This window comes from Triturus cristatus, chromosome 4_2, assembly GCF_964204655.1.
Source record: "Triturus cristatus chromosome 4_2, aTriCri1.1, whole genome shotgun sequence".
NCBI lineage: Eukaryota > Metazoa > Chordata > Amphibia > Caudata > Salamandridae > Triturus > Triturus cristatus.
In genome coordinates, this window is record NC_140586.1 from 261,054,197 (window position 1) to 261,198,375 (window position 144,179).

The following is a 144,179-nucleotide window of genomic DNA, read 5'->3' on the forward strand; positions in this document are numbered from 1 at the left end:
AAGTGTCTAAATACAGTATTAGCATCAGCAGAGGATTGCGGTCGCGTGAGTTATAGTTGCCTGCACTAACTATAACGGGGGAATTTCAATGGTTTTTTATCAGTAAAATGTCCACTAACTATAACTTGTGTGAAACCTATGGTTTTTTCAGTGAATATATATATATATAGTCGCCAGTAGGTAGTTATAGTTAGGACCAAGTTTCCATAGGAAGAGCATTTTTTGTTTTGCTTATAACTTTAGCGTCGTTTGATGAATCTTCATGAAATTTTCCAAATTAATTATTTGTTCATATCAGCTCCTATGTGGGAAGTTTGGGGGTGATTCGTTAAGGGGGGGGCAAGGAAAAAGGGGGGTCCCAAAACGTGCTTTCTCCATGTTAATTTCCACAGGAAACTCTAGACAAGGCTGCAGGTCGAACGGGTGAACGGAATTACCCCAAATTTGGCAGGGAGAAGGGTCTTGGTCTAGAAAGCACGCTTTTGTTTATTTGGTGTAAATCCGTTCAGTACTTTTTGAGAAATATCGAAATTTACAGATATCAATATTTGGGATCTGATTGGCTGAGGCGTTACGAGCACGAGCTTGCTGCTTATTGCTTGGGAGCGCTGTGAGCGGTTGCAACTAGGAAGTGTTGGCCGCCATTTTGTGATTCCGTCAAAGCGAGTAAGGGGGAAAAAGGGCAAAAAGAGTAGGAAAGAGGACGGTAGGACGGTAGGAGCACTGTAACCTTTGTGGGGGTGTTTAGGGTGTGCTATAGAGGGGGTGCAAAGCGAACTACTCATAGCTACCGGTCTGAAAGTGATGGGTACGGAAATTAAGTGAGGTATTGCGTAGAGTCTGATGCTGCTAAGGTGAGCTGGTGCGGGAGTCGGGGATGAAAGCGTGAGTCTAAACTGTGTGACTTATGGTGTGAAGTCATGTGCCGTGGCCGCTGTGCCACACCTGTCTAAGTAGTGTCAGTAATATTTTATACGTAGTAGGAGGAAGTTTTGTTTGGAACACGGTAATTTGTATATGGTGCTTAGGTGGTGTTATACAGGGAGTGCAAAGGTAAATCAATACTGTATTTGTAAAGTGCAAACTACACAGAAAACGATAATTGATTGGAAGATAAGAAGCATTGGGTACTAAAAGCTAGGGTGTATATTAGTTGCGTGAAAAAGCATGTTTGTCATTGGTTAATAAAGAGCAGTCTTAACGTGGAGTACATTCGATAGAAGTAAAAAATGTCACGTTTAAAAAATTCATGAACTTTTAACCTGCAGGTGTCGTAGAATGTTCCAGAAAGTGTGGTGATAAAATAGGTTGAACTTCTGACCGGTATGTGGCGTGGAATATTAAGTAGCTTTTCAGATGGAAAATGAAAAAAAAACCAATGGAGATACATTTTGGAATGTCGATGAAGGAATGAAGTATTCTGATTTGTTCTTTAAATGTATTTATATGTGTAGCGACAGAGAAATTGTGCCATTACTGGTTCCGTTCTTGATGAAAGCGGTGCATTACATGTACTATGTGACAAAGAAAGAATTGCTTGCGTGTGTGACATTTGAAATCTGCATACCAACTACAAAAGTAAGGTAGACATGAACAAGGTGTGTTATGTGTTCTGTAGTAGTGATTAAGTATTTGAGGTGATATTTTTTTATTTCAAAATAATATCCTGTTAGTAAAGTGTGGTTTTTCATATTGGTTATAAAATATGCATAAAGTTTGACCTGTTGTTATATAAGTACTTTATATATGTTTAGGAATTTTTCACAAAGAAGAAATGTAGTTTGTCATCTTTAAAGGACTGTATGGTTTTTAAAATGAGGTACAGCGTTAATTTGGGTTTGTTAATGTATTCAGGCGAGATAAACAAAATGTCCCACGTTGCAAATTATACTTTTTGTGGAAGTAGTGGGGAAGGGGGTGGGGTAGGAGATGTATGTATTATTAAGTTAAAAGCAATAAAACCAAAGCCAGAAATGTTATGTGGACAGGTTGTGGTCTCATTTTTGACAGTGAGAGGTAGATTTGAGTATAAGTCTAGGTAGGTCGTTGTACTGTGAGGCCGTCTAAAGCGGTGATAATGGGCTTGATAATATGCCCTTGTCAATTCCCATAGCCAGCCAGGTTGTGGTGTGAAGCTGGGCTTCTATGGGAATTCACAAGCACATATTATCATGCTCATTTTCACCACTTTAAGGGCAGTTTTCTGCTGCTAAAGCGGCGATAATTTCAACGTGGTTCTTGATAATATGCCCCTAAGTGAGCCAGGCAAAGCGTGTGTTTTTGTAGCTCTACAACAACACCCTGTAAAAGGTGAGAGCAGGGTTGTGTTGGAGTTGCGTGTGGTCATCTCCAAAGGCGCAACCAGAGCAAAATTTTGGGGGAGGCTAGTTCTTTCAGCAATAGGCAGAGTGGGGATGTACGGGCTCTAAAAAGGGGTGGAAAAAAACAGAGCTTCATTTACAAGCAAATGGTCTTTTGAAGACCTATGAAGTACTTGGGTGTGGCTCTGTGTGTGCTATTCGGAAGCTGTCTCAGGGAGTCCGGGGCAATGGGCATTGTGCGCCTGGTGGTCTCTCTGCTAATCCCGCCACGATGATGTTGCTCCTACGCTGCAAAAAGAGAAGGGAAATCATGAGAGAAAATGGCTCTCTTTAAAGGATTTCTTTTCTCCTACAACGCGACTCACCTGGCATGATGTCTCCACTTTTTAGTAGTGTGCAATGTGCATGGTCTCACTACAGTCCAATAAAAAAAAAAACAACAGACTACCTTTGCGAGGCCCGAAAATAGAGCCCCATAGAGATCCATTTGAGGCCCCCAAAAATAAACTGCCAGTGCTCAGACTTCCTCCCCTCCAATTAAAGCTTTGGGTGCAGTGTTATGTTTGCGAAGTTGTAGATAAAATTATTAGGCTGATAATGGTAATTTTTCTGTGTGCCGTTTGGTTGGTAATATCATCCCCAAGTATATAGATTATAATTTAAAAAAATATTATCTATAAAGTTGTCTGCGGTGGGTTGCAGAGGGAGTGTGTGGGGTGGTGAAAAGTACGAGGTAGTGTAGTTACATGTAAATTGTAAAGGTGTATGTAAATAATTAAATAAATACTTGCTGTATGTTCTATGGCACTGCCCGTCATCCTACTGCTCCCCTGCCGTGCTCCAGCATGTTGCAGCACTGCCTCTGGAAGCCGTCAGTAGAATTTATGTAATTGTATGTTATTATTGTAATATATTGAACTGATGTGAAAAATAATTTAATCTATTTTTTACGTTTTTTCAGAAAATTATTTTGTATGGATAAACATTTGAAAATGCCTAGAAGAACTGAGAAAAAAAGACAAGAAAAGAAGCATTTATATTTGCAGAAAAGAAAAGATTTTGAATTACAAAAAAATTAGAGCACTACACAAACAGTTTCTTCTGGTAAAAACACTAGACAATTTCTGAAGAAAATATTATGAACATTTAATGAAAATAACATCGCACAAAGAAAAAAGAAGAATTTCTTAAGTAAGGAGAAGGAGACTTCAATTTCAACTACAAGGAAAAGAAAACATGATAAAGAAACAGTATCTGTTACGCGGAGACAAAAACAATTTCAAGAAATTCATCAGAGACTTTTTCGAACTAGAGTGATTCAGAATTTTATGAGAACCTGCTGCAAAATCTAAAAAGAAAGTGCTGCAATTCAAACAGAAGCAGTGTATTGAAAGTATAGTGGATACGGCTTTTACTTTAAAACAGAAGTTATTAATTGTGATTTTGAAGAGGATCAAAGTATTAGATAGAGTAATCAAAGTGTTGAAAGAGAAAAGTAGAAGAAAAAGACTTGTGAACAGAACCAACTTTTGCAAAATCTTTAGTGGACATTGGAAACATACTTCTAGTAGTGAGCCTTTTTTTAATGAGGAAAGTTACTTCCAGGAAAATAATTTACCATTTGCAGTTGACACTGGAGGTCATTGCTACAAAGTTCGGGATGGTTGTCTCCTTCCAAAAGAGGAATTGGTTGGTAAAAGTGCAGAAGATTTAATAGTTGAAGAAGTGCAAGGGAATTGTACACAAGCTCCTGTGTATAAGTGGGGCTGTAGCAGTATTTGTAGTATTCAACAGGAATCTATTGATATAATGCGAAATTTGCTACGAGAATATACACAGAAAAGTATTAAACAGAAGATTAAGTTGTTGCAAGGACTAGATCCATGTAATGTAAGAAAATATACTGAGAAACATGGGCATTCTCTGGCTTGTCTTTCAAGAAAAGTGTGTAAAAGTGTTTTTCATCACTTGAGGATGTTAGCAGTACACCATTCAGAAATGCAGACGTTTGTAAGGAAACTGTACTATGTAAAAAATCCTGCATTATGTTTAAGTGAACTGAATACAGCTCTTTTATATGGTTCTTTATCAGATGTTCAAAAAAAGTGTGATGATATTGAAATGCGATATTTTGGTTCAGAAGAGCAGTCAATAGAAAGTGAAAGTTTGACAATTACAGATGTTGAAGGAGATGGGAAAGTGATTAGCACTGATCAGTTTGAAGAAGTAATTGGAAGGTTTAATGTAGTGTGCTCTGAAATACCAAACTATGTTTGTGTTTGTTGTCGACGTACTCATTATAAAAGTCAAACTAGGAATGTTGATTTGTATTTGAAAAGTGAAAAGGATAACAATAGTAAGTGGGAAGAATTTGCAACTTACTTGTTGGTGGAAGGTCGATTTGAGTTAGGTAGTGATCAACGTATATGTAAATATTGTTACAACAAATTAGAAGAGAACAAAATGCCTGCTAGAGCAGTACATAATAACTTAGAATTAGTAGCTATTCCGGAGGAACTGGCAGAATTGAATACATATGAGTCGTTTTTAATTCAATCTGTTCATCCTTTTCAACCTATAATTCGGATGGAGCCTAAAACAGGTAAACTGCCACCCACAGACTGGCAAAGAGGGCTGAAAGGAAGAGTGGTGTACCTACCTTTGCCTTTTAAGAAAAATATTGAAACTATTGCTGAAGAGAAAGAGGAAAACGAGGCAGTAGTCATTCTAGTAAATGGTGTACCAACAAAGAGTCGGAAAATATGGCAAGAATTTGTGGATGTTAATAAAGTTGAAAAGGCTACCTTATAGCTGATAGAGAACAATATTTATTACAAAACTGTAAATGTGGATGAACAGGTAATACGTTTAGAAGATGAATGTGAAATTTCAAGTGTTCAAATAGAGAAAGTGTACAAGTCAAGGACGGAAGAGATTTATGAACATTACCCAATGTGTCCTCTGTTTTCAAAAGAAGTAATAGGAAGCAGCATTGAGTTATTTCAAATGAAAAAAGCACAGGGAACTCCAATGAGTATATGGGAGAAGAGCTTGGAAGCTCGTTGTTTTCCACAGCTGTTTCCTACTGGAGAAGGTGGACGATATGATGACCAACCAGTATGTATTCCAACAAGATTATATTCTGAAGATCCTAGATTTCGACAGTGCATTCCATACATATTTCACCTTTTGTTTGAAAGTGATTTATCTTCTCTGTCGTATTTAGTGAACCACATACTTAAAACTGGAGTTCATCAATCACTTCTTTCTGCGAAAGAATTTGTGGAGAAAGTTGAAAAAACTGATGAAAATTTAGAAGCACAGTTAATCAATTTGATGGCATGTCAAGGTGGAACAAATGAGTATTGGTATCGTCGTCATGGAGAACTCAAGTGTATGTTACGGAACTTAGGTACACCAACATGGTTTGTCACACTTAGCTGTACAGAGTATGCATGGGAAGATTTGCTTGAGTTTCTAAGAGAAGTGAATTCCAATATTAAAAATGTTGAAATAAAGACTCCTGGTGAACTGTGTTCATTGGATCCTGTAAATGTGTGCAGATATTTTAATCATAGGTTTCCAGCTATGATGTCTTTTATCCGCAATAAAAAGAATCCACCTCTTGGAGAAGTTACCGATTTCTTTTGGAGAAAGGAGTACCAAGCAAGGATGCACCTAAATTTGGAACTGATTCTGATGAAACAGTATTGTCTTTGATTGAACAGTATGTGACATGTGAGATTCCGAGAGAAGAAGGAGGTAGAAGCTTGAGACAGCAAGTTTTACGTTTCCAAAGTACCGCAGAAGAAAATACAAGTCTAAAGGAAAATTTTACACCAAATGTCGGTTTGGTTTTCCACGTCCAGTCATTTGTGAAGGAGGAGTAAATTCTTTTGTTTCTTCTGTAAGGCACACAATAACTCGGAAATCTCCAAAGAATACCTACAACTTAAAAAGAACAGAAGTGTCAAAGTATATCAATGACTACAATCCAGTCATTTTAAAAATGTGGAATGCAAACATGGACATCCAGTGTGTTGCAGATAACTCAATTGCTGTTGCCCGTTATGTTACATCATACATAACAAAATAAGAAAAAACAGAGATGCAACAAATGTGGGAAGAAATTGCCCAAGAGAAAAGCGTTAGCAAAAAATTGTACAGCTTTACTTTGAAAATGCTTTCCCATCGAGAAATTGGATCCTATGAATGTTCAGACCGCTTGTGCTCTTCAAGTTTATATTCAAAGTCTCGAGGAATCATTTGGGTAAGTTTAGGTCTTGCCTGCTCACGGAATAGAGTGTTGAAATCATTAGAAGAAATTGAATACTTAGCAGCAAATTAACCAGACAGTACAGACATTCTTAAAACTAATATGTTGGACACATACTATCCGAAAAGGAGTCGACATCTGGAACAGCTATGTCTGTATGAAGTACTTCAACATTACAGCTTCAAAAGAAATGTTAAACAGAATTTAAAAGAAGGAAAGTATGCAGTAGTTGGATGTCATGGTTGTTTAGTAAAACATGCAAAGGGTAATCTTATAAACCACAAGAAACTCAGTTGTGAAACTCCAGATAACCGAGAATTTTACTATTTAGCACTTCTCCAACTCTTTAAACCATGGCGTAGCGAAAGTGAATTACTTGGAGACTTTGACTGCTACAAAGATTTTTTTAATGCATGTAAAGATAGCATTGCATGTACAATTTTCCCTACATATTTAAAAATGTTGAATGATGAAGTTGAACAGGAAAAGACTATTACAGCTGAAATAGCTAATGAAAGTTCTCAGGATAGTCAAAGTAGTGGTCAATGTAGTCAAGATCCTCTTGGACAACCAATACTGGAAAATAAAGCAGTGATTGCTATGCATGAAGTCGAAATTGCAACGCAACAAGAACATAAGGAGAATATTACATTGGAAAAGTTAGAAGAACAACTAAATGTTGAACAGAAATAAATATATGTACAAGTGAGAGAATAAATGGTTTGTTGCATAAAAAAAGAATGTGTGTGTTCATCTTGTAAACCTCTTCTGATGTACATCAGTGGTCGAGCTGGGACAGGTAAAAGTTTTTTAATTAAAGTTTTGACCAGTTATCTTAAAAAAACTACTGGTTCACATTTATGTTCTGTGGTAACAGCTCCAACTGGATTAACTGCACACAATGTTAAAGGAGTTACTGAAGTTAGATGTTACCAGTTGAGCATGATAGTAAATTACAATATCAGAAGTTGTCTGGAGAAGCTTCTCATGAAGTGTCAAGAGTGCTGAAGAAAATGAAACTATTCCTTTTTGATGAGGTGAGCATGGCCTCAAACTTAATGCTTGCTTTTGTACACTTAATATTGCAGCAGGTATTAAAAACAGATTATGACGTTCTCTTTGGAGGAAAACATTTAATTGTATATGGAGATCTGCCACAACTAACAACTGTAAAAGGAGAACCAGTGTTTAAAACTCTTCTACATGAAGACACAAAGAAATCTCTGGGAAGTATTGGAAATGTGAATCTGTGGTTACATTATTGAATATAAAGAACTCACTCAGAATATGCGACAAGCAAGAGATGAAGATTATGGAAATATTCTAAAAGGTGTAAGAATTGGTGTTCTGAGCAAAAATGGAAAAGAAGCATTTAAAAGTCGTCTACTAAAGAACTTGTTTACAAATGAAAACACACCAGCAGTAGTAATGTACAAGAAAATGAAAGAAAAAAAGTCTATAGTTTGCTTAATGCCTACAGTGGAAGAGTGTTATACATTTAATAGAAAGCTTATGAAATTGGAAAATGAAGAAATTGAAGCTATTGATAAAATCGGGCATCAAGGAATAACAATTCTTCTTTCAGAAAAACTACAGAATAAATTGGATTCTTTGGAAAAGTCTGTTTCAAAAACTGCTGGCTTAGAAAATAATGTAGATGTATGTTTAAACTGTCAGGTAATTTTGAGGTGTAATCTGAATGTAGAAGAAGGTTTAGTGAATGGAGCAATGGGGAAAGTTGTTTATTTTGTGAAATATCAAAATAGAAATGGAATTGAATTCTTGAAAGTTAAATTTGATCAGATTACAGAGGTAAAACAGATCGCGCGTTATGCTGTATGGTTTTTGCTTGTAAAAGACTTGTATGTTCGTAGAAAACAGTTTCCCTTCTGTTTAGCATATGCAATAACTATTCATAAATCTCAAGGTTTAAGTGTAGATAATGCTTTGATAAATGTAGGAAGAACTGTGTTTAAAGAGGGAATGGTATATGTTGCATTATCTCGAATTAGAACGTTGTCTGGTTTGTATTTAATTGAATTTGATGAGAACAAGGTTAGTGCTGATGTTAATTGTGTAAGAGAATATAATCGTTTGAGAAGGATTTATGCTCCAAGTTTAGGTGAATATCCTATTTATGAGAAACGTGTTGTGTGTTCAAAATGCAAACATGGTGAAGAATCAACTATGGTTGGAAAGCAGAAACAAAATCAAATGAAAAGATGTAAAGAAGCAGAAAATACAAACAAGTGATGATGTTGTCGGATTCCAATTAGAAAATGCTTCTGGTGTCAACTGCTATGGTAATGTTATTCTAAACGTTATATTTTTTCTTGAAGATGTTTATGGTGAAATTATGGCAAGTCAGGAAAAAAGATTATGTTCGGCACTTTATACTTTATTTCAAGAATTGAGAACTGATAGAAGTAAGATCCATTCTGCTTCTGGTATTCGCCAACTGTTGGATACATGTACTGGATCTTTAACGTTCAGTGCTAATATACAACAAGATGCACAAGAATTTCTGATGGTTATGCTTTGAGTACTAGAAGATGAAGGAATTCAGATTGAGAGTTTATTTGGACTCAGTTACAAATGGGAACATAAATGTGAACAGTGTTCGTTAACTTCAAGCACTATAGTTGACAGAGAACGATTTCTATATTTGACCTGACTGCAAATCTGTACCATTTTCCAAATTACTAAATGAAGCAGATCACGAGATGATCTGTTCTCGTTGTAAATCAACAATGCTATCTACATTATGCCTACAAAGATATGAAAAATATTTGATTATAATGCTACAACGCTGTAGACCAAATGGAAGAAAAGTGGAAACCAAAATTAAAAATGTTGTTGCTAGTCAAGTATCTATTTCTGGAAGAACTTTTGCAACAGTTGCTATTGTTTTCCATGCTGGAAGTACCACCGCAAGTTGACATTATACAGTTTATTTAAAGTGTAATAATGGTTGGAGTCACTGCAACGATACACACTTGGAAATGAAACCGAGATTGCCTTATGAATTACCCAACTCTTACTTGATATTTCTGAAACAAAGATTTTAGATACACCATTCAGCTTTGTGGGAAGGTGTAAAGATACTTTAAGGAATTCATACTGGATGCTTTCAATGCGAAATGTTTGATACATTATGTGGTGTATTGGGAAAATGTTCACAGAAACTATGAAGTAAAGGTAAAGTTTGAAGATTGGAAATGGTATTGGATGTGTTATTTGTGTTGATTTTGTTTTATATTTGTGAGAATTAGGGATTTGGGTTAACAATCTAGTTGATTGGGTTTTTTTCCCTGCTGTTTATGATGAAACTACTCTGACATCACTGTGAATAGTGAGGTTAAGTAGTAGCTGATGACAGCAAAAAAAGAGAGAAAAATTGTTTTCTGAATGTTAAATTATTTTGTATTATTTAAAAACTCACTGTAATTTGTGAAATATATTACATTACATAGTAGTTTTGCAGTTTATTTTATGTAGGTGAAAAGTTAGAAAAAACAGTAGTAATGACAAATAGCACAATAGTAGTTCGATAGTTAAAAAACCTTTGAAATTCACTGAAATAACCATAGGTTTTACAGACGTTATAGTTAGAAATTTGCATTTAAAAAACCTTAGAAATTCACTGAAAAAACCATAGGTTTCAGGGACGTTATAGTTAGAAATTAGCATTTAAAAAACCTTAGAAATTCACAGAAAAAAAACATAGGTTTCAGAGACATTATAGTTAGTTGGACATTTGACTCATATAAAACCAGGGAAATTCACCTGTTATAGTTAGTTGAGCTAACTATAACTCGCGCGCTCGCAATGCACTGCTGATGACGTCACATATTACATCACTCATGACATGGTCAGTGACATCACTCATGACATCACTGATGACATCTCAAATGACATCACTGATGACATCACTGATTACATCATCCACATGATAGTCTGACACACCTCTTCACGCTCTAATATAACCTTTAATACACCCACTCTAAAATACAGACTATCATTTTCGAAACCATAGGCACACCAATACCAGATACTAGATACCCATCCACTGATTCCTATCTATATATTGTGAGCCGGATATACACTGATACAGTCACTCACACATGCTGTCACTCATCATTACATCAGTATAATATCCACTCATACGCCTATACATACATTCACACAGTGCTACTGATCATAGAGTTACTCACACATCTACTCAGTCATGCCAAAAATCAATCACACACCCATATACTCACCTATGCAGATATATACACACCACCCAACTTATTTATACACACACTACTTCCCTTATTTATCACATACTTACTCTCTTATACAATCACTAATACAAGTACACATTTGTGTATGTAGACACTCTTGCAATCACTCTCTCTAACATATAGGCAATTATACACCCCAACACTCACATATACTGTCTAAAAACATATATAGTTACTCACATGTATACAACTGAGACATCAATTCACTAATCAACACACCTGTACACACAGTTAGCTACCCATACAGCCCTTCCGAGATGCAGTTTTGAATGTATAGAACCAGTGAAAGAGCTATTCAGACATGTATGCACAGAGTCAGACACCCCCCACCCACCCAGATAGACACTCAGATACCCATACAGATACTCATACAATCAATAACCTATAGACGCTGATGTAGCTACTCACCAACCCATGCACCTGCTTACACACCAACTGAGAGACTAATAGACATTCACACAGTTTAGACACTAATCCATGCATTCAGTAACATATATTCAATCAGTGACTTATAGAGTCAGTCATGCATTTACTAAATAATCCATTCAGGCACTTATACATTGGCTCATTCTTCAATAGACCTTGGCATAGATATATAAGAAAAATATTTACAGTTTACAGAAAAGCACATTCACTGGATGATGTCATCAATGATGTCATTTGAGATGTCATGAGTGATGTCATGAGTGATGTCACTGACCATGTCATGAGTGATGTAATATGTGAAGTCATCAGCAGTGTACTGCGAGCGCGCGAGTTATAGTTAGCTCAACTAACTATAACAGGCGAATTTCTCTGGTTTTATATATGTCAAATGTCCAACTAACTATAACGTCTCTGAAACCTATGTTTTTTTCAGTGAATTTCTAAGGTTTTTAAATGCTAATTTCTAACTATAACGTCCCTGAAACCTATGTTTTTTTCGGTGAATATATGTGTATATATATATATATATATATATTCAATGAAAAAACCATAGGTTTCACACATGTTATAGTTAGCTGGAAATTTTACTGATAAAAACCAATGAAATTCCCCCGTTATAGTTACTGTAGGCAACTATAACTCACGCGACCGTAATCCTCTGCTGATGCTAATACTGTATTTAGACACTTATTTGCCCATGTCTTCTTCCATTAAATTCTAGCTATACATATTTTACAAATTTTTTTTTTCATAAAGACACATATGTCATCAGCAGAGGATTACGGTCGCGTGAGTTATAGTTGCCTACAGTAACTATAACGGGGGAATTTCATTGGTTTTTTATCAGTAAAATTTCCAGCTAACTATAACATGTGTGAAACCTATGGTTTTTTCATTGAATTAGCAAGGTTTTTTAAATGCTAATTCCTAACTATAACGTGTGTGAAACCTATGGTTTTTTCAGTGAATTTGTACGGTTTTTTAAATGCTAAGTTACTTTACGCCATTCGTGGCGTGCATGCCCACTTAACGCAGTTCGTTCCGTGCGCGCACGGTGCGCTTTGCGCACCGCGCGCCCACTTTACGCAGTTAGTGCCATACACGCAAGGTGGGCACGCAGTGCGCTACGCGCACCGCGTGCCCACGTTACGCACAGTGCGCACATGGAGGACATATTATGCGCTTCCTTGTGATAGGTAATCTGTTAAATTTAATTTGTAAGTGATGACAATAATATGCCATGCAGAGAGAGTGTTTTTTTTTTTTATTAAAATTTTTAGCGTAAGCGCACCGTACGCGTACGGTACGCGTAATCGGCGAAATTTTCAAAAAATAAAAATTTACCGTTTTTGGCCTTGGGGGATCTTTGAGGACTCAACTAACATGGCTATGTGCATGGGCGCTGTCTAAACAGCCCCTTTATATGTTTTTTGCCTTTGTTTACAGCCCCCACCTCAGAGTGCGAGAGAGAAAATGGCGGCCGCCGCTTCCTGGTTTCGACCGATTCGAATGTTTACTTAGATGTAACACCCAATCAGAATCGCGCTCGCGCACGCCACCGTACGCGTACGGTAAGCGTACCGTAAGCGCACCGTAAGCTGGCTCAGATATATATATTGATTTAAAGGCTATTTTCTCAGAATCTACTGAACAGATTTACACCAAACCTACAAAAGGCACTTCCTTGACCTGAGGACTACCTCTCTGTCAAATTTCTAGTAATTCTGTTCAGCCGTTCGGGCTGTAGCCCTGTCTAAAGGTCCTATGGAGAAATGCATGGGAAAAACGCGTTTTGGGACCCCCCTTTTATCTCAGCCCCCGCTTGACGAATCACCCCGAGACTTTCAGGGTAGGAGCGGAGCGTAGCGCCCCACCTATTTTGAAAAATTCGCGAGGATTCGTCGACCGGCGCCAAAGTTATTCAAAATAGAATGTTGCGGATTTCCTATGGAAACGTAGTCCTAACTATAACTACCTACTGGCGACCGCCAGTAGGTAATATATATATATATATATATATATATATATTATATATTATCTACTGGCGGTCGCCAGTAGATAGTTATAGTTAGGACCGAGTTCCCATAGGAAATCTGAAAAATCTATTTTGAATAACTTTGGCGCCGGTTGACTTATCTTCGTGAAATTTTAAAAACGAATGGGGCGCTCCGCTCAGCTCCTACCCTGAAAGTCTCGGGGTGATTCGTCAAGCGGGGGCTGAGAAAAAAGGGGGGTCCCAAAACGCGTTTTCCCCATGCATTTTCCCATAGGACCTTTAGTCGAAGGTACTGCCCGAACGGCTGAACAGAATTACTTGAAATTTGGCAAAGAGGTAGTCCTCAGGTCAGGCATGTGCCTTTTGCCTATATGGTGTAAATCCGTTCAGTAGTTCCTGAGAAAATCAAAAGTAAAATCACATATATATCTGGGCGGAGCCTAACCACACATCTCATTGTGAGATCTGATTGGCTGTCAGCACTTCATCCAAGAAGTGTTGGCAGCCATCTTGGGACCAATATACATGATAGCACCTCATTAAAAAGCATTGCAGTTAATAGAAGGTTTTAAGACTTTAGTTACATTATAAATCATTTGTTGATGGTACCATGAGAGGGTTCATTTTGCCATAGAATGTATGATTAGTGCTGCAGAAAGAAAAATTAGGGCACATTTTGAGTGACTTCTCAAATCCTCTTCTATTTCATTAAAGAATTCTGACATGCAGACTGAAACATGCACTTTCAATACCAGCAGCAGACTTCCCTGGTGAGCAGTAGCTTTACTACAGTGATCTAATGAGCAACTAGAGTGCTAACATTCTGAATTTATGGCAAATGTGTGACACATCTGAATGCCTTCTTCATTGAATCAAAGTAAAAAACTGACAGTATGCCTACTGAGGAGACTGCAGTAAATGATGAAATTAGGAAACTTCATAACAAGTCTCCCAAGATGACCACCAGAGACAAAAGAGCCCAAATGTAGCACAAATATCACCGAGATGTAGCCCTAGTATAGCCCAATGACAGAAATCCCAGAGTGTTTTAAAGAACAAATAGAGCGCTAACAGTCTTACTTATGACAAAGGTATGGCACACCTGAAGCCATCTTGATTGGAATAAAGTGGTAACATTTAAAACATTTAATTTGCAAAGGAACAAAATGAGGGGGTTCATTTTCCCATAGAAATTATAATTAATGCTGCAGAAAGAAAACTTAGTGCACATTTTGACTTCTCAAATCCTCTTCTATTTCATTAAAAAGTTCTGACATGCAGACTGAAACATGCACTTTGAATACCAGCAGCAGACTTCCCTGGTGAGCAGTAGCTTTACTACAGTGATCTAATGAGGAACTAGAGTGCTACCATTCAGAATTTATGGCAAATGTGTCACATCTGAATGCCTTCTTGATGGAACCAAAGTAAACAAGCATTGAAAATGCAATAGGTCTCGCCCTCGTTTAAGTTAAAGCAATTCTGTTTGTAAGTAGGTGGCTTTTTAGCTTTGCTTGTATTAGAGTTTTTCAAACTTTCATGTACATACCATGCATATGTATGCATATATGTATATGTATATGTTTGCATGAATTTATATTTATATAGATATGCAGATTATATTTATATGTTTATATATGTATATATATATATATACACATACATATTACCTACTGGCGGTCGCCAGTAGGTAGTTATAGTTAGGACCACGTTTCCATAGGAAATCCGCAACATTCTATTTTGAATAACTTTGGCGCCGGTCGACGAATCCTCGCGAATTTTTCAAAATAGGTGGGGCGCTACGCTCCGCTCCTACCCTGAAAATCTCGGGGGGATTCGTCAAGCGGGGGCTGAGATAAAAGGGGGGTCCCAAAATGCATTTTTCCCATGCATTTTTCCATAGGACCTTTAGACAGGGCTACAGCCCGAACGGCTGAACAGAATTACTAGAAATTTGGCAGAGAGGTAGTCCTCAGGTCAAGGAAGTGCCTTTTGTAGGTTTGGTGTAAATCTGTTCAGTAGATTCTGAGAAAATAGCCTTTAAATCAATATATATATCTGAGCCAGCTTACGGTGTGCTTACGGTACGCTTACCGTACGCCTACGGTGGCGTGCGCGAGCGCGATTCTGATTGGCTCTTAGATCTTAGTAAACATTCGAATCGGCCGAAACCAGGAAGCGGCGGCCGCCATTTTCTCTCTCGCACCGAGAGTTAGGTTTTAAAATAAAGCCAAAAAACATGTAAAGGGGCTGTTTAGACAGCTCCCACACACATAGCCATGTTGAGGGAGTCCCCAAAGATCCCCCAAGGCCAAAAATGTAATTTTTATTTTTTCGCTAATTTTGCGGATTACGCTTACCGTACGCGTACGGTAAAAAAGTATAAAAAAAAAAAAAACTATCCACACTCTCCCCACCCCGTGTGCAATTGGTGGCCGAAGGCCACCAATTGTGCATGGCTAATTAGCGTTGTGATAAACTCTAATATTTTAAAAAAAAATAATAAAAGAACAAATTATCCACACTCTCTCCACCCCGTGTGCAAATGGTGCCCGAAGGGCACCATTTGTGCATGGCTTATAAAAATTACGAAAAATTAAAATATTACCTTTCAAAATGAAGTGCATCATATGTCCTCCATGTGCGCACGGTGCGCGAAGCGCATCGTGCGTACATGGCCCACCGTGCGTGCACGGCACTAACTGCGTAAAGTGGGCGCGCACGCCACAAATGGCGTAAAGTAACTTAGCATTTAAAAAACCGTACAAATTCACTGAAAAAACCATAGGTTTCACACACGTTATAGTTAGGAATTAGCATTTAAAAAACCTTGCAAATTCACTGAAAAAACCATAGGTTTCACACATGTTATAGTTAGCTGGACATTTTACTGATAAAAAACCAATGAAATTCCCCCGTTATAGTTACTGTAGGCAACTATAACTCACGCGACCGTAATCCTCTGCTGATGACATATGTGTCTTTATGAAAAAAAAATATTTGTAATATATGTATAGCTAAAATTTAATGGAAGAATACATGGGCAAATAAGTGTCTAAATACAGTATTAGCATCAGCAGAGGATTGCGGTCGCGTGAGTTATAGTTGCCTACAGTAACTATAACGGGGGAATTTCATTGGTTTTTTATCAGTAAAATGTCCAGCTAACTATAACATGTGTGAAACCTATGGTTTTTTCAGTGAATTATATATATATATATATATGTATATGTATATATCTCACACCACAATGAAATTCAGCTACTGCCCAAGCCTCTTCCAAGGCGGGCAACAGGGAAGGTAGCCAACCCTCAAATTATCCACAAAGTGAAATACTCCATTTGAATAAGAAAAAACACCAGTGCCGTGGCATCTATACAAAAACGTGTTTATTTGCAACACAAAGTACCGACGCGTTTCGGAGTTGCGTTACTCCTTTCTCACGGGCAAGGCTTAGTGCTTCCTTTCTTTGTTTTAAAGAAACAAGTGTTTATTAATGTGCATTATAATAAAAATAAAAGACATACTTCAACTGATCATCATAAGTGGTACCATTAAAGTTTTTCGTTATTCAACAATGTGGTAAATGCATCTTCTTCACAATATGAGCCTTTCCAAATTAACGAAAGTGTGCAAAATAAATTATAAAGCAGCAAAATTAAAACCTGAAATAATCTTGCTCAAGTGAGCTAATATAATCGCATGAGGGGCATCAATGGATTGTGATGTTAGCCATTGACTCCACCGTTTTTTACAACTTATGGTTGATCATGTAAATAACTATAACAAAATAAATGCTTTAGTCCATGTGACAATCGTTCAAGATGTAAAACAATATTCTAGATGTATTCATGCTCAGGTGTCTATTCACCATCACTTCAATGCAATTCAGCCACAGTGGGCAAATTATAAAATCATGTGTTCAACATGCACCAATGAAACAACCTGGTTGTAATGAGTCATTAACATGAGGGGGGCAGTCCTGCTCCAGTGAGCAAAGATTGTCCAGCACTGCTTAAAGAAATTCATGTTCATCAGTAAATGTGTTGGTAGATATTAAAGCTCATCTGCATCCCACATTGGTATCTGTAACAGAACAGTCAAAACAATTATATTAAAATCATTCGTCAAAGTGCACAAAATCACCAAATAAAATAAAAGATCAAAAACCTTTAAAACATCTAGATCTATTACGAGTTACAGCTGTAATCATGGTTATTATTCTAAGTGAACGGACATTTCTTCATCCAGATTCAAGGTGTTATATTTGATAATCATTTTAGACTCCAGTTTTCTTAATTCTAAAGTCCTGTTGCCTCCTCTTTCTCTTATCGGTATGCATTCAAGGACAGAGAATTTGAGTAGATTCGCATTCTGGTTGTGACATGTGCTGAAATGACGAGCAACAGGATATTGCTTGTCATTTCCTTTAATATCACGAAGATGTTCCAATACCCTCTTCTTAGCCTTGTGGATCGTGCTCCCTATGTAACATCTATCACAGGGACATTTCAATGCATAAACAACTAACGGTGTTGCAGGTCAGATGTTTAATGATTTTGTGTGGTGGTTTTTCAGTACAGATTTTAATCGATTTACAGCTATTGCTAAATTTGCAGGCTTTACATTGATTACAGGTGAAGAAACACTGGACGTCAGTGTGTTTTTTACCTGATTAACCAGACTCCAACTTAAAGAATCAAGTAATGATTTGGCTTTTCTGAATGTCAGGGAAGGATATTCTCCTATATGTTCCCTTAAATCATCATCTGTGTTTAATACTTCCCAAAACATTTTAAGACCTCTCCTTACCTCCCAAGCTTGGCTTTGGTAGTTGTTGTTGAATCTAATGGGTTATTTTTCGTTTCCCTTTTTGGTTTTGGGAATAAGCAGATCATTGCGTTTAAGTTTCTCCACTTTGGAAATGGCCTGATTAATAATGGCGTGGCTGTACCCTTGTACTAAGAATCTCTAAGTCATAGTGTTTTTTTCTTTAATGTAGCTTTCTTCTGTGCTGCAATTTCTTTTGGCCCTTAATAACTCACCAAAAGGGATACTATGGATAAGGTTTTTAGGATGACAGCTGTTTGCGTGTAACAGGCTGTTGCCTGCCGTTGTTTTCCTGAACAGTTTGCTTGGTTTTTTATTTTCATTGATCTCAAGTTTGAGATCAAGGAATTCAATGGTGTTAGTGCTTGTTTCACTGGTAAGCTGCAAATTCAGAGAGTTACCATTCGGAAAGATCACAAACTCCTGCGCCTGGACCTCAGTTCCTCGCCAGATGCAGAAGATGTCATCAATGTACCTGACCCAGAGGACGACATGGTCATTGAACTGTCTGATGTTATTGCCAACGTGCTCCTCCCACCAGCCGAGGTAAAGTCCTGCAAAACTGGGGGCGACAGAGGTTGTTTTTGAGACAGATATGGATCATCTTCAAGAGCATTTCAGTATGTAGGAGAAAGGATAGTGATCCCCCCTCAAAAAGTGTCTGCAAGCATCAATGCCCTGAGGGCAGAAAGGAGTGACGCAACTCCAAAACGCATCGGTACTTTGTGTTGCAAATAAACACGTTTTTGTATAGAGGCCACAGCACCGGTGTTTTTTCTTATTTGAACTGAGTATTTCACTGGACATTTGTGGATTATTTGAGAATTGGTTACCCTGCCGTGTTGCCCGCCGTGGAAGAGGCTTCGGCGGTAGCTGAATTTCATTATGGTTTGATATATATATATATACATATATTCACTGAAAAAAACATAGGTTTCAGGGGCGTTATAGTTAGCTGGACTTTTCACTCGTACAAAACCATTGAAATTCCCCCGTTATAGTTAGTTCAGCTAACTATAACTCGCGCGCCCGCAATGCACTGCTGATGACGTCACATATTACATCACTCATGACATTGTCAGTGACATCACTCATGACATCACTGATGACATTTCAAATGACATCACTGATGACATCATCCAGTGAATGTGTAAATTTCAGTGATGTCATTTGAGATGTCATCAGTGATGTCATGAGTGATGTCACTGACCATGTCATGAGTGATGTAATATGTGACGTCATCAGCAGTGCATTGCGGGCGCGCGAGTTATAGTTGGCTGAACTAACTATAACGGGGGAATTTCAATGGTTTTGTACGAGTGAAAAGTCCAGCTAACTATAACGCCCCTGAAACCTATGGTTTTTTCAGTGAATTTCTAAGGTTTTTTAAATGCTAATTCCTAACTATAACGTGCCTGAAACCTATGGTTTTTTCAGTGAATTTCAAAGGGTTATTTAATGCTAATTTCTAACTGAGAGCAGAAAGAAGCCTTGTTGCAAAATCATCCTGTACCCTAAACTTTTTCAGATGGATACTGGTGGTAACTGAGTCAGACTAACCAGTCCTAGAGCCAGTGCTATGTTAAAAGACACTCAGAATACAGTGAAAACACCTACATACACTAGGGAACACTATGCGTTGGGGTCCCCCTGTGATTAGCAAGACCTACTCTGTAAGCCCCTAGTTTATAATAGGACAGAGGATTAAAACTACCTCTTAAAACGTGCCACAGGGCGTGTTTGCACATGTCACCTCAGGCCCGTCCCCTCCCTTCCCCACTGTGTAAACACGCCCTGTGGCCGTTTTAAGTTGGGAGATTAAGTCCCCTTGAATCCTGAGGGTTCCTAGGGTCCAACTAGACCACTAGGTACCTCCAGTAAGCGCCACGGAGCTGCGTTGCAGAGAGATGTAAAAAGGGGCACGGCCTATACCACCTCTCTGCAACGCAGCGCAGTGGCGCTTACTGGAAGCACCTGGTGGGCTAGTTGGCCCCCAGGGTCCCTCAGGATTGAAGGGGAATTATTTCCCCAACTTAAAACACGCCACAGGGCGTGTTTGCACACGTTAACTCAGGCCCCGTCCCCTCCCTTCACCACTGTGTAAACACGCCCTGTGGCCATTTTTAGTTGGGAGATTAAGTTCATTTGAATCCTGAGGGTCCCTAGGGTCCAACTAGCCCACTAGGTACCTCCAGCAAGCGCCACAGAGCTGCGTTGCAGAGAGGTGTAAAAAGTGGCATGGCCTGGACTACCTCTCTGCAACGCAGCTCAGTGGGGCTTACTTGAAGCACCTGGTGGGCTAGTTAGCCCCCTGGGGACCTCAGGATTGAAGGAGAATTATTTCCCCAACTTAAAACGCGCCATAGGGCATGTTTGCACACGTCACCTCAGGCCCCGTCCCCTCCCTTCCCCATTGTGTAAACACGCCCTGTGGCCATTTTAAGTTGGGAGATTAAGTCCCCTTGAATCCTGAGGGTCCCTAGGGGCAGAATAGCCCACTAGGTACGTCCAGTAAGCGCCATTGCAGAGAGGTGTAAAAAGGGGCACGGCCTGCACCACCTCTCTGCAACGCAGAGCAGTGGCACTTACTGGAAGCACCTGGTGGGCTAGTTGGCCCCCAGGGTCCCTCAGGATTGAAAGGGAATTATTTCCCCGACTTAAGACGCACCACAGGGTGTGTTTGCACACGTCACCTTAGGCCCCGTCCCCTCCCTTCACCACTGTGTAAACGCGCCCTGTGGCCGTTCTAAGTTGAGAGATTAAGTCCCCTTGAATCCTAAGGGTCCCTATGGTCAAACTAGCCCACTAGGTGCCTCCAGTAAGCGCCACAGAGCTGCGTTGCAGAGAGGTGTATAAAGGGGCGAGGCCTCAGAACACCTGTCTGCAACGCAGCTCCCTGGTGCATACTGGAGATACCTGTTGGCCCTCAGGGACCCTCAGTATGGAAGGGTAATTAATTCCCCAACTTACAACTGGCCAGGGGGAGCATTTACAGAGTACTGCAAGGAGGGGGCGTGGCCTCCGGCGCAATGCCGGTCTTTTCGTTATTTTATCTTTTTAAGAAGGAGGGCTGTGTGGCCCCCCTTCTTTTTCTAATTTATTGGCCCTGGGGACTCCATACCCCAGGGCTTGCACCCTAATTTTGTTTGTTATAAATAAAATAAGCTTGGAAGGGGGCCGCGTGGCCCCCCTACCAAGGCCTTATTCGGCCTCGGGGACCCCAACCCCCGAGTCATGGCCTTATTTTTATTTTTTTAAATTCTTTAGGAGGGGGGCTGCGTTGCCCCCCTCCTCAGGCCACTTATTGCCCCGGGGACATTAAAAGGCGACTAAGCATACAATGAATCCATGTGGAATGTATTTACACCGCTAGTGAAGCTCTGACGTGTCTGACGCCCCACCGTGCCTAATCCCGGCGCCCCCGCCGGCGGGTACTCTCCAAGTAGACACCCTTGTCGTTTATTTATACAAACATGGGTAGCTATTGACGGACACATTTAATACACACGCACACCAAGCCATTCAAAGGGGATTCGACAAAAATTAGACCAAACTATGCAAGAAACCCCCCTCACGGTTAATAAAACACACATCCACCGCCGGATGTGTAATACTTTTTATTTTACTCTCTGGAAAGGAGACTAACCTCACTTGAGAGTCACAGCGTGCTCCTGGCTGAGCCCAATGCTGTGTTACACCCACCAGTGCCCGCCGAGTGCCACACACCTCTGTGTTGTATTCCACCAGCTAGTGCGTATGCTATGACACTCTCTAGCCCATGTGCAATGTAACACCACCCCGGGTTTTATTGCCCCATCTAACGTGCCTTCCTCGATGCCTATGTTATAACGCACAGCGCTATGCCATACATATTACAATCTGGGATCCATATCTTTGTCACAGTCCTTATGCAACGTTACACACCCCAGCACATATTTTATATTACAACTTTAGAGACTAGTTAGGTTACACAACACTGCCCTGTGCATATTACACTCCAAGGCGCATATCGCATAGCACGCGCTAGTGCCTGTGCTATCTCGCGCTCTCCAATGAATCTGTCATCGCGCACAATGTATTGCATATTATATTTCACGCCCTGGTTCATCTTATATCACACTTTTTGGTGCAAAGTTTATACCATATACTATATCTAGTTTTCATTTTCAATCGTGCTCTCAGGACTATGTTCTATATAACACTGCGTCCCACCTACCCTTTTTACGGGCATTACATTTTGCGATGGGGGGTGGAGGGTCAGGGGGTGTTTCTGCCAAGTGAGCCCGGAGTCACAAACGTCCTCTTCTTCCTGAATAAAAGTGAGATTATGCTGCATACTTGTTCATATTTTAAGTAGTTCACACAGACACATATTTTTAAAACAATAAAGTTCCTAATACCCACCTTCTCTGAACAGTTAGCTTGCTGCCCCATCCACCTCCTCCCTATCCTCTGTTGTCTGAATCCATGGACTAGCCTCCTCCCTCCTGCCATGCATGGTCTGATGTGCTGCCACTGCCCTCCATTTAGCATGATGTACCAGTCCACTCCTCCTGCCCTCCATTGCCCAATTCTATGGCCCATCATTGACCTCCTGCTTAGCCTCTGTGCTTAGCTTGCTGCCCCTATTCTCCTTCCCCCTACCCTCCGATGTCTTTGTGCATGCCCCTGCTCCATCCTTTTTGCCCACCATGTTCCATGGACCTGCCATTCCTATCTACTCTGAGTGTTCTGTTGAGCTGCCACTCCCCTCCCACCTGCCTAGCATTGTCAGATGACTGTAACCTGTCCCTGCCACCTCCACCCTGCTTGTCCACATGCCATGCCCCTATCCCCTTGCTCCTGTCCTCCATGGTCCATTTTACTGCCACACCCTTCTGCCCTCCCTGGTCTGTTGTGCTGCAACTGCTCCTCCTGCCTGCCCCACGTGGTCTGTTGTGAGGCCCCTTCCCCTGAACTCTCCTGTCTGTGCCCAGGCCCTGACCCTCCCTTCTATCCCTTCTATCCTCCATGGTCCTTTGTGCATGCCCCTGCACCCTCCTTCTTGCCCATCATAGCCATTGTGCTGCCACTAACCCTCCCGCTTGCCATGCATGGTCTTCTGTGCTGCCATGGCCCCTCCCACCTTCCCTGTGTGGTCAGCTAGCTGCCCCTGACCCCCTCCCACATTCCCTCCATGGTCTGTGTGTATGCCATCATAGTCTCACTGTTGCTCTCCATGGTGTGTCTTGTTTCTAGTGCCCATCCTGCCTGACCTCCATGGTCATCTTGCTGCTCCTGCCCTGCCCTATTGCCCCAGCCCTCTGTTTCCATGTGCAGACCCCTATTCTGGTCAAATCACTTAATCTCACCATGTCTACAACCAAAATGAATTTGATCTTGTGTGATGTAACCAATGCTCATGTAAAGCACTCCAATACCTGACAAGTCTGCACTATATAAAACTGCAAATACACAAAAAATAAGTGTTTTGCACACTTCTGTCATTGGGCTACATGTGGGCTACATCAGGGTGATATTTGTGCTGCATTTGGGCTCTTTTGTCTCTGGTGGCCATTTTAGGAGATTTATTTGTTATGAAGTTTCCTAATTTCCTCATTTACTGCAGTCTCCTCAGTAGGAAATACTTTCAGTTTTTTACTTTGGTTGCATCAAGAAGGCATTCAGATGTGTCACACATTTGCCATAAATTCTGAATGTTAGCACTTTAGTTGCTGATTAGATCACTGTAGTAAAGCTACTGCTCACCAGGGAAGTCTGCTGCTGGTATTCAAAGTGCATGTTTCAGTCTGCATGTCAGAATTTTTTTATGAAATAGAAGAGGATTTGAGAAGTCAAAATGTGCCCTAATTTTTCTTTCTGCAGCACTAATCATAATTTCTACGGCAAAATGAACCCCCTCATTTTGTTCCTTTGTAAATTAAATGTTTTAAGTGTTACCACTTTATTCCAATCAAGATGGCTTCAGGTATGCCATACTTTTGTCATAAGTTAGACTGTTAGCACTCTAGTTGTTTGTTAGAACACTCTGGGACATTCTGTCATTGGGATATACTTGCGCTACATCTGGGTGATAATTGGGCTACATTTGGGCTCTTTTGTCTCTGGTAGCCATTTCGGGAGACTTATTTGTTATGAAGTTTCCTAATTTCCTCATTTACTACAGTCTCCTCAGTAGGAAATACTTTCAGTTTTTTACTTTGATTCCATCAAGAAGGCATTCAGATGTGTCACACATTTGCCATAAATTCAGAATGTTAGCACTCTAGTTGCTTATTAGATCACTGTAGTAAAGCTACTGCTCACCAGGGAAGTCTGCTGCTGGTATTGAAATGCATGTTTCAGTCTGCATGTCAGAATTATTTTATGAAATAGAAGAGGATTTGAGAAGTCACTCAAAATGTGCCCTAATTTTTCTTTCTGCAGCACTAATCATACTTTCTACGGCAAAATGAACCCCCTCATTGTGTTCCTTTTTAAATTAAATGTTTTAAGAGTTACCACTTTATTCCAATCAAGATGGCTTCAGGTGTGCAAAACGTTTGTCATAAGTAGGACTGTTAGCGCTCTAGTTGTTCTTCAGAACACTCTGGGAAGCTGCAGTAGAACACAAAGGAATCAACTGACAGTCTCTGCCCTTGTTGGATGTACATGTTTTACTGAGAATGTTAGACTTCATTCTCACATGACTGAGAAAGATAATGTGAATTTACAGAAAATATGCTCTCAGTTTAGCTTATAGATCACCTTCCAAACCTCTGTGGGAAAAGCATCAGAAAATAGTTTTCTCTCAAGCATGATTCATGATATCCCAGCAGAAGGCTTATTCACATGGTAAAATCACCTTAGAACACACCACAATTCCTAAAATGAGTATGATTTATAATGTAACTAAAGTCTTTAAACCTTCTATGAACTTCAATGCTTTTTAATGAGGTGCTATCATGTATATTGGTCCCAAGATGGCTGCCAACACTTCTTGGATGAACTACTGACAGCCAATCAGATCTCACAATGAGATGTCTGGTTAGGCTCCGCCCAGATATAGCTATCTTTTTAACTCTAATTTTCTCAGGAACTACTCAACGGATTTACACCATTTCAGCAAAAGGCACGAGTCTGAACTGAGGACTACCTCTTTGCCAAATTTGGTGTAAATCCGTTCAGCAGTTCGGGCTGTAGCTGCGTCAACAGGTCCTATGGGAAAATGCATGGGGAAAATGCGTTTTGGGACCCCCCTTTTTTCTCGACCCCCGCTTGACGAATCACCGTGAAAGTTTTAGGATAGGAGCGGACCGGAGCTGGCCAAAAGTTTGGAAAACTTCATGAAGATTCGTCAATCGGCGCCAACGTTATTCCAAATAGAATGTTGCGGATTTCCTATGGAAAATTGGTCCTAACTATAACTACCTACTGGCGACTGCCAGTAGGTAATATATATATATATATTCACTGAAAAAACCATAGGTTTCACACAAGTTATAGTTAGCTGTACATTTCACTCGTAAAAAACCAATGAAATTCCACGTTATAGTTAGTGCAGGCAACTATAACTCACGCGACCGCAATCCTCTGCTGATGCTAATACTGTATTTAGACACTTATTTGCCCATGTCTTCTTCCATTAAATTTTAGCTATACATATATTACAAATATTTTTTTTTCATAAAGACACATATGTCATTAGCAGAGGATTGCGGTCGCGTGAGTTATAGTTGCCTGCAATAACTATAACGTGGAATTTAATTGGTTTTTTACGAGTGAAATGTACAGCTAACTATAACTTGTGTGAAACCTATGGTTTTTTCAGTGAATTTGCAAGGTTTTTTAAATGCTAATTCCTAACTATAACGTGTGTGAAACCTATGGTTTTTTCAGTGAATATATAAATGCATATGCATATATATGCATATATATATGTGCATATGTGTGCATGTACAGAGAGGTAGAGAGGTAGAGGTGTATAGGAAGAGGTGTAGAGGTAGAGAGGTAGAGGTAGAGAGGTAGAGAGTAGTAGAGAGAGAGGTAGAGAGTAGAGAGCGAGTAATAGAGAGTAGATAGTGAGTAGTAGAGAGTAGTAGAGAGTAGTAGAGAAAGTATCAGAGAGTGATTAGTAGAGAGTAGTAGAGTGAGTAGTAGAGAGTGAGTAGTATAGAGTGAGAATTAGAGAGTGAGTAGTAGAGAGTAGTAGAGAGTGAGTAGTAGAGTGAGTAGTAGAAAGTAGTAGAGAGTAGTAGAGAGTGAGCAGTAGAGAGTAGTAGAGAGTGAGTAGTAGAGAGTGAGTAGTAGAGAGTAGTAGAGAGTGAGTAGCAGAGTGAGTAGTAGAGAGTAGTAGAGAGAGAGTAGTAGAGAGTGAGTAGTAGAGAGTAGTAGAGAGTGAGTAGTAGAGAGTGGTAGAGAGAGTAGTAGAGAGTGAGTAGTAGAGAGTAGTAGAGAGTGAGTAGTAGAGAGTGAGTAGTAGAGAGTAGTAGAGAGTGAGTAGTAGAGAGTGAGTAGTAGAGAGAGAGTAGTAGAGAGTAGTAGAGTAGTAGAGTAGTAGAGCGTGAGTAGTAGAGAGTGAGTAGTAGAGAGTAGTGGAGTAGTAGAGAGTGAGCAGTAGAGAGTAGTAGAGAGTGAGTATTTGAGTGAGTACTAGAGAGTAGTAGAGAGCGAGTAGCAGAGAGCAAGTAGTAGAGAGTGTGTAGTAGAGAGAGAGTAGTAGAGAGTGAGAAGTGGAGAGAGTAGTAGAGTAGTAGAGAGTGAGTAGTAGAGTGAGTAGTAGAGAGTAGTTGAGAGCGAGTAGTAGAGAATCAGTAGTGGAGAGTGAGCAGTAGAGAGTAGTAGAGAGTGAGTAGTAGAGAGTGAGTAGTACAGAGTGAGTAGTAGAGAGTAATACAGAGTGAGTAGTAGAGAGTAGTAGAGTGAGTAGTAGAGAGTGAGTAGTAGAGAGAGAGTAGTAGAGAGTGAGTAGTAGAGTAGTAGAGAGTGAGTGGTAGAGAGTAGTAGAGAGTAGTAGAGTGAGTAGTAGAGAATAGTAGAGAGTGAGTAGTAGAGCGAGTAGTAGAGAGTAGTAGAGTAGTAGAGAGTGAGTAGTAGAGAGTGAGCAGCAGAGAGAGTAGTAGAGAGTAAGTAGTAGAGAGTGAGTAGTAGAGAGTGAGTAGTAGAGAGTAGTAGAGAACGAGTAGTAGAGAGTGAGTAGTGGAGAGTGTGTAGTAGAGAGCGAGTAGTAGAGAGTGAGTAGTAGAGAGTGAGTAGTAGAGAGTGAGTAGTAGAGAGAGAGTAGAGAGAGAGTAATAGAGAGTGAGTAGTAGAGAGAGAGTAGTAGAGTAGTAGAGAGTGAGTGCTAGAGAGCAGCAGAGAGTAGTAGAGTGAGCAGTAGAGAGTAGTAGAGAGTGAGAAGTAGAGAGTGAATAGTAGAGAGTAGTAGTAGAGAGTAGTAGAGAGAGAGTAGTAGTAGAGAGTGAATAGTAGAGAGTAGTAGTAGAGAGTAGTAGAGAGAGAGAGTAGTAGAGAGTGTAGTAGACAGTGAGTAGTAGAGAGTAGTAGCGAGTGAGTAGTAGAGAGTAGTAGAGAGTGAGTAGTAGAGTAGTAGAGAGTGAGTGGTAGAGAGTAGTAGAAAGTAGTAGAGTGAGTAGTAGAGAGTGAGTAGTAGAGAGTGAATAGCAGAGAGTAGTAGAGAGTGAGTAGTAGAGAGTAGTAGAGCGTGAGTAGTAGAGAGTGAGTAGTAGAGAGTGAATAGCAGAGAGTAGTAGAGAGTGAGTAGTAGAGAGTAGTAGAGCGTGAGTAGTAGAGAGTGAGTAGTAGAGAGTAGTAGCGAGTGAGTAGTAGAGAGTGAGTAGTAGAGTAGTAGAGAGTGAGTAGTTGAGAGTGAGTAGTAGAGAGTGAGTAGTAGAGAGTAGTAGAGTAGTAGAGAGTGAGTAGTAGAGAGTAGTAGAGAGTGAGTAGTAGAGAGTGAGTAGTAGAGAGTGAGTAGTAGAGAAAGAGTAGTAGAGAGTAGTAGAGAGTCAGTAGTAGAGTAGTAGAGAGTAGTCAGTCAGTGTCAGTCAGTGTCTGTCAATGTCAGTCAGTCAGTGTCAGTCAGTCTGTCAGTGTCAGTCAATCAGTGTCAGTCAGTGTCAGTCAATCAGTGTCAGTCAGTCAGTGTCAGTCAATCAGTGTCAGTCAGTCAGTGTCAGTCAATCAGTGTCAGTCAGTGTCAATCAGTGTCAGTCAGTGTCAGTCAGTCAGTGTCAGTCAGTCAGTCAGTGTCAGCTAGAGCAGCTCTGCTGACCTGGTTCTCTGGCTCTAAAGCAGCTCTGCTGACCTGGTTCTCTCTCTCTAAAGCAGCTCTGCTGACCTGGTTTCTCTGGCTCTACAGCAGGTCTGCTGACCTGGTTCTCTGGCTCTAGAGCAGCTCTGCTGACCAAGTTCTTATGCTACAGAGCAGCTCTGCTGATCTAGTTCTCTGGCTCTACAACAGCTGTGCAGACCTGGTTCTCTGGCTCTAAAGCAGCCCCGTTGACCCAGTTCTATGGCTCTGAAGCAGTTCTGCTGACATGGTTCTCTGGCTCTATAGAAGCTCTGCTGACCTGGTTCTCTTCCTCTAAAGCAGCTCTACTGACCTGGTTTCTCTGGCTCTGCAGCAGCTCTGCTGACCTGGTTCTCTGGCTCTAGAGCAGCTCTGTTGACCTGGTTCTTAGGCTCTAGAGCAGCTCTACTGACCTGGTTCTCTGGCTCTAAAGCAGCTCTGCTGACCTGGTTCTATGGCTCTAAAGCAGCTCTGCTGACTTGGTTCTCTGGCTCTAGAGTAGCTCTGCTGACCTGGTTCTCTGGCTCTATACAGCTCTGCTAACCTGGTTCTCTGGCTCTAAAGCAGCTCTGCTGGCCTGGTTCTCTGGCTCTAAAGCAGCTCTGCTGACCTGGTTCTCTCCCTCTAAAGCAGCTCTGCTGACCTGGTTTCTCTGGCTCTACAGCAGCTCTGCTGACCTGGTTCTCTGACTCTAGAGCAGCTCTGCTGACCTAGTTCTTAGGCTCTAGAGCAGCTCTGCTGACCTGGTTCTCTGGCTCTACAGCAGCTCTGCTGACCTGGTTTTCTGCACTCACGACGCACGCACCCGACTTCGCGAAAATATATTTAAAAATAATATAAGTTTCTTATAAGTACAAATATATTATTTTGATTAACCCTGGGCGGGACACTACGCTTCGCCCACGTAGTGTACGTAACGCTGACTGCTTCGCAGTTTTCGAAGTAGGCGAAGCAGGCTAGCGCTACGCACACGCCAGGGCGAAGCGTAGCTGCCTGCCGCCGCCACCCGCCTCCCGCCCGCCCTCCTTTTAAATCAAACCCCGCATGTAAAATAAATAAAAAGTAAAGAAACTTACCTGAAGCGCGGCGTCTCCGGGGCTCCCTCTTCCTCATTTCCAACTTCTTCTGAAAAATGCGCATGTGCGGACACCCGCGCATGCGCATTGCTTGCGAGATATGGGCATGCGCGGGCGTCCGCGCATGCGCATTTGTCAGAAGAAGTTGGAAATGGAAGAGGGAGTCCTGGAGACGCCGCGCTTCAGGTAAGTTTCTTTACTTCTTATTTATTTTACATGCGGGGTTTGATTTAAAAGGAGGGCGGGTGGGAGGTGGGTGGCGCGTAGTGGGGCTACACGTAGCACGCGAGTGTGCGTAGATTTGGGCACACTACGCCCACTACGCCCACCCTTAATTTTGAGGAATATCTTACATAATCTCTTGCCTTAATATGTATATTAAAGACACATACATATCATTTTGGAACATAATTTTTTTTTGCGGGAGTCGCTCACCCAGCGCGCCCCAGCACGTATATGATGTCACACGGGACCCGCAAGCGCGCAAACATCTCGTACCGTAATGCGCATGTGTCGCGAATGCGCGGGAGCAGGAGTCGCAAACTGGTCGCATACCAATCGCGCATATCACGTGATATTAAATGTATATGATGTAACTGAAAAACACGCAGCCGTCGCACACCATACGCGGATCCTTCATGACTTTTCTAAAATGGCGGCTAGAATGCGCGCACCCGCCGTGATGTGTACACTTTGAGTGCGCGACTGCGAAAAAAATTGGATTTTTTTTTTTAAAGAAAATGATATAAATATATTCAAATAAAAAATGAAAACAAGAAAATTAACCAATATTTCAGTTTTAATTAAAAAGTGGTTTTTTTGCAATTTTCAGAAAAATATATAATGTTATTTAATGAATAAAATATTTATAAATAAACAGTTAAAAAACTATAGAAAATCAATACAAAAAAATAGATATAACTACTAACACACTTAAAAGTTAGCATTTAAAAAACCTTTGAAATTCACTGAAAAAACCATAGGTTTCAGGGGTGTTATAGTTAGCTGCCCATTTCACTCGTACAAAACCATAGAAATTCATCCGTTATAGTTAGTTCTGCTAACTATAACTCACGCGCCCGCAATGCACTGCTGATGATGTCACATATTGCATCATTCATGACATGGTCAGTGACATCACTGATGACATCACTGATGACATCTCAAATGACAATTCCCAAGATATAATGTGACCAATTAATTAATCCACAGTTTTGAGAAAACCATTCTGGTTTACACATCTTATTTAAGCGATTCATCCCAAATGTACAGCTAGTCCGTCATCATGATTGAGACCTGCGGTATTTAATGTGTTGTATCTAATGATAATTTTGGATTGCAAACATCTAAGTTCCTGTACTCTATCTCCACCCCTTTCTCTGATGGAGATCCTGTCCAGCACACAAAAGAATAGGAATTCTGATCGTGTTGGAATCCAAAGTGTCTTGTAATTGGGTACTGCTTATCATCATTTTTATTTGCCCGCAGATGCTCTAGGGCACGCTTTCTTGCTTTGTGAATGGTACTCCCAATGTATTGTTTGTTACATGGACATGTTAGTGCATACACAACATGATCGGACTTGCATGTTAAATGTTGTACTATCTTGAAAGGGGGTTTGTCATTAGATAGCTTGATCATCTTACAGTTGTGGCTGTATTTACAAGCTTTATACATTCCACATGTATAGGTCGAGGAGTCATTGTTGGGTTTATTTGGAAAATTTATGGGATGGACTAGGTGTTCTGACAGGTTATGCCCTCTGTGATAGGAGAATAGAGGGGGATCCTGGAATGTTTTGAGGGTCCTTAGGATGTGCCAATGTTTTCTGATAATTATGCAGACGTTGTACTCGATGGGAAAAAGGTGGAGACAAAAGGTGTACGAGTATTACTGCATTTTTCCCTTGGTGTGAATAGGGTTTCCCTATGGTTATACCAGGCCGTGTGCGTGCTCTGGTAACCAGTTCCTTTGGGTAGCCACGTTGGATGAGTTTACCCGTGAGAATGGCAGCCTCCCAGTAGTAATCCTTTCTCCATTTGCAGTTACGGCAGATCCGAAGAAATTGCCCGAAAGGCAAGCCATCCCGTAGGCCTTGTGAATGGAAACTCTTGTAGAGTAGGAGAGTGTTGCGTTCCGTAGGTTTCCTGTAGAGAGTGGTTCCTATTTTCTCATCTTCGACCTGAAGAGTAAGGTCCAGGAAGGGGAGGTTATTTTCTTTAGGATATGCCGTAAATTTAAGATGTGGTTGGCATGAGTGGAGCCAGTCAATGAAATGTTGGAGTGTTTCTTTGTTGCCTTTCCAAATAAGCAAGATATTGTTGTTATAGTGAAGCCAAAATGTAATGTGTTCCTGAAAAGGGTTGTATGGTGTGAGAATCTTGGTGTGAACATATAAGATTGCAAAATTTGGAGCGAAGCATGCACCTATGGAGACTCCCTTAATTTGAAGTCTTCAAGTCTTCACAGAGTAATTCATGGTGCCTTCTCTGTGATTGCCCAGGAGATGTACATAATTGTTTTAATTGTACAGGCATCACAGATAACTCCATTGTATATATAATCCTGTTTGCGCCTCCTTTTTATCGCTGCATATATTCCTTCACGTGTCACTATCGCCGTTCACCTTTCATGAGAACTTGTACTCAGTATCACAGGTTACATGACATTTAATGTAACACAGTGCATTATGATTATGGGTTCATTTATTTTTGTGTTGACCATATAATTTGATTACATATAAGTGGAAAGCATTTGAAAACATTTAAAAAATCATTTCACTCCACGTTCTTTTGTTTCCCTATGCCCTTCCACAGCAATGTATTGCGCTCTTTAACTACCCCCCCACCAAATTATACCCCTCGAGACATAGCCTGCATATCTCAGTCATATGTGTATCTGTAGAGAACAGTGTGCCAATCTCATTGTAGTAAAACCTTTCCAGCTCCAGTTGGCCTCACTGCATGGATACATTGTCATCATGAATGTGGCCAGCAGGACAAACAAAGTAAAATTCCCAAGGATTGGCATGTCAATGCGAGCCTCATGGCCAGTATATCCCATTTGTGGAATTTCTGTCATTCATACAGTGCGCGGTGGCAAGCCAACATGCTACAATGTGAAAAAGTGAAAATGCAAAAATTCACAGTGATACCATGATACAGCACATAACTGGTTTCCTACTGGTGGGATACTTTTGCCTGCCAAGCACCAATTCATGTGTCAATAGAGGTTAAGAAAGATTAAGGGGTATATTCTCAAGAGCGTGCGATAATCATCACCAAAATAGGTTAACGCAATTTCACATATTGCCGTCTATCGCAGGAAAATAACTCTGTGTCAACGTCACATTCTCAACACGGCGATAACATGCGATAGTTTCCCCATAACGTGACAAATGTCCACAATAACATTACCGGGACGGCGATCCAAATACAAATCCGAACGCGAAAAAAAGTTGCATTGGGCCCACCTCCGATAAAAAAGTCAGCGATAAGCAGCACCAGGCCTGCAAGTCCCACAAGTCAGGCTGCAAAAATCAGTATATAAGCGGCAACAAAAAACACAAACAGAACACAAACAACTGCGAAGCACCATGGAGGTAGCCAGAGCAAGTACAGAGGACAACCAGAATCCCACAGGCCCCACAGAGGACCCGACACATGTGAGACCTCTCTGGGGCAGTGTAACATACTTCAGCTATTTTGGCCCGTTTTGCCTTACTCAACACTTAGTATACACAGGGCAGTCTTGGTTACTGTTATTTATGTTATTGGCTTGCCTTTGTGCATCCTTGTGTGGCACAAGTACAGTGCTAATACATGAGGACTTGGGGATGGGTATCTGGCTAGTATTGTTACAACCATCCAGAGGCATGCATCGTTAATTTTCTTTTGTGTGAGCAGCGATGTTTTCACATTTGGGAATGATGTTGTTATCCAGGGGTGGCTGGTGACATTTGATTTGAAAGTGGTGAGGCGCAAAATGATTGGTATACTGCACCGTTGCGAGCGAGCATAGCGAGCCCGAACCACCATAAGGGGCGGTTCGTTGTGATTCTCTTCCCGTGAAAATTTTGAAAAAAGAGAAGAAAAATTGTGCATTTTCAAGCAAATTTAATAAAGCAATTGTGAAAGTGCCTCTGTGAACTGTCACTTTTCTCTTTACCTATCTCTCTCCCAGAATTCACCACCTTCACCTGTAAGTGGCTGCAAGCTGCTCTATGGGCGTCACTCTCTTCCAGTGACGCTCTCACTTTCCCATCATCTAAGTATCCCTTCCTACCTTATCTCTTTCGCTATCTCAGCATCTCCCCTCCTCTGTCACTTGCTGGGTGCTGCTGACACTGCCCGGTGACTGTCTCTTGCTGCCCCTTCCATTGTCTCGCAACCCCCATGCTCTCCTCTCTCCCTATCTTGCTTCCTCTTTCGATCTTGCTATCTCTTCCTATCTTGTTGCTGTCACATTCATCCTGCTTGCTATCCCTCCCTACATCTCCGTATCCCTTCCTCCCTCATCTCGTTCGCTGTCTCCACACCTCCATTCCCCCGTCATAGCAAATGACAAGTAGTTACGACAGAGCACATCTCACACAAGAATCGGATGAACTATCTCTAGACTCTACTATAGCGCCTAATATGTTCCGGTGATTGCAGGTGGTGGGCACTTAGCGCTGCCACTCTTTTAAGGTCCGGCGTCCGGTCCGGGCGTATTTCTCATCATCGGCCTTCAACCCCCGAGCAAGAGAGAAAAGCCAGTTAACCGGGGAATAAAAAGAGAAGGAAACAGTGACATAAGGGAACGAGGGTGCAGAAAGGAACGTGTGAGAGTAACGGAGCTGACTTAATGCCCATTGCTTTTATCATTACAAAACAAAAGCAGAATGGTTTAAAAAGACCACGTTTGTGAATACAGAGCCGCAGTATGCATTTTGTTTTCCAATGCATGCACCCAACAAGCAGGTATTTCAGTACCTCCAGGAATAGTGTGCTTTCCCACCCAGGGAAAACATGGTTGTTCAAAGAGCTAGGAGGCAACAAAAGTAGGGCTTCACTGGCAAACACTGTAAAGTGGCGCTAATGTGTTTAGGTGTGAATAAATCAATATGGCCACCTTGCTTTAGTTAGTTAGTTATTTTATATATTTTGAATGTTTTATTTCTCTCTACCCTGAGGCTGCACTTAGAAATTGAAAACTGTCAGCAAAAGACTACGTTTCCAGCAAGTGTTTTCTTTTTTGGATCCATTTCACAAGGAAGCAAATAAACGAAAGGAGGAAAGAGAAGGTAAGATCTGTTTCTTGAAGTCTCCGACCGGTTTTTACCACATGAGAGGGAGCGAGACAGAGAGGGAAGAGGGGGAACAAAGGAGGGGGGAGGCAGCTGCCAGCAGAGGGAGAACTGGACTCAAGCAGTGACTTACGACAGAGCCCATCTCACAATCGGTTGAACATCATGAACTATCTATCTATAGCGCCCAGTGAGACCTAATGCCCATTGCTTATATCATTAAAAAACGAAAGCAGGATGTTTGAAAAAGACCACATTTGTGAATACAGAGCCCCACGCACAATATGCATTTTATATTCCAATGCACGCAAAAACATTCTTCAAAGAGTGAGGAGGGGGGGTGGGCGAGGGGGGGGGTCACGCGGAGGGTCGCATGGGAGAATACAATTAAAATTAAGACAAAAACTTACCTGACCGCCTCTGCTCCTGGTCCGCGTTGGCGCCTCTGCCCTCTTCAAACAGGACCAGCTTACTGTTCGCCCGCCGCCTGCCCATGAGGAGACCGAGGGGCTCCTAATGGGCATGCGCATGACTGGGCACGGGCTAAAAATTAGCTCACCTTGCCCACTCATGCGCACTTGTGCTGCAGTGCTGCCTGTACCTGGCTGGTCTGACAATGCATGTCAGTCAACATGACGCCAGACCGCCCACGGTCCGACTTCATGCTGACATGCATTGTCAGCTCTCTATCGGCGTCTTTGAATTTAAGTAAACTAAGTTCAGAGATGCCGAGGGAGCTGCGGGCGGGGTTGGGGGGGCAACGCCCCAATGCCACCAATGGACGCACCGCCACTGTGGTTATCTTTACATTGCGACTTTTATGTTGATACTGGTTACTGTGTTTTGTCCTCACATGCCTCACACATCCCATTTACAGATAGTAAGTTTATGTGTACTTTGCAAGAACCTCGTCACTGTGTGTCTTTCAAGAAAATGCATCTTGTTGATACTCTGAAATAACATCCATAAGATACACATTGCTCATCATGACATTGCAATAGATGTAATTGGTGTAGGTGCGCATACAAAGACAGCATGTTCAATTAAGCTAATCTCACTCAACTTCAGCTTAAAAAAAGTGACGTTGGGTGTTAAAGTTACATTATGTTTGTAGATTTTTGAGGAACAACCATACAAATCTCCTGGGGACATATCTACAACGCGGCGATAGAAAATTAGCGCCGCTTTTGCGGCCGTTTTCGGACGAAAAGCGGCGATAATTTTATTGCCTAATTAGCAAGCTCACGCAAACGCGTGAAACCTTGCGTTAGCGCAGGAATTGCTAATGCCCAGCTTTGCATCTCAAATGAGATGCAAAGTGGGCGTTCCTGACCTGACATGACAGGAGAAATGTCGCTAAGCAACATTTCTCCTATCATCAAGCCCCACACCATGAAGCATAGCGGCAAGAAAAGTAGCGATAACCCCAGTTATCGCTACTTTCCTTACGCCTGCTTCAGGACTGACTTAGCCATGATATCCTATGGAAGGTGGATATCATGGCTAAGTTTGTGCGGCCCTATCAACAAGCTAACGCCACATTTCGTGAGATTATCGCTGGGTTTCCAGTGATAATCTCACGTTAGGCAGTTAGCGCCAGGATTTTTATCGCTTTTGAGATAAGCGTTGCTAATAGCACGCTATCTCAGCGATAAAAATCCACGCTAGCCGGCGATAATTATCCTAGCGCTAAGTGCGCTTAGCGATAATTATCGCCGGTTGTTGCTGATATGCCTCCTGATGCTTTCTGAAATCATATATATTTTCTTCCAGAGGTTACTATTCTCACTTCACAACATGTGAGTAGGTTTATCCTTAGAAAGATTTTCTAGCACATATGTCAAATCATATAGGTATTGTGTGTAAAAATACATTAGTTTACAAATGTTAGAGTACATTTACAAGTGGGTAGTGGGAACAATGAGGAGGAAAGTATTGCCATTATCGAGTGTTGCATAGTATTTAGAGGCACAAGTGGACAAAATACAGTACTGAAAAAACAAGAGTACAGTCCTGGGTTACAAATCGGTTGGCATGATGCCCTACACAGGACAGTTGGGAAAACTGGCTAGGGGGGATTCACAAATATTTATTGGGACATTCTTCAGCAGAAACTGAGGAACTCTACATCTTCCTCCTCTGATGCATGTACTGCCTCCCATGAAAATTGTAGTGCCTGGATGAGAGGCAGCTGAGAGATGTTACTAGCTTCAGGCAAACACATCAGAGGCAGAAAATGGTAACTTCCATGCCCCCAACAGAATTTATGAGTGCCAATAAGGCAGCATGGTACTTCCAGGCAAGGGTTTGCCTGTTAGCCAACAAACCAACAACATTGCTATTGTGGCCACTCATTCATGCTATGAAGGAGTCAAACTTGGCCTACAGTGACTGGATGGATGCATTAGTGGTTCCCAGCTGCCTAGCAACTTCTCTGCTGTCAGATGTAGAAGGCTGGTTTTGTTGTTCCTTTAGCATCATGAAAACAGTGATGTTAGCTAGGGACTCATCAATCCCATGGAGCCAAGAATAGGTGTCTGTGATAGCCTTTGCCAATCCCTTATTAGGGCCAATACACCTATGGACTCCTTCAAGAGTGCCCTCTATGGTCTCCATCCCCAACTTGACCTCTTCAGCCATTCGCTGCTGTACTCCTATCACTTGCTATTGAAAAGCAACTTGGGGGTCCTCAGAGTCCTCAGCTGTGATGTCAAAGATTGATGGTCGGTGTCCAGTGTGGGCTGGTTCGTCTGGAGACCCAACAACGTGTTCAGGAGCTTTTGGAAGGTGTCTTCATCTATCTATCCTCAACAGCTTGGCCATCATGGACAAGATGATCTCCAGAAGGTGTGGCTTATACCTCTGGAAAGAAACAGATATAACTTACGAAGGTTCCATAATTGAATATGACATAAGTGATTTTTGTGACATTTGGAAAGTATTTTTCTTCACTTTCAAGTGCACAGGGATATGTGGAACGTGTGTTTCTACAGGTGATTATGGCCATGTTGTACTATTGTTGCTTTTCACATGGCAATGCATGTACTTTGTTCATACAACCGCATTATTCACTAGGGGGGTCTATCTGTGTAAATGTCACACAATGCAACCCAGCTAGGCATCTTGCTTCCCTGCCTGAAAGTGTGAGTGTATGAATGGGGTATATTGTACCTGTTACAGTACATTTCTTCTATCTGTCTGCACCGATGCAAATTTTGCTTCTTAGCACCACTGCAGAGACCATTGCATCATGTAGCAAGGGTGTCTCCCTTTGCTCTAGACATTGGTTTTCACCGCACACCAAGCTGCCTTGCTGTACTGTTTGGCATGCACTTTGTGCATTATTGGGCCCTAGGGTTCATATGTAAATGTAAATGTAAATGTGCAGGAATTTATATAGCGCAAATCACCAAGCGGTCTCTAAGCGCTTGCTTAGGGAACCCGTCCTGGTATTCCCCTGTGAGATAACCCAGCAGGGCATCCGCAAGGTGAAAGCCAGGCATCCCGCCGCGAGGGGCCCATGTGGAGATTAAGCAAGCTATTGCCCAGAGTTGCAGAGTGTGAACCCATGAGTCGAGTATGCACTGGAGCGAGAATTATCGAGTCCATGGACATTTATGGACTCAAGACCCAGCCAAGCCGGGAATTGAACCCTGGTCCCGGGCTGACCTCTGCTTCCAGGTCTGCCTCCTCTAACCAGTGAGCCACACTTCTCCATCTAACAAACATCCACACAACACTACATGGCAAGCAATCTTGCTGCACTGTGTGTAAGGGGAAGGGCCTGCACATGCCATAGTCTCAATTTGTTGGGAGAATTCTATGGTTTTTGTGCACATACACACAGTCAACTCCAGACTCCACAATACTAAAAACTAAAGATCATCTCTGCAGTGGATAGCCTCCTTCATAGTTGGTAGCATGTAACAGCTCATACTCATTTCATTCCCTCTGAACCAAAGAAGCTCATCTTCAGAGTCCGGCAAAATCTCTTACCTCTGCCACACTCTCTTGAACATGTTGTTATGCTATGTTATAGAAAACCTGTAGAGCGCACATTAACCATAAGGTCTCTTAGCGCTAAGGTAGCAAAAGAACAGCGACTAGCATACGGATTAGACACAAGAGACATGTTTTTTAAAGTTTTGTAAAACTCACATAGTTGGATGATGATCTAATGTCAGGAGGAAGAGTGCTTCGATGTAGAGAGCCAATATGGAGAATATAACCCTTCCTAGACTTTTTCTTTTATTTCTTGAGACATTGTGGTGGGCAAATCTAAGATGGTGATTGGCGGTGCAGCGTTGAATTCTGGAGGGCACAATAGCTGGACTTTTACTATGGAGAGCTTTAAAAATAATGTGGGCTGTTTTGGAAATGGTCCTCTGAGCTACAGGGAGCCAGTGAAGCTTTTTAATCAATGGCTTAATGTGACAGTGTAGTGGCTGACAAAACACCAGCTGGGCTGCCTGATTTTAAACTAGTTTCAGTCTGTTGTTTAGAGCAGTAGGGAGTCCCAAATAGAGCGCATTGGCATAATCAATCTGAGTTATCAGTAGGGCAATGAGAATTTGGATGACAGCATCCATCGTGAAGTATCTCCTAATTTTCCTTATTCTCCAAAGTTGGAGGAAGCATGAGGAAGACACAGCTCCCATCTGATGATTCAGGGATAGATCCTCATCAATGAGAACCTCACGGCTTTTAACAGCTTTCTTGAGCGTGGTAGGAGAACCCAAATCTGGGGGGGCCAGAAAGAGGGATTCAATTGAGACAGTTTGTTCTTAGTGACCACAACTTTGGTTTTGTAGGAGTTTAACTTCAACTAGTGATTATGCATCCAGTCCTAAATTTAGAGCATGGTATTTTGGAAAAATGTCTTGGATTCCATTGTATTGTCAATGGTGAAAATCAACTGAATGTCCTCAGCATAGTTGTATATTTCACCCTTTGCTCCTGAAGGGAATGTATTAGCGGATGGATATAAAGATTAAACAGATGGGGCGATAAGGAGGATTATGTACATGACTCCTCTGGAAATCATCATTCAGACCCAGGGACTGAACATCATCTCTTACACTGATGACACCCAGATCATACAATAACTCTCAGGAGACACCATCAACAGTAGTTACATTATGCCATTGACCAACATGGCTATCTATATGTGAGATAAGTTGCTCATACTCAACCTGACAAGAAAGAAATGATGACATTCTGCAACATGCACTCACCCTGGTTGCCCACCTGACTAGGCCCGAAACTGTCATCCTCCAACCACCACAGACACCTGCCCATCATCCTGGACACTTACCTCACCATAAGACTTCAAAATGCCGCAATCACCTCCACCTGCTTTCACTTTATGTGCATGGTCAAACATTTCTTCATATGGCTGCCTCCTGACACCTGCACGGCCATGACCCAGGCCATTATTACATGTTGACTATAGTGCACCAATGACCTCTACTGCAGCATCTGTGCACACCTGATAAACAAGAGGCAAACTATCCAACACATCACTGCCAGACAATCACTCAGCTTACCTTGCGGCATTCACATCACACATCACCTCGGAAAATTACATTGACACATTATTCAGACTCACTGGCAGTTCCAGATGCTCAGCCACACCTACAAGGCACTAAAATACCAGGGACCCATCTAGCTCACGCACCATCTACGCTTCCATTAATCAACCATGAACCTCCGCTCTGCATCACTTGCACTCACCCGCTACCCCAATATCCATATGAGCTGCTCCAACCCAAGTTGTATTCTGTAACTTGTAGTCCTGTTTTGTGAAGGAATAAATAAGACTACAAGTCCCAGTATTGAGAGGTAATACATTGACTCGGGCAGCACATCACACATGGGTCTGGAAAACTTGGCAGGGCTGGACTGGGCTGGTAAAATTGGTACTGCCCAAGGAAAGGACAGTTATGTGAAGAATGAGTTGAGATGTGGGGCATTCCTGCCCTTTCCCTTTCACGCAGCACAGTAAAGTGTTTTGCTGCATTGCCCTGCATGACAGTAGGCTAATATAGGATCCCTTGTTTTAACTTGCCTTGTAGTTCTTGCTGGTCCTCTACTTAAGCACTGTCCTGACCTTCCACTCCAGCTACCAACTCTATTGGAGTGAGGGATGGCACCTGCTCTTCCAATGGAGCAGAGGAGGACATCAGGTCCTCCTCCGCTCCTCATAGATGCTTTAATGTTCCTGGAGAGTTTTTCTTTGTTCCTAAAGAGTTATTCTTTGGTCATGAACTTGTTGTCGTACCACCTCTTCTTGCACTCCATGATATTTTTGTGTTTGTGCTGCACAATTAATTGTATCCACTATGGATTGGCACATGGCATCCTTCCTCCCTATTGGCAATTTTGAAGTGACAAATAACCAATTTCTTTTAATTAGCAGCACTCTGAAGATTATTGGCAGGGCCGTTTTCTCTCACATTAAACTTTCATCTAAACAAAATAAAATCTTAATCCCAGTCAAAACGGTTTGGGGTCAGGGCTGAGCACAGTGGAGCAGTGTTTGAACCTGCATCTCATCCTAGGCAAGTACAATATCGTCAGGCGCTGCCCACTGTACCTAGCCTTTGAGGACTTGCCCACAGCTTTTTGTTGTGTTAACCGTACCTACCTGTGGTTGCTTTTATTGGATCTGGGGGTAGAGGTATAGTTGCCAATTTTCTCCATACCCTTTATGTTAATTTAGCTGCCAGTCTCTGCAATGGTCCTTCGTAGGGGAACTGACTGAATCTTTTGACCTCTTCCGTACAGTCCTCCAAGGGTGCATCCTTGCCCCATTATTATTCATTCTCTATATTAACAATCTTATCCCCTGTTTTACCAATGCCCCTAATGATAATCCGGTGGTGGAGATGAAGCTTGTCCCAGATTCGTTATATGCGGAAGACGCAGTACTCATGGCCTGTACACCTAACACTCTCTGCAAGCTAGTTGGTTCCTTCATATCTTTTAACGCGGAATTGGACTTATTAACCAATGTTAGCAGTTAGCATATCCTTTGTCCTGTGGCCCAGGTAAACCCATCTCAAATTTATCCTTGGGCATTACCATCTTGACCAGGGTTAACCGCTTTAATTAGAAGTTTTTTGACTCCTCGTGTGCTTGGCACTTCCAGATTAAAAACGCTTGCCATAAATTGGCCAATTCTCCAAGAGCCATATTTAATCTACAACAGCCTCAAGGCCACACAACAGTGCTTCCATTACTTACAGTCTCCAAAGCCCAGTGCGGTCCGGCTGCTTTTAAGGGGCGGGTGTCTGAACTTATTCTATCTCATCACTGCTCCAGTCCGAGGAAAACTACTCATGTCGACGACCTCTTTCAGTTCCACTATCCAGTTCATATTATGCTATGTACACAAAGTTGTTACTGAAGAATTGATCAGCTCTAGTACACCTGGCCCCTTTGACACTCTGAGCATCACTATGGAATTCTCAGGAAGCCAGCCTGTGTAGGGAGATTATTAAGGATTGCTTATCCTGTGAGTATGGGCTGAGAATGTCTTGGCTTGCTTACCTGAAGTACTCATGTAATATGATTAGCTTCCTTTAATTTTTTGACACGCTTGAGTCCCTATCCAAGGATGATAAATGAGTGGTGAAGCTTCTTTTTTTGGAGCTCAATAAGTTGGATAGGCTCAGTGGGAAAGCGCTTAAGAGCTCTGTTAAGGACTGCATTCACTTCAGGGGAATGAGAGATGGACATATTTTGATCTCTCTTTCACACAATGTGTCAAATTACTTTCAAATTTCACTAAACTAATTCAACACTAATCCTTTAATGGGTTCAAAAAAGCGCTTCAACACCCCATCGAGGGTCACAAGCACTATATAAATGCAAACCTTTTTCCCTCTTCTATCCCTCTGCTATCCTTCTCAATCCAAATAACTGATTAATATCCACCCCTCAAATCACTTTCATATTTCACTATAACAATTCACCACTGATCCTTTTGGGTTCCGGAGTAGCGTGCTACTCACCGAAAAAAGTGCTTCAACACCCAATCAGGGGTAACAAGCGCTATATAAATGGAAACCTTTTTCCCTCTTGTATCCCTCTGCTATCCTTCTGAATCCAAATAACTGACTAACCTATCCACTACTCAAATTACTTTCATATTTCACTGTACTCATTCAACACTAATCCTTTATGGGTTCCAGAGTAGTGTGCTACTCGCCGAAAAAGCGCTTTGACGCCTCATCAGAAGTAGTAAGCGCTATCTAAATGCAATTACAATACAATACAATAGAATGTGAAAGGTCCCTCCTATCCTGTTTTTTGGTGCCTATTATGCCCTCCTCTTAGGTCTGGTGTGCACAATAAGTACTCTGCCGGCCTGTCTGTGTGATGGCACCCACTACCAGTCTTTATTATATATTTTTCTATAAATATTTTAAGTTGTTTTTTGATTTACATATAAAACCTTTTTTAAAGCATTAAGCGTCTAGGCAGTACATAATTGTGTTACTTTGTTTGCAGTTTCTAAATAATTCTAATGTGTGTTTTAGAGTGTGCGCCTCCCTCAAAGCAGCAGTAAGAGCACAAAAATCTATGGGAGGATAACTTGATTATAGCATTTTCCATTTTTGCATTTTAATTAGGATATTCCTGCATCTTAAGGACTAATGTTCATTCCTTTAAAAAAATGTCCCACATTGGCCCTCTATAAACTCTGCTACATGGAGGACCCACAAAGGTTTTTGTAAAAATAATTGTTGTGCAGCAGGCATTTTGCAAGTGTACTTTTATAATTTTCTTTTAAATCGAAAAAAGTTTTTTATTTTCTTTTAAATCGAAAAAAGTTTTTCCTGAACTGAATTGATTGCGGTGTAGCTAGTGTGATTGTGTTAGAGAGTGGATGAATGTCTAACATGGCCTATTTCTGAGAAAGTGGACTGGAAAGCTTGCAGCGGGTTCTGCAGTTTTGTGTGTGACATTAAAGTTCTTGACAGGATTGACTGATTTGTGCATAGACGGAGCTGTTGGGGTTGAATATAGTGGTAGTGATTTAGGTGGCATGGTTTTGAGATTAACCTCTTGACGCAGGAAATAGAGCTGATACCAGGATGTTGGCAACTGTGAGATGCCCAAAGTTGCTGTGTGCTTGTTGAAGTTATTGTCATGCTGGTGGTAGGAGTAGTTCGGTTAAAATGTGTTAAATAGCAGGGTAACATTTTGAAAGAGATATGTGGTTGTGTTTTTTGGTTTGTGTATTCATGTCGAGGCCTTGGTTTTTGGAAGGTCCAGATATGTGTGTATTAGTGGTGTTGTGTTTTGGACACATGGCACAATGTTGGTATAATTAAGCTTTGCATAACTAATATCCCAGATTGTGTTCTTTGTGGAAGGATGGGTGTAGTGTCGTATTTTTAGTGGTGTATGTGGTGTGGTATTTTGGGCGGTGTGGTGTTGCTTCCTTGGTGGCATCTGTTCCTTGTATGTTTATCATGTCTCGATGGGTCAATTTTTTACGTTGTGAATTGTGATGTTGGATTTGGGTGTAATCAGTTCTGGCGTAAACAGTAGTCCTCTGGAGGTTTCATTTGCAGTATGTGCTTTTGTTATACCATGGGGTACCTGATGTGTTATATCACTGGAGAAATGGTATGATGTATGCCATTTATCAATTGGCTTTCTTCGCTTTGGCAGTGCTATCGTGGACATAACGTTGATTAAAATGGAGGCGTCAGTGCAGAGTAATGTCATCCGTTTTTCTCAGGGGTGTAACTTTAATTGGTGCAGCAGGTGCAGTGGCACTGGGACCCTGGGGCCCAGAGACATGACGGGCCCACTGAACACTGATTACTGCTGTAATTTATAAGTCAAACGGCAGTCGGGGGCTCAGTTCCTTCCTTGAACTAGGACCCATGACACCCTGGATAAGCTACGGGTTCATATAAGACGTCATGAACTGCTTTCTCAATGTTAATGCAGAATAACTGATAAGACTTGCCTTCGGCGGCAAAGATAGGCAATGGTTAATCTTCAAAATGAATTACTTGGCTGTCTTTCACTTTGGAAGTGGAATATTTGATATCTATGACTGCACTTAGATAATTTTCGTGCATTTAAAATATTTTCTAAATCCTCCATTGAGCGTTGAAGCTAATTCTGCTCTATTAAAGTACCTGCAATAATACATAAACACAGTAAATAAAAACAAAATGTGAGAGGTTTATTTGGAAATGTGAAAATATATTTCTTGCACAGAGAAAAAAGCACATATGGATGAATGAAAAAGAAAAATACTCTTTTTCCTGCATGAGGTGAATTTGGAAGCAAACCAAAATCTGCAAGCGACAAAGAGCATAAATAAAGCAATACAGTGACCCACAGTGCGGTTTTGCGCCCCGTTATCACTCCCAAGAAAACAGAGCCCATCCCCTTCGTCTAAAGTGGGAAGTTGACACCATGACCCTGGCCTTGATTTCAAGTGATCTTTAAAAGGGGCCATTCCTGCTCTGCGACAAGGCTGGGGAAGTCCATGGAATGAGATCACACAGCCACCAATCACCAACGGCAGCAGCGGAAAAAGAGCTCGTCTTTGATTAATACTGACGTCCCCAGAGATAGCTTAATTGTAATTGGAGTGCGATTACGAGACATTGAGAAATGAAATCTGTGTGCAGCCTACGAAGGGAGTGGGGCGGGTGCCACCTAGGTCAAAAGTGCAGGCCTGGCGGGATCGCCGCCCCCTGTGGTGTGCCGCCACTGAGAGGGTGTATGAGCTGAGGTCATGCCTCAGACAGGTCAGGTCAATGGTTGTCAAATGGGGTGAAAGTGTCACCACAGACTGAAATAGAGTCAGGTGCAGAATGACAAACGTAGCAACTTCATTGGCCGGTTCACCCGGATGGATTTGTAACAGTAAATGTCCGATGCTTTCATTTGGGGTCTTTTACATCCTTTAGACCGCTGTAAGCACTTTCGCCAGAGATAGATTTTGCTTAGGTCGCAGAATTTCATCTGGCTCCCAGAGTGCATCTATCTTCTGTGGGCCTTATTGTGAGGTACCCTTTAATTCGGATCAGGCTGGTTGCATGAGAAACTGTCCCCATCGGAATTACGGGCACTGCAGTAACTCAGGGGATCTGCCGTGTTTTATCTGGATACGCCACCTGGTGTAGGCTGAGAGCAGCTGTAATCCGGCGAAAGGAAGAGGAACAAGCATTGGTAAATGCGTTAGGTTTCGCCTAATTGATTAATAATAAGCTGTTTTTCGTTGTAAGTTGCAGCTCGGGGAGCAGTTGTGCAATATAAGTTACTGAAGCCCCTTTTAAGATTGATATTAAATACAATAGATTTTACAAGCACAGCGTAAGCGCTTTTCAGGCGAAATCTCATAAACACAGAGCAAGCACTGTGCAGGTAAAACCTAAAAAAGGAAAAAAAAGAGACCAAGTATTTCACTGTTGGAAACTTGCAAAGCAGACACTATGCTGTGAGGCATTCCGTGCCAGAGAGATCTATGCCCAGCCTCATATGGGGGCATATTTACAAGCCAGGGGATAAAATTATCGCCGCTTTAGCGGCAGAAAACTGCCGATAAAACGGCGATAATGGGCTTGATAATATGCTCTATGGAATTCCAATTGAAGCCCATGTTAGATGTCCTTCACATCTAACATGGGTTTCAATTGGAATTCCATAGAGCATATTATCAAGCCCATTATCGCCGTTTTAGCTGCAGTTTTCTGCCGCTAAAGCGGCGATAATTTTATCGCCTGGCTTGTAAATATGCCCCCTATTTACTTACAGCACAGCCAACACACAGTGAAAGTGAGGCTGTGCGAGTCCCTCAAATGAAACCTATTCAAGGGGACTTATCCTATACAATGTTTAAAAACAAAAACACAATTTTCAACAAAGAGATGCTTTGCATTCAGAATCATTAATTTTAGGACACCTTTTGATACCTCTGATGTGCCCCAAAAATAAGGAGCCTTTTAATATAGTTATGTTTGTTAAAGCATTCCATGTGGGTGATGAAGCAGAAATCTAATTTTATTCGTAGGGGTGCATCATAATCACGTGAAGAACGCATCCACATATAATCATGCTATTATTGTTAACATGAGGTGGTAGAATTGTAAAACGTATTCACTCCATTATATGACATGTTTTAGTTTACAGATAAATGTCATGGAGAATTAACGTAGGAAATAGATGTAACTAGCAGAAAACGTTAACATGTAAATCTTCAGCTGTGAAACTGACATTTTTCACTTATTAATTATGCGTGACAAAAAATGTTTCTAATTATTAAGTAAATATATTAATGGAAATGCTAATAATGAATATACAAATTGTATTGTTGGAAGAGACATGTCTTGTGTTAGCGGAAGTCCTAGGCCTGAAATGCAAGTCCCTGGAAACTCTTGCTTTAAAATTAATAGTTGAATTTCATGTGCATCGCAGATTCTGTTCTTTTTCATGTTTCCATTGCAGGTGGAGAATACATTCTTTAGGAAAAGTAATTTATTTGTTTCAGTAAGTTAGGCAAGGAGGGAATAAGTTAAAAACGTGTGGCTTGATCCGATAAAGGTGGTCGTTGTGCGTCATACAGGAGAAGGCCTGGGAACCAAGGTCAAATTGTAGCAAGGAAAGTATATCGTCTGCATCATGGAAAAATACATTCAGGATTGTACCCAGGATGGATGGTGTAACCCAAACTGCATCATGGGAATGTTACCTATGGATAACTGGCTGTTGGGAGTAGTGATAGTGTGCCACTTTTTTCATGCTTTCATAGAGAGAGCATCTTAGAACAAGCTCTATCTTTTGTAGCTTCATGCTACCAGACTCGTTGATCGTGGGGAAACTTCTCAGGAAGACTCTACGTGCTGACAACTTTTATCCTTCCTCCTGAAAATGCTTATTTAAGGATGTCACCTTAGTATTAGTGTAGGGATAGATTTAATGCTTACCACCCACCAACCCTCGATGCAGGGAAATTTGGACTCATGCTGCCTGATTTGCTGTATTTTACTTCTTGAATCAATTGTGTGGCTCATACAACACTTAAAACTGGATGCGCAGATTTGGCTTCATGCTGATCCCTGTGTATTTCTATATACTCGTGTTGAGGTGTCTCTATGCTCAGTTATATTTGGCTATGTAATAAATTAACTAACCTCAGATAGTTCTACGTGGGTTGTTATGTGTCCGAAGGAATCATTGGCTAATCAAACTGTCTTCCTAATGACTTTTCTCCCCTTCACACTTTCATGGTGTGACGAAGAACCATCACAGTGTGACTCTAGAACAGTCTATAACTTGTGGGCCTGGCCCTTTCAGTTGGTAGCAGTGTAGGATGGTTTCCACATGATGTAAGGGGAGAATCTGGAAGTAGTCTAGAATAGGTGGAACCTAGAATCCTAAAACCCTGACCTAGAGCCCAATGATTGAGAACAGAAGGCATCAGAATTTGGTGAAGATCGATGGAGTTTGCAGCAGCAGGAAGAGAAGTGAAAATTAACAGGGTGTATGTAGTATGTTAGACTCTTGGAATGGTTTGATTGTGTGATGTCTTGTGGAATTGGGAATGAGAGTCGAATGAATGAGGTTTCAGGCATGGCGTAGCTTAAGGATTGAGATTTGAGTTGCAGGTCCTGAAGGGGCCTAAGATCCCGGGATGCATTAAAAAGTGTAGAAGACACCAAGATTGTGATTGTCTGACTGGAGAATTGAGGGATTGTCGTGAGACATCATCAGCAGTTCCAACTAAGACAGGGACCTCTGTGCGAATGAGACGTATGGGAATCGTCTGGTGGACTTTGTGTACAGGGGTTAACTATACTGATTTGAGTGACCCATGCTGGTCGAGGGTTACTGTGTGTGAATGTTCTTGAGTGGTTACATTTTATCGATCCTTTTAGATGACAGGTGTTGGAAATGGGGGTCTCTAGTTGGCAAGGGTTTGCACCTTTGTCCAAGTTGGGACCCTCCCTTCTAGTCAGGATCAGGGAGATACACTCCTAAAATAACCCCTGCTCACTCCCTTGGTAGCTTGGCATGAGCAGTCAGGCTTATCTTAGAGGCAGTGTGTAAGCATTTGCACATAACCAACAGTAATACAGTGAAGACACTACAAAAGGACACCACACCAGTTTAGAAAAATATCCAATATATTTAAAACAAGAGCAAAAACGATATTAATCCACCATACAGTTCTCAGAAATCTTGAATAATCAAAAATAGACTTGAAATACAGTTTTTTAAAGTTGATAGCTCCGTCTGGGGCTAACATGGCGTTGTGAACAATAAATCCAAATAGTTCTGTCTGACTGTGGCATCGCGGGCCCGCTACGGTGTTAAGAAGACCCTCAAAACAGTACCTTTAAAAATGCAGGGCGTCGACAACCTTTCTTTGAGCCCCGAAGAGCTGGCGTCTGCAGGTGTCAGTTCCAGAGGTCGGTGCAGGAGTCGTAATGCCCTAGGAGTCACATGCGTTGCAGATCGAACTCCTCGCTGATGAAGTTAGGAGCGCCGTTATCGGGTGCTGCACTGCAAAGTGCAGCGGTGCGGCGCGCGGTGCCCTCAGGTCAAGGTGCAGGCAGTAGCTCGGTGGCGGTCATTCAACGGCGTCAGTGAGACCAGGCTGTAGTGTGAAGTGATGCAGTGCACGTCGCGGAGCTGACAGGTCACGGTGCAAGCAGAGGCGTCATCGTTGCTGAAGCGCTGTTGTCGGCTAACGAACTGGAGTCGATGGCGCCCGCGTCGGTAGGCCAAGGCTGCAGTGCTGGATGAGGATGGTGCATCGTGTAACTGACGAGTGGTGCCCTCAAACCACGGTGCAAGCAGCGGTGTCCATGTCGGCATGGAGCGGGGGTGTCGGGGATACCAGGGCAACGGCGTGAAGCGAGGCGTTATGGAGTGGGGTGCTCACAGGTCACGGTGCAAGGAGCGTCTTGATGGCGGTGTCAGGTGGTGTCCTCGAGGAGACAAGGGTTGTGGTGTGAAATGTGGCTGTGCTCTCTGAGGTGCCTACAGGACCCAGATTCAGCAGCGGCGTCGTAGACAGCATCGGGTTGCTTTTTATGCTGTTGCAGCACAAAACAGACAGTCCCCAGTGCTGATGGAAGAAGAACTTGAAGTCTTTGCTGTTCCTGAGACTTCTAGAACAGGGGGCAAGCTCTACCACAAGCCCTTGGAGAAACTCAATAAAGAAGTTGCAGAAGGTTCAGTCCAGTCCTTTCACTGGCCAAGACAGAAGCAGCCACTGCAGGTCAACACAGCAAGGCACTCAGCAAAGTGGTAGTTCCTCCTCACAGTTCCTCCAGCTCTTCTTCTTGGCAGTCTTCTTGGTTCAAAAGAGTTCTAAAGTTCTGGGGTCTGGGCCCCAATATTTATACGCCATATTCCTTTGTCCTATCAGGCAGAGAGTGTCTGTGCTTAGTCCAAACCAGTTCTGTCCTCTCTGACCCAGCTTCTGGGCAGGGGGTGGAGACAGCATTGTGGAAGGCAGACCAGACCCATTCGGATGCAAGGAAATCTCCTCCCACTACTCTAAATGCAGCCTGGGTCTATTCAGCCCAGCACTGACCCATCAGACTCTCTGGAGCCACTGCACATCCCCAGCCCCTGTCACTCCGAAGCCAGACAGTCAATACGCATCCTAGGAGAGGCACACAGGATGGCTAAGCAAGAAAACACCTACTTTCTAAAAGTGGTATTTTCAAACACAGAATGTAAAAATCCCCTTTACTAAAAGATGCATCTTTAGATTCTGAGTTCAGGCATACTAGACTTTATTTTCCTATCTGGTCCCAAAGGGAAGTTATATTTATGAGATGTTATAAATTAACTCCCATGCCTTCCTATGGGCCAGATAGCCTTTCAACAGCGAAATACGAAATTAACAGTATTTCACTCTCAGGACATGCCACACACATCAGGGCATGTCCTACCTTTCACATACACTGCACCCTGCCCACAGGGGTACCTTGGGCCTACCATAGGTGTGACTCACATGTAAGAAAAGTGAAGGTTAGGCCGTCGGAAATGGGTGCACTTGCCAAGTCAACATGGCAGTACTAGACTGCACACAGGCACTGCAGTGGCAGGTCTGAGTTACCTTTGAAGGGCTGCTTGTGTGGGTGGCATAACCAGTGCTGCAAGACCACTAGAAGCATTTGATTTACAGGCCCTGTGCACACACAGTGCACTGTACTAGGGACTGACTAGTAAATCAAATAACCAATCATGGAATCAACAATCCATAACAACAATTTACAACAGGTGCACTTGCACTTGAACACTGAAAAGCAGTGATAAAGTGCGCAGAGACACTAAACAAGCAAAAACAGAGTCAAAACCAGGAGGTCAGGAAAGCAAAAATAGACAGAGGAAACACACCAAAAGATGCCAATTCTAACACATGTTCCATCCAGCTTAAAGTAGGGAGAACTACCCAACCTCCCGGGAGTTCTCTTCACTAAGGCGGAAGAACCTGGACAGGCCATCAGCGTTGGCGTGTTCTGTGCCAGTGCGGTGTTCCATTTCTATGGCACTCCACCTCTGTTCCTTAGGGAGTAGTCTCCTGCTAAGGAATACTATAGGCTGGTCTAGGCACTCATCGTTCAGGTGTGAGAGCACCACTCCCACACCATGCTCTGAAGTGTCAGTCTGCACGACAAATTCCTTGCGAAGTCGGGTGCCTTGAGCACGGGCACTGTGCACATGGCTGTATTCAGGGCATCGAAAGCTTTCTGGCAGGACTCAGTCCAGATCACCTTCTTCGGCTGCTTCCTGGAAGGGAGCAATAATGGTGCCATAGCCCTTAACAAATCTCCTGTAGTAACTGGTGAGACTTAAAATGGCTATCAGCTCTGTCTGGTTCTTGGGAGGCTCCCAAGCCAGAATGGTGTCAATCTTGGGCTGTAGGGGCGCCACTTGGCCACTTTCTACCTGGTGTCCCAAGTACACCACAGATCCCTGCCTGATCTGGCACTTACTGGCCTTGACCGTGAGGTCTGCCCTCTGCAGAGTCTTAAACACTTCCCAGAGGTGCTGCAAGTGTTCTTCCCAGCTAGAACTGAAGACTGCAATGTCGTCTAGGTAGGCAGCACTGAAATCCTCCAATCCAGCTAACCCCTGTGGTAAATAATTTAATTACCGGGACTTAATTTGATACAGAACATAATAAAGATAGCTCAATAAATAAGAGGCAGAATCCGTGGTATTAGAGGTTCAGAATGGGCTTTATTCCAATGGACGATTCGAATCGTGGCCTCCAAGTTCCATCACCACGAAGGTTCAGGAAGTGAAGTACATACATTATTGATAATTAATCACTTTTATACAATAGGCATTACAGTGAAGCAAATGCAAGAGGCGTAACAATTGATAACAAAGATAACATTTCACATGCGTAGCTGAAGGAGGCGTAAGTGGGAGTAACAAGGAAACGTCATTGGTTGTGATGTCACATATGGGTGGACCTATGAAATAATTTCGCAATGTCAGCAGAAATACTTGGCAGAGATGCGCGCGCAGCAGCATGACGTATGATTGACGTGCAACTAGGGGGTGAAGGGGACTTGACATTTAACTCTACATGTGGCGACAGAAGTCTGGAGGGTCAAGTCAACCTAATCCCAAATCATATCTAACATCCTATGTTTAAAGAACTATGTTATCCAAAAGAGAGGTCTCTTAGAGTAGAATCTTATTCTATACTGACTATACTGACTGTTAGTGCGTGTACAAGCGTCTAAGTGTCTACACTAGATGCGAGGGCAGGAATCTTCCATAGTAACAGGGCTATGAATTACTTGCATAAAGACAGAGAAACCGGGCCTTTGCTCGGTAGCTGGAAGAATGTTTACTTAAACTACTAGACAGGAATGCATTGGGCAGGGAGCGGAGCAGATAATTTCGAAGGTGAAATACAGTTTCTTGGCAGGCAACAGGCTGATGTCAGGCTTCGTGAGCCGCGCAGGGAATGAGACAAAGTTCATGGTCACAGATGCAGGCTCAAACTGGAGCTTCAGAGGCAGAAAGCAAGAAAAGCTTGATGACAGAATCAGGGCCTACTTGCCTGGACTGTAAAATGGCATAAGTGAACCATATAAAGCCGGTGGCCTTTCATACTTAGGAATGGAATATCCGGCCTATTCATGGCGGATCTGAAAGAGGACATGTTGACGGTGGACGCACATGTGTTTGCGTCTTCATAACTGGAACTGGAGGGAACATACATGTACTTGTGATTCATACATGAAACCGTTGGGGTCCAAGATAGGGGACATAACTGATCAGAAAAATCCATATTTCCACATTCCCTCCTTGTCCCCTACTTGCCCGTCAAGAGATATCAATCTTCATCAATCCATTGATCTGTTCATATAGCATCATTTGTTCTTCTTTTTTCTTCTGGGACGAATGAAATCTTGGTGATGGAACACACGATGTGGCACACAGACCACAAATCGCTGGTCCACATTGTAGGCATAGACAGCAACTGAATAGTATGAGGAAGCCAATACCTAGGAAGGATAGGACCTTCCATCCAAAGGTAGATAATACATTCCAAAACCAACCGGACCAAGTCCAGGTGCCTGGATTCTGGTGTATCTGGCTTACAATCTTATGAAGGCGAGTTATGGCTTTATATACAGACGGCGAATTTTCTGGTATGAAAATGCAACAACTTGATCCGATGACCCTACAAGCTCCGCCCCTATCGGCCAGGATGACGTCAAGGACAAGACGATTTTGAAGCACAACAATCCGCATAGCAGACTGTTCTTCTGTTAAATTGCCTAAGGCGGAAATAGTTTCGTTCACTACTGCTTCAAGGGTTCTAGTTAATCTACGTATCAGCTTACTATTAGTAACGGTACCTATATAGGGAAAGAGACCTTTATTGAAATCTGTGTATTTTTCCCATGCTGTTTCAGTGTAATCGACAATTGGGAGATCTCTCCTTTCTCTATTGTGTACTAAATGAGTATTTCTGTGATAATCGGGAGGAGCTAGGAAAACAGGTGGCAAAAGAAATCCAATGTAGCAGGTACCATCCCAATCTAGAGGCAAACGTACATATGCCGTCTGACCACATATAAAATAGGAATGGCGGGAAGCTCTAAATGTCACCTTGCCTTGATCACTGAATTCTATTACAGTGGTGCATCTACTATGGCCCATATGTATGGACCCATTCTTTCTTACACATAATTCACCTTTTACTGGAAATACTGACATGGCGGGCAAAATTGGAGTAGCTTCGGATTCGACATTTAGGATCATAAGATTAAGCGTAAAATTACCTAATCCATATACTTCATTTTCTAGATCAGTTCCTGTTCTCTTGGGAAGTCCCTCCTTGTTAGGGTAGCAGACTTTAAGTAAAACTAAGTTTAAATTTCCCCATACCCAGTTGTCTTGATAAACTGCAGAATTTGAATCTAGGGAATTAATTAAACTAAACCATGCTCCACAGGAGCCGTTGTGTGTGAATGGGTATGGAAAAAGAGGTAGAATTCCTTTATAATTCTGATAGGGAGGGAGTCGGCCACATATCCAACAATTTGTAGCATTGCTAACCTGATGGGAATGATGTAACATACTAATAAACGTGTTATTGCGCAGCGCAAATCTATAAGACAACTCATGCGGGGGTAATTCACTAAAAGAATGTTCAGCAGTAACATTATAAACATGTCTAGAAATAGGATAATATATGTGCAACAACATACTTGCAGTAATTATTAAAAGACTTAGGAAAAACAAAATTAATAACGTCACTGTGCAATGACTACGCAGTGATTTACAGTATGCATGTCGTTTCAACATTTTTCGGGTGTTTTCTCTATTCAGATCTAAGGGATACATGTCAGGGACAAATTCAACCGCTTCACCTTGGAGAGGACTTAAACAATCAAATTTCCCGACCGGTTAGATCTGAGTTTTAGTTTATATTGTTCGTGACTACTGGTTTCAACAAAAGGAAGTTTTGAGTCAATGGGTGAAGACACACGAGGTGTGGTGTTTACGTCCGATGGTAGTCCATGAAATTTCTTGATATGACTTGAATGTATCCAGCCTTTTCTGCCCTCGATCTTCACGGCTGTCCTTGTGGTGAGCAGGACCAATTGCGGCGACTTCCACCTAGGATCCAGCTGAGTCTTTCGATCAAAGTTCCTCACTAAAACGAGATCCCCTGGAATTACGTCATGGGGTTTCACCTCAGTGTTGTCACGAAAGGCTGCAGCTACCTGTGAACGACAAGATTGTAGTGCAGACATCAAGGAAGCCAGGTAATCTGTCAGCATATTACAGTCAATATCAGTTATTTTACGTGGTATAGGCGTCCCCCACATATTTGGTGGTCTGCCAAAGATCACCTCATACGGGGATAGCCCTGTTCGAGAGTGTGCTACCATTCTCATGTAAAAGAGTGCAACTGGTAAGGCTACTACCCAGTCGACACCCTTCTCTCTGCATATCTTGGACAATCTGATTTTCAGAATCTGATTATGTCTTTCTACGAGACCTGCTGCCTCGGGGTGTCGGACACAGTGGAATTTCCACTGATAGCCTAACAAAAGTGAAACGTGTTTCATTAGTTCGGATGAGAACGGCTGGCCGTTATCTGAGTAGACAGCACGTGGTAAACCGTATCGTGGGAAGAATTCTCGAACTAACTGTTTGGCAGTAGTCGGGGCAGTGTAATCTGAAACCGGGTATGCCTATGTCCAACGGGAAAGAGCACAGACAACGTCGAGAACATATTTGAATCCTCGACATCGTTCCATCTGGATATAATCCATCTGGAGCACTTCAAAAGGGTGATCAGGAGACTGAAATCCACCCTGTTCTACGGGAACGCTTTTTCCTGGGTTGAACTGACAACAGATCATACAGGTACGAACTTTTTGCTTGGCTGCTGCTCGTAAATGTTTATTGAACCAAATGTGTTGGATGCTGTCTAGCATAGCTTTTTCTCCTAGATGCGCTGGACTATGTATAGTGTTAATAATAACTTGGACCATTGAATCAGGAAGGAACCACACAGATTTTTCCTTCGTCATCCATCCTTGGTCCGTTTGAATCCCTCCTAATTCAGTCCATTTCTTTATTTCGTCTGGTGTAGCATGCGTCTGTATGTCAATTACATCAAGAGCGGGATCTTTAATCGTCATACAATGTGTTGGCGTCGGGACTATTGTCTTTGTCATGTCGGATGTTTGAGTTTGAGCAGTCTGTTTAGCTGTTCTGTCAGCTAGATCATTGCCTTGAGAAATGATATCAGTAACTTTCGTATGAGCTTTGCATTTCATAATCGATATTGCAGTGGGTAAATGTATTGCATCTAACAGAGCATGAATGAGGGATCCGTGCTGAATGTGGGCACCGTGAGAAGTTAAATAACCTCTCTCTCGCCACAGCACGCCGAAGTCATGTACAACTCCGAATGCATAACGTGAATCAGTGTATATGTTGACTTTTTTATTTGTGGCTTGAATACAGGCTTGTGTCAGAGCGACGAGCTCTGCTGCTTGAGCGGACAAGGTATTTATGCAATTTGTTTCAATGATTTCAGTGTCTGTTGTGACTGCGTAAGCGGCCACTAACTCTCCTGTACTTGTTCTCATACATGAACCATCTACATACAACGTCAGGTCTGGGTCTGACAATGGGACATCTGTCAAGTCTTGTCTGGGTTTCGTCGTGATTGTAATAACGTCAATACAGTCATGCGCTAGTGGGTCTGTTCCAATTACGGGTAAAAGTGTGGCAGGATTCAATGTGTTACAACGTCTGATTTCTATATGTGGTTGGAACAATGTTAATTCATACCCTGTAAGTCGCGCTATAGTTAAATGTTGTGTTTGCGTTCGATTCAAAAGAACCTCTACTGCATGTGGTACTTGAACTGTCAATGGATGTCCTAACACTATGGCATCGCTTTGTCTTATTGCTAAAGCTGTTGCTGCCACCGATTTTAGGCATGCAGGCAAAGCCTGAGCTACGGGATCTAAGGTACTAGAAAAATAAGCACATGGTTTGTGGGATCCTGCCTGTTCCTGTGTGAGTACTGACAAGGCAGTACCTTCGCGTTCTGTAACAAAGAGTGTAAACTGTTTATTGTAACATGGTGTTGCTAAAATCGGTGCTTGACATAAAGCTTTCTTTAAGCTTTCAAAAGCTTGTGTATGTTCCTGAGTCCAAGGGAGAACAGTCGATGTGGCTGCCTCCTGTGTTGTCAACTGAATGAGTGGTTTTGCTAGAAATGCATACTGAGGGATCCACTGCCTACAATATGAAGTGAGGCCTATAAAAGCCCGCACCTCCTTTTGTGTCTTGGGTATTGGCATGTTAGCTATTAACTGAATGCGGTCGGGTGTAAGCTGCCTTCCCTCCTTGGACAGCGAGTGTCCAAGATAAACAACTCGCTGGACACAGAATTGCAGCTTAGAAGGGGACACCTTGTGCCCCTTTTCGGCTAGAAATTGTAAAACTGTCAGTGATGCTTTTTCACATTCAGGTTCGCTTCTAGCGGTGATCAGCAGATCATCGACATATTGAAGCAGGGCAGTGTTTACTGGCATGTGGATACTGTCGAGTTCTCGTTTCAGTGCTTGGCTATAGATGCTGGGGCTTTCTGTAAATCCTTGAGGTGCGCGTGAGAATTTAAAGCTACGTCCATTTAAACTAAATCCGAACAAGTATTGGCTTTCCGGATCTATAGGGACGCTGAAAAAGGCATTTTTGAGATCAATTACAGTAAAGAATGTTGCTTCGGAATCAATAGCTGTCAGTAATGACGAGATATCTGGGACCACAGGAAATTGTGGCACAATGCATTTGTTCAATTCGCGCATATCAATAACCAATCGATATACTGGCGGGGCCTTCGGATCTGTTCGTTTAAGAATCGGAATTATCGGTGAATTACATACATTGGAGTCTGTTTCCACAACCACTCCTTGGGCAATGAGCTCGTCAATGATTTGTAGTAAAGCCACTACAGCATCTGGTGGTAACTTGTATTGTCGCATTCGTGGTAGTACCACTCCTGCCTTTAGTGTAACTCGATATGGTGTAATATTCATGCAACCAACATCAGTAGGGCCTTGTGCCCATAGATGTGTAGGTAAAGTCTGCAGTCGGGGATCCATGTCTCGAGACACATAGTGACCTTTGAAATCACGTAAAAACAATCTTACTCCTTCCGGAGAACAACATATTATAGCTCCTAGAGCTTTCAGTGTTTTTATACCTAACAAGTTTTCTGGACATGATTTAGTAAGCAATAAATCTGTAGTTCTGGTCAAGGGTCCTATCGTAAGTGGAAGAGGCTGTGATACTTCATTAACAATAGGTTTTCCTGAAAAACCAAGGGAAATATTCTGTGAGCCTGAGAGGGGTGCCCCTGGAACTTCACTACGTTTTATGGTTGTTCGACTTGCCCCTGTATCGAGTAAAAATTTTCTATCTTGGCCTAATAATTCACTATGTACATAAGGTCCTTCTTGGTCTACAGGGACCTCGATAAGGGGTAAGTCAACTTCCCTCTCTAGGCAGTTTCATGCATATCGTTGATAATCAGGATAGTCATACTGTGCGGTCTGGTACAGCTGTCGTGTTGTGGTTTGTGTGGCAGCAACAGGCAGCGCTGGTGCAGCTGGCACAAACTGTATAGACTGTTGTGGAGCTGGCATGGACTGTGCATGCTGCGGGGCTCCTTGTTCATTCTGATCCTGTCTAAGTGGCCGTGGTCTTTCTTTTGTAATACCTGTGGCGATATTACGCTTCAGGACTGGGCAATCGTGTATATAATGACCTGGTTGTTTACAGTAGTTGCATGTCCCTTTTACAGGTCCTGCTGAATCACCGGAATGTGTCGTACCCTTTTTATGTCCTTCAGCTGGAACTGTCTGGGAGACTAGCATTTTCATTTTCGTGTCTTTCATGCGTCTTTGTTCATGATCTTGTTCCTCTCTAATTCTATTGTGATGATACTGTAACATTTGTAACATTTGTGATGGGGTATTACCTTGCCAGGTACTCTCGAATTTTAATACTCTATTCTTCACTTGGGGCAAGGAATTTTCAACTAATTTTGTCACAAACAGATGTGGGTATGATTCGCTACTTGCTTTTATACCACTATTTATACCAAAACATTTTTCAAATCGTGCATAGAAATCACTAGTGTCTTCATCTTGCTTTTGTTTACAGGCTGAAATTGCACCCCAGTCTTCCTTTTTCGTAGTTAATAAACGTGGCAGTACCTGTACTAGTAAACCTGGTAGTGCTTTAGTTTTGTCCCCAAGTCCCGAACCTGGACCTCGGGCCTTTTCTTCATTTTCTAATGCTGTCCAGTCTATCTTTTGGTCTCCCACCTCCCACTCTTTTTCCTTGAGTTTTTCATAAATGCCAGCAGGCATCAATACCTTTAATATTGTCATAATGTCGGGATAGGTATACTCTCCCATGAGTAACATGTCTTTAATTTCTCAGTGGAAACCCGCTGGGTCTTTGTCATGACTGGGTACCACTTTCTTAATTTCTAACAATTCTATTTTCGATATGGGCGTTTATACAAATACACGTTTAAACTGATTGTCCTCGCCCTTTATTGGGTGTACTTCTCGTAAGGGATTCTGTCTATCCATGTAATACGTCGTTCTTTCCTTGATGGGCAGTGAGTCATGCTCTGGGCATACAAAAAGAATGTACTGCTTTCTTGATTCTAGTATTTCTTTAATTAGCTTAGTACCTGAACCTCTCCATCTATTCGTGAGTAATTCAGTCAATATATCAGGTAAGGGACCAGGATCTGAATGTTGGCTTTTATATAGTATAAGAAGTTGTTGAATCATATAAATCCCAGCTAAACGCTGTTCATCTGGGGTGAGATTCAAAAATGTGTGTGCTACTGTATCATCATCATACTTTCCGGGACTGTCAACCCAATGAACGGCTGACCTGGCTAATTCTTGTTCATCCATAGAATCGAGAAAATGATAACCCCTTCGTTCTCGCAGTAATTTGTCAGCGGCTTGGAACGAATGCTCGGGGGACCTTATATTTATTATAGGTGTTTGGAAATTCCTGTTATTTTCTAGACATATCGGACGTATCGGGTCAGTAAGACATCTAGTACTATTACAAGATCTTCCTCTACCTACATAGGCTATGGTGTCTGACTGTCCTGTGGGCAGTCCTGATCCTTCCTCCTCGCTTTGTTCGAACTGGTCTACCGCTAATCTCTCTTCGTGTAGGCGTTCTATTTCTTTACGGATCTTTCGGCACATGGCTATTATACAGTTTTGCTTATCATGTCTCCCTTCTGATATATTCTGGCTCCATCTGGTAAGAATTTGCATTGCTTCCGGGTCTACCCCCGGTCGGTCTTGATTTCTGATCACACAATTTATGAGGAAACGTAACAGTTCCCCTTGTATCTCCACTTTCTGGTATTCCATAGCTCTGTTAATACATTCAGAATCTCGCCCTGCTTGGACAAAATGGTATATATTATCTAGATGCATAGTCATTCCTGGTAACTTCCCTAAATACACCGCGGCTCGTCGGATACGTAATGATGCCATGATCATTTCGTCCTCTTTTCCGGGCACAGGGTCATATCTACAATCTATAAGAAGTTCCTTAAGCGTGCGGGCATTTATGAGTTTGGGGGTACGTGGATGTGCTGACTCTTGAAAAGTAAGTTTATTTATTCTGGGTGGCGTAGAAAAAATATTGGTAGCACCTCCGGTAGCCCCGTCTGGGGTATCGGGCGTGAAAGGATTCGTTGAACGCGATACAGCAACTATAGGTGTGGGCACAGCTATAGAAGTAGCTGTAGGAACAGATGTGGAAACAGATGTGCTTGCCGGAACTTGTGTCAGGATTTGTTGTTGTAAAGATACAGATACAGGATCTTGGCGTTGAACCTCCCCGGCCGACGGTCTATGTGGGGCGGGGTTAGCATACTCGGGAGCTGCGTCATCTAAATATGAGGAAAGAAAAACATCTTCTGCGGTTCTAGGATGCCCTTTAGGATGTACCTTTATTGGAAACAATGGGGGTGGCAAGTCTTTTGGTATCCCCGCAGTAGCCTTAGGTAATCCCTCGGCCAGAAGGGGATACATACCCTTCATAAGGGCATTTCTTTGTCTGTCTACTTGTTCTGATTTCACTCGTGTACCTTCTTCAATTAATAGATTTTCTCGGACTTCATTTGAATTCTCTTTACTCTTCTCTTCCTGTCTACGTGCTTTTTCTGTACGTCTATACGATTCTTTACGCCATAATTCAATGGCGTCTTTCTGTGATTGTCTAGCTTTCTTTTTCCATAATTCTTCCTCTACTTTCACGATGCACTCTGCATCCCAGGTCCCAGCTGCGGGCCACCTCTGACTTTCTGGTAATTCCTTAGTGTAGTCTACCCATAGATCAAGAAATAATATAGCGTCTAAGCCGTGTTTATGATACATGAAGTACCCTGGAGTGTCCCTAGGAGGAATAGGAACAGCTTCTTCGAGTACCCCTTTTCTAGTTGTGATCTGTCTTAATTTCGAAAAGAGCGGCATTTTGAGAACTGATCTGATACTTGATCTTGAACAAACTTAATACAATAAACACGATAATGAACAGTCATTCATACCACAATATGCAGAACGTATTAACACATTTAACATTTAACATTTAAATGAGCAAACAATGATGATAACGATCTGAGGAAACTTAATCACTTAACATTATACTCGGCATTAACTGAATTATTCTGAATTTATATACTTGATATACTAGATATACTGCTAAACAGTACAGATACACTGCTAAAACAGTGCAGACCGGATTTGTGTACCCAAACCCGTCTGGACCGGCACAACTTATGTGCACGCCAGAACGCCTCCCCAGTAATGGTACTCACCGGGTAGCTCGGAACGGAAGGCCTCGGAACGGAACTGAACTGAACTGGACTGGACTGGACTCGACTCGACAACTTCGGACACTTCTGAGCTTCGGAAACCTGGTGGGCCTCTGTATACCTCGGATCTTGCTCTCTCAGCTAGGCTCTGGTCGGGATACTTCGCACTTCTCACCGCCTCGTCTGGGTGTTGATCGCAGCCTCAGTCGCCCCCGCTTGACCGGAGGGAGATACAGGAAATCCTGCTGGTACGCGTTGTTGTCCGTCCAGCTGTGGCAGGAGACCGGGCCTGCAACGCACCGCCGGCGCGTGAGATGAGAAAGTGTCCCTATTCGGGCGCCATTCTTGTGGTAAATAATTTAATTACCGGGACTTAATTTGATACAGAACATAATAAAGATAGCTCAATAAATAAGAGGCAGAATCCGTGGTATTAGAGGTTCAGAATGGGCTTTATTCCAATGTACGATTCGAATCGTGGCCTCCAAGTTCCATCACCACGAAGGTTCAGGAAGTGAAGTACATACATTATTAATAATTAATCACTTTTATACAATAGGCATTACAGTGAAGCAAATGCAAGAGGCGTAACAATTGATAACAAAGATAACATTTCACATGCGTAGCTGAAGGAGGCGTAAGTGGGAGTAACAAGGAAACGTCATTGGTTGTGATGTCACATATGGGTGGACCTATGAAATAATTTCGCAATGTCAGCAGAAATACTTGGCAGAGATGCGCGCGCAGCAGCATGACGTATGATTGACGTGCAACTAGGGGGTGAAGGGGACTTGACATTTAACTCTACATGTGGCGACAGAAGTCTGGAGGGTCAAGTCAACCTAATCCCAAATCATATCTAACATCCTATGTTTAAAGAACTATGTTATCCAAAAGAGAGGTCTCTTAGAGTAGAATCTTATTCTATACTGACTATACTGACTGTTAGTGCGTGTACAAGCGTCTAAGTGTCTACACTAGATGCGAGGGCAGGAATCTTCCATAGTAACAGGGCTATGAATTACTTGCATAAAGACAGAGAAACCGGGCCTTTGCTCGGTAGCTGGAAGAATGTTTACTTAAACTACTAGACAGGAATGCATTGGGCAGGGAGCGGAGCAGATAATTTCGAAGGTGAAATACAGTTTCTTGGCAGGCAACAGGCTGATGTCAGGCTTCGTGAGCCGCGCAGGGAATGAGACAAAGTTCATGGTCACAGATGCAGGCTCAAACTGGAGCTTCAGAGGCAGAAAGCAAGAAAAGCTTGATGACAGAATCAGGGCCTACTTGCCTGGACTGTAAAATGGCATAAGTGAACCATATAAAGCCGGTGGCCTTTCATACTTAGGAATGGAATATCCGGCCTATTCATGGCGGATCTGAAAGAGGACATGTTGACGGTGGACGCACATGTGTTTGCGTCTTCATAACTGGAACTGGAGGGAACATACATGTACTTGTGATTCATACATGAAACCGTTGGGGTCCAAGATAGGGGACATAACTGATCAGAAAAATCCATATTTCCACAGGTTGACCAACCTTTGAAAGGTGGCAGGGGCATTCTTCAATTCAAAGGGCATCACCCGGAATTCGTAATGCCCCTCAGGGGTTGAGAATGCTGACCTCTACTTGGCCCCATTGGTTAAAGCAATCTGCCAGTACCCAGACATCAAATCAAACGTGCTGAGGAACTTGGCAACTCCCAACCGATCAATGAGTTCACCAGCTGTGGGGATGGGGTGCGCGACAGTCTTAGTGGTGGCATTGAGCCCATGCTAGTCCACACAGAACTGCAGTTCAGGAGTGGCACCGGATACAGCAGCCTTTGGCACCAAGCCCACTGGGCTGGCCAAAGGACTGTTGGAAAGCTCTATCTCCACTGACGCCAATATCTTAGAGACCTCCTGTTCGATGCTGGCCCTTTAAATCTTGTGTTTTACAGGAGAGCTGTCACCATGTTCACGTCATGGGTACACCAGTGAGTAACACCTGGGGACATAGGGAACAGCGTGGCAAACCGTCCCAACAACTGTTGAAAGTCACCCTGCTGCTCTGGGGTCGTGCTCCTTGGTGGACAGGAGGTCAGGGAGAGGTTCATTCTCCTCTTCCATCCCATCATCTGTCGCCAATAGCATGTTTACTTCGGACCACTCAAAGTGCGGCTTGAGGCGCTTCACGTGGAGGACCCTCAAAGGGTTCCTGGGAGTCTGCAAATTTACCATGTAGGTGACATCACTTTTCCACTTCACCATCTCAAAAGGCCCAGTCCACTTGTCCTGCAAAGCACAAGGTTCCACTGATGCCATGACCCACACTTTTTGGCCAGGCTGAAACTGTACCAGAGTGGCATTTTGGTTCTACCAGCTTTTTATCTCCTCCTGGCGTGCTTCCAGGTTCACCTGAGTGAGCTTCCTGAAGCGTGCAGTTTGATTCCTGAAGGCCAACATGTAGCTAAATACATCCTGGGGAGTTTTTTTCCTGGGAGCTGCCTCCCAGCCTTCCTTGACCAAATTAAGAGGCCCTCTCACAGGGGGCCCATACAGAAGCTCAAAGGGTTTGAACCCTAGAAACATCTGTTGTACCTCCCTGTATGCAAAGAGAAGGCATGCCTAGAGGACATCCCACGTACGCCTCATGGGTTCTGTTAGACCCTTAATCATGCCCTTCAAGGTTTGGTTGAATCTTTCCACCTAACCGTTACCTTGGGGGTGGTAAAGAGAAGTGAACTTGTAGGTTACATCACACTCCTTCCACATGGATGTCGTATACTTAGATATGAAATTGGTACCATGGTCAGAAACCACCTCTCTGGAGAAACCCACGCCGGAAAAGATCTCCATTAACGCATGGCCCATCACTGGGGCCTTCGTTGTCCTGAGAGGGATTGCCTTCGGGTACCAGATGGCATGGTCCACCAAGACCAGGATGTACCTATTGCCCATGGCTGTCCTGGGAGCCAGTAGCCAGGCAATGTTCATCCCAACCCTTTCAAAAGGGGTTCCAATGACTGGAAAAGTTTGGAGAAGAGTCTTACACTTCCTCCCACTCTTACAACTTGACTGGCAAGTTTGACAAGACCTGCAATGTCCATCTGACGGCCTTTGCATTTGGGGCCAAAAGAAGTGGATGACAAGTCTGCAACCTTTCTCGACAGATTAAGTTCAAGAGTTTTGTTAACATTTGAATGCCTAGCATGACAAGATACATAGAACACACAGTACCCCATAATGCTGCTTTTTTTCCATATAAACGTTTCCTCAAAATGGGCACAGATTTATAACCATCATCTGCTAACATACCTGAGAATAAACAAATGCAAATGTGCTTCTGCCATGATGGAAATTGTGACTCTAGGTATAACAAGAAGGAGAGTAACAAGTAAGTAAACGGAAAGAGTTGTGCATGCTCACTCATCACATCTTTGAATCATTTTTGCTGCTCATAGCCTTGAAAGGAGTTGCACAGCGCTGCATTAGAACTCCTAACCTGTTGCTAGGCATTGCACAGAAACCACCCAAAAAAAATCAAACAAGCCTCTGTTTTTTTCTTAAAATAGTATATTACTTACATCTGGCATTCAGAGACTCCAGTAGAGGAAGGCATTTTAAAGACAGAGCCAACAACATTTTGCTACCAACATCCATTCGTCTACAGTGATGGCTAAAGATCAGCATTGAATGCTGAACACACAAGATAAAATACTAGTCTTGTTGTCAAGAAAGGCTAATTGTGTGCCTTACTTTCTCTTTAAAGTTCCCTGCCTCGCATTTATTCATACTCTCTGCAAACTTTATCAACAGACTAAGTTCAAGCATGGTGTTCACATTCGAATGCCAAGCATGACAAGGTACATAGAACACACAGTACCCTGCGTTGCTGCTTTCTCATACTTTTGAGCGTTACCCAAAAACACATATGCATTTATAATCTTCATCTGTGAACACACCTGAGAAGCAACAAGTGCAAATGTGCTTCTGCCATGATCGAAATCTTGACTCTATATATAACAAGGACAGTGACCAGTTGAAAAAAGAAGAGTGAAAAGCAATAGTGTGAACAAGAAATGCTCTCAATTCAATTACCCGTAAACTGTCCCTGTGTCCACCTATGGCGTGTCCATTGAGGAAAGCGGCATCTGTGAAGGAAATCACAATTTTTAAGCCTGGGCATAAAAGAAGGATGTACAAAGCGAGCACCGGTCTTGACAGGAATTGTAGTTCAGTTCATTCCAATGCCATCTTTCAAATATCATACACTGTAAGTGCCGGGAAGAATAATCCTAGTCACGATTTTGGGCACAACAATCGAAATTCGAAATCTGCTATGACCCATGAAAATATGTGGATGCAATAGAATTGTGTAGGCAGGAAAAAGGAATGCATCGGCAGGGGAAAGACATAAACTAAAATACAAGGGAAGGGGCAGAACAGGATGTGGTATAACAGCCAGAACTGCTGACCTTGGAGATGAGGAGCTGGGTTTGAGTTTCAGCATCAGCTCAACGTCCTATACAAGCAAGCTTGAAATATCAAATCAAAGACATTGCCTGCAGATGACAAGCACACTTTAAATGCTTGCAGACAGCGGGAGATTAATGTGGTGCAGACAAAACTAAATAAAAGAAGTTCTACCCACTAAAGTGGATGAAAAGGAGTACTTGGGCCATAGGACACTGATAAGAGTAACATACAAGGAACAACAGGGAACAGGATGCTACAACCAATAGGAACAGAGAAAAAGGAAGTGGCAAGCACACGAACCAATGAAAAGTGAGAGTGGGATGTAAGTCCTTTTTAAGATTTATATTAAATACAACAGATTTCATAAACACAGCGCAAGCGCCATGCAGGCAAAACCTAAAAAGGAGAAATCACTTTGTAATTGGGACCAGAATTACAGATTCACTTGGTAGTGCTTCATTTGTAAGGCGGCTCATGATCCCCGTTGTAATCCCCAATATTTCTTCTTCCCAGAGTTATAGTTGCCCGGTGCTTAATTTGTAAAATAATGAGAGCTAAAAGCTCTGCTCAGAGGCCCACTGCTGGTGCTAATAAATGTTGGCACACCAAATAAAAAGGCTGCGTATTCTTGAAATCACCTTATGCCTCATACTCCATTACCAGACACTCCCTGTCCCTTTATCTCACTCTTGTAGGTCCACATCGCAGCGTTAGCAAGACCCTAGACATCAACGGAAAACCACGTTTCATCTCGTGAGAACCCGGCTGGGTACTCGCGTGAGTTCATTTCCTCTCCTTTTTCACTTTTCACAAGGCACCACAACGTCACTAAGATTAATTTCATAACTCAGATGTCCCTGTATTGACAGTCCTGAAGAGACCCTACATTTGCAGAAGGGTCGAAACGCCGTCGACCAGTGTATAGGACGGACCATTACCCAGTCTGCATCATTATATATGTGGACTGTCGTTAAATTGCACCCAATTGGCCGTTCTACATAATTTTATGGAAACCTTGTATCAAGAAATTTGTTTCACAATGTACAGTCACTTTTTGGTTCCATGTTTCACTTGGGGACACTACGCACAAGTTTTGCGTTTTTGATTTAATGAAGTGTATATACTGATTGCTGTCTTTCATAAACAATTATTTGAATGTACTGTGTAAAGAATTTATTTTGCCCCCTGACATTATAGTCCTTACAGTGTGATTGCGATTGTGCAGTATTATCATTTATACTAATTCCTTATTATCCACTGGAACCTTTGTCAGCAAACAGGGGGCGGCACCACAAGATTGTGGTAAATATAACTATTCAGTCCCTACATACAATCGTTTTGATATTTTTGCCTCTTTAGATTACATCGATTGACTTGGGTCTGATGTTGATCTATTGCTCGTAGGCTTATATGATTTCAGGGGCACTCGTAAGAACGGTTCAGAGCCTACTTTTCTGTCCTCAATATAACTAACTCCAAATAGGAATTTCAAACAGGTAGGGGTAGGACACAAGGTAGGCGTCTACAATTTTACAATTTGGGGGATAATGGACAAGGTGGGGTAAACATGAGTAGTGTAGTGATGGAGGACCATCTCTCCGCACCCCCCATCGTAGGGCTCCCCATATCCAATAATGGATCTAGGCAGGTAGAAACGGATAACGTCATCGCTCCTGACACCCTGGTTATTCCCAAAAATCCTTTCCAAGGGTCTAATAAACCAAACCTATCACTAGTCTGCTGGAACATTGCCTGTCTTTCCTCTAAATCTCCTCACTTGAATGGTCTGCATCCATCGATAATCACGACATTTGGGCATTTCAGGAAACCTGGGCATTAGAACAAATTTAGCACCCAGGGTTCCTACATTTTTACAAACCGGCCTTGGGAGGACAGAGGGGTAGACCCATAGGGGGACTTGATATATGGGTCAGACAGCAAGCAGGCTACATAGTGGAGGAAGTCTAGATCGACAGCAGGGATATTTTAGTCATCAGACTCCGGTTGGGAAATGTTCCGGATATACTGGTCATTAATGTCTATGCTAGAGGGACCCCAGGGGGCAGAGGTTCTAGTACAGTTGTGCTTTTAGATGGGTTCTTAAACCAGAACAGGGGATGCAGTAATTTGATAATTGCAGGGGATTTCAACTGCACCTTCGAGCCCCTTGACCATGAGGATGGCAAACTCAGCATTGAGGAGGGCGCACAATGGGACATTCCGTCCTTGGACCTCCTGCCTATTAAAAGATGGACTGAGTCTGCATTACAGCTGAAAGGGTTATGCCTGGAACGGGGAGTAAGGGCAGTGAACGGGAGGTCCAAGTCAGACAGACGGGGCTCTCACACTTTTAATAATGGGTGAGAAGCAGCCGTATTGATTATATCTTCCTTAATATGGAATTCTGGTCCTCTTTACAGGACATGGTAGTACAGGATCGGCTCGAAAGTGAGCACAACCCTCTAGTACTCTCACTGCAGGTTTCTGGGCTTCCTATTGATGATTGCCAGGAAACAGTGAAGGCCATTGTAGAAGTTGAGCTTACCAATGACTCCAGGAGAGTCAAATGGGCTAAGGTTATTGTCAACGAAGGGTACTTAGAACAGATGAAGGTGCTGGTTGAGCGTTCGATAGCTACCCTCCAAAACTGTGATACTCAGGAGGATATAAATTTAATAATTTTTCAGGTCCATAATGAGCTGTTCTCAAAACTGAAAACCTTTTTCACTAAAAAGTAAAAAAAATTAAGGAAAGAATCTTCTCCAAAGGCAGCCTCGTGGTACAATAAATCATGAATAGAGGCCTATAGGACATTATCAAGAGCTATTAGATTAAAGAACATGGATGACATTAAAAAGGCAAGGGCTGGGTACAAGCAAACCCTATTACGAGCCAAAAGGGTCTGGGACGAAAACCATTGGCAAGATTTGCTTAGAGCCAGTAAGGAAACAAATATGGCTAACTTTTGGCATCTCGCTAAATGGGGTAGTGGCGTAATAAACCCAGCCCCTACTTACCATGCTGCACCCGAGCTGTGGACCTCCCATTTTGAGGCCCAGTTTGCTGTCAGTGATGCCAGCTTAGATCAATTTAACAAGCCCAACCCTACCACCACCCTGCACTTTTCTAGGCAAGAGGTCCAAAATGCCATCAAATTAATTCCGAAAAGTAGGGCTCCCAGCCTAGATTGCATACCAGCGAATGTGTTTAGGCATGATGGGGATAATTGGGTGATTTATATCCAGCTACTTGCCAATGCCATAGCTTGTGGCGCTTCCATCTCGGAAAGGTGGTCTGGAGCAGAGATCATCCCGATCTTTAAAAAGGGGAATCGAGCTAAACCTGGCAACTAAAGGCCAATAAGTCTCATTGACTGTATTAAAAAAATCACTGCCAGGCTGGTATTATGTAGAATCGAGACATTGATGGATGAAACAGATATTTTGTCACCATTGCAGGCTGGGTTCCAGCCACATACTGGCACTATAGACCAGGTTTTTAGGTTTGTGATTATCTACTGGCGGGAGGTTATTATAGGAGAGGGCACACTATACACAGCCTTTATTGATCTTAAATAGGCTTTTGATCTGGTGCCCCACACAAAAATGTGGAGAGCTTTCATGGATATGGGGATGCCACTTGACATATTGGCTATTTTAGTCACCTTACACGATTCCAATTTTGCCCAGGTTTGCTGGGGTATGCACGGGGAAGTTACGAACAAGTTCCCCATTTCCAAGGGGGTTCGCCAGAGGTGTGTCCTCGCACCGACCCTGTTTTCCCTATGCATTAACAAAGTTGTGCAGTACTACTCTAACTACCCCACAGATGCCCCCACCCTAGCAGGTATGAAGATACCCCTGTTAATGTTCGCGGACGACACTCTGATAATATCTAAGACCCAAAAGGGGCTGCAGTTAGCCCTTACCAGGTTCGAGGTGTTCTGCCGCGACCATGACCTTGTGGTTAATGTGGAGAAGACCAAGTTTATGGTTCTCCACGACCGTAAGGTCATCAAAGGGAGTGTTTTTATGAATAAAGTCCAACTTGAACAGACTGATGTTTTTACGTATCTGGGAATTACTTTAGGAAGGAAACTAAATTGGAAACTCCAGATTGATATTCTGACTCTTAAACATGCCCAACTGACAGGAGTCCTTATGAAGGAACAGAGACTTTCCCATACTAAGCCAGTGGCACCTGTTATAAAGATATATAAAACTAAAATTAGTACATCGGTATTATATGTGGCGGAGCTGTGGGACTTTGAAGATCTAGCACCCCTGATTGCAGCCCAAAATAAATTTATGAGAGCCTTATTAGGCCTCCCACAATCAACACCATTGATGCCTCTTTATTTAGATTTAGGCTGCAATAAAATCGAGGATATAGCTCACATCAGACCCGTGGCATACTGGAGAAGGCTCTGGGTGACTCCTGAACTGTCTCTGTACACCCAAGCACTCCTTGAAACCAGGTGGGCTGATAGCTCATGTAAGATCTCCTGGTTAAGAAGGATAAAAGATACCCTGAGTGATATGGGGATGAGTAGCTTATGGGAGATGTAGGAGAGTAGGGTCTGCTATCCTATGGTCACCCCAAATGTTTGCTTTTGCTTCACTCGTTTTATGACTTAGTGTGGCTGTGGGCCTGCTAATCAGACCCACAGCCCTGCTGCTCTCTCCCTAAATTAATGCCAATGCACACTAGGTGCATTACCAATTGGAACTGGTTCACCTTATTGGACCCTGTAACAGTGTACCCCAGGTACCCAGGGCATTGGTGTATCCAAGGCCTACCAGGGGCTGCAGCATGTATTATGCCACCCCTGGCCTGGCCTCACTATTTGACACAACTGGCTGATCACTCAGCTGGGGTAAGTTGGTGTAACCACCTCTTACTTAGATATAGTATATCTATATCTAACATATATGGACACATGGTAACCTATCAGTCACTCCTATGGCAGGCCTTAACAATCCTGGAGGCAGAGTGCTTGGTTTCATGTGAGATGGTGCTCTGGCATGAGCTGAGCCTGTCTGCAGCTTTCGGAACAACGTCCTTTAGCTGTTTCATGATATTGCCATACCATATACTCTTAAGTGCATTATGTACCTCGCGGTCAAATGCTAACTCTGGTTTGGCTTTATCAAAACATGTCGAGTAAGGTGTCATACTATTTGGAATACTATCCCCTCGCCAATTCTGGCGACGGGGGTAGCATTCCACCCTTCTAGAGGGACACGACATGTACCTAACCTGAAACCCGGGTAAAGTTAGAGAGAGCCTCAGCATCACAAAATGGATACTGCCACCACAGACACAAGTCTGCCCTCCTGCTGCTGGGAGTCCTTCCAGCTTGGGAGGTGTGGACAAAGGGTTTCCTGTCAGGGGAGGTGCTTGCACCACCCCAGACAGGATTTTGTGTAGTGGGTTAGGGAGGGATGAATAGATTGAGACATGCCTGGGGCACACAAGGTGTCCCTGTGCATATGCCAGTTCAAACCGGAGCTGGGGCTCTCCAGCCCCAGTCCTGGCGCGAAACTGGACAAAGGAAAGGGGGTGTAACCGCCCCCTTCCTGGTCCCACCCAGAGGAGGGACCTAGCAGGTAATTCGGCCCCTAGATTTGGAATAAGAGTAGGAGCTGTGTCCCAAGACTTCAGATCATCCTGAAACTCGACTTTAATAAGAAGAACTACTGGACTTCAACGTTCTGCTGCACAGAAGACAGAAGAGAATCTCCCTTGTGGCCAAGGAGTGACCACCCTGTGAATACAGGCACCATCCAGCAACTCAATGACTGCTTTGCCGCCGCCTCCAGCCGGAGACCGAGCCCAGAGCCTGACAAGACCCAGACTCCCAGACATCTCTGAGCCAGATCCACAGTCCCTGCAAAGAAGAGACCCGTGGAGGCACCGAGAGACGTGGGACTGGCCATCTTGGAACGTCCACGACAAGCTGACTGCGCAGCACCTGAGGCATCCTCAATGCTGTGCTTTGGGCCCTGAGAAGCCCCAACACCGAGCAGCATTTGCACCAAAGACCAGCCCTCCAGCATCCACAAGATCTGCGTGGGGCCCTTTTGCTTTTTTCCACTTGGCGCGTCATCCCGGTTACTGGCCTGTTGGCTAGTGGCCATCTTGGCGACGAAAACTACAACTAACACTGCTGGTCTGGTTGCTCCAGACTGGCCCTTGCTCCTGTGAAAAGGAGCAGCCCCTCTGACCTTACTGGCCAGAGCACCAAGCTTTCCTCGATTCCTGCGTGGCTTGCATTAGCCAAGGCCTGTTTGCTCCGATCAAGAAGCCGACACCGCCATCAGCTAGAGCGTTTGTGAGACAGCTCGTGAGTGACTCCTGGACATCGTCGACCTCTTCACTTTCAGGTGGCTGCAGAGACAAGCTTCCTTTCTTCACCTGTTGGCACCCAACATCGCCTGGTTCCTTCCTGGTGCCACGCCGGTCACTGGCTAGTGACTGTGAACATTGTCCCCTCTGCTTGCAGGTCGTCTACTCTTCAGATCCATCCTTGGATCCACCGGAACTCTTCCTGCCTGGCCGCCTGCAGCATCTTCATCCTCAGGCTCCATAGACCTGCACGACGAAACCCGACGCACTTTGACCCCTATGCACCCGCTTCCTGTGGGTGAGGTAACACTGGCACTCCGGTGCTCCTGGGTAGAGAAACATCCCTAGTGTCTAGGTTTCAAGTTGTTAGGTTCTGGTCCATCCGGAAGACTCCTTTTTCATTAACTTTGTGACTTTTACGCACCGATTGCAATCAATAGGTGCACGTGTGTAACTTTTAACACTGCACACGCATCCTGTGGGCCTCCTGGTCACTAACTACAGTTAGCTCCTTGTCGTCCCAGCGATTCCCAAGGCCCTAGGCCTTCGTTCCTTTCTATTTGTGGTTCTTATACCACTATTTTAGTATATGGTTTAGCTGGCCACCTGGCCTATCCATAATTGTGCAACTTTTGTATATTTAAACACTGCCTTGTTTTAAACAAATGTGCTTCTGTGCTCATAAAGAGTATAGGGGATACTTTTAGTAAATAAATACATATATATTTTGAATATATATCTGTGTGGTGTCCTTTCATTTGGTATTCAAGGAGGTTACATATGGTAAAACAGCTGGCTTCACATGCCCTCAAGAGTTTAGCCTGCAGACTGCACTGTCCACGCTACCACTAGGATAGCTGGTCTATCAAGGTTGACTTCAACCACCACCATAAGGGTTGTTTGGCATGGTACAAGGTGATCACTAGAATTAGTGAGCAGCATATACCAGGCCAACTTCTCACATTGGTGAGCAGCGGTGGGGATTTGAGCTTGCTGTGTTTTACCAATTGTAATCTTTGAAAATATCACTTGAAAGATCATACAGGTACCTTTAGGTACATATAAAAACAAGACTAGTATACATGAGTTCTAGGGAACTTAGTTGTTGTAGAGCAAAGGGAGTAGCACACCCTGACTACAACTAACTAGAAAAGGTCCAGTAGGAAAACACCAGTGTAGGTAGATTGCAACACATCCACCTCACTAAGAGAATGGCTGGAGCAGCAGGAGCCACTGGGCTCCCAGCTGTTGAGAGTGACCCTCAAAAGGCACCATCCAAATATTCTCTGTTAAACTATCAGGAGTTAAGACAGCTGTGTAATACCAGAGGTCTTAAGCAGGGTCAAAACCCTACTATAGCCCAACTCCTAGAGCTATTAGATTACTCTGATACTCTAAGTGCCCCTGACTCAGTCCCTACAGGGTCTGGAGATGGAGGTCACCCATCTGAAGATGATAATACTAATGCCCCTATCACTCCAGAGGGAGATGATGTAGATGAGGAGGAGGCAGATTCCGATGATGATAGAAATAGCCACCTGCCAGTCAGGAGACTTAGCCAGGCTAACTTAAGCTTACATGGGACTGGAAATGGGATACCTCCCTACAGACCCCCAAGCAGGCTTAACCAGAGACAGAAAGATAGAAGATCCAGTTCGAGTGGATCTGACCATTCCACTGGCTCTAAAGGCCCCAATGCCCCTGCTCAGAGGAGGATGACTTCCCCTCAGAGAAGAGAGCATGAAGCCAAGATAAGAGAGGTTGAACTTAGGATTCAAAGGCAAGAACTAGAAGTTGCCTTAGCTAAGGAGAAACTTGCTAGAGCAAGACAGTCTAGATAGAGTGGATTAGATTCCACTGGTGGCAGCAATATCCCTAAGGATAAAGACAGGTTCTATGACAATAGAAACCTGAGTAAGATTGTGCCCCCCTACAAAACTGGGGATGACATCCACAAGTGGATAACTGCCCTTGAGAGGGCCTGCAGAGTACAGCAGGTCCCTCAGGAGCAGTGGGCAGCAATCTTGTGGCTCTCCTTTGAAGGTAGAGGCAGAGACAAGCTCCTCACAGTTAGTGATGAGGATGCTAGAAACTACCTGGTCCTGAAGAGTGTTCTGATTGATGGGTTAGGCTTAACCACTGAACAGTACAGGTTAATGTTCAGAGACACCCAGAAGACACAGACTCAGGACTGGTCTGAATTTGTTGAGTGTGCCACTAAGGCTCTGGAGGGCTGGCTGCTGGGAAGTAAGGTTGCAGATTACACAGGGTTGTATAATCTAATTATGAGAGAGCAAATCTTAAATAATTGTCAGAACCAGCAGTTGCATCAACACCTGATTGACTCAGATCTGACCTCTCACCAAGAATTGGGAAAGAAGGCAGACAAATGGGTTAGAACCAGGGTTAAGCAAAAGAACCAGAACCAGGGTGGTGACCAGAAGAAGGCAGACCAAAAGGGTGGGGAACAGAAACCCAAGAACCAGAAGTCTTCACCAGGCCCCCAACAGAATAATGAGGGTGGGTCACAAACTTCCAAGAAGAAGAAGAAAGAAGGTCAGAAAAAGCCATGCTGTAATGTTTGTAAAAACACCTATCACTGGACTAGTGATTGTAAGAAAACTGGAGCCCCCATCACTGCAGCCCCTGAGGCACCTGCACCCCCTAGTACAGTTGACAGTGTTGGTCCTCAGGCTAAGGGAGTAGTGGGGTTAACCTTGGGTACTGAAGGAGATTCTGGCCTAGTCAGAACTCCTACACAGGCTGTTCTGATTTGTGAGGTGGACATGGATTTGTCCACTACTGCGAGTCCTAGTAATCTAGGCAAGTACAGACAGACACCTCTAATAAACAATAAAGTAGCTCAAGCATACAGGGACACTTGTGCCAGTGTCACCATGGTGACACCTGGCTTTGTGGACCCTGGACAGATAATACTAGGTGATAATTACCTAGTGACCAACGTCAGCAATGTCTCTACTACACATAGTGTGGCAATTGTTAATTTCTCCTGGGGAGGGGTAACTGGCCTCAAAAAGGTTGTGGTAAGTGCAGACCTCCCAGTTGAATGTCTGTTGGTCAATGACCTAGAATCCTCTCTATGGTCAGAAGTGGAGTACAGGACTCATGCAGAGATTTTAGGGATTTCATCACATGTCCTTGCTGCGACCAGGTCACAGGCCAAAACGTGCCTCACTGAACCTCAGGTCTTGGAGCCTGGAACAATGGACCAAGCACCTACCAAGAAGAAGAACAGAAGGGTAAAGGCTGTGCCTTCCCTCCTGCCTGAAAGTGAAGATCAGTCTTCTCAGGAAACTGATTTTGAGGCCCCTGAAGGAACTGTCCCTGAAGAGCTTGAACCTGACCAGGTTGAGTTTCTGGGGGCAGAGGGACCTTCTAGGGCTGACTTACGGCAGGCTCAGTTAGACTGTTCTTCCCTTGAACCCCTCAGACAGCAGGCTGCTGCTGAGGCTGCTGGGAATGCTCAAGGTACCCATAAAGTATATTGGGATGATGGGCTCCTTTATTCAGAGGCTAGAGACCCAAAACCTGGTGCCACCAGGAGGTTGGTTATACCTCTGCAATTTAGGGGCTTCCTTCTTACCTTGGCCCATGATATTCCTTTAGCAGGACACTTAGGCCAGAACAAGACTTGGGACAGGCTTGTCCCTCACTTTCACTGGCCTCACATGAATGAAGATACCAAGGAGTTTTGTCGCTCCTGTGTAACCTGCCAAGCCAGTGGCAAATCAGGTGGCACAACAAAGGCCCCCCTAATACCACTACCTGTGGTGGGGGTTCCCTTTGAAAGAGTGGGGATTGATATTGTGGGTCCCATGGATCCCCCCACTGCATCTGGGCACAGATTTATACTGGTGGTAGTGGATCATGCCACCAGGTATCCAGAGGCAATTCCCCTTAGGACCACAACAGCTCTTGTTGTGGCCAGGGCCTTACTGGGAGTTTTCTCCAGAGTGGGGTTTCCTAAGGAGGTAGTATCTGACAGAGGTGCCAACTTCATGTCAGGATACTTGACAGCTATGTGGAAGGAATGTGGTGTCAACTACAAGTTCACCACTCCTTACCATCCACAATGCAATGGGCTTGTTGAGAGATTCAACAAGACCCTAAAGGGTGTGATCACAGGATTACCTGAAAAGCTCAGGCGAAGATGGGACATCCTTCTACCCTACCTTCTGTTTGCTTACAGAGAGGTCCCACAAAAAGGAGTTGGCTACAGCCCCTTTGAATTGTTATTTGGGCACCCTGTAAGAGGACCCCTATGTCTGGTGAGGGAAGGATGGGAGTTACCTCTCAAAAAGCCTAAGAAAGACATAGTGGACTAAGTACTTGGTCTCCGCTCCCGGATGGCTGAGTACATGGAGAAGGCATCTAAAAACCTGGAGGCAAGTCAAGAATTACAGAAAGCTTGGCATGACCAAAAGGCTGTTTTGACTGAGTACCAGCCAGGACAGAAGGTATGGGTGTTGGAGCCAGTGGCCCCAGCAGCACTCCAAGACAAATGGTCTGGACCCCATACAATTGTTGAAAAGAAGGGAGAGGTTACCTACTTGGTGGACCTAGGAACTCCCAGGAGCCCCCACCGGGTGCTCCATGTCAACAGACTCAAGGCATATGTTGACAGGGCAGACATGGGCTTGCTCATGGCTACAGATGAGGGACAGGAGGAAGAGAGTGACCCTCTCCCAGACCTGTTGTCTCAGAACCCTGAAGATGACTCAGTTGATGGTGTGGCCTTAGGTGGCAGCCTCACTGAACATCAGCAAAATGACTGCAGACAAGTTTTGCAGTCATATAGACATATGTTCTCCTTGACACCCAGTCAGACTAACTGGTGTACCCATGTGGTGGACACTGGTGGCAGTCTTCCTGTGAAAAGCAAGATTTACAGGCAACCTGACCATGTCATAAAGACTGAGGTGCAGAAAATGCTGGAGTTAGGTGTCATTGAGCCTTCAGAGAGCCCCCTTGGGCTAGCCCAGTGGTTCTGGTCCCCAAACCTCACACACAAGATGGAAAGAGAGAAATGAGGTTCTGTGTGGATTACAGAGGACTCAATGCTGTCATCAGGACAGATGCACACCCAATTCCAAGGGCAGATGAGCTCATAGGTAGACTGGCTTCTGCCAAGTTTTTGAGCACATTTGATTTGACAGCTGGCTATTGGCAAATCAGGTTAGCTGAGGAGTCTAAGGCCAAAACAGCATTCTCAACCCCAGGAGGTCATTACCAATTTGTGGTAATGCCCTTTGGTCTGAAGAATGCACCTGCCACTTTTCAAAGGTTGGTGAACCAAGTCCTCACTGGGTAGGATGACTTCTGTGCAGCATATCTAGATGATATTGCCGTCTTTAGCTCCACCTGGGAGGATCACCTGATCCACCTGACAAAAGTACTAGAGGCCCTGCAAAAGGCAGGCCTCACTAGCAAGGCTACTAAGTGCCAGATAGGGCAGAGTAAAGTTGTATACTTGGGCCACCTTGTAGGTGGAGGCCAGGTTCAACCACTGGAGAGTAAGATCCAGACCATCAAGGACTGGTCCCCTCCAACTACCCAGACTCAGGTCAGAGCTTTCTTGGGCCTGACTGGGTACTACAGGAAGTTTGTTAAGAACTATGGGTCCATAGTGACTCCTCTTAATGATCTGACATCCAAGAAGATGCCCAAAAAGGTTCAGTGGACAGTAAACTGTCAAAAGGCATTTGATGACCTGAAGAAGGCCATGTGCTCTGCACCTATCATGAAGAGTCCTGACTACTCCAAAGAGTTTATTGTCCAAACAGATGTTTCTGAGTTGGGGGTGGGAGCTGTGCTTTCACAACTTAATGTAGATGGTCAAGACCAGCCCATTGCTTTTATTAGCAGAAGGCTGACCCCTAGAGAGAAACGTTGGTCAGCTATTGAGAGGGAGGCCTTTGCTGTGGTGTGGGCCCTGAAGAAGTTGAGACCATACTTGTTTGGAATTCACTTCAAGATTCAGACCGACCATAAGCCCCTCTTATGGCTAAATCAGATGAAGGGTGAAAACCCCAAACTACTCAGGTGGTCCATTTCCCTACAGGGGATGGACTTTACAGTGGAGCACCGCCCAGAGACTGACCATGGTAATGCAGATGGTCTCTCCTGGTACTTCCACTTAGAACATGAAGACACAACTGGACAAGGTTAGTCTAATGTCCCTGCGTTTGGGGGGGGGGTTGTGTAGGAGAGTAGGGTCTGCTATCCTATGGTCACCCCAAATTTTTGCTTTTGCTTCACTGGTTTTATGACGTAATGTGGCTGTGGGCCTGCTAATCAGACCCACAGCCCTGCTGCTCTCTCCCTAAATTAATGCCAATGCACGCTAGGTGCATTACCAATTGGAACTGGTTCACCTTATTTGACCCTGTAACAGTGTACCCCAGGTACCCAGGGCATAGGTGTATCCAAGGCCTACCAGGGGCTGCAGCATGTATTATGCCACCCCTGGCCTGGCCTCACTATTTGACACAACTGGCTGATCACTCAGCTGGGGTAAGTTGGTGTAACCACCTCTTACTTAGATATAGTGGGCCCGATTCACAGAACTAACTTAAGACAAAATCCTAAACTTACTACCATTTTGGTATTCACAGAAGGCACTTACTCATTTTGGTATTCACAGAAGGCACTTACTCAGTTCGGTATTCACAGAAGTTAGGACTCCTAACTTTAGGACTCCTAAATGCCTTCTGTGAATACCGAAAGTCTTAAAATTAGGATTTTTCTCAGTTTAGGAGCAGTAAAGTTAGGACTCCTAACTTTACTACTCCTAAACTGAGAAAAATCCTAATTTTAAGACTTTCGGTATTCACAGAAGGCATTTAGGGGTCCTAAAGTTAGGAGTCCTAACTTTACTACTCCTAACCTGAGAAAAATCCTAATTTTAAGACTTTCGGTATTCACAGAAGGCATTTAGGAGTCCTAAAGTTAGGAGTCCTAACATCTGTGAACACCGAAATGAGTAAGTGCCTTCTGTGAATACCAAAATGAGTAAGTGCCTTCTGTGAATACCAAAATGGTAGTAAGTTTAGGATTTTGTCTTAAGTTAGTTCTGTGAATCGGGCCCCGTATATCTATATCTAACATATATGGACACATGGTAACCTATCAGTCACTCCTATGGCAGGCCTTAACAATCCTGGAGGCAGAGTGCGTGGTTTCATGTGAGATGGTGCTCTGGCATGAGCTGAGCCTGTCTGCAGCTTTCGGAACAACGTCCTTTAGCTGTTTCATGATATTGCCATACCATACACTCTTAAGTGCATTATGTACTTCGCGGTCAAATGCTAACTCTGGTTTGGCTTTATCTAAACATGTCGAGTAAGGTGTCATACGATTTGGAATACTACCCCCTCGCCAATTCTGGCGACGGGGGTAGCATTCCACCCTTCTAGAGGGACACGACATGTACCTAACCTGAAACCCGGGTAAAGTTAGACAGAGCCTCAGCATCACAAAATGGATGTTGCCACCACAGACACAAGTCTGCCCTCCTGCTGCTGGAAGTCCTTCCAGCTTGGGAGGTGTGGACAAAGGGTTTCCTGTCAGGGGAGGTCCTTGCACCACCCCAGACAGGATTTTGTGTAGCGGGTTAGGGAGGGCTGAATAGATTGAGACATGCCTGGGGCACACAAGGTGTCCCTGTGCATATGCCAGTTCAAACCGGAGCTGGGGCTCTCCAGCCCCAGTCCTAGCGCGAAACTGGACAAAGGAAAGGGGGTGTAACCGCCCCCCTTCCTGGTCCCACCCAGAGGAGGGACCTAGCAGGTAATCCGGCCCCTAGATTTGGAATAAGAGTAGGAGCTGTGTCCCAAGACTTCAGATCATCCTGAAACTCGACTTTAATAAGAAGAACTACTGGACTTCAACGTTCTGCTGCACAGAAGACTGAAGAGAATCTCCCTTGTGGCCAAGGAGTGACCACCCTGTGAATACAGGCACCATCCAGCAACTCAACGACTGCTTTGCCGCCGCCTCCCGCCGGAGACCGAGCCCAGAGCCCGACAAGACCCAGACTCCCAGACATCTCTGAGCCAGATCCACAGTCCCTGCAAAGAAGAGACCCGTGGAGGCACCAAGAGACGTGGGACCGGCCATCTTGGAACGTCCATGACAAGCTGACTGCGCAGCACCTGAGGCATCCTCAACTCTGTGCTTTGGGCCCTGAGAAGCCTCAACACCGAGCAGCATTTGCACCAAAGACCAGCCCTCAAGCAGCCACGAGATCTGCGTGGGGCCCTTTTGCTTTTTGCCACTCGACGCGTCATCCCGGTTTCTGGCCCGTTGGCTAGTGGCCATCTTTGCGACGAAAACTACAACTAACACTGCTGGTCTGGTTGCTCCAGACTGGCTCTTGCTCCTGTGAAAAGGAGCAGCCCCTCTGACCTTGCTGGCCAGAGCACCAAGCTTTCCTCGATTCCTGCGTGGCTTGCATTAGCCAAGGCCTGTTTGCTCTGATCAAGAAGCCGACACCGCCATCAGCTAGAGCCTTTGTGGGACAGCTCGTGAGTGACTCCTGGACATCGTCGACCTCTTCACTTTTACGTGGCTGCAGAGACAAGCTTCCTTTCTTCACCTGTTGGCACCCGACATCGCCTGGTTCCTTCCTGGTGCCACGCCGGTCACTGGCTAGTGACTGTGAACATTGTCCCCTCTGCTTGCAGGTCGTCTACTCTTCAGATCCATCCTTGGATCCACCGGAACTCTTCCTGCCTGGCCGCCTGCAGCATCTTCATCCTCAGGCTCCATAGACCTGCACGACGAAACCCAACGCACTTTGACCCCTATGCACCCGCTTCCTGTGGGTGAGGTAACGCTGCCGACGCACTTTGACCCCTATGCACCTGCTTCCTGTGGGTGAGGTAACGCTGGCACTCCGGTGCTCCTGGGTAGAGAAACATCCCTAGTGTCTAGGTTACAAGTTGTTAGGTTCTGGTCCATCCGGAAGACTCCTTTTTCTTTAACTTTGTGACTTTTACGCACCCATTGAAATCAATAGGTGCACGCGTGTAACTTTTAACACTGCACACGCATCCTGTGGGCCTCCTGGTCACTAACTACAGTTAGCTCCTTGTCGTCCCAGCGATTCCCAAGGCCCTAGGCCTTCGTTCCTTTCTATTTGTGGTTCTTATACCACTATTTTAGTATATGGTTTAGCTGGCCACCTGGCCCATCCATAATTGTGCAACTTTTGTATATTTAAACACTGCCTTGTTTTAAACGAATGTGCTTCTGTGCTCATAAAGAGTATAGGGGATACTTTTAGTAAATAAATACATATATATTTTGAATATATATCTGTGTGGTATCCTCTCATTTGGTATTCAAGGAGGTTACATATGGTAAAACAGCTGGCTTCACATGCCCTCAAGAGTTTAGCCTGCAGACTGCACTGTCCACGCTACCACTAGGATAGCTGGTCTATCAAGGTTGACTTCAACCACCACCATAAGGGTTGTTTGGCATGGTACAAGATGATCACTAGAATTAGTGAGCAGCATATACCAGGCCAACTTCTCACAAGAGAATCCTGCAGGTAACCCTTTTCCCTCACAGAAAGAGTTCAAGGTAGCTTACTGGAACATGATTATGATGAAGCGATTTTCATCTCTGACGAGGCCTACCTTGACGAGGGATTTTCTGGAGCTCAAACAAGAGTACAAGTATGAATGTTATTGGGATTTTATTACTGCACCTAATGATAGGAAACTGTACCATCAGTTTAGAGTGGGTTCCCTTCCAATTAAAACCTTCACATGTAAATGGCACCCTCCGAACAAAGACAAATGCTCCACATGTCCATCACTGAAGGAAACAATAGCACATGTTCTGTTTGTTTGCCCTGCTTACAAGCCTCCCAGAAACAGATGGCTTAAACCAGTCTGTTCAAATCTTGGCACAAGGTCGGGCGCAGAGGCATTAAGGATCCTAAAGTCGGATACAAGCGAGCCCATAGTGATTGCTGTTGCTAAATTTCTGGGATGGATGTGGGTCGTTCGAGCAAAAATGACAAGGATACTATAGCTGTGACAATTTTTCCTCACAATTCTTGCATTCATGAGTTTATAATTGCTTAATCTTCTTTGTTTATGTACATGAATTCCCTCTCCACTGTAAAGCTAGTTTTGCTTCGGCAAATTGTGAAAGCCCCCTTGTGTGGTATACCAGTGGTTCTATGTAAATTGATATTATCCTGTTTCTATTATCTTAATGTCAAGTGTTTTTTCTGCGATCTATTTTTCTACAAGTTTTATTATATGGTTGTATCAAGTGGTTTATATTATGAATTTTTTTATTTTTAATGATTGATGTATGATGTCTTTAATGATTTGGTAATCGAAATAAAGACCAATTGACTGACTGACCGACTGAAATATAGATACTTACAATTGCACAGCGACATGAAGGTTGAGAGTATAAAAGATGAGAGAGAGGTTTTATATCAGCAGATTGGTGAAAATGGATGGTGTGCCATTCGAATGGTCTTAACAAAGTCTCACTTTACTGGTCTTCACAAGCACATTCACAACAGATCTACAATTCCCATGAGAAATCCAGTTTGAAAAGAACAAGCACCAGCAAGTCTTTAACTTGTACCATTTCAAGTTCATGCTTTTGATATAATCAATACTTACCATCATATTACAGCAGTTCCCAGTGAAGTTAGGAATCTCAGTTGTTACTCCACATGCTGTTTTCCTCCTTCAAGCCTCTGCCTGTCAATCTACCCTTCAGGCTTCAAATCCGACATGTTCCTACCCCTTCACACTCCAAGTCCGCCTCCATCTTTAATCGTTAACCTTCCAGCAGATCCGCTTGTTGATCAAACGAGATCAGGAAGACCGCTTCACTTTGAGAAACATAGAGTGACTTTGCTTTATTTAGTGTTTACCCCCTAGTATCATTGCCCTAGATAGTGATGTCTACGAATTGCAGCATTAAGCTAATGCATCCTTGTTCGTCCTCAAGCTTTAGATCTACTTGCCTGACCCTGTCATTGAGCCTTTATATTGCTAACACTGTTTTTCTGCTAACACATGCTTCTGTTCAGAACTTGCTAAAATATCTTGTCATGCTTGGCAAAGTGGGTTTTCCTTACATGTTTTTGATTCAGGAAGAGGCCAGCTGTTGTGCCTCATTGGTACACATTGTATGTGGAGTAGTTATGCACTTATTTCTCTATTGGTGCATGTGTGATCCTTGAAATGGACAGTGTCTTTGGGCAAACCACCTATACCTGTGAAGCTTATTCTTTCACATAATCCAGCATGGCACCCAAACATGCACTATAAACACTACTGAATGTCTGAACTGCCTGACCACTTTTAGTCAAACTTTAAACCAAATCATGGACACATGGTAGGCTCCATCGTCCTTGCTCTATGCAATGGCCTAACTGTGGAGTAATACTTTGGTGGTTCTGGTCCAATTCCTATTTATATGTCTTAGTCGACACAGTAAGAGCGCATTTCTGGTACTTACACCTCAAGAGGCGGGAATTATATCCTCTTGCAGTGTGTATTCATCATTTTGTTTTGCATCAGTGTGCAGGCCGTGAATGCTCAAGATGTCATGGAGCACCAGGATCCTACAGGTGACTGCACTGATCCATTCCATTTTATAGGAATATGTGGGCTTACTGGACCATGAGTGATATGGGGTGTATTTCCATGGTACATATTTGTAGATCTTTATGTTTCTTTCATGACTACTAAGTAAATAATACCTTAACAATGTAATTACTCAGTGTTACAGTTGAATTCCTCACAGGTATTCCACATTTGGAGCAGAGGAACGAAGATAGTCAACTGAACATTCACACCCAGATGAAACTCCTCTCCGCCACAATTGACAGCTCCTGTAAAGCGTTGTACCAACGAGCAGGAGCTGGTGCCACTGCCACATCGGGCACATCTGCTTGGCCTGGGCTTGACCGACCCTACTCTCACTCTTTCCAGGCTTAGTATCATTAGGAAAACTATTTTTTCATGATGAAGTTTAATAGAAAAATTGCAAATGACAAATTCAGTGGCAGTTGGGAATAACAAGAAATATCTTAAAGATATGTCTTTTGTTACATTGTGGTTTAAATAGGTTACCCATGACTTCCTTCGAGTGGATACCATCACGCTGCAGAATAAGGTAACTGACTAGAGTATCTTCAACATGTTATATTATGTTAATTGTTTTTATAAATTGCTCGAATACCCTACGGTGTCTTGGCACTTCCTTGTTTACGAAACCATAGAAACTGTGATTTTGCTTAATAAAGAACCTAACATAGCTAAACACAATCAATTTACTGATTAAAAGGCCTTGTTTTAAGTGCTTTCCTGAATTGTAAAAGATTGGTCATTTCTTTGAGTTTGAGAGGGAGAGAGTTCCACTATTTAATAGGCAAACAACATGTTAACAACAAAGCTTTTGCCTTTATCATTATATCTGATCCTATTTGGATAGACCAAGATCATGCTGCTTGCTTCACAGTTTTTAAACAGGGCTGTACTTTCATTTTCTGTAGCTAAGGTTATGTGTGAATCACAACAGCAAACTACAGAGTCCACCTTCTGGTTTCAAGTACAGACACATCTAGCAATATAGTCATTAAAATAAGTTACGCGGTGCTCCATTTTAATTGCAAATAAGGGTCAACCTGTCCCTCTCTTTTAAAAATATTAACAAAAGATACCTAGAAGACTTGAATAGAATCATGTTAGTGTAAGTGTGCCCACCTTGGGTACATTCACATAATAATTAGGAGCAGTATGTGTTTCAACACATCAGGACTTGCATTTCGCTTTTTAACTAGAGATTACAGTCACCAGTGCTCCATGGTCACCACTTTCTTATAGCATCTTTTGAGAGTCTCCTATATTCCCCTTTTCTGTGTTTATTGAGCCAGCTTTTCACACCCTAATGGAAACATTGATTGGAATGAAGAGTGATTTGGGACAGAATCCTTGTGCAGAATAATTAATGTAAATCAAGCTGTTGCACTGTCTAAATGAGCAAGAATGTTTAAAAGCACTACTGCTTTAGACCATCACTACGTTGAAAGATAGTCCCAGAAATAACATTTCACTATGTCCCTGGCTTCATCGAGGATAGCCACTTGGTAATATGATAAGAATTGCTTTGTTTGATATGCTGCGTTAAAAAAAACATGGTCCAAGCCACTTTTTAAGAAGAAAAACCACAGGTTCCTGGAAAACCCGTCCACATGTCCTTTGACTTTCACCCACTGCTTGTCCGTAAGATCGGACCTCAGTAACGTTGTCCACTTGGCCCATGCTGGCAGCTGCATCCCGCAATGCTGGGTGTGCAACGTGCCGTAGTTCATCGTGACTGCCCCGCAGACATGCCCGTGCACGATCAGGACCTGTAGCAGGAGCAGGTTCAGGTTCCGATTCCCCCTCTCCCACAGTGCGTCTACCGCCCATCGAATGGCACTGTATTCCAGGAAGCATCCCACCACTATTCCATAGTCATTGCACATAGCCTGGAAGAACCATGGGCCATATTATCAAGGAACGGCGATAACATTATCGCCCGAAGGCAACATGCATCTGGAATGAGGCAGAGGTGCTGCAAGCAGAGGATGTTACTGTGAGGGGCGGATATGGGGCCATATTATCAAGGAACGGCGATAACATTATCGCCGCTTTAGCGGCAGGAAACTGCAGCTAAAGCGGCGATAATGGGCTTGATAATATGCGCTTCTGAATTCCCATAGAAGCCCATGTTCTGGGCTTCTATTGGAATTCTCAAGGGCATATTATCAAGCCCATTATCGCTGCTTTGGCGGCAGTTTCCTGCCGCTAAAGCGGCGATAATGTTATGGCCGTTCCTTGATAATATGGCCCCATATCCGCCCCTCACAGTAACATCCTCTGCTTGCAGCACCTCTGCCTCATTCCAGATGCATGTTGCCTTCGGGCAAGACTAATCCACTAAAAATGGCAGTTTCCAGATTGGCATCTGGGGTGCGTATGGTTGGTATTCTCCCCAGCATGCACGTGCCACTGGCATCATTCAGCTTTCAGGCCAGCCCAGGTGTCACGTCACAGCCAAGTCAGTATCGGCTCTCCCTGCAGCGTGCACCACACGGTGTCTCTCTCCGCAGAAGATGCGGTCCCCAGACAACACATCGGCCACTGCAGCTGGGCTGCCGAGTAGTACAGCTTGTAATCTGGGGCTCCCAGGCCACCCTCTTCCATGGGTTGCTAGGTCAGCCAACAGAGCCATTCTCTTCCTTAACCATCCCCAAATCAGGTCTGATAACAACCCATTCAGTCCCCTAAAGATGTATCTCGGCACTAACAGTAGAAGTGCAGAAAACAGATATTGTAGCTTGGGCAAAACATGCATTTTTGCGATCGCCACTTGACCCATTGGAGCCAGGGGAAGCGATAACCAAAAAGGGAGGGGACCGCGTGTCACTATCCTATCTAAATTCCCGCGAATTAAATCTGCATCCGTATAGTATACATTCACCCCCAAATATCTGATAGTTTTGAATAGCCATTACGAACGCATGGGCAGCACATTTTCACATGAGCTGTTGTCCAAGTACCTAAGAGAGGACAAATAGGATTTGTCCCAGTTTATACATAGGCCCGACACATCTATGAATCTGTCCAGCATGGAAATCAGTGGTCCCAATGAAATTAAGGCATTGTCCCCATACAGGGACATGATGTGCCATTCATCAGCCGGTCGCCCTCCCCAGGCCTCCGCCTAGGTGTGGAGTCAAGCCACCAGGGGCTCTATAGCAAGTGCAAAAATGAGTGACAACAGCAGGCATCCCTGTCTTGTTCCCTGATGTATTTTGAAGCTGTCTGATATGTAAGTGCCGGTCTTGACACGTGCTGTTGGTTTACAGTGTATGGAACGCACCCATTTCAAAAAGACCTAGACAGTCCTCAGGTGCTCCAGCACCCCAAATAGATAACTCCAGTCGAGAGTGTGGTCCAGTCGAGAGTGTGGAACGCCTTCTCTACATCAGGGGACACTACCCAGCTCTCTGCAATACCAGCCTCCTGTTCCCCCATCAGGTTTAGTAATCGGCTGATATTCATAAAGGTATTATGGAACAATATAAACCCATTTTGATCTGGGTGTACCAGTTTGTCTGCCATGGGCATCAGTCGGTTTGCCAGGATATTCCCTGGTACCTTGTAATCAAGATTCAATAGGGAAAACAATCAGAAGGATCGTACATCCTGTGGGTATTTCCCAGGTTTGGGAAGTACAACAATTAGAGCCTCCCTTAGGGTGGTTGGTAGAGTCTCCATCTCTTAAGCATCTAAGTACATCTTCAGTAGGTGCGGGGTGAGCAAAGTGAACAACACATAGTATTCTAGTGAGAAACCATTGGTCTCCGGCATTTCATTGTGCGCCATTTGTGAGATGGCCTCACTGTTTTTTCTGCTTGTAGGGGTGCCTCCAATTCCACTCGCTGGAGCGGGTCTAGACTGAGCAGGGGAATCCCCTTAAGAAACCCTTAATCTGTTCTGAAGAAGCTGCATTTTGCACTGCGTACAAGGCACAATAATAGGTCACAAAGGACGCATTTATGTTATGGTATGTTAATGTTATGTTATGTTAAACCTTTATTTCTATAGCGCACGGCTACTCCGAGGAGTGTCCCGGCGCTTTATCGAGGCAGCTCAGTAAAACAAAAAATCATAAAACAGGCAGCAGAAAAAAAAAAGAAAGAAACACCCCAGAGGTTAAAAAGCCAAGTCTTAAGGCTCTTCCTAAACAGAAGGAGAGTAGAGGAGGACCGTAGGTCCAAAGGCAAGGAGTTCCACAACTGAGGGGCCCTCAAACTGAAAGAGCGACCCCCAGTGCGGGCCTTCCTCACTCGGGGAACCACAGCGAGAAACAAAGATTCCGACCGCAGAGATCTAGCTGGGCGATAAAAAGACAGTCTCCATTGTAGATACTTTGCTCCGGCGCCAAATAGCGCTTTATGCGCCAAGGTCAGTGCTTTAAACATAATCCGCTTCCGGATGGGCAACCAATGAAGCGATCGCACCAGACCCGAAGCTCTCGCTCGCCTATGGAGACCAAAAATAGCACGGGCCGCGGAGTTCTGCACAACCTGCAGCCGCTGAACCAGATATTCCGGAAGACCTACATAAAGGACGTTCGCGTAGTCCAATCTGGAGCCTATTAAGGCTTGCACAGTGATCTTTCTATGCTCTTCTGTAAGTAGAGGCAGGAACTTCCGGAGCATCTTAAGAATGCCGAAGCAGGTACCCACCAGGCCAAGAATATGTGATCTCAGTGACAGATTATTATCAACCTTCACTCCCAGATTTTTGCCACAAGCGATGCCTGGGCGGGGGGACACATACCTAATGGCCACCAGGCCTGCCAGTCAGGGTCCAGAGAGCAGCCGAAAAACAGCACCTCCGATTTATTGGAGTTTGCCTTAAGGCTGTTCCGCTGGAACCAGCTAAAGACCATCTCCAAGCAACCCCGGATGTTCTCTCCATCAAAAGCCTGATCTTTCCCACACGTGAAGAGCAGTTGAGTGTCATCAGCGTAGGATACGATCTGGGCCCCAGAGGACTCCACCAGTGCCGCCAAAGGTGTCATGAAGATGTTGAACAGAGTCGGGCTCAACACAGAACCCTGCGGAACACCGACTCCCAGTGGCGGCATCTCGGCGGAGCTCGGGGAGGCCCAGACCGTTTGTCGGCGGCTCTCGAGAAAAGATGTAAACCAATTGAACACCGTCCCCCTCAGACCGATGTCGTAAAGTCTGGAGAGGAGCACCTCATGGGGGACGGTGTCAAAGGCCGCCGACAGATCCAGCATGACGAGCATGGCCCTTCCTCCAGAATCCAGTGTCTCCCTGATGATCTCAGACACTTCCAGAAGTGCCGTCTCCGTACTTAAATTAGGACGGAAACCGGACTGCGATGGATGGAACAAATCATTGGATTCGAGAAAGCTGGAGAGAACGCCATGTACATGCTTCTCCGTAATCTTAGCCAAGGCCGGCAGAAGGGAAATCGGCGTATAATTGGCCAAAACCTCAGAGTCCAACCCAGGCTTTTTGAGGAGGGGGATCACCATAGCCCTTTTCTAGGGCAGCGGAACCCTCCCCTCCCTCAAGGACAGATTCACCAAAGGGTTGACCAGTGGGTTAACCACAGCCGCCATCTTGGCCAAAAATTTGGCAGGACAAGAATCTAATGGCGAGCCCGATTTAAGATTGGCCAGAAGAGCTAAGGAAACATCGGCAGAGACAGGAGGAAACTCAACAAGAACCGCACCCTGCGTGGACGGGGAGGGTAATCCGGCCATCGGACTGGAACACACTTCCACAGACCTCACTGGGAAAGAGTCCTGGATAGACTTTATCTTATCCGTGAAAAATTTGGCCAGATCACAGACCCAGAGCTCCGATGGAACACTGTGGGACACGTTGGATCTGGGCGCCGTAAACTCCCTCACCACAGTAAAGATCTCTTTACAGGAGTTGGAAGCAGTCTCAATCCTCCTGGCCAGATAATCCTTTTTCTCCCGGAGAATATCCTGATGATAGGATTTAATCATTGTCCTGTAAGCCAATCTGGCTTCCGGATCATAGCGGAGGCGCCATGCCCTCTCGGCCACCTTACACTGGGCGCGAGTGGCACACAATGCCTTAGTGAACCACGGGGCTGAAACCCTCTTAGCCATATCCCGAGGGGCCATTGCGGGGGCCAGATCATTCAGCCTCTCCAACAGCCATCCCTGCAAGGACTCCACATCCTGCTCTAAATCCCCTGAAAGAGGGCAAGGATGGTCCATAGCAGCCTGAGCCAGCAACTCAGGTGTGACTCTGTGCAGAGCCCTTCGAACAGTGCCATGCTGTCTAGGGGCGCTGTTGGGTGATTATGTCAGCCTGGGAGTGGTGCAGCACACCTCCATCAGATCCAATGGTCTCAATGGGGGAACAAGGTGCCTCTCCTCGTAACAACCATGCAGCATCCTGCCTGCTCTGTCACCCTCACCATGTAAGAGCATGATATATTCCTTGTAGTCAAGTTTTGCCAGTCAGGCCCAAAGATCTTGGTGACACTGACGTAGGTCTTTGAGGGGCTGCACCCTGTCTAAGCGCTGCTGTGTTTCACCACTTGAGGTCCAAGAGTTCCTGTTCCAGGGACAACAGTTCTTTATGCAGGGTTTCCTTTCACCCCTACACTATGGCAATGCATTGATCCCATAGGTCCACTTTGTGTGCCTCCCACTCTGAGGCGCTGAATGTTGTGGTGCCCTCATACTGCTCAAAGTATTGGGTAATACTAGTTGAAAGCGTGTCCTGAAAAGGGGGTTCAACAAAACTTCCTCCCTCCGGTGTGATCTGGAGATCACCAACAGTTCTCGGCCCCCATGCAAATTAAGCAGCAGTGGGCAGTGCTCCAGGTATGCAGGAGTCACCACCCACGCAGCAAAGCACTGCAGAGGAAAAGGTCCAGATGTGTGTGTACGTCATGTACCGGGGAGTAGATCGAGTATTCTGCAGACGCTGGGTGCTGTAGCCGTCATTCGTCATGCAGTCGCATATTTTCCAACCACTCACAAAAGTGGCGTGTCCCTTGTCTATTCAAAGCCCCTTACACAGGTCTCACCAATCACTCAAGCTTCATATTTAGGACACAGTTGTAGTCTCCTACCCAGATGCAGGGCACCAAGGGATTCATCAACAGGGACAGAGATACCTCAGCCAGAAAGTCAGCATGTTGGGTATTGGGGGTGTATAGCATCACATTGGAGAGGGGGTCTCCATCTAATAATCCCTCTAGGACCACATATCGGCCATCCTGCTCCACCTGGTTAGAATGCACCACATAAGACACCCCAGGGGCAATCCAGATCAACACCCCCATGAGAAGGCTGAGTAGGTGTGTTATAGGCGGTCCCTCTCCAACATGTCTGTACTCTCTTAAGGTTCTCTGCCACTAGATGGGTCTCCGGTACTAGCGCTATGTGTATGTGGTGTAGTGTGATGTAAGAGTGAACTGCCCATATCTTGCGGGGTGTGGCCATGCCCCTGGCATTTCAGGCCATAAGGTGATAGGTGGAGGCCGATATTCTGTTGCCATCACCCATCAGTTTGAATATATGTGTCCAGTCCTCTACTTTCAGTCTTCCTCACTCAGCAACCCCCTGGATCCCTTTGAGTCCTGTTTGCCATTGTGTTATTTGTCTGGTACTTGTTGATCTCCTCCAAAGTAACATCCCCTCCAAAACTAACCCCTCCCCCGTCAAGGTTGAACACTGACAGTATCAACTGTTTGCAACATCTAAACAACAGCGCCCCAACAGATAGGCATCTATAGGTATTTTGAACATGTCCAAGTTGGAAAGAAGTGGTAGCAAGGCAGCTAGTGTATTGCAGTACGGCCCAGTCTGCCTCTGTCACATAATTGGGTCCCCAGAGTCCCCGGTATCCTGCTCCAATAGTGCAATTTCATTCCGCTTGTGAGAAAAAGTGAGAGCCTAGAGGTTTTCAAACACAGAATACAGAAAGCTCAGCAACACCCCCTCACATACACACAATTCACCCATCCCCCGCACAGCAATATTTACTTTGTCCCTCAGGTGATGTTAGTTGTCAATCAAGGAGTCAGGTAGCTAGTAGAACCGGAGTCAGCATCCGAGTGTCACCCAGGCATCAGGGTAGCACATGAGTTCTGGATGTGTATCAAAACTTCAGCCACCACATGCGCCCTTTCGGATGCCACCTGCTCTGTGGTGGAACGATGTCTGGGGCTATGGTTGTGTGTTCTCCCGTGTCCCTGGATCAACCAGTGTTTGACCAGCTGTGACCCTTCAGGTAAGTCCTGTCCCTCCTTCTCGAGGATCCCAGATCTTACCTCCTCAGGAGTTTGGAAAAGTGGGCAACAACATCTGTCACTATCTGGAGGTGGAGCAACAAAGCGTACTTTAAGTTCATCTGATGGAGCTGCTGATTTACCTCCACATAGGAACTGTGGCTGCGCTGAACTTCCTCTGTATAAACCGGGTATGCCGTCACAACCGCTCACTCACAGTGCCATGGGTCCTTGGATCGAGCAACAACAGTTGTAGAAAAGGAGGATGGGGAGGGCAGGGAGTATGGCCAATGTCTCTTGACCCCTTACTGTTGTCCGCTATGTCAGGCCCTGTCGTTCAGTGTGTTGGAGGTGGTCCTTCCTTTCCCTCGCACAAGTCAGGGTCCAGTATCTCCTTCCTAGTGCCTGGTACTCACAAAGTCTGTCAGCTACATCCACCCTTGTGTGAGTGAGTTTGCCACGGTCCTTCATCACAACTGAGAATCCTTGTTATTGGTAAGGAATCTGTTTGCTTCATGAAAGCTGTGTCTTTACCCCCACCCTATGAAGAGGATCCAGGGAGTGAGGAGCAGCAATCGCTGGGGGAGGCAAGGAGGTGGGCTCGGAGCCCATTACTTATAGTGGGCACCACCCTATCAGAGCCCTTAATCTCCGCTTGATGGCATCTCTTTCATTCAAAAATTCGTGTGTGTTCTGCAGCGCCCTGGTGAGTGGTGTGTCAGGCATCATACAATCAGCATGGATAGAAATTTCCTGTCTCTTCAGTCCTTATGGTGCTAGGTTAAACATGGTCTCCCTCCTTCGGGCAGCTGGGGCAGTCCCCTGCACTCCCGGATTGTTACATTCCTTGTCACAAGGGGAGGGGACACTAGTGTGTCCCGTTTCAGTAGGCCACGACTCACAGAGCAGGACCCGGATGTGCCTTGAGCTCCAGCGCCGCCCTTGTGCCAGCTCGCAGTTGAGTCCTTCATCTCTCTGTGCTGTGCAGCAGGGGGTTGCATGGCTTCTCTGTCGTCCTCATCTAGTGGGATCTTCATACCCTGCTGGGCCCGTGTTGGAGGGCTCCCACACAACGGCCGCTCACCCCACTCCAGACCGATACACGCAGCCGATCACCCCAGCTCTTGATTGACACCTTGAATGCTCGTCTCAATCACCGCAGCCAGCTCAGTGTTGAGGAATGCTCCACAGCCTGTGATGTCGGCGCCGGGGAACTTCATATGGCCAGGTGGAGCAGGATTATTTAGGATCCGGTGTGGATCATCATCGTGTTGGTTTCCCTCTGAAGTCGATAACTTCCTTTTTCTGGCTGTTGAGGTAGTCCCCCCTGAGTGTTTCCATCCTTCTCCTGACTCCGAGTAACCAATCAGTCCAACTCCATCTCAACCCGAGTGAGATAGAAAAGAAAAGAGAATTTTAGTATTTTGTGTATATATAAGTTTGTTAACTAAAGTGACTGGTCTGGTCTCTGAAGAACCAGAAAAGGAGTGAAACGGGACAATCACCTTCAGGAAAAATGATCACCTATCAGGCCCCAAACATTACAGATCATGAAATGATGTTTACAAACTTGTTGAATACCCTTCCTCTCTGTCTGCACTGCCACCACATGAGTCATCAATCATCACTCACCTCACTCAATAATATAGCACTGTTGGAAATGGCCCTTTTTTGCAGGGTTATCCCAAAACGTTTTGCTTTTTCCCCCTTTATTTTTCCTGACCTGTGGTTGTTGGCTATAGGACTCTGGGCATCTTACCACTGCTGATCAGTGCTAAAGTGCATATGCTCTCTGTTAAATTGATTGGGATTGGTTATCCATGATTGGCATATTTGTTTTACCAGTAGGTCCCTAGTAAAGTGCACTGAGTGTGTCAGGGCTGGTAATTCAAATGCTACTAGTGGGCCTGCAGCACTGATTGTGCCACCCACCTGAGTAGCCCTAAAAGGTGTCTCATGCCAGCCACCGCAGTGCCTGTGTGCAGTCTGTGAACTGCCATGTTGTCCTGACCAGTGCACACACTAGCCAGACCTGACCCTTCCCTTTTCTTACACATTGGACACCCCTATGGTAGGCCCAAGCTACTGAGGAACTTCAACTTTCGATCGTGATCGAATCGACCCGCCATTTTGTGCTCTGCCGCCATTTTGTGTTGCCATCACTCAGGCAGCACGGCGAACAAAGTCTATTCTGCTTTTTCTGCAGCTTTGTGTCGAAATAACCCTTCTGCCTCTATTTGCAAAGCTGGTGTTAGGACTGGCTGAGTACACTAATCCCTGTCTGGTTTTCTAATCCCCGTCTCAACTATCTGTTGGTTCACACTATTCTCTTCTGACTTTATCTTATCGTCTGGACTTCACTGTCCTCTGCTAGCATTCTCTTGTTTCACAACTGTCCTCCAACACACACAAACGTATCTCGCCACCTGCAAGCTAGTTACGAATCCGTTAATGAATTAGTTTGAGGGAGGGGTGACAAACATAGTTGGAGGAGAGGTTTCTTCGAGTCATCTGACACTTTGTTTTCAAACCTTTCCTATTCGTTCTGTCCTGATTTTCAACTTTTCTTATTGGCTCTTTCTTATATGTTCTGGGTGTGTATTTGGTTAATGTATATGTTACCTATATGGTATAAAAGATTGTGCGCCACGGAGTGAAGTGGCAGTCTCCTAAGAACCTACCTTGTGTACTTCTGGGATAACTGTACTAGCTGCAGCTAATAAATCTGATCTTCTAACGCCTAACAGAGTGTCCCGTGTCTCTGTGTAGCTGAGCAGGAGAACCCAGGAGATTAAGGCGTACCCTGCGCCGCCAGACCCAAAAGGTTCTGGTTCTTCAACTGGCACCCAACGTGGGGCGGCTTCAGTGGTACCGGTTCTGCCTGAAGGTCGTGAGGAACCCCGCAAGAAAATTCCAGAGGATTCGCGAGCCACGTCAAGCGACCCCTGTATGTCGAAAGTGGTCCGAAGGTCTTTTGCAGCGGGGTTACTCCTTCCTGACGGCTACTGACGACCGCTGCCCTGACTGCCGCCCTGCCTTGGCCCTTCCTTTGGTGATGTATGGTAAGGCGAGACGATAGACGGGCCTCTGTTGGCGTGAGAAGATGTCCTTAGTTAAGTATTTGGTGGGTCGCTCCCACAATTTTGTTTCTTAGTTGTTTTCTCTTGGTTCTTAGATTCGACTATTGCAATAGCCGAAGCCGAGGGGTAAGTGCATTTGTGCTGCTTAAACTGAGTTTCACCCCCTTGAAGTTTGTGAACAGTCCGGTGATATCCCGAGATGCCTGGTCTGACTAAGTTTGGAAAATTTTGTTGCTTTGGATGTAATAGGGATTCCCGGCTTGAGGACTCTTGTCCAATTCCTTCGGTTGGAACTCCCACATTTGAGCTCTATTCAAAACATGGTATTGGCCCCATTGCCTTTAACGAGGCATGGACCCGATACGCAAAGAAAGATGGTGTTCTAAAATGGCCAGAAAATGGTAGCTTTGAGCCTGATGTGCTAGATAATTTAGAAGCAGTTCTTTTCAAAAGAAAAGCCCGGCAGGCAATGTTTGACTCTTTCCGACTTTGGCGTAAGGAAGCCAAACAGAAAGAAATTAAGCAAGCAAAACGAGATAGAAAAGCACAGGGTATGACAATTATACAGGCTGCCCAACAATTTAAGGATGATGAAATTGATAATGCGACTGAAATTTCAGAGAGACAGCATCGTATGGCGATAGATAAATGCTATCTGGTGTTGCCTGTTTCCCCTTCCGAAAACAAGAAAGATATAGAAGAAGATCCCCTAATGTCTCACCTATTGAGATTGCCTCCGCCCTATGCACAAAGTGCCAATGCACCCCAATTGTTACAGCCTGTTCAGCCGCCAGCGGTACCTCCGCCTGTTCCGGCTCTTCTGCATTTGCCTCCTCCAGCATTACCGCCTCTGCCAGTTTTACCATTAACTTCGACTTCTTTACACTCATCTCCTGATCTTCGATCCCCTTTGCCTTCTGCACCTCCTGCAATTATCTGTTCTCCTCCTGTCAGTTCGCCTAATACCTTGTCTCCAATTCTCATGTCCAATTCTCCGTCCATGCATAAGCGACTTACGGACACTGTCACTGGTATTCTATCTCCCTTCTTTGAAGCTTTAAATGTGTCTCCGGCTTTTGCTCGAAGACAGTCTCGTAGTCAGTTCCCAGATTCGGAAGAACAAGAGAGGTTGGAATCTCTTGCACATAGATGGATCAAAAAGGGTCCCCAATACAGTGTACTTGATATCATGCCTACCTTCTCACAATGGAATGCACCCACACAAAGATATGTTTTCGATATAATGTGTGATACTCTCATTAAAGAATGGGAGGATGTGAATTTAAATTTGGTTCCTCAGGGTCTGTTAGATGTTCAGGCTGACTTTGATAAAGGACTTATAGTGGGTCCTAAAGTTGAAAATGCTGTAAGAACACTTATTTCCTTTAGAAACTTATTAACCTCTCAGACTTTCCTTGATTCTGATCCGTCGGTTAAACTGACACTGAAAAATTATCCCATGAGAGAGGTTCCTCCAGTATGGAAGGAAGAGGTTGCAGCAGTAGGTAATACTCCAGCTATACCGGCTCATTTTCAGCGTATATGGCTACATGTCCCCTGGAAGAGATCTGAAGTTTTGGCCCTCAAACAGACTCTACCGTATCCTCGTAAAAACCCTGCGGATTATTATAAAGAATTATCACAGACAGTTGACGCTTGCATCATGAATTTAGCTGATATCGACATGTTGATGGGAAATGTAGTCCCACAGACAATATGGGCTAAGATTCGTAAGGAGAATCACGCACAGGAATTAGGTGCTAATTGGGATGTTATAACTGCTACAGATAGAGACCAAGTGGGTGGTGCAAAGCCTGATGCTTTAATTTCAGAACTCCCTGGTAGGATTATTACATTAATGAAAACGATGATGCTTGCATTGAGGGTTAATTGGGATAAACTAGCGGCATGCAAACAAAAGAAAGATGAAAGTGTCTCTGATTTCTTTACTCGTTTCGAGGAGACATTTATTGATCACAGTGGTCAAGATATGTCTACAGAGGGTGGACAGCGATTATTTGTGGACAAATTCGTATTTAATTTGCTTCCCGAGCTGTCACACAAATTGAAAGATTCTGAAAGTTCATGGGCTGTCTCTTCTTCTGCCCAGATATTGGCTACTGCACAATATTATGAAAACAGAGATAAAGAAGAAAAAGAAAAGCAAGAGAAAAAGACGAAAGAATTAAAAACGAAGGTTCTCTTGCAACAAGCTTATCCTCCTCGTCATGCTCAGCCTCAATTTCAACAGCCTCCGCAGTTTCAGAGGTTGTATCAAAAACCTGAGCCATACATTCCGCGACCTTTGTTGGGACCTAATCAATGTGCCTATTGTAGAGAAGAGGGTCATTTTAAGAATAGTTGTCCGGTTTTATTGCAGCGCAATGGAGCATTATCTGCTCCACGAGGTCGTGGTGGCCTCCAGTCAGCAAACAGGGGTAGAGGTCGAGGTGTGACTCAAGAACAGCGTGCCCTTCTTTCTCCCAATTCCATGAATTACTTTGATCAGCAAAATGTTAGGTCTACACAGTATTACAATGAAGATCATTATGTTGAAGGCGAGAATGAAAGTCTTCATGCCAACTAGGACAGCCATGGACAAAGTAAGGGAGTTGTGTCGGTTCCAGTAGAGCAGAGTGGACCTTATGTTAACGTTACTACAATGGGTGTTTTAGAGCCATTTCTTCTAGATACTGGGGCGATGAGAAGTTCTATCATTCATTCTAAACTCGCTGGGGCACCTTTGTCTGGCTTAACGAATGTTTCTGTAGGATTTTCTGGCGCCCGTGTTCGTAATCCGGTTTCTTGCCCTTTGCCTATTTCAATTGGCCCTTATGATTTGGAAGCTCCACTTCTTTTGACGAATGGTTGCGGTGAGAATCTGTTGGGTTTGGACCTATTGAAAAGAATGCATGCTACGATATATTGTTCTCCTTCTGGTGTACATCTTACTTTAGGACAGAAACTGATTTCTCTATGTATTTGTCCAAAGATCAGTTTCCACCTGAATTGCTTTCTCTTCCGGCAACGCTTTGAGCCACGGGTCCGAATGATGTGGGCTGTCTCGAAATTCCACCTTATGTTGTCACTCTCAAGTCTAATGTTGAATTGCCGCGTATTCCGCAGTATAGAATTTCCACTGAAGGTGAAAAAGCGCTTTTGGAAATCATTCATGATTTGATTCAGAAGGGTGTGGTTGAGGAAACAAGAGGTAACACATGCAATAGTCCCATTCTTCGTGTTCTTAAACGTACTGATCCTTCTCAGCCACCTGTATATCGTTTCGTAATTGATCTTTGGGAGGTAAACAAAATTGTTGTACCACAATTTCCTGTTGTTCCAGATATCACTGCTCTGTTGACAATGATACCTTCCACCGCGACTTGGTTCTCTGTTATCGATCTAAAGAATGCTTTCTTTAGTATTCCTATTGCAGAAGAGAGTAGGGACATTTTTGGCTTCTCTCTTGGACGCCGAAGCTTCCGGTTTAAGCGCGCACCTCAGGGCTATTGTGAAAGTCCCTCCATTTACAGCCAAGCTTTAAAATGTCATCTTGATACTTTTTATTTGCCTTCTGGTGCTGCTCTTATTCAGTACATGGATGACTTGTTGATCGCTGCTGATTCAGAAGATATTTGCAAAAATGTCACAGTTGCATTGTTACACCATTTGTTTAATCTGAATCATAAGGTTTCACCTTCCAAACTACAATATGTCCGTCGAGAGGTTACCTACTTGGGTCATCTCCTATCAAATGAGGGACGACGATTAACACCAGAACGAATTCAGGCGATTACGCAAATGTCTGTGCCATCCACACAAAGGGAGGTACGTGCCTTTCTGGGTATTACTTCCTATTGTAGGCAGTGGATCCCTAACTTCTCTCTGTTGGCCAAGCCTCTGTTGGCACTCACTTTGAAAGATACGCCTCAGCCCCTTCCTTGGACTGACGAGTGCCAAAGGAGTTTTACTGACTTACGTACTGCTCTGTGTTCTGCTCCTGTATTGGGTACTCCTGATTACAGTAAGCCTTTTACGCTCTATGTTCATGAGAGAGAGGGTTGTGCGTTGTCAGTTTTAACACAGCAATTTGGAGACAAACAGCGGCCATGTGCCTATTTTTCGGCTACGTTAGACCCAGTTGCTAAAGCACTGCCTAGTTGTCTCAAAGCAACAGCAGCAGCAGCAATTTCTATTCGACAGTCCGCTGGAGTGGTGTTGGATAACACTCTCATTGTCATGGTACCACATGCAGTGGATACTTTACTAAACAGAACGAAAACGCAGCATCTTACGAGTGCTCGTCTAACTGGATACGAGCTGACGCTTTTGTCTAGTCACGTACACATCAAACGATGTAATACCCTAAATCCAACTACTCTGTTGCCCCTTCCAGATGAGAAAAGTGTTGAGGAGCAACATGATTGTTTCTTTCGTACTGAGGAAGAGACAAAAGGAAGAATTGACTTGAAAGACACACCGCTAGAGAATCCGTATGGAACTCTATGGGTAGATGGTTCTTACTTTAAAATGCCTAATGGAGATACAGTTTCAGCCTATGCTGTAACTACTTTACATACAGTTGTGGAAACAGCACGTATCAGACACAATTCAGCTCAAGCAGCAGAACTGATAGCTTTAACGAGAGCATGTATATTGTCAAAAGGTTAAAGAGTGAACGTGTACACCGACAGTCAATATGCCTTTGGTGTAGCGTTCAACTTTGGGCGTCTTTGGAAGGAAAGGGGATTCCTCACTTCACATGGCACTAAAACACTAAAATACAACATGGTCAGTTAGTGACTGATCTTCTTGAATCACTTGCCTTACCCACCCAAATAGGGATTGTGAAGTGTAGTGCACACAAAAAGATTACAGATGATGTTGGCCAAGGAAATGCATTTGCAGATGAAGTAGCGAAAAAGACAGCGAGAGATGTTACAAGTCGAATGTATGTGGCAAGTCCTGCAAATTTGGTCAGAGAGAGAGGAATGTATGAGAATACAGTAGAAAGTGTAAAATCGATTCAGAAAGAGGCTACAGAGAAGGAATTAAGTCGGTGGAAAGAACGTACGGGAATGTTAGATGAGATGGGTTGTTGGGTAGAATTATCTGAACACCAACGTTGGTTGTTACCAGATGCCTATGTTATCCCACTGGTTACTATGGCGCATGGTCCAGCCCACTTAAATGCAAAAGGTATATGCAAACTTCAGGCTCCAGCGTGGCAAAATGAAGGAATCCCAAAGTGTGCAGACAATGTGGTGAAACATTGTATTATTTGTTTAATGTACAATCCAGGAAAGGGAACCCCAACTCCAGCGGGTCACTTTGCTCCTCCGACATATCCATTTGAGGTGTTTCAGATCGATTACATACACATGGAACGATGCAACAATCTCAAATACGTTCTGGTGGTTGTATGCGCCTTTTCAAGATGGATAGAAGCATACCCTCTAAAAGACAACACAGCCTTATCCACAGCTAAAGCTTTACTAAAAGAATTTTTCCCCAGGTTTGGTTTGCTGCGCATTGTCTGGAGTGACAATGGGGGCGAATTTGTGGGCCAAGTCATGCAAAAAGTCTGTGCGGGTCTTGGTATCAAGCAAAAGTTCCATGCGGCAAATCATCCACAGTCAGCGGGTTTAGTAGAGTGCTACAACTGTACACTAAAGTTAAAACTAGCGAAAATTCAGGCTAGTACAGGACTCAATTGGCCCGATGCTTTACCATTGGCTCTTCTGTCCACCAGAACTGCAGTTCACTCTCGTTTGGGACTTAGCCCTTACGAAGTGGTTTTTGGACGCCCGGCTAATGTATGGGGAGTCCCTCGCCCTAAGAAATACTCAGACTTGCCATATCCAATTTTGATTGACTACTTGCATGATCTTACGACTAAATTGCGTGTTCTCCATCAACAGGTTCAAAGTGCTTTACCGGAGGTTTCCACAGATCCAGGTCATTCCATCCGACCAGGTGACTGCCCAAGAATTTCCAAAGGACGAGAAATTTGGAGCCCAGGTGGAGGGAGCCTCGTTTGGTGCTTTTGACAACGAGAACCGTTACAACAAACAAATGATGGACGGAATGCTGACAATGCAGACATTCTCCCCCAGTCAAGAGATCTGGTTTAAATCCATCGTTCTTTTGCCCACTACGCCACCCCAGTTTAGACATGGCCATATGCAAATCAGTCTTGACCCTGTGCCTCATGGGAACAGTCCAGCCCGAACTGCCAAGCCATGTCTTCCCTGGACCGGAATCAAGCATCCTAGGACCGGTTTCTGGCTTTCAGCCGTCATCAGCCAGGATAGCTTGACTCCAGTGGCGTAGTGAGCACGGGTCCCACATCTGGGAATACCCATCCCACTTAGGGCGAAAAGCGTTACAACAAACAAATGATGGACGGAATGCTGACAATGCAGACATTCTCCCCCAGTCAAGAGATCTGGGTTAAATCCATCGTTCTTTTGCCCACTACGCCACCCCAGTTTAGACATGGCCATATGCAAATCAGTCTTGACCCTGTGCCTCATGGGAACAGTCCAGCCCGAACTGCCAAGCCATGTCTTCCCTGGACCGGAATCAAGCATCCTAGGACCGGTTTCTGGCTTTCAGCCGTCATCAGCCAGGATAGCTTGACTCCAGTGGCGTAGTGAGCACGGGTCCCACGTCTGGGAATACCCATCCCACTTAGGGCGAAAAGCGTTACAACAAACAAATGATGGACGGAATGCTGACAATGCAGACATTCTCCCCCAGCAAAGAGATCTGGGTTAAATCCATCGTTCTTTTGCCCACTACGCCACCCCAGTTTAGACATGGCCATATGCAAATCAGTCTTGACCCTGTGCCTCATGGGAACAGTCCAGCCCGAACTGCCAAGCCATGTCTTCCCTTGGGTCAAGGCTGATTTGCATATGGCTGGGTTCAAACTGGAATGGCATGGTGAGCAAAAAAACGATGGATTTAGGCCCAGATCTCTGTACTGGGGTGAATGTATGACATTGATCTGCATTCTGTCCATCAATTGTTGTTTTTGCATTTGTCACCCCGAGTGGGAAGGCTATGCTCAGACGTGAGTCCCTTGCTCTCCATGCCACTGGAATCAAGCTATCCTGGCTGACGAGGGCTGAAAGCCCGAAACCGGTCCTAGGATGCTTGTTTCCAGTCCAGGGAGGACCTGGCTTGGCAGTTCGGGCTGGACTGTTCCCATGGGGCACAGGGTCAAGACTGATTTGCATATGGCTGGGTTCAAACTGGAATGGCATGGTGAGCAAAAAAACGATGGATTTAGGCCCAGATCTCTGTACTGGGGTGAATGTATGACATTGTTCTGCATTCTGTCCATCAATTGTTGTTTTTGCATTTGTCACCCCGAGTGGGAAGGGTATGCTCAGACGTGAGTCCCTTGCTCTCCATGCCACTGGAATCAAGCTATCCTGGCTGACGAGGGCTGAAAGCCCGAAACCGGTCCTAGGATGCTTGTTTCCAGTCCAGGGAGGACCTGGCTTGGCAGTTCGGGCTGGACTGTTCCCATGGGGCACAGGGTCAAGACTGATTTGCATATGGCTGGGTTCAAACTGGAATGGCATGGTGAGCAAAAAAACGATGGATTTAGGCCCAGATCTCTGTACTGGGGTGAATGTATGACATTGTTCTGCATTCTGTCCATCAATTGTTGTTTTTGCATTTGACAACGAGAACAGCAGTCAAAGTCGAAGGAAAGAAAAATTGGATTTACGGCGTGCATTCTAAGAAAGTGCATTTGCCTTTACCTTACGATCAATGGGTGCGTAGGGGCATTGGTGACTCTAAAAGTGAGAAGGTTCCACGATTCGTGCCCTTTAGTGATGCACGCCTGAATGGGACACTGTCTGAGAAAGAGGACGACGACATTCTGCAGGAAGCGATAACACCATATCGTCGCTTGGATACAACAAATCCACGAACATTGTTCCGAGACCAGACTGTACCAAATAAAGAATATTATAATTTGAGACCTAGACCAAAGAACACTTAAGATTTTTTCCTCTCTTGTGTAGTATTCTGTCCCGGTTGCAGGGTCACGGTAGGAGTCTTGATTGTGACCTGAGTAGGGGCAATAGGCCTGCAGGACTTGCAGTGTCATAGGACGGCAGATAATCATAATCGAGTGATCGAGGAAGATTGCCGTGAGCATCCATTAGAAAGATGGAAACTACACTAGGCAAAAGAGAGAGAAAGGATGAAATGAAGAAAGAATCCTGTAAATTAATGTACAGTCGTTTTAATATAACCTTATGTGTTATTATATTATTGTGTATTGTTTTGGCGTTTATAGGTTGGATTATTTACGCTCTGCAGCAAAAAGTTGTCTCTCCTTCTTCCTCTTCCTCTTCGTTTCCTTCTACTGTCTCTCCACATCTATTTCATACCCTTCCTCAACATGAACTCATTAGAAGAACTGAATATTATAACAATTCCTTTGTCCAATTATTACATCAACACCAGTTAGTGGTCAATACAACTGACTGTTGGGTGTGTGGACTTATGTCACATACCACAGAGAAAGGAATGCCATATTTAGTACTCCAGTGTTCTTATGAGGGTTCTGCTTGGGCTTATTTTGTCATTTTCTCCAATGCCTACCAAAGCAAGTTCAAATGATCCGTTAATTCATATATTGGTGGTCCGGATTTTAGTCATAGCTCCTTAATTAAGTGAATGGTAGCTATGGCTAAAATCATGGAAAATAGTAAAATTTCCATTGATGAAAAGAAAGCGTATACAAACTGGAACGTCACCCATTATGTCACTAGCCAAAGTGATAAGGTCAAACAAAGAAAATCTCCACCAATTTGGACTATTCCTCATCAGGGAAATATCTGTCTGCAAATAAATGATCGGTCTTCTGACACCATACAAAGAAATAACTGTTCCCACACATACGTTTATTCCTCTCAGAACTCGCCTCCTCTAGTGCCATCTCAAGGCACGTATTTTATCTGCCACAATAGGGCTTACATGTGGTTACCAACGGGTTTTTCTGGTACCTGCTATATAGCTTTCCTTCTTCCCCCTACATACACCGCTTCTGCAAACTATCATCGGAACAGATATGGCAGAGGGATTATTGATTCGAAAGGCACAGCAGGACAAGAGGGAGGAGATTTCCTCAATGGATTTCTTCCTTTTTGTGGTCCAATGGCCAACAGCAGAAATATAAGGCAACTGGTCCGTGTCGTAGAGACCACAATAGACATCACTGTAGGAGCCTTAAGTAATATCACGGCAGAAATACAGGCGGACCGTCTTATGACCTTACAAAATCGAGTTGCCTTAGATTTTGTTCTTGCAGATCGTGGTGGAGTGTGCAAATTGATCGGGTCAAGTTGCTGTATTTTCATACCTAATGACGCTCCGACAGTATACCAAGCTATCTCCAAGTTGCATATAATCTCTGAGTCGATTCATCAGGACGAAGGAGATTGGTCCTTTTCGGAGTGGTTTTGGGGACTACTGTCCAAATGGGGTTGAAAGCATTGACATTCCTTGGAATAGTTTTGACCATTATTTTCTCTTGTTGCCTTTGTATGCACTGTGGTCCCGCCATCTGTGACCTTTGTGCTACTATGTGCATCCCTAAACCCAAATCACCAAGAACAGAGAACATAAGAATGATGTTACAGCAACAGCTCGATGACCTCATGGCCATCGACGTTGACTCAGATTAACATGAGTCTATCTTGCCTGAGTTCTGGCAAAAGGAGGGTCTGAGGAACTTCGACTTTCGATCGTGATCGAATCGACCCGCCATTTTGTGCTCCGCCGCCATTTTGTGTTGCCATCACTCAGGCAGCATGACGAACAAAGTCTATTCTGCTTTTTCTGCAGCTTCGTGTCGAAATAACCCTTCTGCCTCTATTTGCAAAGCTGGTGTTAGGACTGGCTGAGTACACTAATCCCTGTCTGGTTTTTCTAATCCCCGTCTCAACTATCTGTTGGCTCACACTATTCTTTTCTGACTTTATCTTATCGTCTGGCCTTCACTGTCCTCTGCTAGCATTCTCTCGTTTCACAACTGTCCTTCAACACACACAAACGTATCTCGCCACCTGCAAGTTAGTTACGAATCCGTTAATGAATTAGTTTGAGGGAGGGGTGACAAACATAGTTGGAGGAGAGGTTTCTTCGAGTCATCTGACACTTTGTTTTCAAACCTTTCCTATTGGTTCTGTCCTGTTTTCTAACTTTTCTTATTGTTTCTTTCTTATATTTTCTGGGTGTGTATTTGGTTAATGTATATGTTACCTATATGGTATAAAAGATTGTGCGCCACGGAGTGAAGTGGCAGTCTCCTAAGAACCTACCTTGTGTACTTCTGGGATAACTGTACTAGCTGCAGCTAATAAATCTGATCTTCTAACGCCTAACAGAGTGTCCCGTGTCTCTGTGTAGCTGAGCAGGAGAACCCAGGAGATTAAGGCGTACCCTGCGCTGCCAGACCCAAAAGGTTCTGGTTCTTCAGTACCCCCCTGGGCGGGGTGCAGTGTATGTGAAAGGTAGAACATGTACTAGTGTGGGTAACATGTTCTGTTAGTGAAATACTGCTAATTTCATTTTTCACTATTGTAAGGCTATCTTGCCCATAGGACAGAATGGGGGATGCTGTGTCCCATGTGTACCCACATATCTTCCCATAGGAGCAAGATAGAAAATTGAAATCTGGTATCCCTGAACTCAGAATTTAATAACACATATTTAAGGGAGGATGGTTTTTAAATTCTGTGTTTGAAAATAGCACTTTTAGAAAGTGGATATTTTCTTTTTCAACCTTTCTGTGTGCCTCTGCCTGTTTGGGTATTGGCTGTCTGGTTTGTGAGTGACAGGGGCTGGAGGTGGCTACAGGAGGCCGGGTGAGTCAGCACTAGGCTGAATAGACCTGTTTGCATTTGGAGTGGTGGAAGGAGTTGCACGTGGGTCTGAATAGGGCTGTGCCTGCCTTCCACAATGCTCGCTCCACCTCCTGCAGTGCATCTGATGGTCCTGGCCCACACTCACAAAGGAAGAAGACATGCCCTGGCAGAGGGCACCTAGAACTGGTTCCTGGACCCCTCACACATGTAAGAACAAAGACTTTTGGGGTATAAAAGTAAGACCTGAAACCCCTGTAAATTACACTACTTTGGAACCAAGGAGGAACCTCTGCCCAAGAAGATCACCTGAAGGAACTGAGGAGAAGTGCTGCCCTTGCTGTGTGTTATGGGGCGGGCCTGCAGTTTACTGATTCTGCTGAGGGTGAGGCTAAAGGACTTTGCTGTGTTTCTCCCTTACCCTGACTAGAGTGATGGTTTCGTCCTGGCTTTGGCGCAAGCCTCAGCCAACCAGAAATCCAATTTCTAACAAGCACTCATTGGTGCAATAGTTACCTGTTCCAATTCAAGCACAGTAGCACACAATTGAATCTCCTCTTTGATGCAAGCAAGCAACGCATTGAAATTTGGCAGTCTTGAAAATCAAATGATCTTCACTGGGGCAGCCATGATAGGGGATGAATAAAATGAAGGATAGGCATAGACAGAGGCAGGCATTGCCTCCAATGTCCTGAAGGGACTGGGGAGGCTTCTTCACTGTACAATGGTCCAACTCCAGTCCGACCATACATGTACCTAAAAATGGTGGGCTGCATAAGTCATACACAAACAAAATATCGAATGTTCCTCTGCTTATAGCCATTTTTTTTTTTTTAGCAAAGCACTAAGTAGATCTAAGTAGATCTATAAGTTCTATGGTGGCCTACACAGTCAGGGAAATAGAGGTCATCCTCAAACTCAGTGGCTCACCCAATAGTTGATAACTTATCACACTAGAGTCTGACCAATCACCCTTATCCTTCTTCTACACCGATGGTATTTCTGGAACAGTGTAATTGTGCAGTATGGAGTGTTGGTTCATTTTGATCCAGTTGAATCTCTCATCATTTTGAGCTGAGAAACCGGTCCTTCTCACTGTGACAATTGCATCAGCTGCACTGAACACATGCTCAGCAGACGCCCTGGGTACCGGACAAGCCAAATACTTTATTGCACGCCTGCTGAGCTCCGACTATTAGCGCATCTTCCCATACCGATAGACCAATGGGTTTTGATCCACATAGACCTCTTTTGGGTCATCCAGATAGTCCTAGAACATCCTCTGAATGGTCATTGGTGCTGCCACTTGCTCGACCTATTTTGCATTTCACCTCTGCACTTGACTTAAGCCCTGCCACTTGAAACCAAGTCAATTCACAGGTTGAGTCAAATTCTTCTGTTTCTGTAGTTTTTGTTGCCAACGTTCTTGTTGCTGGTGTTGGCTGCTCTGAGACAACATCCCTGCCTGGAAGTTGAAGGCTGCACCCCAGAACTTCTGCCCAGGACTTTAATTTCCAGCCATTCTTCTTCAAGGCCTTTCACTTGATCAACAATGCACATCTTGTATAGTGAAACATCTATATCAGAAAAAGGAATGAAAATGGGCAGGTTTTTTTTGTACCATGGATCAAGTATTGTGCCACAGATGTACTCTTTGGATGACACAATGTCTCTTTTCAGCCATGGATTAACAGCCAAGTGAAGGATTAGGCTCTCAAATAAAGTCATGCGCTTCTCCGCTGCTGTCCACACCTGCTAACCATTGTGATAACCTTTTTTTTTTTTAAACCTCATTCGCATCAGACCACAGTAGACAAAATAAGCCGTCCATACCGTTACTCAATATTAAAGAGACGTAGGCTACTGGATGGGGACCAAGAAGGAGCGCCCCGCCTACCGGTACACAACAGGCTTAAAATGACACTGGCCCCGGGATAGAAAGGGTTGGTCGCTCTCACCCCCAGTTCAGGTAGACACGGTGACTGTTAATGTTGGCCTATAGAGAGGAAGACTGAAAGGCCCAACACAGTCAAAGTAGTTGCAAAGAGGCATAATCATAGGGTCCAGATTTCTTTAAAGGTAAATACTTAAATCATTAATAACACTAAATTATAAATATCCCAAAACTAAGCATTGGACCATTTTAGTAAGAAATCCGAAAGTGCTTTCTTTTTTCTACTCTGCGTTCTACACAAATCTATCCTGGATGTTGTGAATAAAGAGGCCGGCCACTCAGAATGTAGAGGAGGTGCAACTTCTACCCATCTTTTACAAATGTCCCTCCTAACCAGCAGTATTGCATAGAAAAGAAACAATCTGCTAGGGCCTGTAATTTCACTAGATATTCTAAAAATTATCAGGGCGAAATTGATTTGGATTGGAAGTGCCAAAATATTGTCAATGGTTGCTCCTACTCTTTCCCAAAAGTCTGCTATAGCCGGGCATTAAACATATGTCCGTCAGAGGGTCTCTCTAAATCAAATTTTTTACAGCTGACTGGAGGCCCCTTCAACATTTTGGTCAGTCTTAGCAGAGATAAATAAGCCCTATGAACCATAAACAAGTGGTTCCTCCTCAGCTAAGCTGGTTTCACAGTGGCAAACAAGATGTTAAAGGATGTTTGCCACAAATGTTCCCACTGTTTGTTTGGCAAGGAAACACCCCACAGTTCTTCAGCCAATATAAAAATCTCCATCGACAGCCTCCTCAATGGTCCAATAAAAGAAAGAAACCTCCTTCCTCCCCGACGGTCTTACACTAACTGTTCCTCAAGGGTGCTTCCTATGCCTATAGGTTTTTTTAGATTTTGGGACCAACTCTGCAACTGGATGTATTTGAACTTAATCATATACAAAAGACTGGGTCTATGAAGGTATAGTCACCATGTGACACAATAAGCTGTGGTCCAAATCCCTGTGTCTTTCAGTATTTTGAACTCCCCTCTTTTCTTGGTTTGAGGTAGTCACCAACAGCCTTTCACCTTCAGTTTTTAAAAAAAACTTACAGAAAGTTTTACTTATGGCAATCCCCACTGATAATCCTCTCAGTAAAAATACAAAAAGAGAATATCAAGTCCCAAATCAATTACACCAGGTGTTCTTAGGTTCTTGAAATCAAATATATTTGAAAAAAAGCTTTGAAAAAATGTGAGAAGACAAGATGACACCTCACGTGCGCAACACCAATTGAGCTTGCTGATTGGTACTCACCAGCTGTGCCCACATCTTGCTAAAAAAATATAAATAAAGTGTCCACAAAATTAAACCCAAATTGTGAAGGTAAGTAGTGAAACAATCACATACCAAGATGCGACTGAAATGTGAAAATAAAAAATGTAAAAGATGCACTTTCTATAGAACCAATTTTATTCCTCCTTATATGTGCACCTAATTCAAAGCTTTAAAAAGGTTGCTTAATATGCATACCATTGTATTATGCCAACATGTTTCATCGCCATAAAAACTTTTTGCGATTTCTTCAGGGCGAACACAGTCGCTTGGCACCAGTCGGGGACACCTCTTAACCTTTCATTCGGGGACTGCCAAAAGTAAAAGACACAAACAGACATTGCAACATGTAATAGGTTGGGTTCCAACGTGTTGGTACCTCTTGTATGAGGGCTTTAACTGGTATGCTATCAGCACGCTAAATGGTCCTCAACTGCTTCCGGCCTTTCAAAGAATGGCTGAAATGAGTGAAGAGTCTACTGCAGGTGGTCAGTATGTTGCTGGTTATGTCTTCTTTTTCAGAAAGTCCTGCACAATCAGGTTGATACAATGCGCCAAACACAGGAGCCTGAAATGGCCACCATCTGCCATGGTCTTAACTATATCACTGGCATTGTCCATGGCAACCAATCCAATTCTAAGACCTCTGAGTCGCAGTCATTCGAACAACTTGCTGTTAAGGTTTTCCAAGATGTTTGCATTTGTATGGGATTTCGCCATATCAAAGATGGCTACTGTTGCATGCTGAAGAACGCCTAACCCTCACAAAGAAGATCCAGTGTGCAGTGATACACATGTAAACAGTGGCTTGACAACTGTTCCACAGGTCTATATTAACTAATTTTAGCACATCATGACAGAGCACTGAAACAGCAACTCCGGCAAAATGGGTCCGGCTGGGAACCTTACATTTCAGGCAGATGGGCGCTACAAATTCTAAAAATCCCACTCCTCCCACAAAGAAAAATGAAGGCAGTCCAGCACTAACATTTTAGACAGCTTCCCATTGTACAAGCATGTCTTTGGATAGTGGCGTCCGTAGGGACCCTCCTGCCTAAACATGCCCGTAATAGTATACAAACTTTAGGGTATAAGGGATCTGCCCAATGCTAATTCCCAACCAGTGTAAGTGAAACGTAATATATAAACAAGAATTATCTGAGAATTAATTCCATTACAAGTGCTTGTTCCAAGTACATCTTATTTATTCTTCGAAGTATGATATCACAGCAAAATAGCCAAATGGTCACAACAGTCTCTTCTTCAGGGCTATGCTTTTGGGAAATCCTTCTCAGTTTGAGTGTTACAATTCAGCCAGATCAATGTTCTCTTCCCTGCTAAACTCCCCTAGTCTGATATGAAATGACTTCTTCTCTTATTGCTCTGGCAAGTTTCAGTGGAGTTATGTGTTGTGCACAGTGATAGATCATAAACATGCAGCTGGGGTGCAAGGAGGTCAATAAAGGATGGAGTATCCACAAACAATAGTATTGATCCTACGGAAAACGCATATTCCCCATGATACAGGAATCTTAAGGGAGACAAGATGTAAATGAACCATCACAAGTTCTGCTGAGCACTGTTAAGAGAAGCAGTCATTTCTACTTCATGTCCTTAATTGACTTGGCCTTTTGCTGTTATTTACTGCGTATCAGACTACTAAAGTTCAGCATGGGAGAGAACAATGATTTGGCTACACTGTACCACTCAAACTAGAGCGGATTATCCCAAAAGTGCAGCCCTGAAGAAGAGATTGTGTCTTGAAACACATCTTGGCTGTATGCCCATAATAGTAGCCTGGATTTTTTCCTTTTGTGGTGCAACTGACGCAGGTGACTTCCGGAGTGAACTAGGAAGGGAAAGACTCAATGCCCGTCTTGGGGTAGTCACTGTAAGCGGTGATGTCTTCATCTGACTCTTGTGCCATTTTGAGGTAGCTAAGGACGGTGATACTGGCACACTGCTGCGAACAGGGCTGCTTTGCGTAAAGCTGTCAGCTTCTTCTTCCTCATCACTTCCCCCCTCACTGTGATTGGAGCTGATCCCCTCTCTCATCATCATCACCACCACCACCACCTGCAGGATTTTGTTTAAGGGACCCTCCCACTGGATTTCATGATGTTTTCTCATATGTGTCGTTTGGCCTCCAGTACCATAGCATGAACCAGGCTTATCTCAACAAACACTCACGTGGCAAATGGAGCATATTGCAATGTTATCCTCCTGCTTGCTAATCGTAAAGAAGTCCCAAACTGGGGAGGAGAATTTTCTTAGTGTGCCACTGCCAATTCCTGAAGAAAAACTGGAGGTAAGTGAGTGTGTTGTTGATTTCCTCTCTGCAGTGCCTTTTTCAACTGAGGTAGTGGTGGATGCAGGTCTCAGGGTGAGCCTTGCAAATATGGAAGCTGGTGGTATCTGTGCCAAAACCCTCTGAGCAGGTTGAATAGGAGGGGTAATGTCGATGTCCTCTGAGCCAGCTTTCATGACAATCAATGGCAAGTCATCCTCCTCTCCTTCCATAATTGTAAGGCTTTCAGGAACGTTCCCTTTGCCATGTCACTCCTGGGGTACATCTTTTAGTGCAGTTGGTTTTAACATTCTGTGTTTGAAAATACCACTTTTAGAAAGTAGGTATTTTCTTGTCTAAACCATCCAAACCTGCCTCTGCTAGGTTGTGTATTCCTTGTCTGGAGTTTGAGTGACAGGGGCTGGGGGATTCCAGGAGACAGGGTGAGTCAGCACAGGGCTGAATAGGAAGATATGCATCTAGATGGGTGGCAGGAGTTGCACCTGGGACCTGAATAGGGCTGTGCCTTCCCTCCACAATGCTGGCTCCACCTCCTGTGGTGCGTCTGATGTCTCTGTCCTGCACTCTGAAAGGAAAGAAGGAGTCTTGTCAACCAAGTGCTCCAGGACTGACCAGAACTGGTTTGGACTAGGCAAAGGCCTCTCTGCCTTCAGAGAACAAAGAGAAACTGGGTATAAATATTGGGACCCAAACCCAAGAAATGTAGTTCACTTTGGGAAACAAGAAGAAACCTTTGCTGAGGAGAGGAACCAGAGAGACTGAGGAGAGACTATCTGCTGAAGTGCTGCTTGGGGGATTGGCCTGCAGTGGTTGCCTGACTGCCAAAGGGAGGAGAAAAGGAACTTTGTATACTTTATTCAACTTGTGAAGGATCTCCAAGGGCTTGAGAAAAGGGCTTGAGAAAAGAGCTTGCCTCCTGCTGAAGTCTCAGGGACAACAGACTTCAATCACCAGCTCCCCAAGAGTTCTTTAGAAGTGCTTGCAGCTGTATAGGGGCCTTCTGAGGGACTTTGTGTCACAAAGAGCTGTAAGCGCGACTCATGAAGAAGATGCGTGTCGCCGCCGCTGCATCTTTGAACAAGGGTGTCGCCGCTGTAGCTGTGGCATCGCATCGTAAGAAACGTCTCGCAACATCGAAGAAGCATGTCGACGCCGCTGCCGCCGCATCTCTGAACAAGGGTGTCGCCGCTGCAGCTGTCGCATCGAGCCAAAACGTCTCGCAACACCAGAGAAGCGTGCCGCCGCCGCTGTCATCGCATCACTGAACAAGGGTGTCGCCGCTGCCGCATCGAATTGAAGCTTCCCGCATCACCGGAGAAGCGTGCCGCCGCCGCAGCAGCTGTCATCGCATCTCTGAACAAGGGTGTCGCTGCTGCAGCTGTCGCAACGAGCCGAAGCGTCTCGCATCATCGAGGAAGAGTGTCGCCGCCATAGCCACTGCCGTTGCATCACTGATCAAGGGTGTCGCCGATGCCGCTGTCGCATTGAGTCGAGACGTCTCGCATCATCGGAGAAGTGTGTTGCAGGGCCTGTCGCGGCTCAGAAGAATCATTGAGTCTTCGCACGATCGTAGGGCATGCACGCATCGTGTCGCAACAAGAAGACGCCATCTTTGTTTCATTGCCCCGGATCTTCATCGCATTATGGCGTTGCGGGCTGCATCGCCACGGAAGCGCAGTAAGGAACTAACGCATCACCTTCCCTGCAACACTTTCGTTGTATAGCGTTACGCATCCAAAGGTACATTGACTCAAAGTGTCGCATTTTAACATCTAAAGAGAACTAAGCTAATTCTACCATTTTAAGTACAGTATTGTGGATTTTTGTTGTTTGTGGTCTTGTGTTAAATCTATATAAAGAATACTTATTTTTTATATAAAACGTGTGTGGTGTCCATCTGTAGTGTTGTCACTTGATTACTGTATATGTTCACAAATGCTTTACACACTGCCTCTGAGATAAGCCTGTCTGCTCGTGCCAAGCTACCAAAGGGGGTGAGCCGGGGTTATTTTAGTAGTGTACCCCTTACCCTGACTAGACGCAAGGGTCCTTATTTTTCAAATGTACCTACCTCTGCCAACTAGAGACCCCCAAATCTAACAGGGTCCAACCCAGATCATCAGAAGGGGTGCTTGGAGAACATGGTGGAGTACCCTTCCTTTTTATCGCTGGAAATCTAGAAGCCGGGTACATCTTGCTCAGCAGGAAGCTCAACCTCCTGTTCTGCTGCTTCTTCAGGAAGATCTACGATTGCTGGCTGCAACTCCTGTTGTCCACTTTGCTCAGTTGCTTGCAACAATTGGGTACTAGTTAGCGGCTGAGACAAATCCAATTCAGATTCACTGTTTAACACCATGATTGCAGTGGCTGCTGCACTGAGAGACAAGGGCTCTGGCTTAGGTTGGGGGTGGTGCCATCAATGATGCAGGAGTGCTGCTACCAGCTTTCTGCCCATAGGACGGACAGTGTGGCAGGCAGGCATACAAAGTTTCCTGAAAAAGAGGAGGGCAGCATGCCAGTGGTGGCAATTTGCTTCTTCTTCTCCTCCTCACTAGCCACTTTCTTGGCAGCAACTTACTTTGGGGCCATATTGAAGCTGCCAGTTGGAAGTGGCACTTAGCTGCAAAAGCGGAAGAGACTGGAGGACTCACATCATGTGATGTGGTCATGCCACTTTGTAAAAGCCGGTCTGGCATAAGGGTACGAGAATGTCTCTTGTGTACCTAGAAGCAACCAAGCAAGGAAAACATTTAGTGAAATATGGCATTTTGCAGTTTGAATTATTCATAGTACAGACAATATAAGTTAGTGTAGTTACTTATTATCCTAAATAATTAGCAAAAATACTTTTTCCATTCCAAAGTTAAACCACACCACCATAACATTTAATTTTCAATCAGGATAGCAACATACAGATGTAACTGTTTGCTTTATGTGCATCTAAGGGAGACAACTGTGGCAGTCAGGGAGGTACAGGGAAAAATAGAATAATCCTTAAACAATGAATGGTCGTCATGGTCAGACAGCAAAGAAGGATGCCTAGACAGCAAAAAACACATGCAGGCCTTTTAACACTGCCTATTCAAAATGACTCCCGGAAGCATGGAATGGAGAACAAAGACAAATGGTGGCCTATGGCAAACACAAACACACACTGGCAAGAAAAAGGAGGCATGGTAACTCTGAAGAAAACACTACCGTTAATTCAGCGATGCCAAAAATGACAATTAAGGGAGCTATAAAAATTTTACAACAACACACATCCTCCCAAGATATCAAATATTACCCCCCCCCCCCCCAAATAAAAAAAAATCAGAAAACAACTTGAAATACAAAACAAGCCACATTTTTTATTTAATCAAAGGACATCCCTGACTCAAATGATGTTTTAAAACAACATGTACCCATGACTAGTACTGGGCCTACTGGCTGAATGGGCCGTGGGCAGACTAGGCAACATAGTAAAATAAATGAATAGTACAAATTTAACACACATGAAGTAAAGGTACTGAACTGTGCAATATTTTTCCATTGCAAAAGATACAAAATAAAATGCAAAACAAATTACTGGGCCCCTACTGAATCTGCAGGCCACTGACCACAATAAAATTTAAAAATCTAATTACAGTACAAATAAATACTGGTGTATGCCCTCTATCAAAAAAACAACACCCTTACACAGACTTACTTGTGATATCTCAAAACAAAGCCCTTAAATTTAATGGTATATATGCAGCAGACAAAGAGAGTGATCCTTCCACCTTGAAATCTAAACAAAAAGTGATCAGGAGCTGGAAAAGCACTAGGAGGAGCCTGCTCAACGAGAACAGGAAGTTGGGGTCTCTGGAGCACTTCCTTCTTGTTAAAAAAAAAGTGAATGGTCCGTGGGAATAGAATATTAACTCTCCAGAATGCTCCATGGTGACAGCGAATCTCGCATGCTTTCGCTAGTGGGCCGACAAATCGCTTTGTGCTCGCCAGCACATGCCAAAACAAGGCTTGTGTGCAGCAATGGAAAAGTAATTCTGCCACACAGCACATGGCAGAATTTTGTGGAAACTCTGGGTTATATGCATAGCGCGGAGATCCCGAAATCCGCCAATTCCACAAGCAGAATTATGTGTCCACCCAAGCATACAGAATACCAATTCCTCAAAAAAGATGGGCCGTCATTCTGACGTTTTATTTATTGCACAAGATGCACAAGAATAGAGACAAACCACCAGGGAGGCCGATTGTATCGAAGGAGGAACGTGTCTTAGAAATGACCTCAGTATATATAAATCACTTCCTATTCCCATTTGTCGAAACACTGCATCCTACATTCACAATAGTACAGATTTTTTTTAAAAGATTAACCATATCCCATTGGAACCAACCTATATTCTGGTAACTTTGGATGTACACTGTACACAAGTATCAAACACAAAGATGAGCTAGCGACAGCGGAGTACTTTCGCAGAGACAGACCTTTAACTTTATTTGAACGCAGCAGAATGATCATAGAGATGATTACATTTTGTTTAGAAGAAAACATATTTTTGTTCAACAATATCGTGTATAAACAGACACAAGGAACAGCCATGGACACCTGCTTTGCCCCCAACTACGCTAATATGGCGAAGGGCTGGTAGGAGGAACAGGCCATGGACCCCAGCATGGAGCAATATCTAAATATGGTTGTAATGTGGCTTCATTATATTGATGACGTTTTTATGATCTGGGATGGCAGGAGGGAAAAAGCAAATGATTTCTGAATGAAAAAAACATAAATGTAATATTTACCATGGTGGCAAGTCATAATGAAATAGATATTGATATTCATATAGAAGCAGCAGATTCAAGATAAGTGACATCCCTTTTCAGAAAAGAAAGAGCAGCAAACACTATAGTGCATGCATTAAGTAGCCATCCACTCCACATGAAATGGATCATCCCATATGGTGAACTAGTGAGGCTAAAGAGAAATTGCAGCAAGGAGTAGAAATGTATAGAGGCCCAGAACAGAATGATTGAAAGATTCAGTTCTAGATACTATCCAGAAAGAATCCAGAAAGAATCCTCCAGTAAACAGTGGTTAGGATTGCCACAGTAGACAGAAAGAGGTTATTATATGGAACCAGGGAACAAATCAAGGGACCCTCAGCAAAACACAAAGAAAAAGAGAATGCCAGCAAAATCATTACAACATATAACAATGAATCTCAAAAGGTGGTTTACTAACCAAAAGTTTTAAGAAATTAAAAAACCATTGCGAATCATATAGGGAACAAACCTAGTATTCCATTCCCTAGGAGTGAAAACATCAAGATATGTTAGTTCAAAGCCACCTGCAAACTGAGACACAACAGACCTGGTTAAGGGGAGAACGCAAGGGTTTCTCCCCATGTATCCGATGTAAAAACTGTAAACACAGTCCCAGTAGAAATACATACCCTCTCCCTTTTCGTGATAAACCCTATGAAATCAGAAAACACATAACATGCAAACAGATCATGCAGTATACTGTTTAGATTGTCCCTAACAAAAAAGAAACATCAGCAGTTCTATTTTCCAAGAAAAGAAATGTTTCTTGGAACACACTAAGGGTAATCACCAACAATAACCCCAAAATATCTGGTGGCACGACATTTCCAACATAAACGCAAAGGGAACTGGACGTTAATGACATTTTTTGGTCTAGACAAAGTAAGAAAACATCAGCAAGAGGGAGATCAATACCTCAGAGTATGTAGGTTAGAATCAGAATACAGCATCTGTCTGGAAACAATTGAATAGGGAGGTTTGAATAGTAGTGAGTAATTAGCCATACATCTAGAAGTGTAATACATAACTTCACCGTTAATCTTCTACCTGATGAGTTGCCCAGTCCTTGTGTTTAGTATATTTTAAGTGTTGCTTCAAAACACTGACACCTACACATTGTCATTTTCTATTTTTTTTTCTTTTCACTCGTACCATATATTTTACTTACATCATTACATATGTTGAACCATTTAAATACAATCTTATTTGCAAACATTGGAGGTTTAGTGCTTCCTTTGCTTCAGGGATGAACTATTGTGCCCACTAGGACTTTAATCTGTGAAGGTTATGATGGAAAGTTGGGCTCCATGTAGTATGCAAGAATAATGTGCAATGAATTTCCAACTTTAAACATATTCGGCCGGAAAATGGGGCATCAATCAGTGAATCATTATGTTTCTATATGACCCATTTGAAGGAGTGTGGAATATGATGTGGTGATACTGGGTAGGCTTCACCATACAATACTATCACAAACCCCAAAGATGGTCCTTGGATTCACACTAATAAATCCTTAGCTCAGTCCTGGTAGTGTGGCAAAGAGCAGCTAGGCTTTACTAGATTAACATGGGTTAAGCATTTCAGGGTACCAACATGGATAATAAGTAATTGACACGACTCAATAGAAATCTGACACTAATTTATAAAACCAAAGTGCATTTGTATCTTAATTTAGACACACAATTAACAGAATAGCATACATATAACCAGAGTTATAGATTTTAGAAGCAATATTAAATCAGTGCAAAATAATACAGTGAGACTTTGTCATTGTGGTCAATAGGAAAAACTACCAGTGTCAATTAGTCACTATTCACAATTCATTAGTCACTATTCACACTTGTCACAATTAGTCAGAATAGCTGCTCAAGCGGTACTTGCGGGATACCAGAGGTCGCGCTGCTGCCACACGCGCTATAACTTGCAAAGCCACATTTTAGCTGATCGTGAGCATGATTACTTATTACTAATATCATTGACCGACTGCATGTGATTTTAACATTATAATCCTTGAGATTGTTTTAACGTTTTAATCCTTGAGATTGTTTTAAAGTTTTAATCCCTGAGATTGCTTTAAAGATTGTTTTTTAAAAATCGCCTCCCTACCTTTCACATCGCCGCTTTTCCCTGTTCCATCACAGCTTGTGCTGATTGAGTGGAGGGAAGTTAACGTGACCTGCTTTTCATACTTCCGGCAAAACATCAGCGGTGGCCATTTTGATCAAGAGACTGTCTAGTCTCTTCACAGGCCTGCTGCCAATAAGTAATAAATACCCGGGATGGCGCTGACGCTCAGTGGAGGCGCGCAGCGGCAAGCCCATCTGCGCCCGTCCGCGCCCGACCGGGCCCAGGGGCCAGAAACCCTGCTAGTCGGAGGTCTCAAAATAGGATTAAGTACTCGGCAGACTAGTTACTTGATCTAGCACAGCCTATCATTGAACTCTGTAGACACAATATGAATGTAAATAATAAAATATTAAAATGTGGGCACTGTGATTAGACTTTAACAATCACAACCCAGACATGAATCAGGGGGGCAAGTTGAGACTGGCTCTATTAAACTGTAGGTCATTGACTAAACACAAATACGAGATTTATGACTTACTGAGGTAAAAAACACTTGATGCGCTATTCCTGACTGAGACCTGGCTTAGCGAGAGCTCCTCCCCAGATGTCCTGGATGCGCTCCCAGATGACCACATGATAGCAAGGCAAGATCGAGAGGGTCAAAGAGGCGGCGGAATTGCAATAATTTATAAATCCGCAATGAAGTGCAACATTAAGGAAGCAAACCTGGAAACTGTGAGGCGTGCCTATTTACACTGTCAGCTGTGGAAGATAGCACCATAGCGGGTTTTCTAATCTACCGCCCACCAGGCCCAGTAGCCCAATTTATGGCCAGTCTGGAGGAGAAAGTAGCTCACCCAGCCCTCCGGTATAAAAATGTTCTTATCTTAGGTGACTTGAACATACACTTTGATAATAGGCAGAACCGGGAAGCGCAAGCCATAAGTAACGACATGATGACACTGAACCTAGCGCAAAAAGTAGGAATGTCAACACACCAATGGGGACATATCTTAGATCGGATCTTCTCCAATTCAACGGAGACAGAGGTGGGAACACCATGGCCAATACCCTGGTCAGACCACTACTTAGTCCCTTTCACTGGACTTTCTCACAGACAGAGGGCTGAGAAACCGGCACAGAAAGTCACGAACAGGAAATTGAATAAATTGAATCACAATATATTCACCCAGGCATTGTTAAAAAACAATCTTACACTAGACAATGATGTAAACTTAGCCAATAGCCAATTCGAGGCATGGATAACGAAGGCTTTAGACGAGACGGCACCTTGGAGCACTAGGATCTCCAAGAGACATAAAGCATCGGCACCATGGTTTAGTGAGGCACTGATGAGAGCCAAAAAAGAGTGCAAACAGCTCGAATGTGCATGGCGTAAAGTCTGTTGTAGTAAGGCCAAAGAGAACTATAACAAGGAATTAAAAAAATATCATGCCTTAATTCAGAAAATAAAATGTGACTTTTACACGGAAATGATTGAAAGGGCCAGTAATTCCTCCAAAGAAATGTTCTCCATACTGAAGTCCATCAAAGCACGCAAAAATATAAATAATGAGGCAGTCGCTTCTGTGGAGAGCTGCAATAAAGTAGCAGAATTCTTCGCAAACAAAGTGACAAAAATTGATGACACTTTCCCAGTGGAAGCGCGGCAAGGGATAAGCACAACATGCAGACATCATATCACATTTTCAGGTGAGACCCTTGACGAATTTAAGATTCAGGAAGTAGAAGAACTTAAAGTCACAGCAAAAGGGATTAAATCAGGCTCCCCACTAGACCCTGCCCGTCCGCAGATACTAATGCAGGGAGCGAACCTCATTATGCCATATATCCCTGAACTCATTACATGTTCATTTCAGACAGGAGAGGTTCCCATTAAATGGAAACAACCTATAGTTCGGCCACTCAAAAAGAAACCATCTATAGATCAAGCAGTTTTGGAGAATCTACGTCCCATTTCACTGTTACCATTTACGGCTAAGATCGCTGAAAAAGTAACGAATAAACAATTAGTAGACAATATTAACAAGAATGACCTACTGCACCCTTCCAAATCTGGTTTTAGAGCTGCACACTCTACGGAGTCAGCACTACTCCTGGCAACAGAAACAATGAGAAAATACATTGATGAAGGGCAGATGGTTGCGCTGATCCTACTGGACCTCACCATGGCGTTTGACACCGTTTCCCATAAGCTGCTCCTCCAGAGGTTAGAGGCATGTGGTGTTAGGGGAAATGCACTGTGCTGGATGACATCCTTTCTATCTGCGCGGAGCTTCCAAGTCGCACAACAGTCTTACCTATCTAAGAGCATCCCCCTGCCCCAGGGTGTCCCACAGGGATCGACGCTGAGCCCAACTCTATTTAATTTATCTGTGGGACCACTGGCTGAGCGACTGGCAGAGCATAAGGTGTCCACTGTGTCATACGCTGACGACACGCAGCTAATTGTGATGCTGTCTCAAGACAGGGAACAGGCAGCAATCCGATTCTCCAAGTGTCTGGGAGAGGTGGCAGTATGGATGTCTGACCACTGCCTTAAGCTCAATGGGAATAAAACCGAGGTGATGATTGTGGGCAAGGCCCCAACCATTTGGTCATCAGCCTGGTGGCCTAAGACACTGGGCTAATTACCTACACTGAAATCAGAAGGACAAAATCTCGGAGTATGGTTTGACTCCGAACTGGCATTCGACAACTAGATTCGGAAAGTAGCGGGCAAATGCTATGGGACCATGAAAATCCTGAGAATGATTCTTGATCTCCTGCCACCTAATGCTAGGAAAACCATAGTACATGCCGTGGTAACCTCCCAATTGGACTATGGCAATGTGCTATACCTAGGTGCCACAAAAAAAGGGCTATCCAAATTACAGACGGTGCAAAATGTGGCGACTCGCTTGGTACTAAGCCTCCTGAGAAGAGCCTCCGCAAAGAATGCCCTGGTAGAATTGCACTGGCTACCAGTGGAGAAGAGAATTGTGTTCAAGGCAATGTGCCACTGTCACCGTATTCTATCAAAAAAGGCCCACGGTACCTACAACCACTATTAACACAGAACACACCATGCCGAAACGTAAGATCTAAGGGTAGTGCATTGCTAACTGTACCAAGAATATCTAAAGCCAGAAAAGGGGCACGCTCCTTCAGATACCTCGGAGTAAAAACGTGGAACACTCTACCAATGGCCCTAAGAACAGAACCATGCGAAACTAAATTTCGCAAATAACTGAAGACATGGTTATTCCTAATAGCATACTAAATTTAGCATGCTGACCAGAGTAAGTGACCAGCTGTGATATGCAAATAATGTTGTTCCGTACCTGTTCAGAGTGCCTGTTCCAGCGAGGGGACACACCGGTGGTGTAACCATGCGATCTATAAATGGCTAAACTAAACTAAACTTGCAGACCGAGTTGCGTGGAACTTTTGCAGGGTAAAGGTGATGCGGTCCCCCGGACCAGGCCCAAAAAGTCAGTTGAATTTTACCTGATCCATGGAGCCAGGGTGCAGAGTTGTCCTGGCCATCCCTGGTGCTGACCGGGAGCTGCGGGAGACCTGATTTTACTACTTACATGGTGCTGCGGGGAACAAATAACAAAAGCACAACAAAGGGGTGGTTGCTGATGTTGATCAAAGGTCAGATGGAGTTCGGTCTAGGTGTAGCTTCAAGTACAGGGGTTGGTTGCCGGACTGGAGACTAACAAGCTTTGGCAGCGGTACTCCTTGGAAAAAGGTACCACAACGTCCCATGGTCCTGGGGAGCACGATAGCTGCCTGTAACTTTTTGGAAAGCAGGAATAAAGTTACTACAATGTACTAGATCATCTGGATGTGAACGATCCCTCAGAGGGCCCATTGGCCAGTGATTCTTCAAATCCAGAATATTGTTTTGCCTGCAGTTTGCAGGGGCTAGAGCCACTACTCCAGTGGAGTCTAAGGGTGCTTCAGGCTCTCTCAGGGGTCCCTCTTTCTGAGGGTACCAAGAGTTAGCCTAGGATGAGTCTCAATCAGGCAGTTCCAGGAGCGTTGCCACAGGGACAGAGTATCCCTTTTTTGCTTTGTGCAAGTCCTGTTTTCACCAACACGGGTCTCTTCCTTGTCTGCTTCGATGCAGGTTGTTTGAAACTGAGGTTCTGGTGTCAGGGGTAGTCCTTAAATCCTATATTTAGGGGTGATAGGGGTGTTGGTGAAAATGGCCAATGGGCTGCTTGCCCCTGCAGCTAATCCACCACTGAGGTAACCACATCCTGGAGTGTAGGTCACCATTTCTACTCAGAACTCACCATTTATACCACTTTTAAAAATGACAGCAGTCTTCCTTAGGTGTAGAGACCAGGCAGTCCATCCTAGAGGTGTAGCTAGCCTTCTGGGGATGTACACATCTTGTATACTTAACTTCCCGTCTGCCCAGGTGCAAATGTTCATGGGGTAGGGCTGTTTCCTCCAGTAGGCGTCAGTCCTGATGCTTATCAGAGGCAGTGCAACCTTTGAAGCTCACTGCCTTTAGGTGCCTCTTCACTAGCCTCCCTGTGAGGGAGGACATGTGACCTCTTTCCTGCCCAGACCTTTGTTCCTGACTCCTGGGAGATTTCACACTGCCTGACAAGAGGTCAGAATCCTGTCTTGGTGGCAACAAGCGTGGGTTGCCAGTAAGAGCACAGAGAAGCTGGGGGGACAAAGGTGGGCAACCTCTAAGGTAGCTACCTGGGTGCATGCCAAATCGACCCCCAGCACTAGATTCATGTCAGGGGTGAAAGGCACATTGTTTGATGCCAAACATGACATATTTAGTCAGTACAATGATGGAGCTGCCAACCTCAGGTTTGCAACCTCAGCTTTGCCTGGTTGCCAGCTCATGTTATTCTATGGACCCCTTATCACTTATAGTGTACTTTAATGGTAAAGGCCACTATAGGGACATATAAGCTGGCACTGACGTGCCTACACCATTAATATAAGGCACCCTGCCTCGTGGGCTCAGGAGGCCTTCGTTAGGGGTGACGGACATATATTAAAAGGGGTGCATTCATATTGTCACACATAGTGAGGGCAAAGTCTAAATAGAGCAGTTTACACTGTTCTTGAAGTTTGCAATGGCAGTGCTGCTGTCAGTAGTTTACTTGGGTCACTCAGAAGGGCACAAGCTGTACTGAAAGCCCTGGGGACCATTTACCACCTATGCCCTGGGTAACACTAGTACCATATACTAGGGACTTATAAGGCAGGAAACATCCTTGTCAATTTGGAATGCCAATTTTCACATAACAGTTTTAGAGAGAGTGCACTGACACTGGGGCCATAACCATAAGCATTGGAGCAAAAATTGGGGGTGGTCATCCAAAAAGGACACTTTCCTACCCATTTGTATTATGTGTTGAGTTGACTGCAAATCATTTCCAATTTCCTAATTCTCCAATTTTCAAATGGTTGATCTTTCAAGTGGTCTACTTTTAAAATAATGAGAAATTAATGAACTAAGTGAAAAAATTAATAGTATTTTTTTCTATGTTTGTTAACACTGTGAGCACAGGTGTGCTTTCCCTTTAAAAAATGGTTGTAAAGAAACCACGCCCATCTGTGAGCTAGGCTCAAGATTATGAACTCAGACATGTTGGGTCCTTGTTTACCACTAAAATAAACCATATTTCACCGAAATTCCAGTTGTGGCCAACAGCAGTCATCCTTTATGCAAGAGAAGCGAGTGTCTGCTGACACATATCTATTTTTTAGTGAATATACACATACATTACTTACAGGCGGGCACCAGTAAGTAGTTATAGTTAGGACCTAGTTTCCATAGGAAAAGCATTCTTTTTTTTTATAATAACTTTGGTGGAGTTTTACGATTTTTTATGAAATTTTCAAAACTAATGTGCCAGTCACTTCAGCTGTTGTCTAGAAAGTTCCGGGCTGAGAAAAATGGCTTCCAAGCATGTTCTCCCCATGCAATTTTTCCCATATGGATTTTAGACATGACTACGGCCTGAACCGCAGAACGGAATTGAACCAAATTTGGCAGAAAGGTAGATCTTCATCCAGAAAGAGTGCGTTTTGTAATTTGGTGTAAATCTGTTCAGTAGTTTTGGAATTATTAAAGAAAATATTGATGTGTATCTAGCAATGTAGATCCACTGTGGATCCACGCACCAACAGCAAAGACATGATAGGCTGGCCATTACCTGAGAGCAAAGTTGCCGCTGCCATTCTATGAATCGGAACACGGTTCCCAGGGGGCGGGAATAATGTTTAACAAGCATTGAAAATGCAATAGGTCTCGCCCTCATTTAAGTTAAAGCAATTCTGTTTGTAATTAGGTGGCTTTTTAGCTTTGCTTTTATTAGTGTCTTTCAAACTTTCATGTACATAACATGCATATGAATGCATATATGTATATGTATATGTATGCATGCATTTATATTTGTATTTTTATAGATATGCAGATGTATATATATGTTCATATATGTATGTATGTATATATATACACATACATATAAATGCATATGCATATATATACATATATATATGTGCATATGTGTGCGCTTAGAGAGGCAGAGAGGTTGAGAGGTAGAGGTAGAGAGTAGAGAGTAGTAGAGAGAGAAGCAGAGAGAGAGGTAGAGCGAGAGGTAGAGAGAGGTAAGAGGTAGAGAGGTAGATAGTAGAGAGTGCGTAGTAGAGAGTAGAGAGTGAGTAGTAGAGAGTAGAGAGTGAGTAGTAGAGAGTAGCGAGTAGTAGAGAGTGAGTAGTAGAGAGTGAGTAGTAGATAGTAGAGTGAGTAGTAGAGAGTAGTAGAGAGTGAGAGTAGATAGTGAGTAGTAGAGAGTAGTAGAGAGTAGAGTGAGTAGTAGAGAGTAGTAGAGAGTGAGTAGAGAGTGAGTAGTAGAGAGTGAGTAGTAGAGAGTGAGTAGTAGAGAGTAGTGGAGAGTAGTAGAGAGTGAGTAGTAGAGAGTAGTAGAGAGTGAGTAGTAGAGAGTGAGTAGAGTAGAAGAGAGTAGTAGAGAGTGAGTAGTAGAGAGTGAGTGGAGAGTAGTAGAGTAGTAGAGAGTAGTAGAGAGAGTGAGTAGTAGAGAGTAGTAGAGAGTGAGTAGTAGAGAGTGAATAGTAGAGTGAGTAGTAGAGAGTGAGTAGAGTAGTAGAGAGTGAGTAGTAGAGAGTAGTAGAGAGTGAGTAGTAGAGAGTGAGTAGTAGAGAGTGAGTAGTAGAGAGCAGAGTGAGTAGTAGAGAGTAGTAGAGAGTGAGTAGAAGAGAGTGAGTAGTAGAGATTGAGTAGTAGAGAGTAGTAGAGAGTGAGGAGAGAGTAGTAGAGAATGAGTAGTAGAGAGCAGTAGAGAGTGAGTAGTAGAGTGTGATTAGTAGAGAGTAGAGAGTAGTAGAGAGTGAGTAGTAGAGAGTGAGAAGTAGAGAGTGAGTAGAGTAGTAGAGAGTGAGTAGAGAGTGAGTAGTAGAGAGTGAGAAGTAGAGAGTGAGTAGAGTAGTAGAGAGTGAGTAGAGAGTAGTAGAGAGTGAGTAGTAGAGAGTGATTAGTAGAGAGTGAGTAGAGAGTAAAGAGTAGTAGAGAGTAGTAGAGAGTGAGTAGAACAGAGTAGAGTGAGTAGTAGAGAGCAGAGTGAGTAGTAGAGAGTAGTAGAGAGTGAGTAGTAGAGTGAGTAGAGAGTAGTAGAGAGTGAGTAGTAGAGAGTGAGTAGTAGAGAGTAGTAGAGAGTGAGTGGTAGAGAGTAGTAGAGTGAGTAGTAGAGAGTGAGTAGTAGAGAGTGAGTAGTAGAGAGTAGTAGTGAATGAACAATAGAGAGTAGTAGAGAATGAGTAGAGAGTAGAGTAGTAGAGAGTAGTAGAGAGTGAGTAGTAGAGATTGAGTAGTAGAGAGTAGTAGAGAGTGAGGAGAGAGTAGTAGGGAGTGAGTAGTAGAGAGCAGTAGAGAGTGAGTAGTAGAGTGTGATTAGTAGAGAGTAGAGAGTAGTAGAGAGTGAGTAGTAGAGAGCGAGAAGTAGAGATTGAGTAGAGTAGTAGAGAGTGAGTAGAGCGTAGTAGAGAGTGAGTAGTAGAGAGTGAGTAGTAGAGAGTGAGTAGAGAGTAGAGAGTAGTTGAGAGTAGTAGAGAGTGAGTAGAAGAGAGTAGAGTGAGTAGTAGAGAGTAGAGTGAGTAGTAGAGAGTAGTAGAGAGTGAGTAGTAGAGTGAGTAGAGTAGTAGAGAGTGAGTAGTAGAGAGTGAGTAGTAGAGAGTGAGTAGTAGAGAGTAGTAGAGGGTGAGTAGTAGAGAGTGAGTAGTAGAGAGTGAGTAGTAGAGAGCAGAGTGAGTAGTAGAGAGTAGTAGAGAGTGAGTAGAAGAGAGTGAGTAGTAGAGATTGAGTAGTAGAGAGTAGTAGAGAGTGAGGAGAGAGTAGTAGAGAATGAGTAGTAGAGAGCAGTAGAGAGTGAGTAGTAGAGTGTGATTAGTAGAGAGTAGAGAGTAGTAGAGAGTGAGTAGTAGAGAGTGAGAAGTAGAGAGTGAGTAGAGTAGTAGAGAGTGAGTAGAGAGTGAGTAGTAGAGAGTGAGAAGTAGAGAGTGAGTAGAGTAGTAGAGAGTGAGTAGAGAGTAGTAGAGAGTGAGTAGTAGAGAGTGAGTAGTAGAGAGTGAGTAGAGAGTAGAGAGTAGTAGAGAGTAGTAGAGAGTGAGTAGAACAGAGTAGAGTGAGTAGTAGAGAGTAGAGTGAGTAGTAGAGAGTAGTAGAGAGTGAGTAGTAGAGTGAGTAGAGAGTAGTAGAGAGTGAGTAGTAGAGAGTGAGTAGTAGAGAGTAGTAGAGAGTGAGTGGTAGAGAGTAGTAGAGTGAGTAGTAGAGAGTGAGTAGTAGAGAGTGAGTAGTAGAGAGTAGTAGTGAATGAGTAATAGAGAGTAGTAGAGAATGAGTAGAGAGTAGAGTAGTAGAGAGAAGGAGAGAGTGAGTAGTAGAGATTGAGTAGTAGAGAGTAGTAGAGAGTGAGGAGAGAGTAGTAGGGAGTGAGTAGTAGAGAGCAGTAGAGAGTGAGTAGTAGAGTGTGATTAGTAGAGAGTAGAGCGTAGTAGAGAGTGAGTAGTAGAGAGTGAGTAGTAGAGAGTGAGTAGAGAGTAGAGAGTAGTAGAGAGTAGTAGAGAGTGAGTAGAGGAGAGTAGAGTGAGTAGTAGAGAGTAGAGTGAGTAGTAGAAAGTAGTAGAGAGTGAGTAGTAGAGTGAGTAGAGAGTAGTAGAGAGTGAGTAGTAGAGAGTGAGTAGTAGAGAGTGAGTAGTAGAGAGTAGTAGAGAGTGAGTGGTAGAGAGTAGTAGAGTGAGTAGTAGAGAGTGAGTAGTAGAGAGTGAGTAGTAGAGAGTAGTAGTGAATGAGTAATAGAGAGTAGTAGAGAATGAGTAGAGAGTAGAGTAGTAGAGAGTAGTAGAGAGTGAGTAGTAGAGAGTGAGTTGTAGAGAGTAGTAGAGAGTGAGTAGAGAGTAGTAGAGAGTGAGTAGTAGAGAGTGAGTAGAAGAGAGAAAGAAGTTGAGAGTAGCAGGGAGTGAGTAGTAGAGAGTAGTAGAGAGTGAGTAGTAGAGAATGAGCGCTTAGAATGAAAACCCGACAGAATTTCCATACAGTTTAGAGTTCGAATATGTAGCCGTGGCCCCGCTGGGCAGCGGGAATGTGCACAGTAAACTAAAGAGGTTCCCAGTAGTACCAGCTGTGACAGGCAGCAAAAGAGAGAACTTTGGGGTTTAAATCCTGGCATCGTCACTGTGACCGAATGTGTGATTCTGTGTATATAACGCAACATCCCCCGTCTGCCTTCTCTAAAAGAGCCTGGCCATAGAACCATGATTGCCCGTCATTTTTGTGCGCTACGCAAATGCGATAAGCCAAGAGAATTTATACTACTCTGATTTTTTCTGGAAAACTTGCTCAGTGTATGTAAATTAATTATTTTGTGTGCTAGTGTAAACAATTTTCTGTAAAAGTGCTAGATTGTCACGGTGTATGTAGACTTCTAATTTCACCGTTTGTTAAGTAAATTATTGATCATATAAAGCAGCTCTATTCGTCCTGGGGGGAAGGGGGCGGGAGGTTGAATAAAAACTCATTTTTGAAGCAAATAGTTTCGGTCTGAAATATGGCTGCAGCAGGATATCACTCCCGACTGAATACCCCGAGAACAAATGCACCCAGAGAAGAAGGCCCGGTGGGTTGAGTCTTGAGGGGCAACATCTCGAGACCGGGGTCAGAGCACTAAATCCTCCCACGAAGAGTGACATCAGTGATCTGGAGTTATTTACAGCACGCGGTACAAAGGCGCGCGACAGACCGCTGCGTTATATATAACGTTATAAATAGAGCAGTTTACACTGTTCTTGAAGTTTGCAATGGCAGTGCTGCTGTCAGTAGTTTACTTGGGTCACTCAGAAGGGCACAAACTGTACTGAAAGCCCTGGGGACCATTTACCACCTATGCCCTGGGTAACACTAGTACCATATACTAGGGACTTATAAGGCAGGAAACATCCTTGTCAATTTGGAATGCCAATTTTCACATAACAGTTTTAGAGAGAGTGCACTGACACTGGGGCCATAACCATCAGCATTGGAGCAAAAATTGGGGGTGGTCATCCAAAAAGGACACTTTCCTACCCATTTGTATTATGTGTTGAGTTGACTGCAAATCATTTCCAATTTCCTAATTCTCCAATTTTCAAATGGTTGATCTTTCAAGTGGTCTACTTTTAAAATAATGAGAAATTAATGAACTAAGTGGAAAAATTAATAGTATTTTTTTCTATGTTTGTTAACACTGTGAGCACAGGTGTGCTTTGCCTTTAAAAAATGGTTGTAAAGAAACCACGCCCATCTGTGAGCTAGGCTCAAGATTATGAACTCAGACATGTTGGGTCCTTGTTTACCACTAAAATAAACCATATTTCACCGAAATTCCAGTTGTGGCCAACAGCAGTCATCCTTTATGCAAGAGAAGCGAGTGTCTGCTGACACATATCTATTTTTTAGTGAATATACACATACATTACTTACAGGCGGGCACCAGTAAGTAGTTATAGTTAGGACCTAGTTTCCATAGGAAAAGCATTCTTTTTTTTTATAATAACTTTGGTGGAGTTTTACGATTTTTTATGAAATTTTCAAAACTAATGTGCCAGTCACTTCAGCTGTTGTCTAGAAAGTTCCGGGCTGAGAAAAATGGCTTCCAAGCATGTTCTCCCCATGCAATTTTTCCCATATGGATTTTAGACATGACTACGGCCTGAACCGCAGAACGGAATTGAACCAAATTTGGCAGAAAGGTAGATCTTCATCCAGAAAGAGTGCGTTTTGTAATTTGGTGTAAATCTGTTCAGTAGTTTTGGAATTATTAAAGAAAATATTGATGTGTATCTAGCAATGTAGATCCACGCACCAACAGCAAAGACATGATAGGCTGGCCATTACCTGAGAGCAAAGTTGCCGCTGCCATTCTATGAATCGGAACACGGTTCCCAGGGGGCGGGAATAATGTTTAACAAGCATTGAAAATGCAATAGGTCTCGCCCTCATTTAAGTTAAAGCAATTCTGTTTGTAATTAGGTGGCTTTTTAGCTTTGCTTTTATTAGTGTCTTTCAAACTTTCATGTACATAACATGCATATGAATGCATATATGTATATGTATGCATGCATTTATATTTGTATTTTTATAGATATGCAGATGTATATATATGTTCATATATGTATGTATGTATATATATACACATACATATAAATGCATATGCATATATATACATATATATATGTGCATATGTGTGCGCTTAGAGAGGCAGAGAGGTTGAGAGGTAGAGGTAGAGAGTAGAGAGTAGTAGAGAGAGAAGCAGAGAGAGAGGTAGAGCGAGAGGTAGAGAGAGGTAAGAGGTAGAGAGGTAGAGAGTAGAGAGTGCGTAGTAGAGAGTAGAGAGTGAGTAGTAGAGAGTAGAGAGTGAGTAGTAGAGAGTAGCGAGTAGTAGAGAGTGAGTAGTAGAGAGTGAGTAGTAGATAGTAGAGTGAGTAGTAGAGAGTAGTAGAGAGTGAGAGTAGATAGTGAGTAGTAGAGAGTAGTAGAGAGTAGAGTGAGTAGTAGAGAGTAGTAGAGAGTGAGTAGAGAGTGAGTAGTAGAGAGTGAGTAGTAGAGAGTGAGTAGTAGAGAGTAGTGGAGAGTAGTAGAGAGTGGGTAGTAGAGAGTAGTAGAGAGTGAGTAGTAGAGAGTGAGTAGAGTAGAAGAGAGTAGTAGAGAGTGAGTAGTAGAGAGTGAGTGGAGAGTAGTAGAGTAGTAGAGAGTAGTAGAGAGAGTGAGTAGTAGAGAGTAGTAGAGAGTGAGTAGTAGAGAGTGAATAGTAGAGTGAGTAGTAGAGAGTGAGTAGAGTAGTAGAGAGTAGTAGAGAGTAGTAGAGAGTGAGTAGTAGAGAGTAGTAGAGAGTGAGTAGTAGAGAATGAGTAGTAGAGACTGAGTAGTAGAGAGCAGAGTGAGTAGTAGAGAGTAGTAGAGAGTGAGTAGAAGAGAGTGAGTAGTAGAGATTGAGTAGTAGAGAGTAGTAGAGAGTGAGGAGAGAGTAGTAGAGAATGAGTAGTAGAGAGCAGTAGAGAGTGAGTAGTAGGGTGTGATTAGTAGAGAGTAGAGAGTAGTAGAGAGTGAGTAGTAGAGAGTGAGAAGTAGAGAGTGAGTAGAGTAGTAGAGAGTGAGTAGTAGAGAGTGAGAAGTAGAGAGTGAGTAGAGTAGTAGAGAGTGAGTAGAGAGTAGTAGAGAGTGAGTAGTAGAGAGTGATTAGTAGAGAGTGAGTAGAGAGTAGAGAGTAGTAGAGAGTAGTAGAGAGTGAGTAGAACAGAGTAGAGTGAGTAGTAGAGAGCAGAGTGAGTAGTAGAGAGTAGTAGAGAGTGAGTAGTAGAGTGAGTAGAGAGTAGTAGAGAGTGAGTAGTAGAGAGAGAGTAGTAGAGAGTAGTAGAGAGTGAGTGGTAGAGAGTAGTAGAGTGAGTAGTAGAGAGTGAGTAGTAGAGAGTGAGTAGTAGAGAGTAGTAGTGAATGAGTAATAGAGAGTAGTAGAGAATGAGTAGAGAGTAGAGTAGTAGAGAGTAGTAGAGAGTGAGTAGTAGAGATTGAGTAGTAGAGAGTAGTAGAGAGTGAGGAGAGAGTAGTAGGGAGTGAGTAGTAGAGAGCAGTAGAGAGTGAGTAGTAGAGTGTGATTAGTAGAGAGTAGAGAGTAGTGGAGAGTGAGTAGTAGAGAGCGAGAAGTAGAGATTGAGTAGAGTAGTAGAGAGTGAGTAGAGCGTAGTAGAGAGTGAGTAGTAGAGAGTGAGTAGTAGAGAGTGAGTAGAGAGTAGAGAGTAGTAGAGAGTAGTAGAGAGTGAGTAGAAGAGAGTAGAGTGAGTAGTAGAGAGTAGAGTGAGTAGTAGAGAGTAGTAGAGAGTGAGTAGTAGAGTGAGTAGAGAGTAGTAGAGAGTGAGTAGTAGAGAGTGAGTAGTAGAGAGTGAGTAGTAGAGAGTAGTAGAGAGTGAGTAGTAGAGAGTGAGTAGTAGAGAGTGAGTAGTAGAGAGCAGAGTGAGTAGTAGAGAGTAGTAGAGAGTGAGTAGAAGAGAGTGAGTAGTAGAGATTGAGTAGTAGAGAGTAGTAGAGAGTGAGGAGAGAGTAATAGAGAATGAGTAGTAGAGAGCAGTAGAGAGTGAGTAGTAGAGTGTGATTAGTAGAGAGTAGAGAGTAGTAGAGAGTGAGTAGTAGAGAGTGAGAAGTAGAGAGTGAGTAGAGTAGTAGAGAGTGAGTAGAGAGTGAGTAGTAGAGAGTGAGAAGTAGAGAGTGAGTAGAGTAGTAGAGAGTGAGTAGAGAGTAGTAGAGAGTGAGTAGTAGAGAGTGAGTAGTAGAGAGTGAGTAGAGAGTAGAGAGTAGTAGAGAGTAGTAGAGAGTGAGTAGAACAGAGTAGAGTGAGTAGTAGAGAGTAGAGTGAGTAGTAGAGAGTAGTAGAGAGTGAGTAGTAGAGTGAGTAGAGAGTAGTAGAGAGTGAGTAGTAGAGAGTGAGTAGTAGAGAGTGAGTGGTAGAGAGTAGTAGAGTGAGTAGTAGAGAGTGAGTAGTAGAGAGTGAGTAGTAGAGAGTAGTAGTGAATGAGTAATAGAGAGTAGTAGACAATGAGTAGAGAGTAGAGTAGTAGAGAGTAGTAGAGAGTGAGAAGTAGAGATTGAGTAGTAGAGAGTAGTAGAGAGTGAGGAGAGAGTAGTAGGGAATGAGTAGTAGAGAGCAGTAGAGAGTGAGTAGTAGAGTGTGATTAGTAGAGAGTAGAGAGTAGTAGAGAGTGAGTAGTAGAGAGCGAGAAGTAGAGATTGAGTAGAGTAGTAGAGAGTGAGTAGAGCGTAGTAGAGAGTGAGTAGTAGAGAGTGAGTAGTAGAGAGTGAGTAGAGAGTAGAGAGTAGTAGAGAGTAGTAGAGAGTGAGTAGAAGAGAGTAGAGTGAGTAGTAGAGAGTAGAGTGAGTAGTAGAGAGTAGTAGAGAGTGAGTAGTAGACTGAGTAGAGAGTAGTAGAGAGTGAGTAGTAGAGAGTGAGTAGTAGATAGTGAGTAGTAGAGAGTAGTAGAGAGTGAGTGGTAGAGAGTAGTAGAGTGAGTAGTAGAGAGTGAGTAGTAGAGAGTGAGTAGTAGAGAGTAGTAGTGAATGAGTAATAGAGAGTAGTAGAGAATGAGTAGAGAGTAGAGTAGAGTGAGTAGTAGAGAGTAGTAGAGAGTGAGTAGAGAGTGAGTAGTAGAGAGTGAGTAGTAGAGAGTGAGTAGTAGAGAGTAGTGGAGAGTAGTAGAGAGTGAGTAGTAGAGAGTAGTAGAGAGTGAGTAGTAGAGAGTGAGTAGAGTAGAAGAGAGTAGTAGAGAGTGAGTAGTAGAGAGTGAGTGGAGAGTAGTAGAGTAGTAGAGAGTAGTAGAGAGAGTGAGTAGTAGAGAGTAGTAGAGAGTGAGTAGTAGAGAGTGAATAGTAGAGTGAGTAGTAGAGAGTGAGTAGAGTAGTAGAGAGTAGTAGAGAGTAGTAGAGAGTGAGTAGTAGAGAGTAGTAGAGAGTGAGTAGTAGAGAATGAGTAGTAGAGACTGAGTAGTAGAGAGCAGAGTGAGTAGTAGAGAGTAGTAGAGAGTGAGTAGAAGAGAGTGAGTAGTAGAGATTGAGTAGTAGAGAGTAGTAGAGAGTGAGGAGAGAGTAGTAGAGAATGAGTAGTAGAGAGCAGTAGAGAGTGAGTAGTAGGGTGTGATTAGTAGAGAGTAGAGAGTAGTAGAGAGTGAGTAGTAGAGAGTGAGAAGTAGAGAGTGAGTAGAGTAGTAGAGAGTGAGTAGTAGAGAGTGAGAAGTAGAGAGTGAGTAGAGTAGTAGAGAGTGAGTAGAGAGTAGTAGAGAGTGAGTAGTAGAGAGTGATTAGTAGAGAGTGAGTAGAGAGTAGAGAGTAGTAGAGAGTAGTAGAGAGTGAGTAGAACAGAGTAGAGTGAGTAGTAGAGAGCAGAGTGAGTAGTAGAGAGTAGTAGAGAGTGAGTAGTAGAGTGAGTAGAGAGTAGTAGAGAGTGAGTAGTAGAGAGAGAGTAGTAGAGAGTAGTAGAGAGTGAGTGGTAGAGAGTAGTAGAGTGAGTAGTAGAGAGTGAGTAGTAGAGAGTGAGTAGTAGAGAGTAGTAGTGAATGAGTAATAGAGAGTAGTAGAGAATGAGTAGAGAGTAGAGTAGTAGAGAGTAGTAGAGAGTGAGTAGTAGAGATTGAGTAGTAGAGAGTAGTAGAGAGTGAGGAGAGAGTAGTAGGGAGTGAGTAGTAGAGAGCAGTAGAGAGAGAGTAGTAGAGTGTGATTAGTAGAGAGTAGAGAGTAGTGGAGAGTGAGTAGTAGAGAGCGAGAAGTAGAGATTGAGTAGAGTAGTAGAGAGTGAGTAGAGCGTAGTAGAGAGTGAGTAGTAGAGAGTGAGTAGTAGAGAGTGAGTAGAGAGTAGAGAGTAGTAGAGAGTAGTAGAGAGTGAGTAGAAGAGAGTAGAGTGAGTAGTAGAGAGTAGAGTGAGTAGTAGAGAGTAGTAGAGAGTGAGTAGTAGAGTGAGTAGAGAGTAGTAGAGAGTGAGTAGTAGAGAGTGAGTAGTAGAGAGTGAGTAGTAGAGAGTAGTAGAGAGTGAGTAGTAGAGAGTGAGTAGTAGAGAGTGAGTAGTAGAGAGCAGAGTGAGTAGTAGAGAGTAGTAGAGAGTGAGTAGAAGAGAGTGAGTAGTAGAGATTGAGTAGTAGAGAGTAGTAGAGAGTGAGGAGAGAGTAGTAGAGAATGAGTAGTAGAGAGCAGTAGAGAGTGAGTAGTAGAGTGTGATTAGTAGAGAGTAGAGAGTAGTAGAGAGTGAGTAGTAGAGAGTGAGAAGTAGAGAGTGAATAGAGTAGTAGAGAGTGAGTAGAGAGTGAGTAGTAGAGAGTGAGAAGTAGAGAGTGAGTAGAGTAGTAGAGAGTGAGTAGAGAGTAGTAGAGAGTGAGTAGTAGAGAGTGAGTAGTAGAGAGTGAGTAGAGAGTAGAGAGTAGTAGAGAGTAGTAGAGAGTGAGTAGAACAGAGTAGAGTGAGTAGTAGAGAGTAGAGTGAGTAGTAGAGAGTAGTAGAGAGTGAGTAGTAGAGTGAGTAGAGAGTAGTAGAGAGTGAGTAGTAGAGAGTGAGTAGTAGAGAGTGAGTGGTAGAGAGTAGTAGAGTGAGTAGTAGAGAGTGAGTAGTAGAGAGTGAGTAGTAGAGAGTAGTAGTGAATGAGTAATAGAGAGTAGTAGACAATGAGTAGAGAGTAGAGTAGTAGAGAGTAGTAGAGAGTGAGAAGTAGAGATTGAGTAGTAGAGAGTAGTAGAGAGTGAGGAGAGAGTAGTAGGGAATGAGTAGTAGAGAGCAGTAGAGAGTGAGTAGTAGAGTGTGATTAGTAGAGAGTAGAGAGTAGTAGAGAGTGAGTAGTAGAGAGCGAGAAGTAGAGATTGAGTAGAGTAGTAGAGAGTGAGTAGAGCGTAGTAGAGAGTGAGTAGTAGAGAGTGAGTAGTAGAGAGTGAGTAGAGAGTAGAGAGTAGTAGAGAGTAGTAGAGAGTGAGTAGAAGAGAGTAGAGTGAGTAGTAGAGAGTAGAGTGAGTAGTAGAGAGTAGTAGAGAGTGAGTAGTAGACTGAGTAGAGAGTAGTAGAGAGTGAGTAGTAGAGAGTGAGTAGTAGAGAGTGAGTAGTAGAGAGTAGTAGAGAGTGAGTGGTAGAGAGTAGTAGAGTGAGTAGTAGAGAGTGAGTAGTAGAGAGTGAGTAGTAGAGAGTAGTAGTGAATGAGTAATAGAGAGTAGTAGAGAATGAGTAGAGAGTAGAGTAGTAGAGAGTAGTAGAGAGTGAGTAGAGAGTGAGTTGTAGAGAGTAGTAGAGAGTAGTAGAGAGTGAGTAGTAGAGAGTGAGTAGAAGAGAGAAAGAAGTTGAGAGTAGCAGGGAGTGAGTAGTAGAGAGTAGTAGAGAGTGAGTAGTAGAGAATGAGCACTTAGAATGAAAACCCGACAGAATTTCCATACAGTTTAGAGTTCGAATATGTAGCCGTGGCCCCGCTGGGCAGCGGGAATGTGCACAGTAAACTAAAGAGGTTCCCAGTAGTACCAGCTGTGACAGGCAGCAAAAGAGAGAACTTTGGGGTTTAAATCCTGGCATCGTCACTGTGACCGAATGTGTGATTCTGTGTATATAACGCAATATCCCCCGTCTGCCTTCTCTAAAAGAGCCTGGCCATAGAACCATGATTGCCCGTCATTTGTGTGCGCTACGCAAATGCGATAAGCCAAGAGAATTTATACTACTCTGATTTTTTCTGGAAAACTTGCTCAGTGTATGTAAATTAATTATTTTGTGTGCTAGTGTAAACAATTTTCTGTAAAAGTGCTAGATTGTCAAGGTGTATGTAGACTTCTAATTTCACCGTTTGTTAAGTAAATTATTGATCATATAAAGCAGCTCTATTCGTCCTGGGGGGAAGGGGGCGGGAGGTTGAATAAAAACTCATTTTTGAAGCAAATAGTTTCGGTCTGAAATATGGCTGCAGCAGGATATCCCTCCCGACTGAATACCCCGAGAACAAATGCACCCAGAGAAGATGGCCCGGTGGGTTGAGTCTTGAGGGGCAACATCTCGAGACCGGGGTCAGAGCACTAAATCCTCCCACGAAGAGTGACATCAGTGATCTGGAGTTATTTACAGCACGCGGTACAAAGGCGCGCGACAGACCGCTGCGTTATATATAACGTTATAAATAGAGCAGTTTACACTGTTCTTGAAGTTTGCAATGGCAGTGTTGCTGTCAGTAGTTTACTTGGGTCACTCAGAAGGGCACAAACTGTACTGAAAGCCCTGGGGACCATTTACCACCTATGCCCTGGGTAACACTAGTACCATATACTAGGGACTTATAAGGCAGGAAACATCCTTGTCAATTTGGAATGCCAATTTTCACATAACAGTTTTAGAGAGAGTGCACTGACAATGGGGCCATAACCATCAGCATTGGAGCAAAAATTGGGGGTGGTCATCCAAAAAGGACACTTTCCTACCCATTTGTATTATGTGTTGAGTTGACTGCAAATCATTTCCAATTTCCTAATTCTCCAATTTTCAAATGGTTGATCTTTCAAGTGGTCTACTTTTAAAATAATGAGAAATTAATGAACTAAGTGAAAAAATTAATAGTATTTTTTTCTATGTTTGTTAACACTGTGAGCACAGGTGTGCTTTCCCTTTAAAAAATGGTTGTAAAGAAACCACGCCCATCTGTGAGCTAGGCTCAGGATTATAAACTCAGACATGTTGGGTCCTTGTTTACCACTAAAATAAACCATATTTCACCGAAATTCCAGTTGTGGCCAATTGCAGTCATCCTTTATGCAAGAGAAGCGAGTGTATGCTGACACATATCTATTTTTTAGTGAATATACACATACATTACTTACAGGCGGGCACCAGTAAGTAGTTATAGTTAGGACCTAGTTTCCATAGGAAAAGCATTCTTTTTTTTTATAATAACTTTGGTGGAGTTTTACGGTTTTTTATGAAATTTTCAAAACTAAGGTGCCAGTCACTTCAGCTGTTGTCTAGAAAGTTCCGGGCTGAGAAAAATGGCTTCCAAGCATGTTCTCCCCATGCAATTTTTCCCATATGGATTTTAGACATGACTACGGCCTGAACCGCAGAACGGAATTGAACCAAATTTGGCAGAAAGGTAGATCTTCATCCAGAAAGAGTGCGTTTTGTAATTTGGTGTAAATCTGTTCAGTAATTTTGGAATTATTATAGAAAATATTGATGTGTATCTAGCAATGTAGATCCACTGTGGATCCACGCACCAACAGCAAAGACATGATAGGCTGGCCATTACCTGAGAGCAAAGTTGCCGCTGCCATTCTATGAATCGGAACACGGTTCCCAGGGGGCGGGAATAATGTTTAACAAGCATTGAAAATGCAATAGGTCTCGCCCTCATTTAAGTTAAAGCAATTCTGTTTGTAATTAGGTGGCTTTTTAGCTTTGCTTTTATTAGTGTCTTTCAAACTTTCATGTACATAACATGCATATGAATGCATATATGTATATGTATATGTATGCATGCATTTATATTTGTATTTTTATAGATATGCAGATGTATATATATGTTCATATATGTACGTATGTATGTATATATATACACATATATATAAATGCATATGCATATATATACATATATATATGTGCATATGTGTGCGCTTAGAGAGGCAGAGAGGTTGAGAGGTAGAGGTAGAGAGTAGAGAGTAGTAGAGAGAGAAGCAGAGAGAGAGGTAGAGCGAGAGGTAGAGAGAGGTAAGAGGTAGAGAGGTAGAGAGTAGAGAGTGCGTAGTAGAGAGTAGAGAGTGAGTAGTAGAGAGTAGAGAGTGAGTAGTAGAGAGTAGTGAGTAGTAGAGAGTGAGTAGTAGAGAGTGAGTAGTAGATAGTAGAGTGAGTAGTAGAGAGTAGTAGAGAGTGAGAGTAGATAGTGAGTAGTAGAGAGTAGTAGAGAGTGAGTAGTAGAGAGTAGAGTGAGTAGTAGAGAGTAGTAGAGAGTGAGTAGAGAGTGAGTAGTAGAGAGTGAGTAGTAGAGAGTGAGTAGTAGAGAGTAGTGGAGAGTAGTAGAGAGTGAGTAGTAGAGAGTAGTAGAGAGTGAGTAGTAGAGAGTGAGTAGAGTAGTAGAGAGTAGTAGAGAGTGAGTAGTAGAGAGTGAGTGGAGAGTAGTAGAGAGTAGTAGAGAGAGTGAGTAGTAGAGAGTAGTAGAGAGTGAGTAGTAGAGAGTGAATAGTAGAGTGAGTAGTAGAGAGTGAGTAGAGTAGTAGAGAGTAGTAGAAAGTGAGTAGTAGTGAGTAGTAGAGAGTAGTAGAGAGTGAGTAGTAGAGAGTGAGTAGTAGAGAGTGAGTAGTAGAGAGCAGAGTGAGTAGTAGAGAGTAGTAGAGAGTGAGTAGAAGAGAGTGAGTAGTAGAGATTGAGTAGTAGAGAGAAGAAGAGAGTGAGAAGAGAGTAGTAGAGAGTGAGTAGTAGAGAGCAGTAGAGAGTGAGTAGTAGAGTGTGATTAGTAGAGAGTAGAGAGTAGTAGAGAGTGAGTAGTAGAGAGTGAGAAGTAGAGAGTGAGTAGAGTAGTAGAGAGTGAGTAGAGAGTGAGTAGTAGAGAGTGAGAAGTAGAGAGTGGGTAGAGTAGTAGAGAGTGAGTAGAGAGTAGTAGAGAGTGAGTAGTAGAGAGTGAGTAGTAGAGAGTGAGTAGAGAGTAGAGAGTAGTAGAGAGTAGTAGAGAGTGAGTAGAAGAGAGTAGAGTGAGTAGTAGAGAGTAGAGTGAGTAGTAGAGAGTAGTAGAGAGTGAGTAGTAGAGTGAGTAGAGAGTAGTAGAGAGTGAGTAGTAGAGAGTGAGTAGTAGAGAGTAGTAGAGAGTGAGTGGTAGAGAGTAGTAGAGTGAGTAGTAGAGAGTGAGTAGTAGAGAGTGAGTAGTAGAGAGTAGTAGTGAATGAGTAATAGAGAGTAGTAGAGAATGAGTAGAGAGTAGAGTAGTAGAGAGTAGTAGAGAGTGAGTAGTAGAGAGTGAGTTGTAGAGAGTAGTAGAGAGTGAGTAGAGAGTAGTAGAGAGTGAGTAGTAGAGAGTGAGTAGAAGAGAGAAAGAAGTTGAGAGTAGCAGGGAGTGAGTAGTAGAGAGTAGTAGAGAGTGAGTAGTAGAGAATGAGCGCTTAGAATGAAAACCTGACAGAATTTCCATACAGTTTAGAGTTCGAATATGTAGCCGTGGCCCCGCTGGGCAGCAGGAATGTGCACAGTAAACTAAAGAGGTTCCCAGTAGTACCAGCTGTGGCAGGCAGCAAAAGAGAGAACTTTGGGGTTTAAATCCTGGCATCGTCACTGTGACCGAATGTGTGATTCTGTGTATATAACGCAATAACCCCCGTCTGCCTTCTCTAAAAGAGCCTGGCCATAGAACCATGATTGCCCGTCATTTTTGTGCGCTACCCAAATGCGATAAGCCAAGAGAATTTATACTACTCTGATTTTTTCTGGAACACTTGCTCAGTGTATGTAAATTAATTATTTTGTGTGCTAGTGTAAACAATTTTCTGTAAAAGTGCTAGATTGTCAAGGTGTATGTAGACTTCTAATTTCACCGTTTGTTAAGTAAATTATTGATCATATAAAGCAGCTCTATTCATCCTGGGGGGAAGGGGGCGGAAGGTTGAATAAAAACTCATTTTTGAAGCAAATAGTTTCGGTCTGAAATATGGCTGCAGCAGGATATCACTCCCGACTGAATACCCCGAGAACAAATGCACCCAGAGAAGATGGCCCGGTGGGTTGAGTCTTGAGGGGCAACATCTCGAGACCGGGGTCAGAGCACTAAATCCTCCCACGAAGAGTGACATCAGTGATCTGGACTTATTGACAGCACGCGGTACAAAGGCGCTACAGACCGCTGCGTTATATATAACGTTATAAATAGAGCAGTTTACACTGTTCTTGAAGTTTGCAATGGCAGTGCTGCTGTCAGTAGTTTACTTGGGTCACTCAGAAGGGCACAAACTGTACTGAAAGCCCTGGGGACCATTTACCACCTATGCCCTGGGTAACACTAGTACCATATACTAGGGACTTATAAGGCAGGAAACATCCTTGTCAATTTGGAATGCCAATTTTCACATAACAGTTTTAGAGAGAGTGCACTGACACTGGGGCCATAACCATCAGCATTGGAGCAAAAATTGGGGGTGGTCATCCAAAAAGGACACTTTCCTACCCATTTGTATTATGTGTTGAGTTGACTGCAAATCATTTCCAATTTCCTAATTCTCCAATTTTCAAATGGTTGATCTTTCAAGTGGTCTACTTTTAAAATAATGAGAAATTAATGAACTAAGTGAAAAAATTAATAGTATTTTTTTCTATGTTTGTTAACACTGTGAGCACAGGTGTGCTTTCCCTTTAAAAAATGGTTGTAAAGAAACCATGCCCATCTGTGAGCTAGGCTCAGGATTATGAACTCAGACATGTTGGGTCCTTGTTTACCACTAAAATAAACCATATTTCACCGAAATTCCAGTTGTGGCCAACAGCAGTCATCCTTTATGCAAGAGAAGCGAGTGTATGCTGACACATATCTATTTTTAGTGAATATACACATACATTACTTACAGGCGGGCACCAGTAAGTAGTTATAGTTAGGACCTAGTTTCCATAGGAAAAGCATTCTTTTTTTTTATAATAACTTTGGTGGAGTTTTACGATTTTTTATGAAATTTTCAAAACTAATGTGCCAGTCACTTCAGCTGTTGTCTAGAAAGTTCCGGGCTGAGAAAAATGGCTTCCAAGCATGTTCTCCCCATGCAATTTTTCCCATATGGATTTTAGACATGACTACGGCCTGAACCGCAGAACGGAATTGAACCAAATTTGGCAGAAGGTAGATCTTCATCCAGAAAGAGTGCGTTTTGTAATTTGGTGTAAATCTGTTCAGTAGTTTTGGAATTATTAAAGAAAATATTGATGTGTATCTAGCAATGTAGATCCACTGTGGATCCACGCACCAACAGCAAAGACATGATAGGCTGGCCATTACCTGAGAGCAAAGTTGCCGCTGCCATTCTGTGAATCGGAACACGGTTCCCAGGGGGCGGGAATAATGTTTAACAAGCATTGAAAATGCAATAGGTCTCGCCCTCATTTAAGTTAAAGCAATTCTGTTTGTAATTAGGTGGCTTTTTAGCTTTGCTTTTATTAGTGTCTTTCAAACTTTCATGTACATAACATGCATATGAATGCATATATGTATATGTATATGTATGCATGCATTTATATTTGTATTTTTATAGATATGCAGATGTATATATATGTTCATATATGTATGTATGTATGTATATATATACACATACATATAAATGCATATATATACATATATATATGTGCATATGTGTGCGCTTAGAGAGGCAGAGAGGTTGAGAGGTAGAGGTAGAGAGTAGAGAGTAGTAGAGAGAGAAGCAGAGAGAGAGGTAGAGCGAGAGGTAGAGAGAGGTAAGAGGTAGAGAGGTGGAGAGTGCGTAGTAGAGAGTAGAGAGTGAGTAGTAGAGAGTAGAGATTGAGTAGTAGAGAGTAGTGAGTAGTAGAGAGTAGTAGAGAGTGAGTAGTAGAGAGTAGAGTGAGTAGTAGAGAGTAGTAGAGAGTGAGTAGAGAGTGAGTAGTAGAGAGTGAGTAGTAGAGAGTGAGTAGTAGAGAGTAGTGGAGAGTAGTAGAGAGTGAGTAGTAGAGAGTGAGTAGAGAGTGAGTAGTAGAGAGTGAGTAGAGTAGTAGAGAGTAGTAGAGAGTGAGTAGTAGAGAGTGAGTGGAGAGTAGTAGAGTAGTAGAGAGTAGTAGAGAGTGAGTAGTAGAGAGTAGTAGAGAGTGAGTAGTAGAGAGTAGTAGAGAGTGAGTAGTAGAGAGTTAGTAGCAGAGAGAGTGAGTAGTAGAGAGCAGAGTGAGTAGTAGAGAGTAGTAGAGAGTGAGTAGTAGAGAGTGAGTAGCAGAGAGAGTGAGTAGTAGAGAGCAGAGTGAGTAGTAGAGAGTAGTAGAGAGTGAGTAGAAGAGAGTGAGTAGTAGAGATTGAGTAGTAGAGAGTAGTAGAGAGTGAGGAGAGAGTAGTAGAGAGTGAGTAGTAGAGAGCAGTAGAGAGTGAGTAGTAGAGTGTGATTAGTAGAGAGTAGAGAGTAGTAGAGAGTGAGTAGTAGAGAGTGAGAAGTAGAGAGTGAGTATAGTAGTAGAGAGTGAGTAGAGAGTAGTAGAGAGTGAGTAGTAGATAGTGAGTAGTAGAGAGTGAGTAGAGAGTAGAGAGTAGTAGAGAGTAGTAGAGAGTGAGTAGAAGAGAGTAGAGTGAGTAGTAGAGAGTAGAGTGAGTAGTAGAGAGTAGTAGAGAGTGAGTAGTAGAGTGAGTAGAGAGTAGTAGAGAGTGAGTAGTAGAGAGTGAGTAGTAGAGAGTAGTAGAGAGTGAGTGGTAGAGAGTAGTAGAGTGAGTAGTAGAGAGTGAGTAGTAGAGAGTGAGTAGTAGAGAGTAGTAGTGAATGAGTAATAGAGAGTAGTAGAGAATGAGTAGAGAGTAGAGTAGTAGAGAGTAGTAGAGAGTGAGTAGTAGAGATTGAGTAGTAGAGAGTAGTAGAGAGTGAGGAGAGAGTAGTAGAGAGTGAGGAGAGAGCAGTAGAGAGTGAGTAGTAGAGTGTGATTATTAGAGAGTAGAGAGTAGTAGAGAGTGAGTAGTAGAGAGTGAGAAGTAGAGAGTGAGTAGAGTAGTAGAGAGTGAGTGGAGAGTAGTAGAGAGTGAGTAGTAGAGAGTGAGTAGTAGAGAGTGAGGAGAGAGTAGAGAGTAGTAGAGAGTAGTAGAGAGTGAGTAGAAGAGAGTAGAGTGAGTAGTAGAGAGTAGAGTGAGTAGTAGAGAGTAGTAGAGAGTGAGTAGTAGAGTGAGTAGAGAGTAGTAGAGAGTGAGTAGTAGAGAGTGAGTAGTAGAGAGTAGTAGAGAGTGAGTGGTAGAGAGTAGTAGAGTGAGTAGTATCGAGTGAGTAGTAGAGAGTGAGTAGTAGAGAGTAGTTGTGAATGAGTAATAGAGAGTAGTAGAGAATGAGTAGAGAGTAGAGTAGTAGAGAGTAGTAGAGAGTGAGTAGTAGAGAGTGAGTTGTAGAGAGTAGTAGAGAGTGAGTAGAGAGTAGTAGAGAGTGAGTAGTAGAGAGTGAGTAGAAGAGAGAAAGAAGTTGAGAGTAGCAGAGAGTGAGTAGTAGAGAGTAGTAGAGAGTGAGTAGTAGAGAATGAGCGCTTAGAATGAAAACCCGACAGAATTTCCATACAGTTTAGAGTTCGAATATGTAGCCGTGGCCCCGCTGGGCAGCGGGAATGTGCACAGTAAACTAAAGAGGTTCCCAGTAGTACCAGCTGTGACAGGCAGCAAAAGAGAGAACTTTGGGGTTTAAATCC